This window comes from Rhinatrema bivittatum, chromosome 1 (assembly GCF_901001135.1).
Source record: "Rhinatrema bivittatum chromosome 1, aRhiBiv1.1, whole genome shotgun sequence".
Taxonomy (NCBI): domain Eukaryota; kingdom Metazoa; phylum Chordata; class Amphibia; order Gymnophiona; family Rhinatrematidae; genus Rhinatrema; species Rhinatrema bivittatum.
The window spans coordinates 60972403-61116581 of record NC_042615.1 but is presented as its reverse complement, the minus strand read 5'-3'; the positions used below and the strand labels follow the sequence as shown (position 1 = coordinate 61116581).

Here is a 144179-nt window from a genome sequence, read left to right as displayed (position 1 = left end):
TGAAATTGTACTATAAACTGGATTCATCTTGCCATCTTAATAAGGTTTATTATTTATCTAGTGTGATCAATGTGCAAGTCTCCAGGTTTTTGCATCTCTCTTCTCTCACCTGTTCAGGACGCTGCAGTAGCGGACCTCAACAAATATGCAGATTTACTCATAGCAGTGAGCAGAGGTGTGGCTAGGTATTTAAGAGTTGAGGCACTGGCCTATGGGACTTGGGTCCATAACCACCTCCCCTGAGATTTTGACAATTAAATTCAACAATCACGATCAGCTTCCCCCCCCCCCCAACATTCAAGAATAGCACTGTAAAAATGCAAGACGTCAAAGGGATCTATGTTTTCTTGATGGCGTATGTATAACGTTCTTGGATAATACTTATATTGATCCAGTAAAAGCCATCAGAGCCTGCAGCAAATTCATTTTGTTGTAGGATCCAATACTGCATTACATAGTCCAGTCCTAGACTGAAAATAAAATGTTACTGTATCTGGGTAAGGGGGTTCTTTTACATTGGTCTCTCTTTTTCCTGATTTCATCGTTTGGCTTCCCAACTTCTTTTCCAGGCTCTCTTTTTATTTTCCCTTTTACTTAGTTTCTTTCTCTCCTGTTTCATCACTTCCTCCCCTCCCTTGATATCTGCCTTTCCCTTTCATTTAAACTTTCTTTATTTCTCCTGCTTCTAACTCTCTCTCTTAGATCAGCATCACTTCACAGACAGGCCGATACAGGCTAACAGTGCACTCCAACGGAGCGCACTGTTAGCCTGCTATTGGACGCTCGTTTTCCCTTACCCCTTATTCAGTAAGGGGAGGAAAACGCACGTCCAACCCGCAGCACCTAATAGCACCCTCAACATGCAAATGCATGTTGATGGCCATATTAGGTATGCGCGCGGGATACAGAAAGTAAAATGTGCAGCCAAGCCACACATTTTACTTTCAGAAATTAGCGCCTACCCAAAGGTCGGCGCTAATTTCTTCCAGCACCGGGAAAGTGCACAGAAAAGCAGTAAAAACTGCTTTTCTGTGCACCCTCCGACTTAATATCATGGCGATATTAAGTCGGAGGTCCCGAAGAGTAAAAAAAAGTTAAAAAGAAAAATAAATTTTGAAGTCGGCAGGCGACTGTCGGGTCGAAAACCGGACGCTCAATTTTGCCGGTGTCCGGCTTCCGAGCCCGTGGCTGTCAGCGGGCTCGAGAACCGACGCCGGCAAAATTGAGCGTCGGCTGTCAAACCCGCTGACAGCCGCCGATCCAGGCTAAAAGGAGGCACTATGGACGCGCTAGTGTCCCTAGCGCCTCCTTTTGCCTGTTCCTACCGCACCACCTCATTTGCATACTGAATCGCGTGCACCAGCGAGTGGCTGGTGCGCGAGCCGGGAGAGCGGGCGTTCGTCCGCTCTCCCGGCGGAGAGAGAGTGAAAAAGTTAGTGTAGGGATGATGGGGAGTGGTGTGAGAGGGGGTGAGGGAGTCTGACGAGGGGAACAACTCCGTAAGCGAGAGATGGAGGGTGAGAGCAGCAATGGACAGGAGATTTGGGAAAGTGAAGTGTTGGGATGTGGAGAACTGGAGGGAGACAGGAAGGATCGGACTGAGGGAAAAGAAAGAATGAGATCCAGGTGTGAGAGGATAACGTGAAATGATGCTAATAAGAACAGAAGAACATGCCATACTGGGTCAGACCAAGGGTCCCATCAAGCCCAGCATCCTGTTTCCAACAGTGGCCAATCCAGGCTATAAGAACCTGGCAAGTACCCAAAAACTAAGTCTATTCCATGTTACCATTGCTAATGGCAGTGACTATTCTCTAAGTGAACTTAGAGAGAGATGTAGAGGCAGGAGAAATGAAAGGAAATTTAAATGAAGGGGAAAGTGGAGGAAGTGATGAAAGAAGAGAGAGAAAATAAATCAAATGGAAAGGAGAGCCCTGCTCTGACTCCTTCACCCCATGTATCTCCTTTCATACTTATCTGCATCACCCTCTGCGACTCACTCACCCCCCTGTCATCCCTTGTATAATCTCTCCTTCTCTTCCCTTGCACCCCCCTCCCCCACCCAATATCTTCTCTGGCTCTCTATCATACATAATCCCTCATCACCCACACCCCGTTTCCCCTCTCTTAAACCCTCCTCATCCCAATCTCTGAATCTGACTCTCTTTCAAACGCTCCACCCCATCACACCTCTGGTTCTCTCTCACCTCATTCCACCTCTCTCACACCTCTGGCTCTCTCACCTCATTCCACCTCTGGCTCTCTCACCTCATTCCACCTCTATCACACTTCTAGCTCTCTTTCCCCATCACCATCTCTGGCTCTCACTCACGCCTTCCATCGACACTTCTGCCCCATCACCATCTTTGGCTTTCTTTCACCAAGACCCTCTCCCTCTAGTTGTCTCTATCAACCCATTACCACCAGCTCTTTTGCACTCCCCCCATGTATTAACCCTAGCACGTCCTCACACATATCTGCTCCTCTAACAGGATTCTCATGCATTCCCATACCTGGTTCTCTTTCATCACCTCAGACAACCGAAGTTTGCATTGATGATTTCAGGGAAATGAGGGAGGATACTGCATTCACACCCCCCTTGGGCTCTCCCCACTATTTAACCCCCTCCTCACCTCCCCCAACATGAACCCCTCTTACATCACTCGCCCTCAAGAATTCACCCCTCACCTCCCTCAACATTTATCCTCTCGCACCACTAACATTCACCCCCTCTTCACCTCACCCCCATGAGCTTTTACCCCCCCTCTCCTTCCCATCAATCACTTACAACTCCCTCTAGGGTGCTTCCTCCCTTCTCTCCTGTAGCACTCAACTGCATCCAGAGTCACTGGATCACAGGTTGCGGCTGTGTCTGTATCTGGGCCAGCCACTTCCCTCCCGTTGACGCAAGGGGACAGGATGGGAGGGAACGAGCCTACAGCATAGGGCTCAGCAAAATCTAAAACAAATGGTTCTGTCTCTTTGTCCATTCTCTGCTCTTGTTTCTCGCCACACACTGTCTGTGTGATGATCAGCCAGCAGTGGGGTGTCCTAAGGAGCAAGCGGCTGGAAGTCTGGAAAGGCAAGGCCAGGAAGACACTGGTCAAGAAGCACAGGAATCAAGAATAAGCGACAATAACTTCTTCCAGGTTCTGGTAGCAGGAACCGAGCCAGAGTATGAAGACCAAGCTTAGCAACTAGCTGACAAAAGGCCAGAATATAAATACATATCCAGACAGGAAACAAGATGGCTGCCCAAGGGAAGTGAGAGGCACAGAGCAAGGAGATTTGAACAGATAGTCCAAGTAGCTCACAGTGCTATCTATGGGCCAAGGACTTTTCATTTTTTTAAAGTACTTTTTAAACTTTGGCTGCCTCACAGAGGGGCTCAAGACCCCCCCCCCCCTCCCCAGGGTTTTTAACTCTGGGGGTGGGAACAGTAAATGAGCTGCTTTCACCCTTTAAAAGATGGCATCTCTGGGATGTGGGACCACTATTGTGCTGGGTTTTTTTGGAGCACCTAAGCCACACATTTTACCTGAGGTTAGTGAATCCTGTCGTATTTTCCCCTTCAGGAAAATACTGCAGTTTAGTAAATAGATCCCTGAGATGGTAAGTCCTCTAGGGAAGACAAATACCTACTCGATCTGATTGTTACTTGCCTTGAGCTTAGGTTTAGAAAGGCAAGTAGTGAAATCCAAAATGGAAAAAATTGTCCTTTTCTCACCAAGTCCTTAATAGTCTGATAGTATTCTCCCAGGTCTGGCACCCCAGTTCCTGGCAGATTTGTTGATGTCCTTCTCTTGTTCTCTGCCTTCTCTTTTACTTTTTTTTTTTTTTTTTTTAACGCAGAAGCCATGTTCTGTTTCCTTGTGACATCACATTCACACCCCATTATGCCCGGCTACATTCTAATTATCGAGTACTTCTATACTTTATATTGGGGCATACGATACTGCCTAGACACATCTTCCAGTTGTTATATTTTGTTCTAAACATGTGTTTTTCTTAAACTAGTTGAAGGTCGATACATTTGGCTAAGCTAGATACCCTGCAGCTGTGTTTATACTTTGGCATGTGGGACCGCCTAACATTACTGCAAGGACCCATGAGATTTTACCTGCCAAAACCTCGTTATTTTTGATACATAGTTACGAGTACTTCTAACATGATATTTAAGAAATATTATTGTTGCACCTATCTGATAGGAACAGCTTCCTAGAGCTCATCAGCCATCTGCTTTGAACTATTTTTGAATTTAAGATATCAGGCCTTTCAAACTGTTTGGGGGGAACTTTGTGTTTCTTGATGAAATCACAGCTGCTCTCGGTTTTTTTGCACAGAATCCTGGGAGTTTCAGGAGTGCTCCAGGCTACAAGGATACAGTCAGGAACACTGGTCCAAACGTGAGGTCAATCCTCAAAATCTGGAAGGTCTAATAACCATAAACCATCAAAAAAATAAATAAAACATGTTCTCCCTATTAATTTTTCTTGGTGGGCTTTCCGTTTACTAAGGTCACTGTCAAAAGAAGTAGCAGTTTTATGTAACTTCTTGGTTATAGTTTTCTTTAAAATGGCTATTTTGGGATTATCTAAATCAGTGTTTCTCAACCTTTTCCTGGAAGCAGTTGGGTTTTCAGGATATCCATAATGAATATGCATGAGATAGACTTACACACAGTGGAGACCCAGGGTATGTAAATCCTGGTTAGGAGAACACTGATCTCAATGGCATCATGATTAATGGTTTTCACTACTGAATTAGAGACTTGGGATTGATTACCAGTTAAAGCTCTTGCTCCCCAGGCTAGGACAGAAGCACATCTTGACACACGAGCATTCCTTCACCACGCAAGGCATTTCTTTAATGCCAACATCTAATAACCAGGCAAAAAGAAGCACTGGAGATAGCCCTGATGCTGTAGTTTCCAAAATATGGTCCCAGGACCTTAGGGGTACTCCGTGAGCTATGCAGGGATTCTTGAGGTGGTGCTGACCCATTGCAGAAGAAGACCTACCTGCCTGCCATCAAGGAGGAGCAGAGAGTTGTGCCTTCAGAGTTGCAGCTGGTATTTCCCTACTCTGTTGAATCTGCCTGTTTCAGCAAGTCCTGTGAGCATTGGATTGGAGGAAAGGCAGGGAGCAGTTGATTAACTGTTTCCAAGGCAAGGACCCAAATTCTGTTGCTTTTACCACAGCCGTGGAATCACAGGAAACTGGGTGCTCTGGAGAAGGGTCTGCGGACGTACATTCGGTAGGACCGATAGGGAAAAAAAAGACAGTTACTATGAAAGTAAGGTCCTTTGTTTTCAATTTAACCCGTAAATTCAGTTTTCACCCATAAACTCCTGGATTTTTCCAAAGATGACAATTGGTTTAAACCAATATTCATCCTAATTTTAGGCTGATTAAAGAGCTGATCCAGAACTGCGGATGCAGTGTTTCAAGGCCTCCAGCCACTGTGGGCCAAAGGACATGCAGTGTTTCAAGTCCCAGCCCCCACCAGTGAAAAAACACATACCCCCCAGTGCTGCCCAAGCCATGTTTCAATTCCCAATTCCTCACCCCCATTCAGATAAAATGGCCTCCTAAAAATCCAAATACAGTATATCCAGTCTTCCACTGGCCCACCATTATCCACATGTTTATTAACCCCTTCAAAAAAATGTAGCAGATTGGTGAGACAAGATTTCCCTTGTGTAAATCCATGCTGGCTGTACTCCATTAAATTATGTTTTTCTATATGTTCTGTGATTTTGTTTCCATGATTTTTCTGGCACTGAAACCAGACTCACAGTCTATAGTTTCATGGATCACCCCTGGAGATCTTTTTAAAGATTGGGATTACATTGTCCACACTCCAGTCTTCAGGCACAATGGACAATCTCAAAGGTAGGTTACAAATTACCAGTAACATCTGCAGTTTCATTTTTGAGTTCTTTCAGAACTCTGGGTGATTTGCTGCTCTTTAATTTGTAAATCTGCCTTATTACATCTTCCAGCTTCACTGTGATTTGTATCAGATCTTCTGAATCATCACCACTGAAAACAGTTTTCAGCACAGGTATCTCCCTAACATCCTCTTCAGTCAACACTGAAGCAAAGAATTAATTCAGTCTTTCCGCGATGGCCTTATCTTCCTTAAGTGCCCCTTTAACCCCTTGATCATCTAACGGTCCAACCAACTCCCTCACAGGCTTCCTGATTCAGATATGTTTTAAAACATTTTTATTATGAGTTTTTGCCTCTACACCAGCATCTTTTCAAATTCTTTTTTAGCCTGCCATATCAATGTTTTACATCTAACTTGCCAATGCTTATGCTTTTTCCTATTTTCCTCAGATGGATACATTTTCCAATTTTTGAAAGAAGTTCTTTTGGCTAAAATAGCCTCTTTCACCTCACCTTTTAATCATGCCAGCAGTTTTTTTGCCTTCCTTCCACTTTTCTAAATGCATAGAATACATCTGGATTGGGCTTTAAGATGGTATTTTTAAACAATGACCACACCTGATGTAAACTCTTAATTTCAGTAACTGCACCTTTCAGGTTTTTTTTCTATTTTCCTCATTTAATCAATGTCTCCCTTTTCAAAGTTTAATGCTAGAGTTGTAGATTTAGTTAATGTACTCCCATCATTAAGTCAAATTTGATCGCACTATGATCACTGTTTCCAAACAGCACCATCAGTGTTATTTCTTACACCAAATACTGCATTCCACTAAGAATTGGTCAGTTCTCGCACCAACCTCTCCATGTATCAGTCATTTATTTCATCTAGAAACTTTACATCCCTTGCATGTCCTGATGTTATATTTACTCAGTCAATATTGGGGTAATTGAAATCTGAATAAGCCAAAAGATAACAGAAGCAAAACCCTGCACTAAGCAAGTATCCAAACACAACGTGCAAGGAAAAAGTTTCAGTTCCACCACAATATACTGTGTAAATTTTCAGTTTTTATTCTTACAGTCAGTAGAAAACGGCAACTCCACGTTTGTATATATAACCAGGTATCAGTCCCCCGACACGGTCCCGTGTTTCGCTGGTGGCTGCATCGGGAGGGACCACATTGAATATAAATTCTAGAATATAAACACATTTAGTCAAGGTGGAACATAACATAAGAGGCTAATACAGCAGCAAAAATACAATGTATACTCACATCCTTTAATTAAAGGATGTGAGTATACTCACATCCTTTATGTATACTCACATCCTTTAATTAAAGGATGTGAGTATACATTGTATTTTTGCTGCTGTATTAGCCTCTTATGTTATGTTCCACCTTGACTAAATGTGTTTATATTCTAGAATTTATATTCAATGTGGTCCCTCCCGATGCAGCCACCAGCGAAACACGGGACCGTGTCGGGGGACTGATACCTGGTTATATATACAAACGTGGAGTTGCCGTTTTCTACTGACTGTAAGAATAAAAACTGAAAATTTACACAGTATATTGTGGTGGAACTGAAACTTTTTCCTTGCACGTTGTGTTTGGATACTTGCTTGGTGCAGGGTTTTGCTTCTGTTATCTTTTGACTTATTCCGATTTTTGAAGCTTTAAATGGCTACCGATGATGTTACATTTAGCTATTCAGAAGAAGCGGTGAACGCTATTCTTACAGATGTTCCGTTTTTTGCTGAACCTTCTACTGATTCTGTTCCCCCTCCCTCTTGGTCTGATGTGATAAATGTTCAGAAGAGGCTGACTAGGGCTGAACTTCATTCTTTAACACTTATCGAGTACTGCCGGGTTCGGCGGATACCCAGGGGTCTCCGAATACAGAAGGAGCCGAGGTTGCATACAGAGAATCCAGCGTTCATTACACGTTGGAATAAAATACTCAACAAATGCTCACTGGACCTTATGGTTCTGATTATTGAATCTAATAAAGAGTTACAAATTACTCTTCAAGAAGAACTGTCAGTGAAATTGGATTTGATAAAACACTCTTCTCCCGTGGATACCTTTCAACATCAACTTGAGGAATTTCAAGATAATCTGAATCGTTTCCGGACTGATTTAAAGGCTGTTAAATACAGCAAATTTCAGCGTGACGAGACCGACTACAGCTCCGGATACGTATACAAATGGATGTCAACAAAACCTCAGAAGAAGGTGTCCTTTGCTCAAGGATCATCATCCTCCTCTTCGGAGGAATCTTCAGGCGAGGATCTCCCACGTGGCCGTGGACAAGGACGTCGGATACGGGGGGGCCTCACTTCCATTCAAGGACCAACTTTACCAGCTGTACCTTCCTTATCTGCACCTGCATCATCACGCTACTCGTCTATAGCAGCCTCTTTTTTAGACTCTGGCCACCCGCCTCAGGCTCCACCCCAGGTTCCACGGGAAACCCGCAGTACTCGGTCCCGCCCAGCCACCACAGTAACTCAACCAGGATACAAACCTCCTCGAGGAACACGGGCTCTTCTGGACCCCTGGCAATAACAGAAGATACCATCTTTAATCTGTCCTCTCGGACTTTGACAGACATTGAAAGGGGAGTGCTTCTAAAGGGTTTATCCTTTGTACCTACCTTGAAATGTGACGAGTTTAATTTACAGGTTTATTTACACCGGTTTTTCCGGCTGTTAAAACTTAAATTATTCTTTCTTGATTTTCCACCCACAACTGATATTTCTGTTATTTCGAAAAAGTCTCGATGGACTCCTCCTGGCCCTGCTAACCCTCTTTTGGGAGCCTTCGAGCGGCTAGTATGTGAGGAAGCCATGATGATTGTATCCCGCAATAGGTTTGTACAGTATAATCTCACAATGCAGGAGGTAGCTGCAGTAAGGGCTCTATCAAGTGACGACACTATAGTTATTAAACCTGCTGACAAGGGAGGTGGCATTGTGGTCCTTGATAAACCAGAGTATGAGGCAGAGGTTTTACGGCAATTAGGAGACACCTCTTTTTATACCCCTCTCCCTGGAGATCCTACTGAATCATTGTTGGAAATGATTAAATCTTTAGTGCAGTCTGCCCATGACATCCATATGATAACTAACCGAGAGGCTAATTTTTTGGTGAACAAGGCCCCAGTTATACCATTATTTTATATCCTTCCGAAGATACATAAGACCCTGACACACCCCCCGGGGCGACCCATTGTATCTGGCATTAATTCTCTTTTGGAACCTTTATCAAAGTTTGTCGACATTTTTCTCAAGCTGTTTGTATCACAGATCCATTCTTACGTTAGGGATTCTTCCCACCTTATTTCTATTTTACAGGATTCTCTGGTTCCCCCAGGTGATTTCTTTTTTGTAACCCTTGATGTGATTTCCCTATACTCTAATATTCCTCAATTTGAGGCTTTACAAGTGATTGAGGATATTTTGGAAACGCGACCTACTCCACATCGAGTGTCTACCTCCTTCCTGACCAAACTGTCTGAATTAGCATTGACAAAAAATTTTTTCTTGTTTGACCAGACGTTTTACCAACAAATTAAAGGCACAGCTATGGGGGCCACTATGGCCCCCAGTCTGGCTTGTCTTTATATGGACCGTTTTGAGACCACCCTAGTATATCCTTCAGAATGGTTTTCAAGGATATCACTTTATCTTAGGTATATTGATGATATTCTTATCATCTGGACAGGGTCGGACATACAATTTTTCTTGTTTCTTGACTGGTTAAATTCTCTGAACTCCCATATCCAATTTAATCATTGTATTCATTCTTCACAAATTTCATTTTTGGATATTCTAATTTCTGTTGAAAATAATCTTTTTGTCACCACACTTTTCCGGAAGCCAACTGACCGGAACACGTTACTGGCCTACTCGAGTTGTCACCCCAAACCACTCAGGGACAACATTCCAACTGGTCAATTTCTTAGATTGAGGCGTCTATGCTCCTCCCGTGATGACTTTATACAACAGTCCAGGGTGATGTCTTTAAGATTTTTAGAGAGGGGATATCCGTCCCGGGTTGTGAAAAAAGCTTTTAAAAGGGCGTTATATACCCACCGGGAGTGGCTTTTTCTTCCCTCTTCTGATGATGCTGATACATCTTTTAATTGTGTATTACCATTTTCTGTTGTCAGCAAATCAATATCCTCAATGATTCGTAGACATTGGCAAAATTTAGCGTTATCCTCTTTACTGCGGGGTAATTTACGCTTTTCATTTTGCCGAGGCAGTAATCTCCGTGATCAATTAGTACACACGTCTTTTGGCAGGAATAAGGTGGACACTCGAGGGATAGGTGGTCATAGTCCCTGTGGTCACTGCACGATGTGCAGCCACACTTCAGTCACCTCCTCCTTTCAACACCCTGTCTCTGGACAGATTTTTCAATTACGCGGGGTATCTGACTGTACAACTAAAGGGGTAGTCTATGTGGTACAGTGCCCATGTCATAGGTTATACGTTGGTAAAACCAAGAGAATGGTGAAAACACGAATCATCGAGCACTGTTCCAATATTAGACTCCTCAGATCTGAAGAACCCCTGGTCTCCCACTGGACTAATTCGGGCCATTCCATCTCTGATCTCACCTTTTCAGTCTTAGAGATTGTTTCCCCCTCTGTGAGGGGTGGGGACTATGCTGAGATGTTAGGTAAAAGAGAACAGAGATGGATTTTCACTCTAAAAACCATTCACCCCCACGGGCTCAATAAGGATATTGAATGGCACCTATTTGGGTAAATGGGGGCGGGACTAACTTTGACGTTCTCGCGATGACAGCTGTTTTGGCGCCAAGGCTTCTTCTTTAAATTTAGTTGACAGAGTGAGGGTGTTTGCGCTCCATGATTCAATTAAAGGATGTGAGTATACATTGTATTTTTGCTGCTGTATTAGCCTCTTATGTTATGTTCCACCTTGACTAAATGTGTTTATATTCTAGAATTTATATTCAATGTGGTCCCTCCCGATGCAGCCACCAGCGAAACACGGGACCGTGTCGGGGGACTGATACCTGGTTATATATACAAACGTGGAGTTGCCGTTTTCTACTGACTGTAAGAATAAAAACTGAAAATTTACACAGTATATTGTGGTGGAACTGAAACTTTTTCCTTGCACGTTGTGTTTGGGTAATTGAAATCTCCCATTATTATTGTGCTGCCAAATGTATTAGCTTCTTAATCTCTGTTAGCATTTCATTGTCCATCTGTTCATTTTGGCCAGGTGGACGGTATTGTACTCCCACTGCTACACTCTTCCCCACCACAATGTAATTTCCACCTATAAGGATTTTATTGTGAATTTAGTCTCCTGCAGGAACTTTATTTTGTTGGACTCCTTGCCTTTCCTAATATAAAGTGCCCCTCCCCCCAGGTTGATCCACCTTATTATTGTGATATAATTTGTATCCTGGTATAGCAGTGTCCCTCCTTCCATCAGGTCATCCTCCTTCCATCAGGTCTCTGAAGTGCCAGTTATGTCTATCTTTTCATTCAGTGCTATACTTTCTAACTCTCCCATCTTACCTTTTAGACTTCTGGTATTAGCATACAGACATTTCAGAGAATGATTTTTTCTTGGCCTTAATAATCTGCTTATCACTTGACAGGGATATTTTGGAATATTTTAATGCAGGTGGTTCTTTACTTATAGGCACATTGGCCACTATTGCTTTTATTGGAACCTCTGAACCAGGACGCCCTAACTCCTCTACTATTTTAGTATCCTTTGAAGATACCTCCCTCCAAAACATGCACTGATGAGTGACTGTTGGCTTTCTCCCATGTTCTAGTTTAAAAGCTCTGACTCCTTTTTGAAGGTTAGTGCCAGCAACCTGGCTCCACCCTGGTTAAGGTGGAGCTCATCCCTTCAAAGTAGGCTTCCCCTTCCCCAAAATGTTGCCCAGTTCCTAATAAAACTAAAACCCTCTTCCCTGCACCATCATCTCGTCCACAGATTGAGTGCTTTCCTCTGGGGTCCTGAACCTGGACAGGTAGCATTTGAGAGAATATTACACTGGAGGTTCTGGATTTCAACTTTCTACCTAAGAGCTTAAATTTGACTTCTAGAACCTCTCTCTCTCATACCTTCATTTGTCATTGATGCCCAAATGGACCATGACAACTGGCTCCTCCCCAGCACTGTCTAAAATCTTACCTAGGTGATACGTGAAGTCCGTCACCTTCACACCTGGCAGTCAAGTCACCAGGCAAGCTTCATGTCCACCAGCCACCCAGCCATCCTCATTATTAATAATAGAATCACCAACTTCGACAGCCAGCCTAACCCTTCCCTCCTTGGAGACTTATCCTCAGTGTGAGAGGATGATGCATCACCTGGAGAGCAGGTCCTTGTTACAGGATCACTTCCTGCTACACCGGGATAATGCTTTCTGACCTGGAGACTGTGTTCTTCCAAAGCAGCACATGTCCCTGAAGGTCTCCTCTATATACCTCTTTGCCTCAGCTCCTCCAGATGTGCCATTCTAGTCTCCAGAGCTTGGACTCCTTCTTTGAGAATCAGGAGTTCTTTTTACTGGGTGTACACATAAAACTTCTCATCAACTGTTAATCATACATGTGGCACTTGGTGCGAAAGACTGGAAGGCCCCCATCTCACTGCAGGACTGCTGTCTGCATCTTCGTATTGTAGAGTTCCTAATTCATTTATGTTGCTATGGAAGGGTGATGGGAAAATAAGTTCTCTAAATTTATATGATGAATTTAATGTTAAATTGCCAATGACCTGAAGGGGACAATTAATCTAATTGATAAGGTCTAGGACCCTCCCATGTACTAGATCAATCCCTAATTGATTTATGATGTGGAAATGACCCTTGTCCTCTTATATAGGATAAGAGTTTATAAATCAAAGAATGAATTTAGGGGTGAGTGGATGGGAAAGAAAGACACTAGAAAAGAAATCACCTACCTCCCTAGTCTTTTTTTTTTTTTTTTAATCAGACACACACACACACTAAAAGAAATTACTTACCTTTCCTGGCTTTTAATTAAGATAGACACACACTTGAAGTTAGTTTACCTCATAATCAGGCGGAGCGCACTGTTAACCCACGTTTGGACGTGCGTTTTAGACGCGCTAGCTTTACCCCTTATTCAGTAAGGGGTAATAGCGCGTCGAAAACGTGCATCCAACCCCCCCTCCCCCCGAAACTAATAGCGCCCACAACATGCAAATGCATGTTGATAGCTCTATTAGTTATTCCCGCGCGATACAGAAAGTAAAATGTGAAGCCAAGCCGCACATTTTACTTTCAGAAATTAGCGCCTACCCAAAGTTAGGCGTTAATTTCTGCCGGCGCCGGGGAAGTGTACAGAAAAGCAGTAAAAACTGCTTTTCTGTACACCCTCCGACTTAATATCATGGCGATATTAAGTTGGAGGTCCCAAAAGTTAAAAATAATAAAAAAAAATTTTAAATCTGCTCGCGAGTTGAAAAACACGCTCAATTTTGTCGGCGTACGGTTCTGAACCCGTGGCTGTCAGCAGGTTTGAGAACAGACGCCGGCAAAATTGAGCGTCGGCTGTCAAATTCGCTGACAGCCGCCGCTTCTGTCAAAAAAGAGGTGCTAGGGACGCGCTAGTGTCCCTAGCACCTCTTTTTACCGAGGGCCCTCATTTAAATACTGAATCGCATGCTCTCCCATGACTTTTATTGAATCAGCCTGAATATCACCTCTCCCCATACTTATAAGTCCTAATATTACCTAGTAAGCAATACTTACTAATCCTTTTCAGCCGGCAGCCAAATCTTCTCCTCTCAATACTCCTTCCAAGATTGAGGCTTAAAATCTAACCTGTTGGGAAAGATGTTTAACCCTGGCCGTCCTGTGACACATCTTGTACAATCCAGCCCGTTTTAGAGCTACATTCCTGCTCTACTCATCATGCCTAGATACACAGTACAGTACATTATTGTGCCTGTGCAGATGCTTTGGTTCCTAGACATAATACATTCATTAGGGCATAAAGGAATAATAAACATTCTGGGCTCATAGCTCACGGTGTCAGCCACCCATGCTATTCCTGGTACTCACATGTAGTTCACCTCACTAAATTGCAGCCCATTTCAGGAGTTTCTCCAGCAAAATAAAAGTTATGCAAACCGCACTCTCAGGATGTGAGAGACTGTGATGTGCAGACTTTCCATCCAGTCTTGATAAACAGAATTTAAGGCAAAATTGAAGGTAAGAGGTATAACATTCCCATTTAGGATTTAACAATAATGGCATTCATAGGTTTCCCATAAAACAATATGAAGAGCTGTGTGGCACAGCAAGTCCCCCTAATGCTTTCAAATCCCAGAGCTCTTGCAGCTTTATATTACAATGGCGTCCTCTCATTGTGCACATACTGAAAAAAAAAATCCACCAAATCTCCTCGACTTGCCTACGTTTTTTCTATATTTTTTCACTTCCCATTCTTGACTGCTTCAGCTTAGTTGTTCAAGTCTGAACAAATAGAATTACACGGAATATTAGATATTTCAAATAAATAAATAAGCGGGTTATCACTGTTTTGTGAAGAGACATCCTATAAGCATATTTTATCATTTTTTTTTAATACAATACACTAGTCAAATGATTTAAGATGTTTCAGAAATTCTCTCTCATTCTACTCCGGTGTGGAGGAGAAGCCTAGTGGTTAGAGGAGCGAGCTGAGAACTAGGGACGACAGGGTTTACATCCTGCTTCTCCCACTACTGCTCCTCATGACCCTGGGCAAATCACTTCACCATTGCCTCGGGTACAACTTGGATTGCAAGTCCCCTTGGACAGGGAAATAACTCCAATAGCTGAATCATAGTTTGCCTTAAGCTTGGCTTTGGAAAAAGTGAGTGATTAAATGCAAGGAAAATGCCCTCTCTCAATCCCGTCAATAAAAACAAGGGCAAATAGCTCTCCTGTGGCTCAGGTAGCGGTGCTGCTCCCTAGGGCACAAGATGCAAATGTTTTGAGTCTCCTGTAAATAAAGTAAAAATAATAAAAAATGATTTTCCTGCTGATTAGGGTTGCCAGCTGTCTCCAGATGTTCAAGACAGGTTGATTCAGTCTCTTACAATTCCTGGTCTCAAGAAGCCTGTTCTAACTCCCGGGCCCGGGCTGTGGCCCTTCTCTCTTCGGCCGCACCTGGCAGACGACGCCCTGGCTCAGCCCAGGACTGCTCCTTGCTCTCCCCTCCGCGGTGGAGGGAAGCCACCGCCTCAACCTCCGCAAGGGCCGCCTCCCAGCCACGGCGAGGGAACGACGCCATGCAGCCCTTGCTGTCGCAGCCGCCTTGCTCGGCCCCTGCTCCTAGGCTCGTGCACGCGCCGCCAGCCAGAATTTAAAGGGGATGCGGCAGGAAAAGCTCCCGCGGCCCCTAGTGATGACGTTGCCGGCCTTGAGTATATAAGGCAAGCTCTGACAGCCAGAGCTTGCCTTGGCAATGGGTCTCCCCACTCTTGTTTGCTCGAGTTCTAGAGTTGCTGTTCCAGTCCCTGCTCCCATCTCTGGCTCCTGATTCTGCTCCAGTTCTCCTTGTTCCAGGGCCCGCTTGTTCCTTGCTTCCTCAGATGGATCTCCACCTGCCTGACCTCTGGACCGGACCTGACTAGGCATCCTGCCATCTACCTCTGACCCCTGGACCAAGCCCTTTCTTCACTCTCCGCCGCCCACCTTGTCCACAGGACTGGATCTGCCTCCGCCCTTGGCTTCGGCCTCGGGCCTCTCTCTCCTGACTGCCACCGTGCTCTCTCTCGCCAACTCCCTGGGATCATCCATGCAGAGGCCCACCTAAGACCAGCCGGCCCCGGTACCCAAGGGCTCAACCTGCGGGGAACGTGGGCTGGTAGTGGCGAAGCTCCTGCTGGCCTCTGCTTCCCATCCTGCCTCGCCACCTCACGGTGGGGACCTGTGGGGTCCCCACAGGAAGCGCCAACACCACCTCGGGCCAAGGGTCCACAATCATAACACAGTCCTGGTTTTAGTCCCCTGCATGTAGGTACTTGTGGTCTTGCCTTTTCTTAGAGAACGCAATAGGTAATCAGAATAAGTCCCAGCATGCAATGGAGGAAAACCAGAACTGGATCAACCTGTCCTGAAAATCTGGAGCCAGTTGGCAACCCTAATGCTGATCCTGGGGTCCTGGGTCTGGTGGGAGTGATGGCTGTGTTCGGCCAGAGCAGGGCCTGCTATTGTGGGCTGGTTTTGGTGAGCCTGGGAGGCTCATGGAAGTGGCTACTACATTATTTATTTTTAAATACAGGGCCCCGGCAGAGAAGCAACATGAAGCTGCTGGCTTGCATGTGAATAAAGTGTGCCTCAGGAGTTTGGGAGCTCCCCATGGCGCAGGAGAGGCAGGCCAGCTTGGAAAATAAGGCAGCGACCGAGTGGAAGTGGAGCAAACAGCTGTTTGAACTGTCTCTGCTGCTCCGATCTCCTGCTCAACTGTGGGGCCGCGAAGGTGAGTTTTTGTTTTGGGTTTTTTTTAGCACTGGCATCGCCAGGCTGCTGAGGCTATGATTAGAATCAGCTGCCATGGGGATGCTGCCGCCGTTGAAAATGGGTCTTTTGAGATGTAGGGGGCCATAAGCAAGCCCCCAGCATGATGTCTATGTGAAGGCTGGGCCGCTGATGTCAGTGATGATGTCAGCAGGTGCCTGCAAGACTGCCCGACAACAAAATTTAAAGGTTAATAAAAAGAAAGTTATTACATTTAAAAATAGCAAAGCACTGCAATTTAGGTGGGGAGCCTGTAGAGAGGGCTCCCACTCGAGTTTTGTTGAATACTTTTTATTAATAGCTTTGTAAGCTACACTCAACATTGCCCACATAATAGTATAGTATAATAACAACAACAAAGAAAAATATGTACAGCATTTGAAAATACAAATATACTCTTCGGTACAGAATAAATGGAAAAGAAAATGGAAAAATATGAATAGCCACATATGACGAGTATCTCTGGTTTCACTGTTTCTTTCATTTTATAGTTGTGATAAGCTAATTATAACTAGATGGTAAAGTTAACTAACGAACTAACAGACTAGCAAGCTAATATGCCTTCCGCCCTCCCCCTGAGGCATTTGAATGCTGCAATAGAATAATCCACATGGTGTTTGTAGAAAGAAAAATGCAAAGTACCAAATACAAAAAGTTCATATTTTGAGCCACGTTACGTTAGACACTATATATAAGTATATAGTAATTTGTTAACCAATGCTAATCCAGAAAGTGTAAAAGTTCAACCAGCAAGGAATTAATATAATCTTTCCAAATTAACTTCATCTGAATACATTTTTTAGAGGAAAGGGTTTTTTTTTAGCTGTGAGATACTCCATAAGAAACAATTTATGGAATTGCTGTTTTCCTAGCATGTGGCAGGTGGACTCAGGACCAATGGGTATAGTGTGCTCCTGATAGCAGTTGGAGACGGATCAGATTTCAATCTAATGTCAGCCCTAGTACGCATACCCCTGCAGGGAGCTGTGTATTTTCCGTCTCCATAATAGTTCGGGACTCTATACACGCTTGCCCAGCGATGGAGTACTCTAACCAAAGAAATCCAAAACGAAAAGAAATCTTACCTCTACAGACGAGCCCCGCTCTCCTGCGGTGATACCTACGGGTCCCTCCCCCAGTCAAGAATTCCTGAGGTGATTTCTGTGATCCCTCAGAGGTAGTCCTCGGTCCGGCAGCCGGTTCCCAGCATGGACTTAGCCTCCGGCAACAGGTGCGGCTGAGAAGCAGCGGGTGCAACTTTGAGCATGGTGGTGAAGGTACCTTTCCCTCTCTCCCTGCAGCCGGAGACTGCCCAGAATGAGACCGGGAAACGCCGAGACAAGGTAAGGTAGAAAGTCTCCGGTCTCCGAGGCCCGAAGAGCCACACAGATCACCAGTCGGCGTCAGTGCTACCGGGTTGATCAGCCCTATCCGGGCTAGACCCCGGTCCAATACAAGGTCCCCCCACGTGGAGTCCCTCCGAGGTGGTCGCCATATTGCTCACGTGGTCGCCATTGCCATTTTCGCTTGTCTGCCGATTCGATCCGTGCGCACAGAGGCGAGCCCAGGTCATTAGGGTCGGAGTACTCTGTTCACTGGGAAAGTATAGCTGATTTTGCTATGAGCGTAATTATATCTAGGAATAATGCTTGGGTTGTAGATAAATCAGATAGCATCCTATCACATAATCCAAACAACCAAACTTGTTGGTTTAAGGGAATGTTTTGATTCCACAGTGAAGGCCCAAATTCCCTCAGCCCACCCCAAAAACTTTGCAGGGTAGGACACGCCCAAAAGCAATGTGTAAAATTAGGAACAGGATGCAAACACCGTAAGCAATTTAATGTAGACACAACCCCCATATGATAAGCACGTTGTTGTACATAAAAGGCTTGGTGAAAAAACTTAAATTGTTTATCTCATTCTCACATTTTCCAATATGGCTAGAATTCTCAAAAAGCAATAAGTAAGTAATATCCGAAGTTGTTAAAAAGGGATGAAGTCCATTGTTCCATTTAGTTAACAAAGAAGATATATGCGAGTTTGTTTGAATATCCAATAGTGCTTTATAGAATTGAGCACATTTTAACCTTTTCCCATCCTTACCGATCAGGAGATCTTGTAATTCTTGCAATTTAGGGAATAATGGGTTTACTCTTGTCACTTCAGATATAAAGTGTCTTAACTGTAAATATCCATAGGAATCCCGATTTGGAAGCGAAAACTTCTCTTTGAGATCCTGAAAGCTGACCACATAACCTTGACCAGACCCTGAGCTGAGCAATTGAGAGAGCCTTACCAGGCCTTGTTCGCCTCATTGTATGAAAATAGCTTGGTCCATCCCTGGGCAGAACAAAAGACAGTCCCGGACTGGTAAACAAGCTGTTGTCTCCGAGGGCAGCTGCAGCTTCTTACAGATAGCTTTCCATGCCTTGCAGAAGGGATGTATAACTGAACTGGAAGCTATGTAAGGAGGGAGCGCCTTGCTATCCACATGCAACACGGCACCCAGGGACTTAGGGGCAACCCAGTGATTATAATGATCTAAGGGGGTAAAATAAGCAGTGTCAGAAATCCAGTTACGTATGTGCCTAAGTAAGCTCGCTAGGTTGTACAAAGCTAAATTTGGACAATTGAGTCCCCCTTCCTTTTTGGGGCACATTAATGTCTCAATTGCAATTCTGGACCTTTTCCCTTCCCAAAAGTTCCTATTAATGACCAGGATATCTTTTCTTTTTAACCAAACTGGCAACATGAAATGCATACAGCCATTTTGATGTCTCCATCATTTTTAAGAGACAAAGGTAAGTTTTGCCATGATTGTAAATTTTTAATCAATTTCTTTTTTAGGGGAACTATATTAAGTTCATACAATTTATAAGATACGCGCAATAGCTTTAACTAGTCTACCTGCCTAATAATGTTTTATGGACTTTTTCATCAGGAAATTGTCCAAATCTGATTTAAAGATCAAAATCGTAGAGCGTATAGAAAGACATGGTTTAATGGAACATAGTCAACATGGATTTACCCAAGGGAAGTCTAGCCTAACAAATCTGCTTCATTTTTTGAAGGGGTTAATAAACTTGTGGATAAAGGTGAACCGGTAGATGTAGTGTATTTGGATTTTCAGAAGGCGTTTGACAAAGTCCCTCATGAGAGGCTTCTATGAAAACTAAAAAGTCATGGATAGGAGGCGATGTCCTTTCGTGGATTACAAACTGGTTAAAAGACAGGAAACAGAGAGTAGGATTAAATGGTCAATTTTCTCAGTGGAAAAGGGTAAACAATGGAGTGCCTCAGGGATCTGTACTTGGACTGACGCTTTTCAATATATATATATATATATATATAAATGATCTGGAAAGGAATACGACGAATGGGGTTATCAAATTTGCGGATGATACAAAATTATTCAGAGTAGTTAAATCACAAGCAGACTGTGATACATTACAGGAAAACCTTGCAAGACTGGAAGATTGGGCATCCAAATGGCAGATGAAATTTATTGTGGACAAGTGCAAGGTGTTGCATATAGGAAAAATAATCCTTGCTGTAGTTACACGATGTTAGGTTCCATATTAGGAGCTACCACCCAGGAAAAAGATGTAGGCATCATAGTGGATAATACTTTGATATCGTCAGCTCAGTGTGCTGCAGCAGTCAAAAAAGCAAACAATGTTAGGAATTATTAGGAAGGGAATGATTAATAAAATGGAAAATGTCATAATGCCGCTGTATCGCTCCATGATGAGATCACACCTTGAATACTGTGTACAATTCTGGTCACCACATCTAAAAAAAATGGAACAGCTCTCCTATGAGGAAAGGCTGAAGAGGTTAGGGCTGCTCAGCTTGGAGAAGAGACGGCTGAGGGGGAATATGATAGAGGTCTTTAAAATCATGAAAGGTCTTGAATAAGTAGATGTGAATTGGTTATTTACACTTTCGGATAATAGAAGGACTAGGGGGCACGCCATGAAGTTAGCAAGTAGCACATTTAAGAATAATCTGAGAAAATTATTTTTTACTCAACGCACAGTTAAGCTCTGGAATTTGTTGCCAGACGATGTGGTTAGTGCAGTTAGTGTAGCTGGGTTTAAAAAGGATTGGATAAGTTCTTGGAGAAATCCATTAACTGCTATTAATCAAGTTGACTTAGGGAATGGCCTCTGCTATTTCTGGCACCAGTAGCATGGGATCTATTTGGTGTTTGGGTAATTGCCAGGTTCTTGTGGCCTGGTTTGGACTCTGTTGGAAACAGGATGCTGGGTTTGATGGACCCTTGATCTGACCCAGCATGGCAATTTCTTATGTTCTTAGAAGAAGCCAATATAATGCCGGATTTTAAAAGGGTTATGCGCATAAGGTACACGTGTAACCCTTTTAAACCCCCCCTGCGCGTGCCGAGCCTATTTTGCATAGGCTCGGTGGCGCGTGCAAGCCCCGGGATGAGCGTAAGTCCCGGGGCTTGCAAAAAGGGGCGGTCTGGGGCGTGGCCAGGGGGCGTGGTGTCAGATCGGGGGCATTTTCGGGGGCGTGTGGGCGGTCCGGGGGCGTGGCTGAGTGCCCCGACACAGCGGCCTGTGTTGGGGCCTGCCGCGCCAGCTGTCTGCCCGGTGGCAGTAGGGGATAAAGGTAGGGGAGGGGATCTAGATAAGGCCGGGGGGGTGGGTTAGGTAGGGGAAGGTGCAGGGGATGGAAGAAAAGTTCCCTCCGAGGCCGCTCCAATTTCGGAGCGGCCTCGGAGTGAACGGGCAGCGCACGCAGGGCTTGGCGCGCGCAAGTTGCACAAATGTGCACCCCCTTGCATGCGCCGACCCCGGCACTGAAGTCAGGCTCATTGGTCTATAGTTACCCGTATCGCCCCTGGAGCCTTTTTTAAATATTGGGCTTACATTGGCCTCCCTCCAGTCTTCAGGTACAATGGATGATTTTAATGATAGGTTACAAATTTTAACTAATAGAACATTATGCTGACATATATATTATTTTTTTGCAGAATTACATATATGTGTTTTTGTTGGTGTGTTTGCGAGTGTCTGTGTTCATGTTCTGGTGTGTGTATGTCCATGTGTTGGTTTGGTCGTGCTTATATGTTTGTGTCTCTTTGTGTGTGCATGTGTTTCTGCAGGTATGTACATTTCTACATGTCTGTATCATTGTATGTTTGTATGTGTGTTTCTGTTTTGGTGTGTCTTTGTGTGAGAGAGAGAGCAAGAGAGACAGGCTTTCTGTGTAAGAGAGAGAAGGAAACAGAATATGTGAGAGAGAAATGGAATGTGTGTGTGAGAGAGGCTTTGTGTGTGTAAGAGAGAGAGTCAGTGTGTGTGTGTCTGTTGTATTTTTAATTAATTATCATTTTCACGTTTTCAAATTTACATATCGAGAGTAGACTCAGTTCTGAAAATTACATCAAGAAACAATATAAGAAAAAAAGCTGGCAATCCACAAAAAATAGAGGCATGTCATACTGGAAATGAAAAGAAAAAGGCAATAAACAGTTTTTGGCAAAAGATAGACAAACAGAAAGAACCATCAAAAACATAACTATGACAGAAATCTCTTCAAGTTGAGACTAGAGAAGATATTGATATAGGATCCCCGGATTCTATCTGAGCACTTAAAAAGACAATAAACTGAGGAGAATCAACAAAAACATATTAAAACCCTTGTTATTTAATAGCACATTTACAGGGATAGTTTAAAGAGAAAGTAGTCCCAAGCTTCAACAACTGAGGAGTAGGATGCATAATTAAGAATTACTTCATTTTTCACTGAGTAAGTTTGGATAAGTCTGGGAAGACATGAATTTTGGCATTAAGAAACAAAACATCTCTAGAATCGAAAAATAATTTCAAAACCCATTCCTTAGCTGATTCCATGCCAAATTTAACAATTAAAGTAGAAAATTCAGTAACCTCCATTTCCTCATTCTCTAAGACTTTAGATAACTCTAAAAAGTAAAAAAAAAGCTTGGGGAGCCATAGTCTGACTCTGCAAGCCATCTTCTTTATGTAATGAAACAAGGTAATATACTTTTGAGACAGGAGGATATTAATTTTCAGGAGTTTTTCAAAATTTCCATAAAATAACGTTTTAACAGAAGCAAAGGTGATGATGTTGACCTCTTTGGAAAATTTAAAAAAATGCAAAGTTTGATTTCTTACTATATTTTTTTAAATGTTCAAGCTTATTATGGAGCAACAGATTATTCTTAAGTAAGCACGGTCCTTGATCTTGAATTTTCAGCACATCAGTTTGAATAGTCTCAATATTTGACATATTCTCCTTCATGTCATGTTCCAGTTCTTACATTTTACCAGGGATTTCTTGAAATTGTGAAGAAACTATCTATCTGATTGTTGATTTTTTTAATCTAATTTTTCTATATTCTGCTTTTCGGCCTTTCAAAGCAGATTGCGTTCAGGTACTGTAGTTATTTCCCTGTCCCTAGAGGGCTCACAATCTAAGTACCTGAATCTAAGATTCTTCCATCTTCTGTATCGCAACCCAGATGCCCTCCAAAGTCACCGCCCACGGTGTTATGGATACCACAGGTTGCACTTCAGAGTTGGGTCCAACTTTCCCTAAAGGCAAAGAGTTAAGGAAACTCTCCAGCTTTCCGCCCTGTCTAATATTTCTCCCTGTATCTCAAAGGGCTGCGCAGCTTGAACATTGACAACCTCTCCTGCATTGTCTCCTCCTGCAGCTTCCCGGCATCTGACATAATCAGTCAGTGCCAGCGCTTGAGACATGCTGCTGCTTTTCTCCTGTGAAGGGGTCAAAAGAGGTGTTATAATCTGATGTGGTTGTGGACCCTGGATCGTAGTGAGAGTTGGTTCCACTCACAGGGAGGAGCCCTGTGGGGACTCACTGCGGTAGGCGTGGCCTCAGTAGAGACGGACACAGTTGAGATAGGCTTTATTGTACTGGAATCGTGGGAAATACCCACAGCATGGAGAGAAGACACTGCGAAGGTTTGGCTCCCTTCCTCAACATGGCAGTAAGTGGTGCCATCAAGGTAGAGTAGTTTTGGATGAATGTGCGATAATAATTAGTGAAGCCAAGGAAGTGGCAGAGTGCTTTGAGACCAGTGGGTTGAGGCCAGTCCTGTATACTTTTGGTCTTTTGTGGATCCATCTGGAACCCTCTACTGGACACCACGTAGCCCAAAAAGGGAATGGACTCCTGATGGAAAGCGCATTTTTGAGCTTGGCGTAGAGACGGTTATCTCATAGTCTTTGCAGGACTCTGGCAACGTCTGTCTGATGGCTTTGCAAATCCTGGGAGAAAATTAGTATGTTGTCTAAATACACAACCACACATTAGAACATAAGAACATAAGAAATTGCCATGCTGGGTCAGACCAAGGGTCCATCAAGCCCAGCATCCTGTTTCCAACAGAGGCCAAAACCAGGCCACAAGAACCTGGCAATTACCCAAACACTAAGAAGATCCCATGCTACTGATGCAATTATTAGCAGTGGCTATTCCCTAAGTAAAATTGATTAATAGCCATTAATGGACTTCTCCTCCAAGAACTTATCGAAACCTTTTTTGAACCCAGCTACACTAACTGCACTAACCACATCCTCTGGCAACAAATTCCAGAGGTTTATTGTGCGTTGAGTGAAAAAGAATTTTCTCCGATTAGTCTTAAATGTGCTACTTGCTAACTTCATGGAATGCCCCCTAGTCCTTCTATTATTCAAAAGTATAAATAACCGAGTCACATCTACTCATTCAAGACCTCTCATGATCTTAAAGACCTCTATCATATCCCCCTCAGCCGTCTCTTCTCCAAGCTAAACAGCCCTAACCTCTTCAGCCTTTCCTCATAGAGGAGCTGTTCCATCCCTTTATCATTTTGGACCCAACTCTGAAGTGCATTGGTAAAGCATATCTCGCAGAATCTCATTCATCATATTTTGGAATACGGCTGGGGCGTTACATAGGCCAAAAGGTATGACCATGTACCTGAAGTGGCCATCGCGAGTATTAAAGGCCGTCTTCCACTCGTCTCCTTGACGAATGTGGACCAGGTTGTATGCTCTCTTTAGATCTAGTTTTGTGAAAATCTTGGCCTCCTGGACTCTGTCAAATAACTCTGAAATCAGAGGTAAAGGATAGCAATCCTTTATAGTAATTTTGTTGAGTCCTCTGTAGTCTATACTTGAACGGAGAGATTCATCCTCTTTGCCAACAAAAAAGAATCCGGCTCCGGCTGGTGACTTGGAAGGCCAGATAAAACCCTTTTCCAAATATTCTTGAATATAGGCCGACATGGCCTCAGTCTCTGAAAGAGAAAGAGAAAGTGGGGGCTCCAAACCAGGCTTCAAATTAATCACACAATCGAAGGACCTGTGTGGTGGCAATACATCCTCTGCATGTTTTGAGAACACATCTTGAAATGATGAGTATTGTGATGGCAGACCAGGGAGAGAAGGAGAGGTAGACATGCAGGGTATAGGTGTTACTCTCTTCAGGTATCGGTTGTGACAGGCCGCTCCCCATTGTGAGAGTTCTAGGGTGCCCCAGTCAAACTGGGGTGTATGGTCTTGCAACCAGGCTAGGCCAAGCACTATGAGATGAATGGCTTTGTCAAGAACCAGAAATGAAATGGTCTCAGTGTGAGGAGAACCTGTGCGCAGATTTATAGTTTGTGTGGTATAAGAAACTTCTCCTGGAAGAAACTCGCCATGTATAGAAGAAAGGAGCAGTGGAGTTGGTGTTGGGATAATAGGAATTCAAAGATATTCTACCAGTCTCTTTAGAATAAAATTGCCACCTGCACCAGCATAAATGAGTGCTAGGGTCTGAAATTTGAGGGTTCCTAGATAATTGAGACTGAGAGAGTCAGTGGAGGAGGTGATGAAGTAAGACCTAGGAAGAGTCCTCCTGCAGATCCTTAGTCTGCATGTTTCCTGGGTACGCCAGCGGTTCCTTCAGCTAGGAGGTAGAATCTGAAGTAGAATTCACTAGGCTGAACTCACAATGTCCTGAATCAGGAAGATAGGAATCTCCAGGCAGGAAGGTCCTCTGAGGAGCGGATAGCCAGAACATAACAAGGTCCCTGAGGAGCGGGTACCTAAGGTGTTCTAGTTCAGGAAGTGGTGAAGCGAAGCATCTCCGAATGGAGTGGAATAAGCAGGAAGGAAATCCTTGCTAACTCGTAGGAAGCTTAGGCTGGCTGGGTTAAATACATCAAGCGGGTGATGTCATGCGGAGGGGACGCCCCGAGGTTTCCGCCATGACGTCAATAACAGAGGGTCTGGTGAGCGCACGCGTGCCCTAAGTAATCCCCGACTCAAGATGGTGGACAGGATCGCCCACCCTGTCCTGAGGATGCCGAGGAAGGCGGCGTTTGCAGGCTGAGGCTGCCACGGCCTTGAGAATCACTGTAGCAGGGAAAAGAGAGGTGAGCAGCAAAGGTCTCAGCCGTCTGCAACCAACGGGCGCAACAGGAGGCTCTCGTTACTCTGGGGAAAGAATGGCATCCCAATCCAGAGTCCCCACATTGGGATGCAGACTCCAAGGAGCTCACATCAGAGAACGCTGAAGGCTGTGCATGCGTGTGTGTATGTGACAGAGTTGAAATCTGATTGTGCATGTGTGTATGACAGAGAGGGAATCTGGCTGTTTATGTGTCTGGTCAAATTACATTTCTGGCCTGGTGGCAGAATACAATACATTTTTCTGCTGTTTCTCCAAGGGTTATATAGAGTTTTTCCTGCTCATTTTTTTTTGTGGAATGTCTTTGACTTTTTCTTTTAGTCTTGGGAAATGTACATCTCTGATCTGATTGTATTTTGCGCAGTTCAAGAGGAAATGCATTTCTGTTTCTATTTCCCTGGCATTGCATTGCATACAGGGTCTGGCTTCTTGGGATTTCCAGTTCAGTTTTTGTCTGTATACAGTATTTCTATTTCAGTTTGGTAAGGGTCCATTTGTTTTCTGCTTTTGTGACCAAAACAAGGTACCGGTATTTGGTAGCTTCTAGGTTCTATGTAGGGATCTATAATAGAGAAGATATATTAAAAAATATATATCAAAATCCTCCCAGTGAAATACAATAATAATTAAATAGAAAACTTCAATGTCAAAAAGATGAGATCATGTTTTCATTTGCATCTACAAATGTTTGAAAAAACATCAGAAAAGCGTTTATTTAACAAATGATAGAAAAAACTTCATGCATATTTGCTTTAATGCCTGTTTAAATTTCCGAGATTTTTCCCTTCTTAAAGAATGTAATTTTTGCTCTGCTTGCTGGCAACATTCTGCTTTCCCTAATTATGACATCTTAATGGAATTATCATCCATGAATTCACTGCAGCTCAAATCTTATTGCCTGAAAAGATGGAATTTTCCATTACAGAAGAACATAAGAAATTGCCATACTGGGTCAGACCAAGGGTCAATCAAGCCCAGCATCCTGTTTAAAACAGTGGCCAATCCAGGTTACAGAACCTGGCAAGTACCCAAACATTAAGTAGATCCCATGCTATTGATGCCAGTAATAGCAGTGGCTATTCCCTAAGTCAACTTTATTAATAGCAGTTAATGGACTTTTCCTCCAAGAATTTATCCAAACCTTTTTTAAACCCAGCTGCACTAACTGCCCTAACCACATCTTCTAGCAACAAATTGCTGAGCTTAATTGTGCGTTGAGTGAAAAAACGTTTTCTCTGATTAGTTTTAAATGTGCTACTTGCTAACTTCATGGAGTGCCCCCTAGTCCTTCTATTATCCAAAGGAGTAAATAATCAATTCACAAACACAATTTTTAAGTGTCTTTTGTCTGATATGATCGGTTAACCCAGCAGATATCTAGCCCTTTATTTTACTTAAATTAATAGTAAATTACTATTCAGGACAGATACAGCATGGGGATCCCGCCTGAAGTCTTGCTAGGCTGTGATACCTTTTTGAAGTACCAAGAAAAAGATGTAATAGATGAGCATCAGCAGTTTGTTAGTTTGCTCTTCTGAAGAGGGTACCTGTGTGTTCTCGAGAGCTCATATCTTGCAGCATCTTTGTAAGGGTACCCATAGGTCCCTTCCCAGTCTAATGTATGTCTCCACCAGAAAATCATGTAATCAAGGTTATAGGAAGAGGATAGTGCAATGCAGTCACACCTCAAAGGGTGGAGCTTGAGATTTGGCAGGAGTAATAAAAAGAACAGCATATACAATTCTGAGCTGTCTCTGTGAAAAATGTTTTTAAAAAGGACTGAACCAATGAGAGATTTTAATGATATATTGAAAAAGTGCTAAAAAATGAGTGTCATACTTGTAGAACCCTGCTGCCTTTGAAGGTCCTACACATATTTAAGAAATCCTTCTAGAAAAAGTTATTTTTATAGAAAGTTTTTTTCAAATGGTCCCAACATAATTGCATTGATGTTGCGGTAGTAGTGAAACATATTAGATTTTTGAGCAGTAGATGAGTTATGACAGTATATTTTGATTCTCAAGTCACAAAAATGGGTCCATAGGCTTAAGGGCCCTGAGGCAAGACTTGTCCCCTGCTAGCAGAACCCCAGGGAGTCACATGGGTTGCATGAGGACCCAGCAGCTCTCCTATGTCCAGTCTGTAGGGAGATATCCCATGTTTACCACTGACAATACCAATTATGAATCATAATAGCTAAGAAAAATGCAGACCAAAGTACTGACAAGACAAGACTCTGTCTTAGTGGAAAAAGAAGAGACCTTGCCCAGATGAGAACTTTACACTGAAGGATACTTTATCAAGGTCTGCTTGTTTGTATGCTCTTGTGTAAATAAAAACCAAGGCAAAGAGACAATGCAGCAGCTAAGCTCATATGCAGGAGTCATGGACCATGCAATGGAGTCCAAAGGTCAGAAGGACCCCCCCCCCCCCCCCCACACACACACACACACAAAAGAAATGGGGAAGGGGGAAAAGACCTGCAATGTGGCAAAGACCCTCCACCCACCACATGATTATGCATGAGCTTATGCATATTTATCAGCTGGAAAGTATAAGATAAGGGGGAAAATGGAGAGAGGAGACTGAAAACCAAGCGTGACCCTGAGAGTGAAACCAGAAAAGCAACCCTGAAACCAGAGAAGGGACCCCTGAAAGAAGAGTAAAAAGGGGAGTCTGAAGAAGAGCAGCACCCCCTGCTATCGAGGAGGGAGAAGACTAAGTGTGGCCAGGAGACCGGAGAGAGAAGATGCCCTGCTCAGGTTCGGAGAGTGACATGGAGTCTGAGACAGTGAGGGACGAAAGCCAGCCCCAGACAACTTGGCAAGTACCAGAGCCAGAAGCAAGTCTCCTACCCGGACCACCACCAGCTCTGCCCGTGCCAAACCCAGGAAGCAAGTCTCCATCCCTGCACACTTTCTCAAGACCTCCAGCCAGCATCTGCTTCAGAGATGAACAAAGGGATATCGTCTAAAGTTGGGTCCAGAGGTAAGTAAGTTAGCCATAAGTATTAACATATTATGCAGACTAAGGTTCATGGCATATTTGAAACCACCCATGGTGGAACCACCAATTTTTCTTAGGGTAAATTGGTGCTTAGTGACCAGGATGTTAGAGACAGGAATTGTTGTTATTTTCTAAATGCTAAATCCTGCCAAATCTGATAAATAAAAGTCTATTTTTGAGGAGCACACGTTGTACTTTTCCTGAGCTTAGGAACGTGAAGTGAAGTAGGAGGTGAACTGGAAGTGTCCTGTAGCAGACAGGCCCCTGCACCCCTAAACTTGCTTAAAAGGCCAGGTTTGGAAGCAGAGTTACATCTTTTTTTTCCCTTGGTCCTTTGAAAGTTATCACAACCTACTATGACCAGGACCAGGACCAAGACCAATACGATGATTAGAACAGCCCCACTTCAAAGGAAAAAGAGGCCGTAAAGAGGCAGGACCTGAGTGTCATGTATTCAGTCCTTGATTTCTTTACCTGCTTCTACTGGCAAGGATACCATTTCTGACATTTGCAACGTGAACCCATGCACCCTGGCAGCTCTACCAAGTCCATCAAGTCGCTAGTTAAGCATTTTTGTATTAAACACTTGAGGGGATTTTTTTTTGGGGGGGGGGAGAGAGACGGAGAGACAGGACAGGGGATCGTTAAGGAAAACTGAATTCTGACCAGGTTAGTGGTCATCCCTCTCATGGTTGCCTTTCTGTGATGAGTTTGCAGAAAAACCTCCACAGCATAAACATGAATTCAACGGAAGTAGAAGGACCTTCCATCTTGAAATGTGGTCCATGAGCCCCTTTAGAATTCCGCTGTGGTACACTGGCTGCCAAGTGAAAGCTGCAATGCTATACCTGTGCTGTAACTCTTCCACAGGTAAACAGAGGATGCTATTTTGTAACATTAGCAATCCTGTTATAGAAAAAAATGGATGAAAAATAAATATATTTCCTTCTCACCAGTTGCCCTCTGACCCCCCCATCCCCTACTGAAGTTAGCGTTTCAGCTACCTCCAGAAGGTATCATTTGTGATCCCCTTACTCTCTAAAGCTTTATAAAGTATCTTAGAAAATAATAACTCTAAATGAAGTTAAATCAGAAGTACCCTAATGCATTTGCGAGTTCCAGCATCAGGTCTGCTTTGTGTTTCTTGTATTTCAGTGGTCTTACAGAGTGGCTGCATAACATCACTATTTCGGCAGTCTGCTTCATAACAACTGACTCGCGCAGCTGAATCTAGTAAGTTCTCAATAAGAAATGCCCTCTTGCCTTTGTGATGACAAGGACAATGCTTTAGGGAAAAAAAAACACCCGCTGAAAATGAATGGGGAACTAGTTGCTGGCGTTTTATCCCCCATTCCCTGCACGGCTGCACACTCACACTCTCTTTGGAAGCATAGCAAAGTCATCACAGTCATTTTACTGGCAGCGGCATTCATGCTGTAAAACAGGACCTGGTGCAGATCATCTGGGGGCTGGTGAACGTCTGATGCTTTGTTCATAGACTGCTCTCTGCTGGCTACCAGGTGAATTTTCAAAGGAGTTACGGCATGTAAATGTGACATCTTTGTGAGCAACATTGCGGAAGGGAAAGAAGGGAAAGTTTGTCTGTTTGCGGATGTTACTAAGATCTGCAGCAGAGTGGTCACACCTGAAGGAATAGAGAGAATGAAAAGTGATTTAAGAAAGCTGGAAGAGTGGTTGAAGAACTTGGCAGCTGGGATTCAATGCCAAGAAGTGCAGAGTCAAGCATCTGGGATGCGATAATCCAAAAGAGATGTATGTGATGGGGAATGAAAAATTGATGTGCACGGACCAAGAGAGGGATCTTGGGGTAATAATAATATCTGGTGATCTCAAGGTGGTGAAGCAATGTGACAAGGCGATAGCTAAAGCCAGAAGAGAACTGGCCTGCATAGAGAGAGAAATAACCAAATAGAGAGAGAAATAACCAACAAGAAAAAGGAGGTGATAATACCTTTGTACAGATCCTTGGTGAGGCCTCACCTGATGTACTATTTCAGTTTTGGTGACTGTATTTCAGACAGGACAGAGGCGGTCCAGAGAAGAGCGAGCAAAATGGTGTGAGGTCATATTTACGACTAAATATGTACACGCTGGAAGAGAAGAGATGCAGGGGAGACATGATACAGACCTTCAGATTCCTGAAAGGTTCTAATGATGCACGAACTTTGAACCTTTTCTGTTGGAAAGCAGACGGTGGAACTCAGGGGTCACGAAATGAAACTCCAGGGGGGGGGGATGACTCAAAGCCAACATCAGAAAATATTTCTTCACAAAAAGGGTGGCAGATGCCTGGAATGCTCTTCCAGAAGAAGTGGTGAGGACACAAACAGTAAACAAATTATAAAAAGGCACGGGATAAACACTGTGGATCCCCAAATGTCAGAGCATGAAAATGAAGAAAAGGGGTGCATGGGGGTAACCTGCATGGAGCAGCAGTTACTACCCTTAACCAATTAGCTTTCATGATTTTGAAGCAATTGCAACACTTTCCACTTCAATAGCAGGGGTAAAAGAGGACTTGGAGTCAGTCAGCAGACAACACTGGGCCCTGACTTTTATGGTCCGAGATACTGATCCACAGACATTAGGGAAAAAGCGCAGGACTGCTTCTATGGCCCAGTCCAAAAGCAAAGCACATTCAGGCAACATTGTCTGAATTATCAACGCTACTCATCCCATAAAAATGTTGCTAGTAATATTACTGCCCTTAACGTAAGGCTTGGGGGTAACCTGCACGGAGCAGCAGTTACTACCATAAGAAATTTGCTGGGCAGACTGGATGACTTTTTTTGCAGTCATTACTATGTTACTATGTAACATACTGTCGCAGCAATTTTCAAAAGCCATTTACCTGCATTAAGTGCACTTAACATGAGTAAAACCTATCGACAATTCAATGGCACATATTGTAGCAATCTTCAAAAGCCCACTTACATGGGTAAAGTGCATTTACACATGAAAAACCCAGTTTTCAGCCTGTAAATGCTCTTGAAAATCAGGCCCTAAGTGAAATAGCAACCTTATAATGACTACATGGGAACACTCGCATATCAATAGATAAAAGGTTTAATGCTAGAAAACCAGACACAGTGCTGAATGTAAACTGATGTGAGCATATAAAAATAAATAAATAATAAATAAATAATGGAGAGAAAACCTCCCAAGAACGGAATGGCTGATAGAAGTGTTAATACCAAGTGGCTATTTTGTACTATGTGTAGAAATACAAAAAATGAAATCAGAGACAAAGAAATTGTGGCAGAAAGATATGACAACCATACCAAATGTAGCGCTGGCCTGATTTAAAATAGCTTCTGCATGCATATTGATAGGTTGCCTGCATATATTATATCTTACAAGCTCCAGGGAAGCTTTTTTATTTTAGCACAATGCAAATGCTATGAAGATGATTAGCAGTAAATTTGAGAGGTTGAGATCATTCCCAACATAATTTAAGATTTTGTATTTTTTTGCCTGCCTTTCCAATGATGGTCAAGGTGGCTTACAGCATCATTACAATTTAGGTATACCGTGTCCCTACCCCAAAGAGCTTACAATCTAAGTGGGTACCTGAAGCAATGGGAGATAACATGACTTGCCCAGGGTCACAAGGATTGTAAGTAGGGGAAGCAGGATTTGAGCTCTAGCTAAGCAAGGCCTGGGCAGGCCGGAATCTCAGGAATTGGCCTAGAAGGCTGCCGAGCAAGGAAGGCCAAGATAGGCCAGAGCACAGGAAGGCTAAATGGCCACAAAGCAAGGCAAGACTGAGGTCAGAAGGCCCAGAGTCCAAAAGGCAAGGCAAGACTAGGATCAGAAGGCCCATATGCCTTAGGGCAAGGCAAGATAAGGCTGAGGTCATAAGGCTCAGAGGCCTTGAGACAAGATGAGGAAAGGCTGGGGTAGGCCGCAAGGTAAAGGTGGCTAAGACTGGGAGCCAAGAGAGACTTGCAGAAGCACTGAGGCAAGGGACAGACAGGGTTAAGTAGGGCTGGAGTCTGCGTGTGGTGTAGGCAGGAAGGAGGAGTTTGGTTAGCCTGTAGAATATGCTCTCTGGGGTACCCTGTTGGAGGTGAAGCTGCACAGTGTTAAAAACCTTGAAACTTTCCCCGCCTGGTTTCCTCCCCAGAGATAGCCAGTGATGAAACAGACTTTCAGTTTCAAAACATAACATTTATTAAGTAGCTTAGAGATCTATAAGAGCTGGCAGGATTTGTTTATTGCATGCATGCATACGAAGTTAAGACAGCAGAAACTATAAGGAATCAAGATTGTGTTTCCTTATGGGAATAGAGAATCTAAGGGAGGAGGAATAGCCTAGTGGTTAGAGCAGTGGGCTACAAACCAGGAGACCAGCGTTCAAGTCCTGCTGTCACTCCTTGTGACCTTGGGCAAGTCACTTTACCCTCCATTGCCTCAGGTACAAAACTTAGACTGTAAGCCCCCTGGGGATAGGGAAATACCTGCAGTACCTGAATGTAAACTGATGTGATATCTCAGATCAAAGCTGGTTATTTTCCTTCATGTGCCCCTCAGATGTTACATATCATGCTTATTCAGTAGTTTCTCAGGCACTTTGTTATCTCACATTCATTCTGCAGACTCATTCTTTTCCACACTATTGCACAGCTTCTGCTTCGCTGTGTCTGGGCTGGCCATGACCTTGTATTTGTTACTAGTCAGCATGGGGCAGTTTTTCTTAAAGCAGCAATTAACAAATAACTTAAATCCTCAACAGTAGCCTGAACCATAACAGTACCACCCTTTAAGACCCCTTCCTCCCGGGTCCCATTTTTCTCTGTAGGGATCAAAACTGGATGAGCGAGATGAGACTTGACTGAAAGGTTGTTAACTAGGGCAGATACCTCTTGCTAGGCAGAAAGGATGTAAATAGTATTAGACGCTCTCTCCTGGGCAGACTGGCTGTGCTCAGATGCCCCCTGCTGGAAAGACTGGCTGTAGGCAGTGGCTCTGCCCTTGCAAGAGTTTCTGTAGGAACAGGAAACTCTGCACAAGGAAGAATTGGGGCCACTTCAGGGACTGTGAGTTTACCGGCTTACAGACCCCTGCGCTGTCTTTCTTTACTAATGCTGCTGCTGCTTGCTTGGGATCAGTTGAGAAGGAATGGGAGGAGCAAGTATGCGTGGGTCAGAGGAGATTGCCACCTCTCTTTTTTCTTCATCCACCACTGAACCTACTGCAAAGAAAAATGTTGACCCAGTTATTGGTCTGCCCTCACTTCTTACAAGTTGTCATCTACCTTTGGCCTGTGGCCCAGAGCAAAAAGTTGGCACTGACTCTAGAGAAGGAGGGGTTTGTGGTTTGGATCAGCTGGAAAGGGATTGGCTGTGGAGGGTGTGAGAGGGGGAATAACAAAAGATTGATTGGAGGATGCAAGAGAGATGCTGGGTGACAGAAGGGTTGGAGGGGAAGAGGAGAGGCTAGGAGATGAGAGAGAGGATGGGGTGAGAGTAAGGGATGAACGAGCATTGGGGTGAGAGAGGGGGTGACAAAGGATCATTTGGGAGTTATAAGAAGGGCTTTGGGTTGAGAGAGGATTAGATAGAGAGGGTGAAAGAGAGGGAATGGGCTGGGGAGGAAAAAGGTGCTGGGAGATGTAAAATGGGATCAACTAGAGCAGGGATGGGCAGCTCCAAACCTCAAAAGCCACAAGCAGACCAGGTTTTCAGGATATCCACACGGCCTGTTTATGGCTCTCAGGGTTTGGAGTTGGCCGCCCCTGAACTAGAGGGGCAAAGGTTGATAGAGGGTGTCCAATGGAAGGGAGGAGGTTAAGAGAGCAGGACCTTTGGAGAGGGTGGAGTCTAAGAGATGGTACCAGCTGAAGTGCGGGGTGAGTGACAATAGAGTGATTGTAGGAAGGAAATTGCTAATTTGCCTTCTGTGATCATTTGAATTTTCAGGTGCTAAAGTGGGGTCAATTTAGCTAAAAGTTTGAGATGCTCTGATCGAGCATCGCTGCACAGCACACTAAGTAGCAGAGAGCAGTGAAAGGACATTTCCTTAATCTTCAGAGTTTTTTTAAAATAATCTTTCATCTAATTCTAAACTCTGGGAAGCAAGGAGCTTGTCAACCTTTTTGTTCACTCTAAGAATTCACACATAAAAGTGACTGAAATGGTGTCTTTTCAAGCTTTGCTTTTTTTTTGTTTTTCATTTTTAGAGAAACTGGGATAGGCTAGTAGAAAAATTGCTTGCATGTGATTGATCCTGCTCCTTCCGCCATGCCCCACTAGCTCTAGCTGTCTCTGACTTTAAAAAAAAGTCATGCATTTCTTCCCCTATAGACTGTAATGGGCAAAGAAACAAAACTGAAAGAGAATCTTCATTTGCAGGTTTATTTTATTTCCTTGCAACAAAACTAAATAAGTGTTTTGGTTGCGTTTTTCTGTTTCTTTGTTTTCAAACTAATGCACATCCATGGCATTAAATAAGGATGTCCATTGGTTCAAAAAGCGGGATTATAAAATACACTGTGAAGTTTTGCTCACATTGAATTACCTTTAAGTTTTCTTCTTTATTTCTTCATTTAAAATACTTAGATTCCACCTGTGTGACAAAGTCATTTCAAGCATTATGTATATTCCCTTTAGGGAATTTTACAGTATTATTTCATACACTTTTTTTGTGTTTTATTCGAAGTGTTATTTAAATATGTAAAGTTCTAATTCAATATAAGTACCAATGGAAAAAGGAAGGTTCCTAACTATATCATATAAATATGATGCCTCACTCCAAGTTACACTTTTGGCACATATTTTTCCCTACGTGTTTCATATTAAAAAGTAGTCTAAAGCTGAAAATAATTAGAATTTTATTCTAAGCTGGAGAGTTCCACCATTCTTGCCGGCATTGTTTTTTTAATAAAGGGTACAGAATTTTACGGTTTCAGCTGCTGTCAAAAGCTATAAAAATTCATATCGCCCCCAACAATGAAAAATATAAGTTTATACCGTCTGGGAATGCAGCTTGACTGAACATCAGGATACTTCTTATTGGGTCAACATTTTATTGGTCCACTAAGGTAATGGCTCTCAGACTGGGAGGGGATGGTGGGATGGGGGGTCCCCCCACAGGACATAGGATGGATTATGAGGGCTGTGAGACATTTGATTTTGCAGGAACTTTTAATTGCAGTACTCTGAACAGCAAATTTTTTTTTTTTAAAAAAGCTAATTTTACTATTTTTTTCTTTGAAGAGGTGGGGCACTACAGAAGAAAAAAAAGGGAAGGGGTGACTTAAAAGGTCTGAGAGAGATTGAAATAGAAGATAGTACAACTTATGGGGCAGATTTTTAATGTTACGCGTGCATGTTATAAAATCCGGGCTCGGCGTGCGCAAGGGGGTGCACACTTGTGCACCTTGCGCGCGCCGAGCCCTAGGGAAACCCCAATGGCTTTCCCCGTTCCTCCAAGGCTGCTCCAAAATCGGAGCGGCCTCAGAGGGAACTTTTTTTCGGTTCCCCCCCCCCACCTTTCCCTCCCTTCCCCTATCTAACCCACCCCCCAGCCCTATCTAAATCACCCCCATCTTATTTTAGTTTTTACGCCTGCCTGAGGCAGGCGTATCTTGCGCACGCCAGCCAGCTGCCGGCGAGCGAACCTCCGGCACGGCCGCTGTGCCGGAGGACTCGGGACCGGATTGGCCCACGATCCTGCCCCAGGACCACCGCCCCGGCCCCGGCCCCGCCCCGGCCCCGGCCCCGCCCCGGCCCGCCTATATTTGAAAGCCCCGGGACATACGCGTGTCCCGGGGCTTGCGCGCACCGCCGAGCCTATGCAAAATAGGCTCCACGCGCACAGGAGTAGGTTTTTGTGGGTTACGCGCGTATATTATGTGCATAACCTTTTGAAAATCTGCCCCTATGTTTTCTGGGCCAGACACGGCTACTTTTTATTTTTTATTCCTCATTTAATTTCTCTTACTAGTTTCTCCAAAAATTCTCTGCATGTTTTTTGTGTGCTCCTCACACATAAGTCAAAGCTTGCAGTTAAGAAAGACAAGAAGAGCACCAGAAACTACTGATTGCGAAATTCATGCAACAGATGCCCTACAACAAGATTTGTAAAAAAAAACAAAAACATAATTGTATTTAAGACTTTATGGACTGAATTTTCAAAGGCACGTACCTGCATAACACCTGGTTTTATGCAGGTTAGAAATCTATTATAAAAGCCCAGGGCTCAGTCTGTGTAACAATTTGTGTACAACCTGGTTTCGTGCGTACTCTAACGTGAAGAGGCAGGGGCGGAATATGTACGTGACCCTGCCATGGCCTTTGTTCTGTATAAGAAGCCTTCTCATCCAGCTAGATGCAAGTTTTATTCCGATCATTTAACAGGTTTCTCACCACTATAAGCAAACTTTGGGGGAGGTTACAATTGTTAGAACATTTTGCACAGCAAAGGCCAGGAGCAATGCTTTCACCAGAATCTTTTCCCCTTAGGGTAAGAGTTTACTGTTACTGCTAAAGTGACTGTGTGCAATATTTGTCTTTTATAACACTTTAAATTCTTTCAACCAGGGTGGAGACTCGCCCACATTCAAAGTTTAGAAAACAAATTTGAGATAAAAAAAAAATTTGGTGAAAAATCTCACTAAAATTACTGTAACTGCATTTTGTGTTTGAGAATGTTACATAAACATCCTTTAGAAAGCATTATACAAAGGCTTCTACTTCCAGCCATGGGACACTTTACAAACCTCATTTCAATATGCATGGGCCTCATTATTCTTCATTCAAATTATGAGCCCCGAACACAAACACCTTTTATCTCCCTCATCCCTTCTCCACCATCTCTTTCACTTCCATAAGGCAAACTGTGAGACTGCAGGCATCCTCTCACCTGCTCACACAGTTCAAAGGTGAGAGGTCTGCTATTAGCAGCAGGAAATAAGAAGCAAGAATGCGGTGTGTGACAGGGCATCTAGGGAAAAAGTAACCCAAGGACAAAGGAAAGGAAAAAGGTAAGAAAAGGGAGCAGAACATTATTGGAACCGAAGACTAAATGTGCTAACAACGGCTGATAACGCATGGAAATGTAGTGTTTATTGCGCTTATTAACAGCCAGTGTTAATGAGATTGAAATGAGGCACGTGTTGCCACAGATACCAAAGTATGCAGGGAAATAGGATGGGGGAGGTCTCATGGATCTCTTCACTCCCATTGTTCACCCTCTGAAAGCCAAAAAAAAGGTATCTGAATGAAATGAATTTGAATGAACTGAGCCCTGGGTGACTGAAATGGGCTGTTTCTCTTTTTGCTTTTTCATCGTGCGTCTAGCGTCTTGCTCTTGCCAGCTCATTTTGGCTCGCAGGAAATTCTGCACGCTGTCTTCAATCATATGGCGCTAAAGCTTAAAATGTTAAGCTATGTACTAAGTCATGGTAAAAACCGGCATGGTAACACGACTTACCATGACAGTTTTAACACTGTGGTGAATCCCGGTGTACAACACTGACGAGAAGCAGAAAACAGGCGTGTTAAAGGCAGTCCCGCTGTAACCGTCTCTTTTTAGTCAGTAAGGAGGTCCAGACAACTGATCCGTAAAGATAGACTTTTATTGCCAGCAAGATGCAGCTAAGACAAAGGCTTAGTACAACTGCATGCCCCTCCCCTTCAGGAGCAGACTCTTATGCACTTTACAGTTCTTATCTTTTACACATGCGTTCTAAGCATTGCTGAGCAAGCATATTCCGGCTGAAGGGGCTACTGACCCCCTCCCTAGACACCCTGGAACTTTCGTGAAACTTCTCCCATGTTCTGCAGGAGAGGCTGCTGGGACTTGCAGTTCTGGAAAGGAATTTGCGAGTCTGCAGTAATACAGCCCATCACATAATACATCCATTGTTCTAATCTAGGTTACAGCAGTGAAAGCTTATCAGAGAATAAGAACAGCGAAGCCAAAAAAATGAAAATGTGCAATGTGCTGACAGAGAGTTTCTCAATGTCCTAATTACAGCTGTATTGCAGACTGTAAGTAAACCCGTCATGAAGCAGGGAATTCTGGTACATGAAGTCCTTTGTCAGGTTGAAGCGTTCAGACCCCTTCATTCCCCCCTTTGATACTTATCATTCTTTATGAAAGTATCACACCATCACAACGCAACTGTGGAGCTGAAAGAAACAGAAACAAGAAAAATTAGCAATTTGAGTTCTCAGGGGGCCCTAATTTCCCAAACAGTCCGATGGTTTCTTCACGGGTTTGAGACGGATGGGCCCTATTGGCTCCACCCCCCTTTGTAGCCCGAACTTGTCATGTATGGGAAGATGGCCCAGGATAAAACATGAGGATGGTTAAACAGGTTCTATAGGCTCAGAGGAATACATGTACAGTGACAGAAGCTGCGTGGCTGTTTTGCGTTCAGCAATGTCCTTCATCACCCGACGAAGGCGGTTTTGAGCAAGAAAGGAATAATTCAGGGTCCTAAAAGACAAAACAGAATTAAACTGGCTGGGATAACAAACAAGCTCTTAAATCCACCGATCATGGAAAACCAACCACGGAATCCATTGGTCCAGTCCCAAGCACTATTCCACTGCTGGACAGGGACGTGTGCCATCTTGACCATGCGATCAGTGATGTCTTGGATAACCTTGTTTTGGTCATCTACCTGTAAACAACAATTGGAGAGGTTAAATGTTCCACAAACCCTCCTTCCTGGGCCAGAGGATAATCTAAAACCAATCTATTCTGGTACACTGCAGTCATAATTTTGGTATTTTGTTTTGCCCAGAGTTTAAGAGCGAAAGCAGTCGTTGGTGATGAGCTCCAGGACTGCCTGAAGCCTGATGATTCGATGCAATTAATACTGCTTGGAAGGGTTCCCGAGTTGCCCCTTTTTGCTGCTTCATCTGCTCTCTGATTTCCTTGACAATAGGGTTTGATTTCCTGGTGTGTGCTTTGCAATGCATTACAGCCACCTTGCGAGGCAGCCAAACTGCGTCTAGTAATTCACGTACTTCTGATGCATTGTTCAATTGTTTTCCCTCTATAATGCTCCATGCACTTGAATTGTAAGGAAGGCATATTTAGAGTCTGTATAGATATTTACAGTTTGTCCTTCTGCCAACTGCAGAGCTCGAGTAAGGGCAATTAGTTCAGCTTTTTGTGCAGACGTTCCTGGAGGAAGAGGTTGAGCCTCAACGATTTCATCTTCGGATACAACAGCATATCCAGCAGAACGTATCTCATGAATGATTTGGCTGCTCCCATCAGTTAATAAAGTCCAAGCTCCTTGCCAGGGTTGATCCCTCAGGTCTGGTCTACTGGAATGTATTGTAGTCATGACTTCTTCACAATCATGGGCAACTGGTTCAGGTGCCGGCATAAGAGTGGCCGGGTTCAAGTTTTTGCTGTCTTGTATTTGAATTTCAGGAGTTTCACATAACAGAGCTTGATACTTTACAAGACGTGAATTAGTCATCCATTTTGGTCCATGGGTCTCTAGCAGTCCTTGAATGGTGTGGGGAGTTGTTACGTTCAGAGTTTGACCAAAAGTTAATTTGACTGCTTCTGGAATTAGTAAGCATGCAGCCGCAATGCTTTGAAGGCAACCAGGCCATCCTTTTGCAACATTGTCCATTCCTTTTGAGAGATATGCAACAGGTCGCTCCCATGATTCTAGAGTTTGAGTCAATACCCCAATGGCCATTCCTTTCTTTTCATCGACGAATAGATGGAATGGTTTCATTACATCTGGCAATCCTAAAGCAGGTGGTTCAATTAAGGCTTCTTTTAATTGACGTAAGCTTGTTAGCTCATGTCCTTCCCATTGAAAAGTTTGAGACTCTGATTCCTTACCCCGCAACTTGTCGTACAGGGGTTGGGCCATAACAGCATAGTTAGCAATCCACAGCCTACAATATCCTGCAGCTCCAAGGAACGCTCGGAGCTCTTTCTTGCAAGTGGGTACAGGTTGATCTCTTATAGAACTGGTGCGAGAAATCCCCAGACATCGGGTTCCTCCACGTATTTGGAAGCCTAAATACTCTACTTCCAATTCACAGATTTGCGCTTTCTTTTTACTTGCACGATACCCTTTTGAGTACAACGTCTTTAGCAGCTGAAGAGTGGATACCGCACATTCGAGGTACGTCTCTCGAAACAACAGAAGGTCATCCACGTATTGTATGACTGGCCCATACTTTACTTGATACATCTTTAAGTCTTTTGCCAGTTGCTCACCGAACAGCGTAGGTGAGTGCCTAAACCCTTGAGGCAACCGTGTCCATGTGTACTGCTGCTTTACTCCAGTATCTGCATCTTCCCATGTGAAAGCAAAAATCTTTTGACATTCCTCCGCCACCGGGACGGAGAAGAAGGCATCTTTGAGATCAATGACACTGTACCACTTTGATGCAGGAGAGACTTGAGCCAAGATTGAATACGGATTTGGGACGAGGGCTACTAGATCTGCTACTTGACTATTCACTTTCCTTAAGTCTTGTACTGGTCGATAGTCATTAGATCCAGGCTTCTTTACTGGCAACAAAGGGGTGTTCCAAGCAGATCGGATTCGCCGAAGAATGCCCAAATCATACAGTCTTTGCAGGTGTATCTGGATTCCTTGTCTGGCCATATATGGAATGGGGTATTGAGGTTGATTAATCACCTGTGCATTCTGTTTCATCTCTATCCATATGGGGGTAGCGTCGATAGCTATTCCTCCCGGGTTCTGTTCGAACCATACTTGGGGTACACTATCCATCAGTTGTCTTCGTTTTTGTTGAGGGGGGTGTTGTTTTCATATCGATGTTCGATGGTTCGTTCGACTATGGGAAGATGTAGTCTCCATTCTTCTTGGAGGGGACAGATGAGTATCACTGGATGGTCCCCGAAGGAGGCTTTAACTTCCCCTGTTGGTTGAAATCTCAATGTGGTCTGAGGCTTACACAGCAGGTTCCATCCGATAAGGGATACCATGGTCCCGCCTACTTGTATAGTTCATTCTTTCTGCAGAGGGGCAGTGAGTACCTGACCTGAGGCACCCACTATAGAAACAGTCTCTTTCGTCGGGGGGGCCGATTGGTGCAGTCATGACAGATCGTTGGCCTCTGAGTCCAACAGGCCCCTGATTTTTGTTGTGTTACCTCGTGGATCTCCACCAGAGGGTCAGTGGGGATTCTTCCCTCCCGGTCTCTTCAGGCTGTATGCTCCTTGTCGCCTCCCCCGCCATCTGCCAGTGGGGGTTGTCCGATCTCCTTCCTCCTCGGCCCTTTTGTGTCGGTGCAGGTCCATTTTTGTCGTTAGTATTCACTGCAGGGCTCCCGTATTTCTTTTGCCATTCTTCACAGTCTCTCTTCCAATGGCCTTCATTTTTGCAGTACGCACACTGATTCTTTCCCAAAGGGGGGGTCTTGTTCCCCCTCCTCTTCGCGGTCTGCCATTGTCTTGGCTCCTTCCCGTCCGCGTGTCCTCGAGAGCGGCGGCTAACAGTCACTTTCTCCTTCATGTCTCTACTTGCTTCTCTCTTTTCTCTTCCACTTCTCTATTTCCACATACCTGGTCTGCTATAGCTTTTAACTGGCTGAGGCTCATGCCCTCAAAGCCTTCGGCCTTCTGCAGCTTCTTTCGGATGTCGGGTCTCTATTATTAAGTTCCTGGTTGCAGGGACGGGCCCTTTTCTTCTCTTCCTGATCCCTGTTCCCATACATCTCAAAATACGATGAAAAGATCACAGTCCATCTGGAAATTGAATAGGTGACTTGCGCCTGGAGGCAAATCAGTTCTGACGAGGCTGAGAAGCTGCAAAACATTGCTTCCTTCATACTTGTAAGTTTGGCATTGGGTTAATTCAATAAAGTCAACCTGGATCTGCAGGCAAGGATCCAGGGGGGGCGCTTTAGGTGTGCAGGAGTGATGATCAAACCCTTGGAAGCCTTGTATCAATTACATTGCAAACACTAAGAACATATGGTAATAGCCAGAGCCCAGCCCCCACCAGTGGTCAAAGAACATAATTGCAATATATATATATATATATATATATATGTGTGTGTGGGGGGGCTACTACTTTATCATTTGGGCCGACTCATATTTGCTCTTGTTCCTAATCTTGCATAGTGGCCCTTTCTCTTGCCCACAACTTCCAATAATCCTTATCTTGCGCCTGCCACTGAATCAAAATTTTTAATATTAAGTCTTTGTTTTCTCCGTTTTGTTTTTTTTTTTTTTTTACAAACGGCATCCTGTAATTCCCACAGTCAGCGCTGCACATGCTTGGCTGTCTTATCTTGCCAGTTCCTTAAAACAGGGAGTAGCTCTGCATATTTAACTACTGCTAGCCAAAGAAGCAACAAGAAAAACTTTAACAAAGAACCCATTCTTAATCATTTCTCTAAATTTCCCAGAGACAGCTTCAAAATAAACTGCGTCAGCAAAAGGGAGTTCATACTTTATCATGCGTTCCAATGTAACTTTTAAATAACAGATAATATATAGGAGACAAGCATTGAAACGCACAGCCATATTGAATGCACTACGCACTGGCTCAACGTCTTTTTTTTTTTTTTTTTCCTCTGGCTCGATTCCCTCCTCTCTCCTGTAATTATCTCTGCCGTTAACCCTTAACTGCCATCAAGTTCTAAACTTCAACACCAGTAAATGCATTCTCCAGCAATCAAATCAGTATTTTAACTTAACACTGTACATTAATTTGTTGTATAGTAGTCTTGTGCAGCATCTGTAAACCAAAATCTCTTCTTATTAGGGTTTAAAACAATTAAAACAATAAAAAAAATCCCTGGTACATGTGCTTGCAATTCACAGATAGCAGTTACATACATTACAATCCTTAATTAATAATGGGGACTTCCAGTTCCCCATTTTGTGCGCCTGAGCCACCATTACGAGGGCGGCTCCCTCCACTAACTTCTTTGCCCACGACGGAGGATTCTCAATAACTGCAATCCAAGCAGTTATGTACGGTATATCCTCAGGGCAACCCGGATTCCCTTCTTCACTAACTATTTTCTGGACCCTCGTGGCCGTTTGGAAATCGAAAGTTCCTACCGGAGGCCAATTTACACACAAACTGGGCCACCTATGGGTGCATCGTTGAATCATTCCGGGTTTAGTACATTTATGTCTATCGAACACTTCCCTATAGTGTTCCGTCATGACTTTTAATGGAGTCGAACCGCCCCCTCCCATCAGGATAGAATTCACAGACAGAGGAGGGAAGGGAAGACGGATAGGTAAGGGGTCCGTACCCGTCAGACACAAAAGGGTCACAATCGCCCCGACTAGGACGCGGTCAGCCCGGCCTAGAACTGCGAGGCCATTCACTCTCTTTCACACAACAAGAAACCTATTCCCACTATCGTACGCGTTACTTCTTTTTCCTCTTTTTATGCGCGTGGCTTTCGGAATGCAATTCCTACCAAACCACCGCTTGGGGTGTGATCAAAGCCCCCTCGGTCCCCTCACGGATGGACCGGTTATTTGCTACTCTTTTAGCTATTCTTCACTTTTCCCATCATTCCCATAATACTCGCCTGCAGGGTTCTTCCGAACGTCATGAAAGCCTTCTTCCCGGATCACCAGCCCAAAGGTCTCAGAGGATCTCCGTGGAATGACCCCCTCAGATACCTGATCACTGAACTCAGCGGTGGCCACTCACCAGGCAAGTCTGGGGGATCACTCCGCCACAAAATCCCCTGGACCAACTGGGGGGCTAAAATAGCGTCCCCGGTACCTCCTGGCTGAGGCTCGCCAAATGTAACCGTCTCTTTTTAGTCAGTAAGGAGGTCCAGACAACTGATCCGTAAAGATAGACTTTTATTGCCAGCAAGATGCAGCTAAGACAAAGGCTTAGTACAACTGCATGCCCCTCCCCTTCAGGAGCAGACTCTTATGCACTTTACAGTTCTTATCTTTTACACATGCGTTCTAAGCATTGCTGAGCAAGCATATTCCGGCTGAAGGGGCTACTGACCCCCTCCCTAGACACCCTGGAACTTTCGTGAAACTTCTCCCATGTTCTGCAGGAGAGGCTGCTGGGACTTGCAGTTCTGGAAAGGAATTTGCGAGTCTGCAGTAATACAGCCCATCACATAATACATCCATTGTTCTAATCTAGGTTACAGCAGTGAAAGCTTATCAGAGAATAAGAACAGCGAAGCCAAAAAAATGAAAATGTGCAATGTGCTGACAGAGAGTTTCTCAATGTCCTAATTACAGCTGTATTGCAGACTGTAAGTAAACCCGTCATGAAGCAGGGAATTCTGGTACATGAAGTCCTTTGTCAGGTTGAAGCGTTCAGACCCCTTCACCGCCACGGCCATGCTGCCACGTTACACAGTTCAGGGTTCCCCAGGCTAACCAGGAGCAAAGTAAAAGGTTCAGTTAGCAATGGGCCCCTCCCCTTACCACCTCCAGACTACCCCCATCCCCCAAACATCGACCGGATCTTCTCTGCTCTGGCGGGCGGGACAGTACGTCAACAGTACCAATTATAATTTGGTGCAGCTAACCAGGAGAAGAGAAATCCGTTCCCTCCTGCCAGGGGGCATCCCATAGAGTGCCTAGAGGTCGTTTTCGTGCATTAGAGGACCTGAAGACCCTTTTCACCGTGCAGTGAGGGTGGGGCATCCAGAAAGGTGGAGAACACCTAGGTGGTATATTGAAGGGGTGGAGGGGGTTCGGGCCTAGAAGACCGGTTTAATATCTTGGGAAAGTGAGAGGGAATACAGGGAGTGCCATTGGTGTTCGGGGTGAGGGAAGGCTAGTGGTGAAAGAAAGTTGGGCCCAGAAGGCCTGCATAATATATTGGGACATAGGTGAGAGGTATCTTGATGCCTGGAAGGCCCAATTGCTGTTCAGAGGGGTAGGGGGCGGAGGAAGTTTGGGCCCGGAGGCATATATGATGCTATGGGGAACAGAAGAGTTTCAGGTCCAGAAGGTTCATGTTAACTAAGGCTGCTAAAGTTAACTATACCTTCAACACAACACCTAATGAGGCCATTTGTATTTTTTAGATCATTTGCATGGCATTAGCGTAACCACTGGGGAACCAGCAAGAACATTAACACTATACAAATGTTCAGAGGAATAGCCGTGTTAGTCTGGTGTAGCATTAGCTAAAGCCTTTATTAATTTATGTTTAACTTGGGCATTAATGCTATTGCCCATGAAACTCTTAATTATACATCTTTCCTCCAAATTAACCCATTTGAGATGACATATTTTACTTTTATGTAGCTCTGGGATAACAGTTACCCATCCTTCCTGTACATACACTCAGGCACAACAAACATTAACCAATGAATAATGTATTAAGAATATCCATGTTGCCGTTAATAAATTGACAGGCAATAGGAACCTGTTAAGGAATTTTGGTAACAGATGGGATTGGTATATTTGACATGAAACTGATTTTTAAAACTTGGTAGGATCTGGTAAAGGGTTAGCTGTGCTAACAGGTTTTCCCCATTATGCCCCTGGGAACAATGGTTGCAATATCTGGCTAATTTGACGTTCTCCCAAAGCCTGTTCTAATCCCTTAGCTCAACTAATACACAAGTGTGTGTAAGGGGAACCCAGAATTTGCCCTTTGTTAGTGTAGTCAGTGGTCTCAACAGGCCCAATCTATGTATGATGTCAGATTAGAAGAATGTTTAAAGAGGTTAAACGCTCCCCAAAGGGAGCTGTCATGGGTTTAACAAACCTCCCACGCCCATGTGAGTACAGAAGGAGTCACGGAGTGCCTTTCCCAGAGAAAGAAGCTGGTGTGGGGTCTTTCCTTCCACAGGGAAAGGGCCAGAACTGTTCTCCTTGGCCCTCTCTCAACAGAAGAGTCCTGTATCAGGGTCCAAGCTCAAGATGCCGTTTTCTAGAAGTGGGAAGAAGATCCTGGGTGTTCCAGAGAGTGAAATCCTGAGAGCTTTGGTGAAAACAAGAAGTAGTCTCTTATCTCCAACACCTCTGGAAACTCTGATCCCTGCCCGCCCATTTTCCCAGCATTTCAAATCATCGAAAGGGCCAGATGCCAAGGGGGATCATCACCTCCTTGCCAACTCAGTGATTTGACCTGTTCTATGCGGGAGGGGAGGGAGTGCCATCTCTTCCCTTGTCTCTGGTGTCTAGTGATCCCCCACCCCTCCCCCAGACCCCCTTAGGGAAGAATAATTCCCTGGTAGTCTAGTGGCCCTCTCCTCACCCACAGGATCCCTCCCATACATTGAGAAGACATTCCTGATGTCTAATGGCAGCCCGGAGCACTCCCTAGGCACCAGGCAAGTCGATACTATTGTCCAAAATGGCACAGGCCGGCCTTTGCCTCTGTCACGTGCTATGGACAAAAGCCGGTTGGCACCATGTTACAAAATGGCATCAACTAGCTCGGGGCTTTGGGGTGTGCTAGGCCACCACTACATGCTAGGGATGTCTTCTCAAGATATAAGGGGGGATCTAGGGGTGGGAGTGAGCCACTAGGTTACTAGGGGGAGATCTAGGAGTGGGGGTAAGGGGCTACTAGACACCAGGGATAAGCTACGAAAGGTGGAACCAGAGAGCGAGGGAGAGATTGGAGACATTGGGGGGAGGAGAGGAACTGATGAGGTTAGAACCCGGGGAAATGATAATTTTGGAAAGGGGAGGGTTTTGGGAAGGGATATGGTGATGCCATGCATTTATTTTTTAAATATTTTTGAAACATTTGGGCCTTCTTGGATGCTTCTAGAGGCAGTGAGGAGGGATGGGTAGGGGTCTTCCAAGACTCCCCAGGGGGATTTATCACTGGAAGATTTAGGAATAAGATTCAGATAGCAAGGTTTGTGAGAGTGACAACATAAAATGCCCAGGTCATCGTAGTGGCCAAAACCAGTAATGACAGGAAGAAAAGCAAAATAATGTTAAATAGAAAACCCTTAAACAAGCCATGGTCAGAAACAAGGCATCATCAAACCATGAAAACAAGTTTAAACTGAAAAAAGAAGAATCCTTCCTTAAGTCAGATGAAAAGGTCTCAATGAGGTCTGGCAAAGGGGCTTGGTATGGGGCAGGCCGGGCCCCCTTAGGCTCGTGCTTCTTCAGCATGTGATCCGCCGGTAGAGATCTGCCTCCGGGGCAGCCCCAGGATATGAAGGGTCCCTCTAAGGCAGGAAGTGACATCAGGTCCGACCGAGGATGGAAGCCCCGCCCTCTTAGATGCCATAGGAAAGACAGCAGTTCAGGCAGACAGGTGGGCAATGAGTAGAGCAGCAGATGGTGACGCTGATAACAGAGCGGAACTACCCAGAATGGAAAAATCACTACTGGGCAAACTGGGTAGACCATTTTCCTCTGTCTGCCAATGCCATCATTTATTATGTTACTAGGATTTACTTTGCACATTACTTGCGCTGAGGAGCTGCTCCCTGTACTTACAGCATCAGTTATGTCAGGCTCTTCTGCACTCCAAATGAGCTCCAACCTGAATTTGTATGCTGCCCTTCCTGCAGTTCCCTGTTGATTTTGTACTGTTTCACCCCAGGTGTGAGTTGTATTTCTCTCCTTTTCTGCTGTCAAATAGAACCATTGAAAGGTACTGGGAAACGTGATTTCTATAAAAGCATGGCCTGTAGTGTGATGTAAGATATAGCATGCAAGATGCAAGGTATTAAGAGTAGCTAATAAAATCCTTTGCTTACGGCGCTTTCTGCATGCTGCAGCAGTTAAGGTGATCAAGGCTGCCAATATCTGATCTGAGTAACTTGGAATTGAATACATAAAAACAAATTGAGGCATTGCCATGCATTTTTAGAATATACAATTAGTTGCACAGTTTATGCTCTGGTTGTCCAGCCGTACAACCAGAAATCATGTTTATTGCATTGACTTTGCTTACAGGTCTCATCAAGCCCGGTTAAAGGATGGTAACGAGAAAAACATTTTACCTTTAGGCAGCAGTGTGATTTGTCTGGAAACTCCTCTTGCTGTGATGTGTGGTTGAGGAAAATTGTAAGTAATCTGAACCAGATGGCGATGTTGCCATTTTGCCACAATGCAGAAGAATTGTGATGCATTTATCTCCAGATGGTGACCCTCCAGCATTATTAATATATTTCAGATTAGCAGACCTTTGTCCTATTACTGGATTTCTCATTTGCATGGCTTTATTTATGCGACAGCACGTTACCTACTTTTCATGAGTGGCAATTACCGCAAAAGTAATCATGAATGCTGTATCATTTTGTTGACTTACACAACCTGTTGGTTCTCTTGCAAACTGAACATATTGATCGATTAAAAGAATGATCATGAGGCCAGACTAGTGGCTCAGTAGCAAGTGCTGTGCACTACCATTAGGACGACCGGGACTCAATCTCCAGGTCAAATCCTTCCATTTTCTGGGCCAGTGAGGGCTAGGGATGCTGCAGAAGTAGGGTTCATGGGCCCCTGGACAGGAAGAGTGCCTTGGTCATCACTCAGTGGTGACACCTACTAGTCAGACTAAGGGTAAAGACATACCGGGCTCTGGAGGGTGCCATGGTCTGTATCCCCAAGGATAAAATAGGGGACAATACGTAGGTAGTTGTGAATGAATGATCACGGCACCATAGCTCAATAGAGGCCCGTGGGAACAGGCCAGTAATAATAATGATAAAGAATGATCAGAAGAGACATTTAGGGAATTCATTTTGGGGTCAATTCACTGAACTTCTAATAGTGGGACACTTTAATCATGCCCATACCCTTAGAGTTAAACACCTTAATCAGAACCACCTATGAACAGCAATCTCCTCCCTCTCTCAGGCTTGCATGGTCAAACCTGTCCCCCTACAGAACAGTTTTCATTCCAGATACTTCTTGGTTCCCAAGAAAACCAGGGGATTCAGATGTATTCTAGGAAGGACCTGAACCTCTACCTGAAATAGGAAAAGTTCAGAATGGTTTCTGTGGGCACCATTCTGCCATTTCTGAAGCTGGTATAATGGTTATGTTTTCTGCCCCTTGAGGAGGCATAAACCCACACACAGTCTCAGGACGTATCTCAGATATAGGGTGGGGATAAAGCATTCCAATATCATGTTTGTTTGGGTTTTTTTTTTTGCATATCCACCAAGTTATGTTGTAGTCATTGTAGCATATCTGCACAGGAAGGGAGTGCATGTGTCTTCGTCCCTGGATGTAGGAGGGAAATCAAAGCACATTTTGGGCAGTAGTGCAGATCAATCACCTTGCTTGAAGTCACAAGGTTTGTGAGAAATGTTCCCATGTCCTATTGTTATCTGTCACGCCAATTAGACACGCGGCAGACCACCACATGCGATGCCAACGCTTCCCCGGGCCCCTCTTAAAGCGCACACATGCCCAATGTCACTCTTAAAGGGCCCATGGCGGGAAAAGGCCAGCAGCACTGGATGATGACCTCACAGAAGTAGACCTATAAAAGGCCACTACTGCAGCCCCTCATTGCCTCTGCAATTGGTCCACTACTGAAAAGTAAAGTGAGTTGCTGCAGCGTTCCTGGTCTTTGACTCTTCAGTTCCTGGTCTCCTTCGTTCCTTGTTCCCATGGTCTTTGCATCAGTCTTCAGTTCTTTATCTGGTCTTTGTTTGTGGTCAGTCTTCAGTTCTTCTGTTCTTCTGGGTCTTCAGTGTCCTTGCCTGCCCGCCGGTGTTGTTCCTTGCCTCCCTGCCTGCCTGTCCATCCCGCCTGTCCTAGGACAGATCTCTGGTTCTGACCTCAGCCTGACTCCAGACTACATTTGAACTATGCCTGCCACTGAACTCTACCTGGCTCTTGACCAAATCTGAACTCTGCCTGCCTCGACCATTGCCTGCTCACCAACTATGCCTGTACCACCTGCCCCGGACCCTGGCCTGTGACCAACCTTTCTCTATGGATCTCCAGCTCAACAGAGACCCCTGCTTAATACCTGCCGGCTCCGGCACCCGAGGGCTCAACCTAAGGGGAATGAGGGCTGATATAGGTGAAGTTCCAGTTGGGCCTCTGCCTCAGCCAGCTCTGCCTGCATCAGTGGGGATCTCCAGGGCTTTGAAACAATGGGTAGAATGGGCTCCTCCTCAGCACAGAGACGTCCTTTTCAGCTCAGGATATTTGGCATCTTCAAAATTTGATGCCCTAATCTAGACAGAAGTTTTTAAGGACTCAAGGAAATTACAGGGAATATGCCATGGAGGGAATTACAATATAAATTACTGTGCAGAGCATTCATAACTCAGGAGATTGCATAGAGTATAAAGCTAATTTGTGAGTTACAGATTTATCATCACTGGACTTTACTATATTTTTTCTTGTCATGGCAAAGAAGGGCGAACAAAATAGTGTGTGGTCTATATCTGAAGATTTATCAGGAGAGGCAGAAGGATCTAAATATGTATATCCTGGAAGAGAGGAGCTGCAGGGGAGATATGATACAGACCTTCAGAAACCTGAAAGGTTTAATGATGTACAATCGTCAAACTTTTTCCATTGGAAAGGAAACTGTAGAACTAGGGGTCATGAGATAAAACTCTGGGGGGGGGGGCGATTCAGAACCAATATCAGGTAATACTTCTTCACAGAGAGGGTGGTGGTGGATGCCCAGAAGGGTGAGGTGAGGAGAGCAAAAAGAGTAAACGAATTTAAAAGTGCATGGGATAAACACTGTGGATCCCTAAAGGCTAGAGAAGGATGCATGGGGGTAACCTGCATGGAGCGGCAGTTACTTCCTTTTATAGAAGGCACAGGGTTTACTGCCCTGAACCAATTAGCACCCACGCTTGTGACACAATTGCAGTATCATGAGAGGTCTAGAACGGGAAGATGAGGTCTAGAACGGGTAGATGGGAATCGGTTATTTACTCTTTCGGATAGTAGAAAGACTAGGGGGCACTCCATGAAGTTAGCATGGGGCACATTTAAAACTAATCGGAGAAAGTTCTTTTTCACTCAATGCACAATTAAACTCTGGAATTTGTTGCCAGAGGATGTGGTTAGTGCAGTTAGTATAGCTGTGTTTAAAAAAGGATTGGATAAGTTCTTGGAGGAGAAGTCCATTACCTGCTATTGATTAAGTTGACTTAGAAAATAGCCACTACTATTACTAGCAACGGTAACATGGAATAGACTTAGTTTTTGGGTACTTGCCAGGTTCTTATAGTCTGGATTGGCCACTGTTGGAAACAGGATACTGTGCTTGATGGACCTTTGGTCTGACCCAGTATGGCAAATATTATGTTCTTTTTACACAACAGGAGGAATGATGAGATAAGGAAGTTAGTACTTTTTGAGTGACATTTTTATAATCTTTTAATGACACTTGTACTGTATACAGATTATGTTGTTTTATTAGATGAGAATGTACAGATATTTTATATGGGCAATTGTTGATTGGCGCTTGTATTTGGTTGCATGGCAGCCAATGTTAATAGGAAAAGTTCAGAGCATAAACTTTACTGTGTGTCTGTGCATATTAGATATACACAATTATACTAAGCTCCTAAATACTAATTCTATTTCAGACCCAAAGAGATAGGGATACTTTTTCTATCTTAGCTGAACACAGCTTGTGGTTTTGTTTTGCATGCAGCTAAACTCTATTTGACTTCAGTTATGCAAGGAGACCAGCGTCTTAATTTCCATGTTTATTTACAGAGTTAATTGAAGAGACCAGAGAACTTACTGTAAATGTTAAGATGAAATCAAGCGTGCTGCACAGGCACTCGCTGAGTCCTTATGTTATAAATGTTTGGTTTAACTATCAGTATAAAAAAAGTTATTGCTTCTATCAGGGTACAGAGATAAGGGACGAGATGTGTAGATCAGTAGCTTAGCCCCATTGTCTGAAATGATGTTTCCCCCTAGCTGAGAAAAGGGATGAGTTCCCAGGATGCCTGGATTCAGAGGCTGCCGATTAGAAAAATAACATACATTTATGCTAAGTGCAAGTAAAGGGGAGGCGTAGCTTGCTGGGCAGACTTGATGGGCCATTTGGTCTTCTTCTGCCGTCATTTCTATGTTTCTATGTTATGTTTCTATGAGTGGCGCGAGAGGAAAGTGTCCACATGAGGTTCCTGTGACCTGTAGGGGCAAAGATTACAAGCATCCTGCCAGGAGACTCGAGTGACCGATACTGCCGTAGGTCAGGAGGTGGCAGTATAATACAGTGACAAGTATACACATACAGGCCACAGAGCAGAAGGATTCCATTCCACAGCACTTCCTCCTTACTGCTGAAGATACTGGAGTGTTGCCATAACACACTGCGGCGTTCTGTTGGAAAGTGGCCGTCACAGACACAGTCCCTATCTACCTGGCAACCATCCCAAAGGATTTACCACACACGTTTCTCACATCCCTACCCCAGCCCCCTACCTCTCAGTATTCATACATCATTCTCACATTCACTCTATCACCCCTTCACACTGCACTATTATTAATCTGAGTTGCTGCCCATTAAAAAAAACAAATTATTATTTTATTTATTTTACTTCTCACCCACTCCATCATTAAAAAATGATACAAGACAATAAACATCACAAACAATAATTGAACAACATCATTCAATAACACAAATGCACATACAAGAATGAAAATAATAAGAAAATTAAAATAAGACATCCTCACAAAAAGAATATTATTGTTCATATGTTGAGATGTTCTTTTTTTTTCAATTCACTTTTTTTTGTTAGGAAGCAACAAGAATGAACTATCAGTGCGGGTAAAGGAGAAGTATACCAAGTCATTTCTAGCTCCCCCTTGTGGCTTGCTCTGTTGGTTGCTTTCTGTTTCTATAAAAGGGAGAAACATCTAGAAAGGATGTGGATTTTTAATTCAGTTTTCCAAGGAGAAGGAGTTTATTTGTGGTGTTCCTTCTTCTCTAGTAATTCCTTTTTTGAAGTAGAAAAGGTTTGGGTTTTTTTCTTCAGTTAGCTTTGGTGGTGAAGGAAATTTCTATGCATCCTTGGTCTGGACTATGAATTTCCTCTATGCTTAGGGTGAGGAGTACCACATGAGAAATTATATTTACTAATATGATTTATCTTCGGGTTTGTAGCCTGAGTGGGGGATGAGACAGGTTCCCAGTCACCCTTCTCCTGTGACTGGCTTCGGACCACTCTCTTGTGGTGCCCCTGGATTGGCTTTGGACCACTCTCCCGTCTGCTCCTGGACCGGCTCTTGACCTCTCTCTGGACTTCAACCCTTGGACCGGCTTTGGACTATCCTTCGACATCTACTCCCGTTCTGATTACGACCTGCTGGAGGCGCCAGCCGTCTGGAACCCACAACCTGCAGGAGGTGCCTGCATCCAGACTATCTTCAGTCTTCAGGGAGTCTCCTAAGTCCCAGCAGCCGTGTCCCTACGGGCTCCTGGGGGGATCACGAGCTTCCAGGGTGAAGTCGTCATCTAACATCTACATCATCAGGCTTTGTCATCCGACGGTAGAGACCGAAAAGGGTTGACTCCCTTTTTGGTAGCGCTGACTCTACCTCGGAACAGAGGTCCACTTTCTGAATCATAACACAACATACTCATATGGATAGTAAAAGAAATATAAGGAATGCTAATAGAGAGAGGCTGAGGGGAAAAAACAGTGAAGTACCCAGCTTTCAGAAATTCTTTACCTTGACTACTCAAAAAGGGGGGAAGGGGGGGAAGAGATCCACCCCAATGTCACCAGTTTGTAGAAGGTGCACCCTGATCCAAACAAAAAATTGTGTGGAAAAAAACAATCAAGAAAATGAAGAAGCCCCTCTTGATGGTGAAGCTGGCTAGATGACAAATCAAATAGATGAGCACTGCAATGTGTGGAAGGTCTCACGCTCCTCGAGAGCTTCCGCAAATGATTTACTTACTACTTACCGTACTAAACAGAAAGCAAGCCTGGTTTCAGTCTCTTTCTTCTACTACTACTACTACTACTAAACATTTCTATAGTGCTACATGATGGTCCATCAGCATCTCTTTCCCTACTCTATCTCATGTGGCTTTGGCAACGGTTTATGCTTGACTTCGGCTGAAAGGCTGAAGCAGTAAAGATGACATACTGAATTTGTGACAAAAGGCGAGGAAATAAAATAAATGGTCTCCCAGAATTCCTTTGGCTTCCTCCTCTACTGGCTAGATGTTGCGTTCATGCCTGTTCTCGCCCTCGCTCCACCCTTTCTACCTTTGTGGCGACTCCCTTCGGGTCTGACGGACAGATGCTGCCGCGGCTTCTCTTTGCCTCTTCTTCTTGGAATCCCCGGGCTGGCCTGACACTGTGGATCCCCCATGTTCTTGATGATGTAAGGGCATGCGCACGCTCCAGAGTTTGTACCAGCAAGGGTGCGAATCTCGGGGGCGTCCCCCCGTAGTGACATCATGCGCTTCCACTTTAAAAGGTCTTTGCTTGCAACTACGAATCGAATCAGCAAGGGGAATTCTTTCTCCACTGCTCTGCCTCCACAACCTTACCTAGGGGTACCCACTCCTCGGGAGCCCTGCTCTCTCTTCTTGATTGCTAAGATGGGATCCGGTACTCGCTCCACGAGGGCCTACGTCCCTGAATGCTCAGAAGACTCCTTACTACCTGGAAGCGATCGCAGACGTAAACACAGTGAGTTCTACAGATAGGAATTGGTCCTCGCTCCACGAGGGCCTATGTTCTTAATCTCCGAAGACTCCCTTCTGTCTAAGACGTTATCGCAGGTACGGAGATCATGAGTCATTACTGCAGATAGGAACCGGTACTCGCTCCACGAGGGCCCATGTTCCTAAATTCATTCTCAACTCTCTTCTATATCAGAAGCTATCATCTCTTCTATATCAGAAGCTATCATCTACCTATATCTTGTGCATTACTATTATAGATTGCAGATAGGAACCGGTACTCGCTCCACAAGGGCCCATGTTCCTAAAACCCTCCAAACTCTCTTCTATTCCATAAGCCACCTCATACACAGATATTATGAGTTCTCATTCCAGATTGCTTATAAGAACCAGCACTCGCCTACGGCTCCTGTTCCTGAATATACTGAAGACTCTCTGTTGCATAGAAGCCATTACAGATATCTACAATTGTGAGTGTATCATCTACTACTGGTTATGTATCCAGCATACCCTGTCTACTCACTACCTATAGTCTCTCTCTACAGCTCAGCAACCCAGAGACTGCAATTCTAGTATCTGAGGGACTTCAGCCCTGCTGGCACATCAGCTCACTACTGCCACCTCTGGTGGTTCTACTTCCTGTCTAATAAAGAATTGTCTGTGTTTGTCTCCATACTCCAGCCTAGCGGGTGGTCCCTCTCAGGATATCCTCCTGGGGGCGCTGTCATCTGCCATCGGTCCAGGGATTCACCAGTTTACCTCAAGTCTTCATTCCTTACACTACTAGAGCGGTATTCTACATCTGCCACTCTGTGGGAAGCCAACCCACCACAGATCATTAACTCCGCCTATGGAATATTATAATTGTTTGGCAGGGTGATCTATAACAGATAGATAACTCCTTGGCAGACTTATATCAGATTGCCACTCCTAGCAGCAGGGATTGATAACAGATTGTTAACTCCTCCCTCTCCAGGAGGAGATCCATAACAGGCTGCTAACTCCTCCCCCTACAGGAGGAGCACGATAAGAGATTGCTAACTCTGAGCAGCAGATTTATAACAGATTGCCAACTCCTCCCCTCTGGAGGAGCAGATCTACAACACTAGGTAGTGCTGTTTTTCTGGGCAGGCTAAACAGTACAGCCCTTTTCCCAACTTATGAACACTGTATGTGCTGGATGCTGGTTTTTGCAGAAGATTTGTCATTCACAAGAGAGCACACAGGAATTTTGATGCATTTTTTATATACCTTCATCTTGGCTATGGCGGCTTGCAGTCTCTGCAGGTTTGAAAAACCCTTTTTGGCAGGTCCAAAACACAGTCCACATAGTAAGGCTCCAACACACTATACGCTCATGGAGGCAGGAACTTAGTTTATAGTAGCTTGCTACACATCTATTTTTGTTAGAGGAGAACACTAGAGTTTCCAGTGGACCCATCAGAGGTCGCAGGATCTCTTTGTGTGACAGACTCCACTGGAAACTGAACACTTTGTGCAAGGAAGTTGCAGAATATAAGATTTTAATAAATAAATAAATAATAAGAGGTCAAGCAAGAGGACTAGATACCTATCTAGTTCCTGGGTAGGGAAGTGGAGTAGGAAATAAAGTAAGGCATCCTACTAATGAGAATCCACGTTGTATATCATTATGATATTAAAGGAGAAGGTAGGTACCCCCCTTCACTACCAGAGGGATTCAATATCATCAGAGGAGAGTGGTTCATGTTTCTGTTTCTAATTTGTAGTCCCTTATTCTATATTAGGTAAGGGTCTGTCTGTGATGCGCATGTGTGACAGAGATGCAGTATTTTAACTAGTATGTGGTTTCTCTGTAGGGATTTGCAGCAGTCTGGCTTGTTCTGTTTGCCCAGTAGGTGGCGTGTTAGTGTTCTAGCGCCTGGAGTTTTGCACATGCACACAGGCTCTCACAGGCATGCGCGCGGGAGAGAGAGCTTGTGTGTGTGAGAGAGAGGGAGTATGTGTGAGAGCACTGACACTTATATGAGAGAGGCTGTGTGTGAAAGAATGAATGAGTTAATATGTGTGTGTGATTGCGAGAGCTCTCCTTCCTCCCCCAATCTTTGATAATTTCAGGGTGAGTGGAAAGCAAAAGGGTGAGGGGGGAACATTTTTTAATTATTGGATGTTTTATTCATCAGATGTTATGAAATATTTTGTTTGTGAAATATGAGAACAAATGTATGCAAGTTTCTTTAAAATTATTGGATGTTCTTCGGCTATGTTGACATTTATTCTTTTTATTAGCATGGTTTTAATATTATGAATGATGTTTTATATTTCTTAATTTTGTTGCTTGATGTTTTGCGAGGAATAATAATACAGTCGGACTGCTGGTTTCCAATACAGATTTTGTTGGCACGTTTCTATTTTGTGTTTGGTGAGGGTTTGCCTGTATTTCAAAGGTCCAGTTCTTGTGTAACTTGAATTCTTGCTGTGACAATTATGGTCAGGCCCAGTGCACGGCGTGGCACACCGAGGGAGGCGGCAGCGGGATGGCAGCAGCAGGAGAGGTGGCAGGCCACTGGTGGAGTTTAACCAGCTGGCGGCCGAAGAAGGAGAGAGTGTGGGCCTCCTGCTATCTTTGGGCTACACGGCCCACCGATCTTCCTGCTTGAGGGGTGGTGAGGGAGCGGAAGCTATGCACGGATGTTGGTGCACAGCTTCTACTCCCTCTCCCCTTCAAGCAGGAAGATCGGTGGGCCGTATGGCCTGGCCCGCGGCCCAAAGACTGCAGGAGGCCCGGTGCACCATGGCCCAAAGATAGCAATGCGGCCCGATGATAACAGGAGACCATGTGTGTGTGTGTGAGCTCTTATGTATGTATGAATGCATGAGATCCTGTGTGTGTCTGAGAGCCTGTTTGTGTAAGCATTTGTGTGTGTCTGTGTGAGATCCTATATGTGTGTGTGTGTGTGTGAGAACCTCTGTGTGTGTGAGTCTGTGTGAGAGCTTCTCTATATGTATGAGAACCTGTGTGCCTGTGAATGTGTCTATGTCAGAGCTTGTGTGTTTGTGTATGTATGTGTGCCTGTGAGAGCCTATGAGTCACATATAGGCTCTCACAGGCACACACACACACACACCCATAAACACATTATATATCTGTGAGGGTGAGGGAAAGGCAGCCTGGGTATGTTAGAGAGAGGGAGGGTGTGAGAGAATGAATGTGTTATTGTGCATGTGTGTGTGAGGGAGAAGATAAAATTTGTGCGGCCCTATCTCCCCCATTCTACAACAATTTCAGGGAGACTGGAAATCTGATCCCAGGTACGGAGAGCAGATTTTTAAATCCTTATTAGTTTTAATTATTGGGTGCAATTTGATGATTCTGCTCTTTTGAAATATTTTTTTTTGGGGGGGGGAATAGAACATTTTTTCATTGGATTTTTTTATTCATCAGATTTTTTACTTTTTTTTTGGTGTATGGGAAATTTTTTATATTCTATACATTAACTTGTTTGAAATATTCTTTTTATGAATATGGCTTTATTATTATGATTAATGTTTTACACTTCTTGATTTTATTATTAAATATTTTATGAAGAATAGTAATGTCTCTGTTTTTCCATTATTGAGAGACTGACTTGTTGTGGGTTCCAGTTCAGTTCTTCTCAGCACATTTCTGTTTATACTTTCTGATCTCTTTATTCTGTGTTTGGTCCGGGTCTCTCTGAGTTCTGCATGTGTGTCTGAGGTGAGGTATTTTGGCTAGCATGTAATTTCTGTGTAGGAATCTATAGCAGCCTGGTTTCCTAATAAGAGTTTATATTGGTGTTCTAGGGCCTGGAGTAATATGTGCAGTGTTGCCCTTTCATAGATAAGTTTGATAAAGTTGTTTTGGTATGGGAGGTTTACTATATTGTAAGGGTAATTCTGTTTGTTCATGGCTTTCTGAGGATCAAGCTCACATCCAATATACATTTCAAAAAGTCTTAACTCCATAGGAGCTCCAGGTGTCTTTTTTGCAGAGTTTTCTGGTTGGCACCACAGGAGTGCATGTAAATATAATATGCATGTTGTAAGTGATATTTTTCCTCAGAAGATTGTACTCTTGTTCTTTTTTTTTTTTAAATTGTTTATTTATTTATAATTTTCCATCCAAATATACAAAGAAAATGCTTTCATTACAGTACCTCATACTGTATTACAGTTAATACTTTCCAAAAAATAGTCTAATTGTATAACTGGAGTTTCAAAAAGAAAACAATTTCAATTACTGTATTGTGAAAAATTGAGGCTATTGAAGGAACTTGAAATAAAACAGGAGAGTATGCAAGAAAACAACAAATTATTTTATAACAGCTTTACATAGTTCAAACTGGTATTTTACTTAAAACGTCCTAGAAATAGTTACTCACTTATAGGTATCACCCCAATCGATGGCTCACTAATAGGCAATGGGGATGTTCTTTTTCATGTAAAATTTGTTATAAATGTATAATTTAATTGTGTGTGTTTGTAAAGGGCGTGGGAGTGTGTGTGCAAGGCTGTAAGGTTTGCCTAGAGCACCTAATACACTTCCTTATCCATGGGCTCTGGGCGAGGGGGGGAGGTCTTGTCAGTTTTTTAAAATATAGATTACAGGACAGAGCTGGGCTTTATTTCATAGGCCCGAGACAGGCACTGAATGAATCGGGGGCGGGGATAGCACAGTAATTTTTTGCAGAGGGCAGCAGAAAAACTAGCACTGGCCCTGATTGTGGTACTTATCACTGGCTTTTAAGGCATTATGGTCCTCTCTTCCACATTTCTATTTTAAACAGAAGGTTGCTCTTTATTAATTTAATTTGCATGCAGAAAATGGTTTTTGAATGTTCTTGCAGAAAATATTTTTTTCATTCACATGTTTTACTGAAACTGCTGTTAGTATGTTAGGCGATTATTTTAAGGGATGGATTTAGCTCATTTTTCCCTCTAAGGACTGGATTGTTGTGAGCATAATATTGATAGGCTTTTTGCTTCAAAGAAAGTGGTGCTCACAGGGTAATGAGGGAGGGTGGGCTGTGCTCTAGGGCACCTGACAGCAATAGATTTTCTGGTGCACCACCAACTTCAGCAATCACCCTATGCCCCTGATTCAAGGTAAAGACAACTGGGAAAATATTTTTGGACTAAACATCCACCAACATTGCCACCAGTTACAGGAAGCTTCACAACTGCCTCCAATTGGGAGGGACAAATCTGGCTGGGACTACCGTGTTTCCCCGAAAATAAGACAGGGTCTTATACTAATTTTTGTTCTAAAAGATGCGTCAGGGCTTATTTTCAGGGGATGTCTTATTTTTCCATGAACAACAATCTACATTTATTCTTGAACAAAAAAATCAACATTCATTCAAATATAGTCATGTCATCACATTCTAGAACATCATCATAACTCTCCAAACCCTGACACTTCACCAAGAAAAGCAGACACCCCCAAAAGAATCGCACTCAAAAGAGCCCACGAGACCCAAAACAATAAGGATTAGCACGTGCCGGGCTCTCACACACAGATCGGGTAGTCCTGCTGGCATCACTCCCGTCACAGGCGTCCTGTCAGGTCCCTTGGCGTTCCAGCTGCTCTCTTCCGCGTTCCACTGCAGCCAAGTGTAGAAGTTGGCTCCCCCTGGTGACCGGAAGCAGCCACAACGCTCTAATATAATGGGCTCGGGAGTAGAGTGACGCCAGAGGGACTACCCGATCTGTGTGTGAGAGCTCAGCACTTGCTAATCCTTATTGTTTTGGGTCTCGTGGGGTCTTTTGAGTGCGATTCTTTTGGGGATGTCTGCTTTCCTTGGTAAAGGATCTATCTGTTCTGCTGCATTCTATTGCCAATTGATTTTACTTTTTTAACATATATAGCTGCCTGGGCACTATTTAAATTGACTTTTTTATGAACTGTAACTAGGGCTCAGTTTTGGAGTAGGGCTTATATTTCGAGCATCCTCAAAAATCCTGAAAAGTCATGCTAGGGCTTACTTTCTGGGTAGGTCTTATTTTCGGGGGAAAATAAGTAAAAAAAAGAACGAATTACAGAGTCACAGATTTATCTAATTTAAAGTTTGTGCAAACAATAGATTTCCTAAAGGAACTGCTATTGAATTAGTGGATTTCTTTACTTGCCCATCAAGTCAGTAAAGTTATATTGGAGCCTGTTTCTAGACTCCTGTGATTATTGTTTCATTTGAAATGGGCTTTGAGTTAACACCCAAGGCCTTGGCGAGTACCCTCCCCTCCATTGGGAATCCCAGAAGTTACTCTGGGCTTAGAAGAAATGAGGTACAGGCCCTGGGAACTCCTCTCCCAGGACATCAGCCAAGGGAGTTATATAATGGATGGCTTCATGCAGCACATGCCACGCACTCAAACACCAGCCCAGCCGGCTGCAGTCCGCAGGACTTTATTAGCTGGAATCTGCTCAAAAGTCAGAACAAACTTCTTACTATTGACATCATCTTAGTTTTGCAGGAAAACACAGCAAGTGTAAAAGTATAAAGTAAAGCACACAAAGAGAAGCAAATGTAATATATTTCTTCTGCCAATCAAGCCACAGAAACGAAGCCGTGCAGCCCGCTGAAATAAAGCTGTTTCCTAAGCTCTCCAAGTTACTTTCCCATCTAGCCAGAAGTAAATACAAGCCAGACCCGCAGGCTGGAGAAAAACTCCATTTCTAGCATTTTGGGGTTTTTTTTTTTTTTAATGCTAAGAGCACAGAGAAACTCAGTACATCTTACCTGCTCAAAAGGCAGAACAAACTTAATTAATGACTTTTGACACAAGCAATTTCAGGATGGGAGAGAGAAAAAGGCAGGGAAGCACAGGGGGAGAAACAACAAAGGCAGTAATCCAGCAGCAAGAGGGGGGCTTCCCAGTCTTTTGCATCGAGTGTCACATGTATGATTTTATACCCGCTGGTGAGAAGTTGTACATGTGCATGCGATGCAAAGAGCTCCTGGCTCTCAGAGAACGGGTCCGATCTCTGGAGGCTAGAGTGGCAGACCTGCAGGAGCTGAGGCAGACAGAGAGGTATATAGATGAGACCTTCAGGGGCATAGTAGCCAAGTCCCAACTTCAGACTGGCAGCCCTGGTGCTGCCTTGGAGGAAGAAGGTCTCGTGATGGGAGAGCATCAACCTGGAGCAACAGGGAAGGATCCTGTAGCAAGGACCTGCTCTCCAGAGGGTGCATTGTCCTTCCGCACCAAGGATGTGTCTCCAAGGCCTACTGCCCAGGAGAGAAGGGTTAGGTTGGCCGTCATAGTTGGTGATTCGATTATTAGGAATATAGATAGCTGGGTGGCTGGTGGGCGTGAGGATCGCCTGGTAACATGCCTACCTGGTGCGAAGGTGGCAGACCTCATGCGTCACCTAGATAGGATTTTAGACAGTGCTGGGGAGGAGCCGGCTGTCGTGGTACATGTGGGCCCCAATGACATAGGAAAATGTGGGAGGGAGGCTCTGGAAGCCAAATTTAGGATTTTAGATAGAAAACTGAAATCCAGAAAACTGAAATCCAGAACCTCCAGAGTGGCATTCTCTGCAATGCTACCTGTTCCATGTGCAGGTTCCCAGAGGCAGGTAGAGCTCCGGAGTCTCAATGTATGGATGAGACGATGGTGCAAGGAAGAGGGATTCCGTTTTGTAAGGAACTGGACAACCTTTTGGAGAAGGGGGAGACTTTTCTGAAAAGATGGGCTCCACCTTAAACAGAGAGGAACCAGGCTGCTGGTGCTAAGTTTTAAAAAGGAGATAAATCTGCTTTGAAACTAGAACTAGGGGGAAAGCCGACAGTCACTCAGCAGTGCATGGTTCAGAGAAATGTATCTTTGAAGGATACTAATGAAACAGGAGAGTTAGGGCATCCCAACAGAGAGGTTCCAATAAAAGCAAAAGTAGTCCATGTGCCTATAAGTAAAGAATCACCTGAGCTAAAGAATTCCAAATTATCCCTAACAATTGAAAAGCAAGTTGTTAATACAAACAAAAAACGCACTTTGAAATGTCTATATGCCAATGCCAGAAGTCTAAGAAGTAAGATGGGAGAGTTAGAGTGTATAGCAGTGAATGATGAGATAGACATAACTGGCATCTCAGAGACCTGGTGGAAGGAGGATAACCAATGGGGCAGTGCTATATCAGGGTACATATTATATCACGATAGGTAGGATCAACTTGGTGGGGGTGTGGCACTTTATGTCCGGGAGGATATAGAGTCCAACAGGATAAAGATCATACAAGAGACTAAATGCTCAGTAGAATCTATTGGCCGGATTTTAAATTTCCCATGAGCATAGAAATCGCCTCTTATATGCGTGGCCGAGCCCTGTGTGCTCAGATCAAGCCCTGAAGTAACTTGTAGAAGAAAAGGTAATTTTGAGGGTGAGGAGGAGAGGGGAAGGGGAAGGGAGGTTAGGGTAGGGGATAGAAAAGTTCCCTCCCAGTCTGCTCCTAAATTGGAGTGGACTGGGGGAGCCCCAATCTCATCGCCATGCGAATTTGCATATTTTTAACACCCCTTGCGCACTCTGCCCGCACCTATGCGTGCAGATTATAAATTCCAGGGCGAGTAAGTGTGTGTGGCCCACGTATTTTATAACATGCGTACAGAGAAGGGCGACCAAAATGATAAAGGGGATGGAACAGCTCCCCTATGAGGAAAGGCTGAAGAGGTTAGGGCTGTTCAGCTTGGAGAAGAGACGACTGAGGGGGGGATATGATAGAGGTCTTTAAGATCATGAGAGGTCTAGAACGGGTAAATGCGAATCAGGGGGCACTCCATGAAGTTAGCAAGTAGCACATTTAAAACTAATCGGAGAAAATTCTTTTTCACTCAATGCACAATAAAGCTCTGGAATTTGTTGCCAGGGGATGTGGTTAGTGCAGTTAGTATAGCTGGGTTTAAAATATGTTTGGATAAGTTCTTGGAGGAGAAGTCCATTAATTGCTACTAATCAAGTTGACTTAGGTAATAGCCACTGCTATTATTGGGTTCAGTAGCATGGGCTCTTCTTAGTGTTTGGGTACTTGCCAGGTACTTGTAGCCTGGATTGGCCTCTGTTGGAAACAGGATGCTGGGCTTGATGGACCCTTGGTCTGACCCAGTATGGCATGTTCTTATGTTCTTAGTATATCTTTGGATTAAGAAATAAACCTCATCCATGTTTGGCTCTACGAGGTGAAGATGTTATGAGAATATGATGCAAGGAAATGGGTAATTTAAGAATAATGTATTGATTGGCTGTGTATGTGTGTAATAAAAAATGTAAAGTATATAACGATCTGCCTGAGTAGGATAGGGGAAGCAAACTAAATTTTTAGATTTTACTGTTAGAGCTGTACTTTTTGCAATAAACCACATAAAAGAGGAAGTTTTGGTTTCATGTCAGATTTTCTTGGTAAAGGCATGCCACCACTTTCAGAGTTTGCTCTTGGAGACAAATCTGGGACCTGTTGATTAGTTTTATTTTGAGATCAAGATTGTTAAAGCAAACATGAGACTTTTTCCTGATTTCTGCAGTTGCCACTGAATCAGAGGAACAAACCTGACTTATTTGGGGAATGGATTTTGGATGAAACATTTGTACACAGGAGCCATATTCTGATGATGGAAGTTCAGATTTTACAAATTTCAGTGTTTGTTATTGGAGTATTACAATGCTTTTCTGTTCTGTGAGTCCAGTTGCATCAGAGACAGTCAACGGAGAAGATACATCAACTTGAGAAGATCCAAAGAGGAAAAAGTCCCGAGAGTCTGAATGTTTTTTAGTGTTTGTCTGTATGTGTGGGCTGTATTCTGTCTCTGGGAACCTGCAAGTGCTCTTCTCCTGTAGCAGACATAAAAGAGGCCTTGTTCTTTGGTTCGTAAGAATTTACCTCTTAATATAATTCTAGTGTAGTGTGATACTCAGGGGCATTTTATTTTATTGTAAGTTAATATGTCCAATAAGTTATGAGTCCTCTGTAACACTTATGCTCCAAATGTGTCCGAGCGTGGATTTTATTTTCCAAAATAATTGTGGAATTGTCTAGATAGGATAATAAGCATTATATAATCTCGGGTGGTAATTTTAAGGTGGAGGCCGCTCCCTCTAAGAATTGTTTACTTACCAATAAAGAAAAAATGAGCAAGGCGCTGAAAGGCATTCATTTTATACCATCTCAATTGGATCTTATGGATCTCTGGAGTAGTTTAAATCCTGTTCTACACCACATAAATCTCATTCCAGAATAATTTCTTCTAGTCTTTTTCAGTATATTACTCAGGCAGAAACTGGAGTGACATCAATTTCTGATCATTCTCCTATATGAATCAGGATTCAGATACCGCAAAGCACCCCCACTGAATTTTAATTGGAGACCGCAAAATTATTTATATCATGATTCTCAATTCCGTGATTATTTGAGCAACAAATGGCAAGAGTTTGCTCTTAAGATTAATGCAAAACATCTGGAGACCACGTATGAGGTGGGAAACAGCTAAAGCAGTACTGAGAGGAGAGAGATCATTCCTTTTGCAGCAAACAAAAATAAGAACTTGAAAACTGAATGAGGTGATTTAATGAATGCTACGCAAGATGCAAAAAAAAAAAAAGCATAATTACAAATATGACAGAACAAAAGAGAAGCCGTGAGAGGGCAAGAACATTTTTAGATGTTTTATTATATAAATGGGCATTGAAGGATACTCAGTGTGGTAAATATCATATTAAAATTTGGCAATAAATCAGGGAAAATCTTGGTGAGAGTGGTCAAAAACACAAGGAAAAATATAATTTCCAAAATTAACACAAAGGAGGGTGGAATAACCCATGATGCACAGAAAGTTTTCAATAGGGTCCAGAACTCTGAAAGTGGTGTCTTTTGCTGCTGATATGATTCTTTTCATTAAAAAAAAAATAACCCGTAGCTGACTTTAGTGGCCGATTATATGAGCTGTTGCACAATATGGATCATTTGCAGGCCTCAGGATTCGTTTTGAAAAATCCTCAGTTTTGCCATTTTCGAAGGAGGTGATACAGGAGTGGCAAGGACCCGGCCCCCTAACTTGGGAAAAGGAAAAGTTAAGGTATATATATCTCCAATCTGATATCTGTTCTATAAAAGAAATATCCCAGATCTCCTGGATGTGGCAGGTTTTGCCTATTTCTCTGTTTGGTCTGGAAGCTCTATTTAAGATGATAATGCTGCCAAAAATGTAATTCCCACTGCATATGCTTCCGCTCTGGATAAAGCAGATTTAAAAAAAAAAAAAAATGCATTCTTACATTTATGTGGAAGAGTAAAAAGCTAACATGTTTGAGGAAAATGATTAGGCTTAAGAATGAAGGTGGTTTTGGGTTCTAGACGTTGCCAAGTATAATTTAGTAGCACAGTTAAAAATGTTTATAATTTGGGTAATGAGCACCGATAAATTTATAGACAGAAAATTGGATGAGCAAGTGATGAGACCATGCTCTCTGTGCTAGATATTGCAGGCTAAGAATAATGATTTATATGAGGGAAAGCCCTACAGATATCTTGGCAAAGTCTGCTGGAGAAAGTTATGTCCTTTGCACAATAGGAAATCTGCAGTATCATTGATTTTATCCTTGATAGAGAATCACAGATATACTGCAAGACTAATCCCTAGAAAACAATTCTGAGATTTATAAAAAGGGGGAATAAACTCAGTATATGATATAAGCAGATTAGGGATTATAAACAAAACACAGATTTTGATGAATTACTATTGGAATAATGAATTGATTGTGGAATTAACAGAGGAGGATACATATGACAATCAAATTGATATTTACTCTCCGTGTTGAGAGAGTGTGAGGTAAGAAATGCAATTTAAAATGCTGCATAGAACTTACATTGATCAACAAAGAGGTTTCAAATAGGGACAGGTAGCTTCACTATTATCTCTCAAATGTGGTGAAACATCCTGGTATTACTGTACAGTCTTTTAGAATGTGAAAAAATAGGTTTTTTTTGGCAATAGATAATAAACACTGTGGATCTGTTCGGTAAATGCAAGATTCAGTTTGACAAGATTGGGTTTGAACTTGGGAGAATAGCAAGGCAAAGGTGAGGAGTGCAATGAGACAAAGGCAAAAAGGAGATTTGTTAAATTTATATTGGTTGGAAGGAAGGCCATCGTGATTCATGGGATTGAGAAGAATGCACCTGACTTGACCCTTTGGATCTCTTTGATGTTGAGAATGGTAGAAATGGAGTTATCAGGCATTCGGGTCACTAGATCCGAACGTGCTAAATATTTTATAGAAGTGCAGGCCATGTTTATTGATTGGATTTCTCAGGGTTTGAAAATTGTTAACGGAGGTCAACTGGAGGGGGAAATGGGATTTCATGAGCATGCATACTTAGTTATGATCCAATGTTATTTGTTCACTGCATGAGTGTATGTGTTTGTGCAGTAAGCATTGGAGTATGGATCTCTTGGCAGTGATTGTAGTTTGATTGTTATATTCACAAATATAACACTTGATTGGCAGCACATATTTTTTGTCTATAGGAAGGCATATAAACCTTTTACTGTTTGTAATATGGATGTTTTTTCTTTCTATGGTATTTTTTAATGTTTCATCTTTATTCCAATAAAGAGATTTACAAAAAAAAATGTTCTAACAATGTATTTTATGTGTACTCAGCCTGGTTTTGAGTGTGGCGCTGGATTTCTACCATTTCTTCCACTGTCTCCTCGTCACTGTATACTTTCAGTTTGAAAATGTGCAAAAGGGAAAAAGTATCTGATCAGCCTTTTGCCAATTGCACATGCTTCATCATTTAAAACATTTTTTATTGAAACTAGATTTTAAAACTGTAATGCATGTACTGGTAACATCTGGTTTGCCCTACTACAATGCCCAATACATGGGATTGCCTTATTCCACCTTAGGGCTTTGCAGATTGTGCAAAATATTGCTGTGCGTATTATTTTGGGTGCATGGATTCGCTGTCATCTCTCACCTGTTTTTAAGTAAACTTCACTTTTGTTGGAGAGTCAAATTTAAGTTAATCATGAGACTCCTCCACAGAGCCATCCATGGATCAGCTCCGAAATATTGTAATTCGGTTCTGAAAATTTTTTGGCACTCATTGCTTTCTCCTCACTGTTCCCTTCTAGCACTTGACTCTTTCCGCTCAGTGACCTCCACCCCTCCACACACAATACATACAGGTTCTCTCGTTCCCTGCTCTCTCTGGCCCCCAAAACACACACTCACAGTTTCCTCCCCCTATGGATTTCACTCACACAAACCCACATTTGTTGTAGATTGCCAAATTACTTTGCCTGTTGGAGGATAAGTCGAGAGACAGATTGGGGTAGTTACACAAGGGCCGTGGAATGCTCTACCACAGGAAATGAAAGCACTGTTGTGATTTAGAAAGATTTTAAAAACATATTTGTTTCAACAGGCTTTTGCTGACCTAACCAGACTACTTTTAAGTTTTAGATTGCTGGCTTTTATTTTCTGTTCTTTTCTTTGTTTTTCTTATTCGTGGCTATTTTATGCTTATGTTTTGTGTGCTGAGATTTATGTATTTTTATTTTATGAATATATAGTTGTAAATTGGTCAGAATGGTAGGTAGGCAGGCTATAAAGATTTTAAATAAATAAATAATATCCTTTGGCCCTGAATTCCACAGACCAGAGATAGGCAATGAAAAAAATCTGTTTCCCCAAATCTAAGTGACTATAGTATTTGGAGCAGGCAACCCCAAAAGGTTCTCTTCTTGTATTTGTAATGATCAGGGGGAGATGTAGGATTTCTTTTTAGTAACCAGGTATTTAGATTCTGTATTATACAACTTGTACATCAAAGTTAGAGCCTCAAATTTAATCCTTGACTGGATTGGTAGCCAACGCAGCTCAGCCAGAACTAGGGCAATATGCTGCCTCCAGCATTGGCCAATCAACAAATGGGCAGGTGAATTCTGAACTGTAACCTTTTCGGAACTTTCTTTGGCAAACCTAGACATAGCACGTTACAATAATCAAGTCGAGAGGTCAGCGTACTCTAAACAATAGCAGCAAAATCTGGCCTATCAAACAATGGTCAAACTAGCTGGAGCTGCCTAAGATGAAAAAAAAACTCATCTTACTTTTTATGGGACATGGTTAGAAGCTGTTCAAACTATTAGAATACTGACCAGCTTGTCATTTCAAATGCTACCCCTCTCCACCCTTTCCAGCACTTTGCCACATAGCAATACAGGCAGCGAGAGACAAAGTACAGGAAAGCTGAAGCAAATGGCAAAGAATAGCACAAAAAAACACTTCCAAAGTTCACACACACATATTCCCACACTCACACACACCCCCAGACATGCAACTGTCACACACATACTCCCAAACACCTCTTCTTCCCTGCACATCCATGCTAGCCTACACCCATCCCTCCCTGGGGAAAAGTAAATGACACCGCTTCTCAATTCACCCCTCCCTCCTCTCACACTCAAACCCCAGATGCACACACTTCTCTCACACACACACACACACACACCCTTGCTCCAACCAAATATCCCCTAACTACCCAAAACACATATGCATACCTCACTCACGCTCATCCACCACACCCATCCTCTTACACATATACATATTCTACACATTCTTACATCCCCACACACGTCACACTCACCCACCTTCCCAACACGCCCACACCCCCTCCACAGAGGTGGGAAAAATAAATGACAGTTTCTCAATTCTCCCCCTAACGCACAATCTCATACAAACACATATCCCACCTACACTTGTCTCAACCACACCCTCCACCTATACACACACATAGCCATACCCCCAAAAAATCCCACATCCCATAACACCTCCTTACACACCACCCTGCCACACATTACCCCAAAGAACACCCCGCCACATACACACACAAACTTATCCAAACACAAACAACCATCTCCAACACACAGTGACACCTACATATACCCACTTATATCCTATTACAGGGCCAGGGGACTCCAGTCCTGGAATGTCACAAACAGGTCTGGTTTTCAGAATATCCACAGGGCCAGATTTTCGTATCTACATGCGGGCGTAGATTTGTGCGCGCAACCCGGCGTGCACAAATCTACGCCCGATTTTATAACATGTGCGTGTAGCCGCACGCATGTTATAAAATCCGGGGTCGGCGCGCGCAAAAAGGTGCACACTTGTGCACCCTTTTGCGCGTGCCGAGCCCTAGGGGAACCCCGATGGCTTTCCCTGTTCCCTCCGAGGCCGCTCCGAAATCGGAGCGGCCTCGGAGGGAACTTTCCTTCCACCCCACCCACCTTCCCCTCCCTTCCCCTAGCTAACCCGCCCCCCAGCCCTACCTAAATCCCCCCACCTTTATTTTTTTATTTACGCGTAGGTTGCGCGTGCCGGCCAAGTGGCGGCTCGCGAACCCCTGGCACGGCCACTGTGCCGGAGGCCTCGGTCCCGCCCCTGGACCACCCCACCCCGCCCACTCCCCTCCCTTTTTTTCAAGCCCCAGGACATATGCGCGTCGCCTGGCCTATGCAAAATAGGCTTGGTGCGCGCAGGAGGGATTTAAAAGGGTTACATGCGTATATTACACGCGTAACCCTTTTAAAATCCGCCCCACAATGAATATGCATGAGGTATATTTACATATAGTGGAGGCAATGCATGCAAATATATCATGTTTATTCATTGAAGATGTCCTGAAAATCACACCTCTTTGTGGCACTCCAGGACTGGAGCTGCCTACCCCTGCCCTACCACATATACACTCATATCACCCAGACTCTCCCATACATACATCCAACATCCAACCTACATACATTCAATCCCCACCCACAAACACTTCTTCACAACCACATCTGCTATGAACACACAGCCAAAACCCTACGAAAAACAAACCAAAAGAGCACAGCCCACAATCCCTATACACACAATCCCTAGCTTCACAAATACATACATACATGCATCCCGAAATACAACCCCCAACCCCCACACAGTATAGTCATACATCTCTACAACCCAAACATCCATCTCCGCCACTCACGCCCACTCATTCACACACAGCCTTTACCTTTAGCCCCGCCCATACCCTTCATTCCTCCTAAACAGCTCCACCCCCTTTTTATAAATCTATGATGAAAAGCATTCCTGAAGCCATCTTCTGAATGCCTTTCCTACTTCTTGATATAGTGTTGTGGTGACACTTTATACATTTTTAAAAATAATTTTGGTGAATGTTACCTGTGGAAAGATAGATAATCTTGTCCTCAGACACATTTTGTAACCTACTTTTGATACGTTGGTATATTTTCAGCGTGAGGACTGTGCTTCCTGTTTATTATCATCCATATTTCTTAGGCAATTGCCCTTTAAGGCTCTAGATAAACAGCTATCATGTTTAACAGTGATCCTTGTGATATCCTTATTTTTGCTTCTAATCCAGTTTTTGGCATGCCTTTTGAGCTGAATTAACAACTGTAGATCAACAGTAGAAAAAAGATATTTGCAGCAACGCTTTGTCAAGATCTTTTATGTTCTAGTAATGCATATTTACAGTTAGACTTGTGTTCTCAAAGAAGGGCCAATACAGGCATTTTTGGACAAACCGAGTTTTGACTTTCTCACTCCTCTCAATGGCTAGATCTAACTGGGCAAGTTATCACCTGGATAAATTTCACCAGAGAAAAAAGGAGGCAGTGCAGGAGCATTCTGAGAAGGGGCTTAAGATTATCCAGCGGCTAGCACTGCAAATCAGCCTTAGCCAGATAAACTTACCTGGCTAGATCCCGCTCGGAGAAATTGTAGTCCTAGAGTTAGCCAGTTAACTGCTCGCCACCTTGATCAATACTGTCCTAACTTTAAAAAGTTAACTTAAGGGATTCCACCCCCCTCCTTTCTGGCAAAAACAATGAGGAAAATGTGGGTCACCAGGGCCCCGTCCCATTCTGTCCATCCCTCCTATGTTATCCCAAAGCTTTCTGCCACTGTCCCCCCCTCACCCCAAATTATTTAACTAAAAGACCATGGCTCTCTCTCGAGAGGGCTGTAGACCAGTGCCCTCCTGATGGCATCCTGTCATGAGCATGGTGAGACTTTATCTCCTGCTAGCTTGGGCTTGGATATTTTGGGAGTTTCCAGGTGGATCAGGAGCATGGAAGGGGATCCAGAGTCACATTCTTTTATTTAAATATCTGAGGGGAAGGGAGGAGGGGGGGCAGAATTAGGAGGGGGCCTGGGAGAGAAGCTTTTTGCCTATTAGAGGGGTTTGTTGCTGCCCCATATTTTCATATATCTTTTGGCTGGAAAGGAGGCGGGGCCCCCCCCATGTTAACTACCATAGCCAAAATTGAGCAAGCCAGTAGCAGGAAAGGGGTCCAGATCATTTTATCCAAGTAATGTTGGCCAAGTATGGTCAGCGGAAATTATGTTCTGTTGAATATCTGGTTAAAGCTGTCTTGGCAACTTTCCAGTCTCCAGCTTACTCAAGATGGACCTCTCACTATTAACTGTGACTTCATAAAGAGATCCTCAAGACTCTTCCTTTATCATTTTTCTCCTTGGAAGAAGGATAATCATTTTATTTACATACGTTTGAATATATCAAGATTTTACTCAATGATTCAATATATTGTTTCTTTCCAGTCTGTACACTTTTTAAAAAAAAAATCCAATACAATAACTTTCATTAAAGGTTACTGAAAGCATTTAAAAGTTGACAAGATATAGTTTTATGTTTGTGTAACAATTTTGTATTAGACCACAGTATTTTTAATCTGTGTTTAATATATTTGCTATTTCTTTTCATGCTATTAATATGCTTAGATTCCACATTAACAAAACCAGGCAAGCAATGGAGGACAGATTTTGGTCCCAATGAGGTTAGTGCACAGCTGACAAGTGTTTCAGGTCTGGGGGTCAGTGGTGATCTTCTGCCAAGTCCCACCAGGTCGCCCACCCGGCACGTGGGTTCCTTCTCCCCACAGAAGGAGCAGTGGAGAGCGCAGGCCACCACAGAGAAATTACCATTACGTGTGACGATGCGACACCGTGGACTCTGTAAACAAAAATAAGAGAGATTGGTTTGCAAGTGACCTTCTTACTTTACACTTCTTATTCTTTATCTTTTTAAGGGCGTGATTTGCTAAGCATTTTCTTCCATAGACATAAAATGGAAAAAGAAAACTGTTAGTAAGTTTGGCCCAGGGACGGTAACTTTCAAACTGTGCGCGATTTCATCGGCCCGCGCATAAAACGCGTATGGTTATAAAACTGCCTGGCTGTGCACCCACGTGCGCCGAATTTTACATGGGCGCGCCGTGAGTGCATGCGAAGGCCGCTTCTGCCGCGGAAATTGGGGGATTTAAAAAGGGGGCGTGCTCAGATGCCGTTCCAAGTTTTACCAAACCCCCCCTGGTTTAATAGCCTTCACGCCTCCCAATTATCCCCGTCTCTTGAAACCCCGCAGATCTGCCCATCTATCTTTATTTTAGAACATGCGTGGCAGGGGCCCTCGGCGCACGCTGGATCACGTAAGTATTTATGTGCGCATCTCAGCGTCACGCCCCAAAACGCCTATGCCCAGGCCATGCCCCAAACTCTGTCCCTTTTAGAAAATTTCTGAGATGTGGGCGCTGCGATAGAGATGTGTGTTGTGCTCGGTGCGCACAAATCCAACATGTTCGCGCATCTCCTAATTAACGTGCACGCTGGGCTTTTAAAATTCACCTTTAAGTAAGCAATCCATGAAAGCATTTTTTTTGCTGAAACATGGCCATTACTTTAGACTTTTTAGTTTTTTTTTCCATAAGGCACCTTTTATGTTCAGAATTGATAAGTATTTTATTTAAATTTTCTAATAAACAGATTAATTGACATTTATATGGCATTTTTAAATGTCATTTTTTGGTGTTGAGCTATCTCCCTTACCACTGCTCCGTTTCGTTACTGCTTATTGTGTGCTGCGCTACCTCTGTTGTTGCAGCAGGAGGATTTCTCCTCGGTAACTGTTAAAAATGTACCGTATATCGTCTCTATAAATTAAAAAAAATATATCATTTTAGCTGTCTCTTTCTGCTCACAATACCAAAACCTTTAGGGACACTCCTGCCATCTCTCGTTTGGACTACTGCAGCCTGCATCTTGAAGTCTCCCATTGATTCTATTCACAGTTCAAGTGCACGACTTTATCTTCCTCCAATGCCATTACGACCAGGTAACTCTTCTTCTCAAGTCGCTAGATTGGCTTCCCATCTGCTCCCATGAACGGCTCAAGCTTCTCTCATTCACCTAGAAGTGCCTTCACGCTGCAGTTCTCGATACTGCTCCTCTCCGTTACATACCTTGCAGCTAATTTTCAAAGGAAAAATTGCCCATGTAGTTTCCCTTTGAAAATGCAGTTCAAAGTGGGCAGGTAAAAAAGTACCTGCCAATCTTACACCTCCTATATCTGTAGAAGAACTATACACAAGAGCCTGATTTTAAAATACCCTTTACTTGTGTAAGTGGGCTTTTGAAAATTTCTACAATACATGCCATTGAATTGTCCATAGGATTTACTCATGTAAGTGCACTTTACTCGAGGAAATGGCTTTTGAAAATTGCTACAATCGTAGTTACACTTTCACGCATAACTCCTTTTGAAAATTACCCCCTTAGTATGAATATTTGAAAATGTAATATATGTGCATATTTCTCTCCTACCACTTTGCACATTCTGATCTCACTCCACCTCCTGAAATGCTCTTTCTTTTGAGCTGCTAATGAAATAAGGTGGCAATAGCTAGTCGCTCAGCCATGAGCAATTTTCAAACCGTTTGATGGAGCTGGCAAATTTCTTTACTTATCAGGATATTGTGCTTCAGAACTGCCTTCTGTAAGCTCCACAGAGTGCAGACTGTCTCTTACATGCATCTGTACTATCTAATAGTGCTACAGAAATGAAAAATAGTGGTAGTTTAAAACACCTTGAAAATAAGTTCTATAGCAAAATACTCTGTAGAAAACACTGGAAGGCTAACTTGAGTGCCCCGGCGCCCATATGGGGACACGAGTGCACATCCACTAGCATTTTGAATCATGCACATACATTATACAAAATACGCCTTTTTGCGTGTATGCGCGCTCCTAATTCTAAGCACTTGCACAAGCATCTGCTAATCGTGCATTTTCCTTAGGAAATGTGGGTTATTGCACGCACAAACAGGCTGATACAGTAAAGCGTGGCCGCAGTTACCCTGTTTTTAACCCGCTTTGGACGCCAGAGGATGTGGTGAAAGCTATTAGTGTAGCTGCATTTAAAAATGATTTGGACAAGTTCCTGGAGGAAAAGTCCATTAACAATTATTAAGGCAGAATTGCAGAAATCCACTACGTATTCTTGGGATAAGCAGCATGGAATCTATCTACCCCTTGGGATCCTGCCAGGTACTTGTGACCTGGATTGGCCACTGTTGGAAACAGGATCCTGGGCTTGATGGTCCTATGGCAAGTCTTATATTCTTAAGGGGTGATAATGAAGCAAACACTGCAGAGCAAAGAACAGACATAAATAAATGTTAGAATTAGCACAAGTTTAAAAGTTGTGAGCAGTAATGCCAATTGTTAAGGCTTCAACCCTGGTCTTGATGATTGGCACTACTGCTCACATCTCTCAAATTTATGCTAATTCAACCGAGGACTTAATTTCTGGCAGACAAACCAGAACGGCATTCTGCCACCTTTTTTCTGGAACCCAAGAAAGCAGAGCAAAGCCGGCACTGTATATTAGAGCTGGCTCCCCTGAGGAAACATTATATACCCAGAAGTTGCAAGCATTACTTACGCCCCCCCCCCAGCCCTTGAAGGAAGCAGAGCTGATTACCCTGAGAAAAGGGCAGCCACAGGGCTTTGAGTCAGGTATGTGTATGTGTATGTGAGAGAGAGAGCGAGAGAGAGAGAGAGAGAGAGAGAGTTCACACCTGGCCTTGATCCCACTCCTTCGTAAAGGTCAAACCTGGCCCTAGCCCCGCCTATCTCACCCCCTCCACAGTTCCACTTCCTTTTTGTCTATAAATTAAGCCCTGGGTGTACGAATATGTGAGGAACAGCCAATGAGTGTGTATATGGTGTGGGAGAGAAATTGTGTGCTTATGTGTGTGTGTGTGGGAGTGGGAGAGAGACAGCCAGTGAGTGTGAAAGAGCCTGTGAATGGGGATGGGGAGGAGGGGGAAGAGAGAGATAAAATCAAGGAGTACGTTCCTAACTGCAGTCTTCATTCAAAATCAGCAGCGTTGGTGTTAGTTCCATGAAGATAAGATGTATGTATAGTCTCAAACAGGAAAAGGATGTTCTCAGTCAGTGGTCCGGAGTTGTGGAATTCGTCTCCATTGGAAGTGAGAGTGGAGTAGAGTTTCCTCAGCTTTAGAAATAAGGTAAAGACCTCTCTTTTTCCATCTTAGCCTGGGGCAGACTTAAATTGAGTATAATATAGATAGTTGGGGTTGAAGCATACTGTTTAAATCACTTGAGTGCTATGTATTTTTATTTGTTTTGGAATTTGTATACATTGATACATATATTTATTGGAATTTATTGTAAACCGCTCTGGCCAGATCTGGTATCTGATGAACAATATAAGAAATGAGAAATAAATAAAATAAATAAGTGTGTGTGTATGAGTGAGAGAGAGAGACGGTAATTATTGAATGTTAATAAATTTATCGACTGTTTTGAAATATGTATTCTTTTTATTTGTATGGTTTCACTATTATGAATTTTATATTTCTTGATATTATTGTTTGATGTTTTATGAACAATGAGGATGTTTGTTTTTTCCATTTTTGCACTATAAACAGTCTGGCTTGTTGTAATTTCCAGTTCAGTTTTTATCTGCATGTTTTTGTTTATATTTTATGGTCTCTTTATTCTGCATTTGGTGAAGATTGTCTATGTTCTGCATGTGTGACCTAGGTGAGAACATAAGAACATAAGAAATTGTCAAACTGGGTCCTGGCAAGTACCCAAACATGAGGTATTGGGTTGTCGTAGTTTCTGTGTATGGATCTATAGCAGCTTGGCTTGTTCTGCTCTCTTAAGAACATAAGAACATAAGAAATTGCCATGCTGGGTCAGACCAAGGGTCCATCAAGCCCAGCATCCTGTTTCCAACAGAGGCCAAAACCAGGCCACAAGAACCTGGCAATTACCCAAACACTAAGAAGATCCCATGCTACTGATGCAATTAATAGCAGTGGCTATTCCCTAAGTAAAATTGATTAATAGCCGTTAATGGACTTCTCCTCCAAGAACTTATCCAAACCATTTTTGAACCCAGCTACACTAACTGCACTAACCACATCCTCTGGCAACAAATTCCAGAGCTTAATTCTGCGTTGAGTGAAAAAGAATTTTCTCCGATTAGTCTTAAATGTGCTACTTGCTAACTTCATGGAATGCCCTCTAGTCCTTCTATTATTCGAAAGTGAAAATAACCAATTCACATCTACTCGTTCAAGACCTCTCATGATCTTAAAGACCTCTATCATATCCCCCCTCAGCCGTCTCTTCTCCAAGCTGAACAGCCCTAATCTCTTCAGCCTATCCTTCATAGGTGTATCGGTGTTTTAGAGCTCCCTATAATATTTGCAGTGTTTTTAGTTTCTGACTGCTAGCAGTTAGTGTGGTTTTGTTTTGGGAGGTGTACTACATTGTAATTGTAATTTAGTTTACTTAGGGTTTTCTGGTGGCCAAGCCCACACCAAACAAACACACAACAGACCTAATACCATATGGGTTCCAAGTGTCCTTTTTTGCAGGGTTTCCTGGTTGGCACCACAGCAGTGCATGGAAATATAATATGCATGTTGTGAGTGAAAATTTTACCTCAGAAGACTCTACTTTGAATTTCCTTTCCATATAAAATCTGTTACAATGACTGCATAATTTTTTAATTTTATGTTGAGAGGGCTAGGGGTCACACATGGCTGTAAGCTTGGCTAGGCCCAGGGCATCTAATATCCTTGCACCGAGCCTAGGATGCAAGTGGTGGGTAAAGGGGTGTGATATAAGGAGAAAAAAAAAAAAGGTTTCCCTAATGGTGAAAGTGGCAGTTATTAATTGTAATTTTCCTGACTGTTCTAATGGGGATGTTGTTGGTATTTTTATATTTGGGAACATTTGGTTACACCTCGTTTTGTGCACAGTTTCCTAGCAATAAGGCAAGTAACAAACGTTTTTTAAAAAATAAATAAATAAATAAAAGGTCATGTGGCAGGACAAAGGTGAAAATTTACCCTGTGCGTCCAAGTGTTCAGAATTTTCACAGTCAGAAGTTGGCAGCCCTAATGGGCGCCTGCGCACTTGTATTAAAGTTATTACTGTCCTTGGTTATCAAATACTGTAGTACCTGTCCGCGGCCACAGATGCGCTTATATGAGGCTGTGCAAAGTTGTTTTGAAAGTTATCCACTAAGCAGTTCATTTTCAAAAGTATTTATGTATTTTAAACTGGGTTTTACATGTATAAATGTACTTCACATATGCAAATGGGGTTTTGAAAACTGCTACGATATCTGATACTTTTACACGCGCAAATCCTTCTGAAACGTTTCCTCTATGGGCGTGAGTTTACCAGCACTATGTTACCCACCGAAATGGCTATGTAAATTACCTTCTAAAAGCCCTGCATGAAAACTACATTAAGTAATATTAGACTGTTCAGTGTTAAGATACATACCAGCACTCTTCTGACTGCAGAACCGATTTCAAGTTAAACCAAAATACTTGCTGCTGCTCTTCCTCCAGTGGCCATTCCATGTAGGTTTTTGTGTTCATGAGCTTCCTCAACTTGCAGAATCTCTTGGGGATAGTTTGCTTCTCAATAGGCTCTAAAAGTATCAATATCGCTGTATCATTGCTCTCATCAAAAAGGCGGAAGTGTGAAAATTCCAGCTCGTACTTGCACCATTCACTCTGAACAAAGTGCTCAGACAGTACAAAGAGAGTTTTACGACTTTTTTCCATGGAGTCAATGATGTTATCGACAATCCATTTGCCAGGTATGAAGTCACGTTTATGAAGACAGAGTTTAATTGGTGGGGTAGCACGCTCAAGTTCTTGTGTCATCAAGTTCTCAACCCATTCTGAGTCTTGATCACTGTATGAAACAAAAGCATCATAACAAGTTTCTTTGATGAGATTTTGATTCGGTTTCCTTTTTGCCTTAAGCCATGCCCATGTCATTTTAATGTACCAGATTGCATGACATTTGTAACAAAGGGTCACGCTGATGACTATTACTAAAAACATAGCAATGCATATTATAGACAATATCAATGTCCTGTGGCATACAAAGACAGAAAGTCTGGCATCCTGAACTTGTACTTCCCTCACAGAAGATGGTGAATCACATACGTAGTCCTCAGGCCAGCCAATGAGCATTGCAGAAATGTCGTTCTTGTGCTGGATAGATGCTAAAAATGGGCAAGAACATATGTAGCTGTTGTCACCACCATCAATTGCCTTCAGATCCCTAAAGGATTCCAAATCTTCCTTATAGAATTCACTTATTTTATTTTTGCTGATTATCAAAGTCTGTAAATTGGGAAGGCGGGCAGCAGTTGGTAAGGTCATCAGTTTGTTCCTTGAAATGTAAAGGTCTTTGAGGAATGGTAGTTTAATCACAAACTCAGTAAGTCTATTATTACTAACATCCAAAACTTCCAGGGTCCGAGGAAGGCAGGAGGTTATTGTTTTTATCATACAGGTAGAAATGTTTAAATACTTAAGGTTTTGAGGCCATTGACAAGATTTTGGTATTTTATCATCTAAAATATTTTGACTGACATCAAGGTTAATTAGGTGTTTGTGGTCAGATAAAACTTCTCCAATGGCACTCAATGAAGCTAGAGAGTTTTTGCTTAAATTTAAAGTTTGTAGTGAGGGCCAGGCACCACCACCCACTCCATGACAGGTAACATATCCCAAAGGGATGTCTGAGAGCAAATTTCCACTAAGATCTAAATATTCCAGTGACTTAAAAGATCTTGACACCGGACATGGGATTAAGTAAACTTTAGTGTCTATACACGTAACGCTTGTAATGTTACTTAGGAGAGCTTCTATATTATGTAGGTCTGAAAACATAAAGAACTCTGGTATTTCCAAGTGATTTATTACCACTTTTCTAACTGGTCCAGGCTTCTGAGCTGGAATAGACGGCCATTTTCCTGTTCCCCAAAGCACACAGTCTTCCAATACTAGTTCTGACATATATGCACAAGTGAACAAGATTCCAGTCAGTTCTGCAATGCTTTCATCTGTTAAACTACAATTTTTTATTGTGAATTTCTGTACTACTGAGAGATTCAAGTCTCTTAGCTCCCATATGTCCTCAGAGGTTCTGAAAGTTGTATTTCTGAACTCTAACCAAGTTACAGACTTGAGAATATCTCTAACAATCTTTGATAATAAATTTATATTTATTTTTAAGATGATGTGCTCTATGGCCTGAATGGATCTGAAACTTCCTTCTTGGTATTCTTTGAGGCCGAAACCTTCCAATTCGAGCTCTTCAAGTGCTGAAATTCCTTCAAAGTCTTGCTTCCCCAAGCTGAAGAAATTTGGATTTCCAAATTTTAGATATTGTAATTTTGAGAGACTGTAAAACAGGGAGTTTTCACCAAGCGTTTTGTAGGAATTGCCCAAAATATTCAGGTACTTTAATGAAAACAGATTTCTAAACCAAGCAGGTGAGAAGTGACTCAAGTTATTATTTGATAAATCCAAATGTTCTAGGTTCACAAGAAATTCAAACGAGTCATCATGGATGGTCTGAATTTCATTGAACTGTAGTAGAAGAGTTTCCAGTTTCACGTACATCTTTAGATCCATTTCTCTAACATGTTGGATTTGGTTGTTGGACAAATTCAGTCCTTTAATATCCATTGGTAAGGTAGCAGGGATAGATTTTAAATCCATTGACGAGCAGTCACAAAAGCCTTTGGTATCACATTTCTGGCAAACAGATTCTGTCACTTTTTCAGTTAAAGCTTGGGCAGTTACTACTGCAAGCATCATCCACATTTTCCAAGTTAGACTTGCCATTGTTGATCTATCTATTCTTCAAAGAAAGAAAAGAGACATTATTAGCTCTCTCTCATTTCTAATGATTGTTGCTCAGTAGAAACAGCCAAGAAGTTCAGATTGCATATGGTAAAATATTGAACATTTCCAAAATAAACTTTAATATACTATATTTTAATGTTTTTCCTGATAACACATGCCAAAACAAAAACTTAAGTCATGAACTAGCAAATTTCTTCAAAAACAAGATCAAAATAAAAGAAAACCTAAATAATAATAATAATAACACGAAACAAAACATAAAGCTAAACAACAAGGACATACCATCATGGTCCACATTCGAACCAATATCACCCAAGGAGACGGAGAACCTACTTAAAACACTAAACCCAGCCTGCCACAAGCTAGACAAAATTCTGACTCAAACACTAAAAGGAATCTCACAAACCATCACCCCAACAATCACGGCAATCATCAATAAATCCCTGGAAGAAGGAGAACTCCCAAACATCTAAAAATGGCAACTATCAAACCCATTATAAAAAAAAAAAAGAACCTGGACCCAAATGACCTAAACTACAGACCCATCTCTAACTTACCCTTCCTAGCTAAATTAACAGAAAAAGCAGTCCTCAAACAACTAAACGAACACTTAGAACAACACAACATCCTACACCCAATGCAACACGGCTTCAGAAAACACCGCAGTACAGAAACCTTACTTCTAACACTATAAGATACAATCCTAAAAGGTTTTGACAGTGGACATAACTTCATACTAATCTTACTAGACCTATCTGCAGCCTTCAACACAGTCGAACATAATAGCCTTATCAACCAACTACAAGAAATAGGACTGACAGACAGAACCCTAAAATAGTTTGCTTCCTTCCTAAACAACAGATCATCCCAGGTAAACATCAACAATATAAATTCTGAGCCAATCCCACTGGAAACTGGAGTACCTCAAGGTTCAGCATTATCCGCCACACTGTTTAACATATATCTCCTCCCTTTATGCCAACTACTATCGAGTCTCGGAGTCACATACTTCTTGTATGCCGATGATATACAGCTAATCATCCCTATATCAAACAACCTAGAAGAAACCCTTAAACTTGCAGCCACCTATCTCAAAAACATAAAGAGCCGCCTAAGCCAAATGAGTCTACGCCTCAACATGGACAAGATAGAATATATCTTACCTGAAAGGAAAAAATCTGAAGAAAACACCTACAAAACCATGCTGCTAGATGATATCATCAAACCAAGTGAAAACCTCAAAGACCTAGGAATATGGATAGACCCTTAACTGAACCTCAAACATCACATTGCTATGAAAATTAAAGATGGCTTCTACAAACTAATGATCCTTAAACACCTAAAACCACTTCTGAACCCTCCTGACTAGAACCATTCTACAATCCCTGATCTTCTCAAGCCTCGACCACTGCAATGCCCTACTCCTCAGTCTCCCCAAAACTACCACACAGCCACTCCAAATTTTCCAAAACGCCACCGCAAGAATTCTCACCGGGCAAATAAAATTCGATCACATCACACCAACTCTAAAAGAACTTCACTGGCTACCCATCCAAAAACGGATAGAATACAAAACACTAGCGATCCTACAAAAATCAATGCACAACAATGAATTTACCACCCTAAAGTACATTCTTCAACAGCATAAACCCCGACATAACACTAGATCCACTAACAAAGCTTTATTCGCAATACCCCAAGTCTCAACTGCCAAACTAACCATCACAAGACAGAGAGCTTTATCAATAGCTGGACCTCTGCTATGGAACACACTACCAAGATACCTAAGGATGCACAACAATTCAAAAATATTTAAAAAAGAACTGAAAACATGGCTATTTCGCCAAGCCTACAAAGATGGCATCGGTTAAACACTAGTACACAAATCTAAACAACTCATTCACACTTGTAACACAAAGCACTTCTCTCACATGATTTGAATTACAATATATCTCCCTCCCCCGTTCACATCCAGAACTTAATGTACTAACTACAGAATATCATCCATTACACTCTCCACTACCAATGCTGGATCGATACCCAATTACATTTTAATGTATTTCATTTTTATACTGTTATTTATGACATTGTTTTGTCAGTTATAACTGTTATTTGTTATCAATATTAGTAATGTTATCTCTGTAAAAGTTGTTAGAATTGTAAACCGGAGTGAAGGCTCGTACCAAACTTCAGTATAGAAAAACTCACAAATAAATAAATAAATATCTGCATGGCATAATATGGAATGTAATTCTTCGTTCATTACAATGTATCTGATGGCGTGCCACTTTACTTTGATATCTATTTCTATAACAGTTGTTAAACTTTTAGTTAAAAAATTTCTGCATGTAAATGCCTTTACATAAAATGAGAATTTGGGGGATTTGGGACTTGGTAATTTTGTCCTGCTCCTTTGAGCTTCCAACTTAGTTGAAACCAACCTCTATTGGGCTACTGCTCCTTGAATTTTTATTCACAACTACCTGTGTTTTTTCTCTTGTTATAACCATAGCCTTCAATTTTCTGCAGCAGCTCAGGGGTAGATTCTACATCAAGGGTTAGAAACGTTTTAATTTATTCTGTAGTATATTTGCATAATTTTGCATATTAATTTATATTTATTTTCATAATGAACATGAACTAGCTTTCCATCCTTGCTTGTATGTTTGTAGAATTTCTTTAGCTCTTTCTTTGGGGGAGATTATGGGGATAAGGGAATGAAAGGAAGAGAAAATCTCAAGGATAGGAGAAAAGGAGATCTCAAAGGAGGAAAAAGGGAAAAACAAAGATCTCAGAGATAAAGAGAAAAATGGAGATGGGTAGGAGGAAGAGAAGAGAAACAGGATTGGGATAATGAGGACCAAGAAGGAAGAAGAAGCATTCTGGAATCTTTGGGGGGGGGGGGGGGATATGGATTGAGAAGAGCAATGTGTGAGGACTTGAAATACATATATTTTATTTATTTATTTATTTATATGCTTTTATATACCAAAGTTTAGCTAGATGCCTTCACTCCAGTTTACATTTAAAACAACTAGTTACAATTGAGAAAAAAAACAGATGGAGCATCATAAAACTGGTTGAACAAGGAGGGATGTAAAAGGGTAACGCAATGGGAGAAACGCGGTAATAACTCACAGACTAAATATCAACAGAGTTGGTAAAAAATTGGTAGTGCAGAGAATTAATTATTCTGAATATAGTTAATCTGTTCTTAGCAGAATGCTTGTTTTCTGTCTTTGCCAAATGAAACTGGGAAAGGCTTTAAATGGCATGCCACTAAATTAACTGACCTGGATCACAGAGTTACTGTGCAAGAAATTTCGGTGGGTTAACTTGCTGGACAACTTGAGATTCTATACTAGGAAAGTGCTTCATTTATGGAAAAAAATTGAAGATCGGGAGAATAATATTCGAATAATTGGACTTCCAGAATCAGTGAATGATGGTGAACTTTTACAAGTCTAAGTACAGCTGGCAGAACATCTAGGCCTATCACTAGACAAGAAGCCTATAAGAATAGAGTGAACACTTAGGTTACAGATGGTGAAGGAAAACTCCTCGTGCCTGTGCCCAGGGATTGCTAGAATTTTAAAGTCAAAATGTGGCTTGCCTAACGAGAAAAGGAAATATTGAATATGAATGCAGTAAGTTGGTGGGGGTGTGGCACTTTATGTCCAGGAGAGTATAGAGGGTATAGAGTCCAACAAGATAAAGATCATACAAGAGACTAAATGCTCAGTAGAATATATATGGTTAGAAATCCCATGTGTGTTGGGTAAGAGTATAGTGATAGGCGTATACTACCGTCCACCTGGACAAAATGGTCAGACAGATGATGCAATGCTAAGAGAAATCAGGGAAGCAAACCAATTTGGCAGTGCAATAATAATGGGAGATTTCAATTACCAACAAGAAAACGTTATGCAATTCAAATTTTCTTTCAATGTGCAATCTAGTTGTTACTTTTAAAGGACCATCATTCCTTTATTATTAAACACTTTTTTCTTATTTTTATGTTGTTTTTTTCAAACGAAATTTTCTTTAAAATTAAAAGTGGAATGGTACCTTCCTTTTATGACGTTTCTTCGGTTCTCACTCGGTGCAACCGCACTCTCAAGGACAATTACTTTCGGAAGATCATTTAAAGACGGTTTTCTCTCGGAGGGCGATTAGCCCTGCTCCAGCCCGACGTACGTTTCGCTAGTGCTGCTTCAGGGGCTGTAATCAAGGTGACTTCTTCCGAACTTTTCACCGAAAGGTTCTACTTCTCGTTTCTACTTACTCTGCTATATTGCTGAAAAGATTTTTGTGGACAAACATCTGCGTTACTCAATGTAATTATTTACCGCACATTCTTTCAACTATAAAGTGGCACAAATTTACAATTTTCATGGGTGAATGAAATTCTAGCACTGACTTACCAGACCTTGCCGCCTTTTCCTCACTTACCGGCATCTAGGCGGGGTTATCGCAAGAGTGCTAGTGATTTTATATCGTGTATCATACATCAGTTGTGTGTGCAATTTGACTAAGTAAATGGGTTCACATGAAGTGGACCCATTCAATTTCCTTGTTCAAGCCGTGTGGCATTACAGTGTTCAATTGAAAAATCCAGCGTTGCTCACTCTGTCTGAGACGTTGGATTCTATTGCCTTGTCTCCAATGCATTGGTACTATTTCTAAAATAGTCCAGCGAATCTCAGTAAAAGAATGGTTATTTGCCATGAAATGAGCTACCAATGGTTCCGTTGTTCTTTTTGTGTTAATACAACATTTATGCTCTGTAAGTCTGGTGCAAATAGCATGCATGGTCATGCCCACGTAAATCAATTGACATGGACAGTAGATGGCGTAGATGACAAATGAGGTTTTACATGTTGCCTGCGGTAATGGGACTGTGCGTCCTGATAAAATCCTGATGGTGGTTTGGGTAGACTTTAGGCTACACAGGGAACAGTTGGTGCATTCACTAATGTTTGTTGACAAAATCACGGACTGGTGATCGCTGGAATGTACAATCTGGTCTTTTATGTTTCTACCACACAAGTAGGCAATGCGAATAGGCTCTTGGAACAATGGATGTAATTCTTGTAGCATTGTCCAATGTTTTCTGATAGCTCTGCTGATAAGCGGGGTAGCCAGTGTGTGCTTAGTGACCAATGTCTGTGGGTTCAAATCCCCCACGTTTTTCTGAAGGAACTAATAACCTCTGTTAGAGAACAGTGCTCTCCGGTACGCTTTTTTAATGCTTGAAACTGGATATCCACGCTGCAAGAAGCGTTTGACCAGTTGCTCTGCTTGTGATTTGAATTCTGTATTGTCAGTGCATAGATGCCGTATCCGCAGGAATTGTCCCACTGGAAGATAGGATTTAAAGGTACTGGGATGGAAACTGTCATACCGTAACAAATTATTTCGTTCATTAGGTTTACGGTATAAGGTAGTGACTACTGTGTTTCCACTTCTTCTGATCAGGATGTCTAAATATGCTACTTGTTGGAAATCAAACTGAATGGTAAATTTTAAACTGGAACTCAAGCATTAAAAAAGCGTACCGGAGAGCACTGTTCTCTAACAGAGGTTATTTGTTCCTTCAGAAAAACATGGGGGATTCGAACCCACAGACGTTGGTCACTAAGCACACACTGGCTACCCCGCTTATCAGCAGAGCTATCAGAAAACATTGGATAATACTACCAGAATTGCATCCATTGTTCCAAGAGCCTATTCGCATTGCCTACTCGCGTGGTAGAAACATAAAAGACCAGATTGTACATTCCAGCGATCGCCAGTCCGTGATTTTGTCAACAAACATTAGCGAATGCACCAACTGTTCCCTGTGTAGCCTAAAGTCTACCCAAACCACCATCAGGATTTTATCAGGACGCACATGTAAAACCTCATTTGTCATCTACGCCATCTACTGTCCATGTCAATTGATTTACGTGGGCATGACCAAGCGTGCTATTCGCACCAGACTTACAGAGCATAAATGTTGTATTAACACAAAAAGAACAGAGGAACCATTGGTAGCTCATTTCATGGCAAATAACCACACTTTTACTGAGATTCGCTGGACTATTTTAGAAATAGTACCAATGCATTGGAGACGAGGCAATAGAATCCAACGTCTCAGACAGAGTGAGCAACGCTGGATTTTTCAGTTGAACACTGTAATGCCACACGGCTTGAACAAGGAAATTGAATGGGTCCACTTCATGTGAACCCATTTACTTAGTCAAATTGCACACACAGCTGATGTATGATACACAATATAAAATCACTAGCACTCTCGCGATAACCCCACCTAGACGCCGGTAAGTGAGGAAAAGGCGGCAAGGTTTGGCAAGTCAGTGCTGGAATTTCATTCACCCATGAAAATTGTAAATTTGTGCCACTTTATAGTTGAAAGTATGTGCGGTAAATAATTACATTGAGTAACGCTGATGTTTGTCCACAAAAAACTTTTCAGCAATATAGCAGAGTAAGTGGAAACGAGAAGTAGAACCTTTCGGTGAAAAGTTTGGAAGCAGCACTAGCGAAACGTACGTCGGGCTGGAGCAGGGCTAATCGCCCTCTGAGAGAAAACCGTGTCGCTGTAATTGTCCTTGAGACTGCGGTTACACCGAGTGAGAACCGAAGAAATGTCATAAAAGGAAGGTACCATTCCACTTTTAATTTTAATTTTAAAGAAAATTTTGTTTGAAAAAAACATAAAAATAAGAAAAAAGTGTTTAATAATAAAGGAATGATGGTCCTTTAAAAGTAACAACTAGATTGCATATTGAAAGAAAAATTGAATTGCATAACGTTTTCTTGTTGGATTATGTACTCGTTGTGACAAAAATTAACTGTTCCTTTCCTTGTGAGTTTCACGAATATACAGTTCAAAATATGGCACAAACACCATGGGCGAATATTCTGAGTTTTTCTCAGGATCAATTGAGTGACGCATTACAAGAAGAATCTTTATTCTCAAGTGACCACATAACTCCAGCCACTCCAGCCACTTCTAGCTGGTCAGAAATCACTATGCTTCATAAACGACTTATTCGCACAGAATTACATGGAGCTACTATGACTGAATATCTGAAACATCAACGCATCCCTCGGGGTCTTAGAATGGTCAAGGAGCCCAAAATTTATACAGAATACCCGGAGTTCCTGGAGCAGTGGTCCTACATTCTCAACAAGTGTTCCATGGATCTCATGTTGCTCATTGTCAAGCAAACGCACAAAATTACTCAAGAGCTACAGGAGCAGTCCCAAGTGATGATGGAATCGCTTAAACAAGATGCTGCCCTTGATATCTTTGACAATGCACTTCAAGAGTTTCAGCGCAACATGGATAAATTCAAGGCAGAAACCAAACTTGCCAAGATTAACAAGTTTAGAAGAGATGAAGGGGACTATAAGGAAGGCTCCATCTACCCTTGGCTTCATCAGGAATCTAGTTTGGAGGTTGAAGCAAGTCACTTTCAACATGTCAGATCACTCTTCAGGAAGCGATGAAGAAACACCTTCAGGGGAAGGCCGAACATCAGCTCCATTGCGAGGACAGACCACCAGAGGAAGAAGACGGGGGTCCCGTAACTACCAGAACACAAATTGGAATCGTCCCAAAACCAGGTCACAGCAACAACTTCACAACCCTCCACATCAATCATGACAGAAAGGATGGCCGTGACATCAGCCATCATCAACATATCTGGATGCCCGATCTCTACAATGTAAGAACGAGTCTTGAATAAAGGCTTAAATTTTGTGCCCACTCAAAAGCACGACCCATTTCAATTTTGTTGCAAGTTTTTTAAATTCATCAGACAACTGTAGCGACAAGTTTTTTTGTCTCAGAATCCCTTTGAGCCCTCTCCAACGGCAATCATACCAATAGTAAAAAATAAATCCAAATGGAGTCCGCCACCTCCGGGAGATGCAGCGATTAACACCTTCCAAGCCCTGGTCATTCGTCACGTGGAAAATATTGAAAAAATGAAAAGTCACTCATTTTATAATTTAACTCGAGAAGAATCACAAGCTCTTTACCATCTACGTGAAAGACGGGATAAAGTAATTAAACCCGCAGACAAAGGGGGAGTCGTGGTAGTGATGAGTTCCACAGCATATCAGGAAGAAATTGACAGACAATTATCTAATACTTTGTTTTATCAAGAATTGAAAATGGATCCCACAGATGAGATCCTAGCTGAAGTAACACAAATTGTAGAACACGGATTTGAATCCGGGTTTCTCACTAGTACTGAAAAAGATTTTCTTATTAATAAACACCCAAGGATTCCAGTGATGTATATAGTTCCCAAGATACACAAGAATCTTCAAAAACCACCGGGAAGACCAATTGTTTTGGCCAAAGAATTGGTACTTGAGCCAATTTCAATATTCCTTGACAAAATCTTACAGCCATTTGTCTCAAGAGCCCCATCATATGTCAAAGACACCTCCGACATGCTTCAATTCCTATCAACCATCACCTTGACGAAGGAAAGCATATTAATAGTCACCATGGACATTGAGTCCCTATACATGGTTATCCCTCAAGATGAACTCCTCACAGTCATATCTTCGGTATTGAATACCCGTCCACCACCGCAACGCATCCCCACATCCTTTCTAATTCAATTATTGAATTTAGCATTGAGTAAAAATTATTTCGCGTTTCAAGAGAAATTCTTTTTACAAATATGTGGCACAGCCATGGGAGCCGCCATGGCTCCCGATGTAGCTAATTTATTTGTCACCGAATTTGAACACCAGCACATCTACCAAAATCAGTGGACACCATATTTAAAATATTGGAGAAGGTATATAGATGATATTTTCATCGTGTGGCAAGGGTCTCAATCATCATTGTTACAATTTCACAATTGGTTAAATAATCTAAGTTCAAGTTTAAAATTCACCATCCAGTTTGATTCCCAACAAGTAGCATATCTTGATATCTTGATCAGAAGATGTGGCAATACAGTAGTTACTACTTTATACCGTAAACCCAATGAATGAAATAATTTGTTACGGTATGACAGTTTCCATCCCAGCACTTTCAAATCCAACCTCCCAGTGGGACAATTCTTGCGGATACGGCGTCTTTGCACTGACAACACAGAATTCAAATTACAAACAGAACAACTGGTCAAACGCTTTCTGCTGCGCGGATCTCCAGTTTCAAGCGTTAAAAAAGCGTATCGAAGAGCACTGTTCTCTAATAGAGTTTATTTATTCCTTCAGAAAAACGTGGGGGATTTGAACCCACAGATCTTGGTCACTAAGCATACTTGGTCACTAAGCATACTTATCAGTAGAGCTATTAGAGAACATTGGACAATATTACAAGAATTACATCCATTGTTCCAAGAGCCCATCTGCATTGCCTACTTGCGTGGCAGAAACATAAAAGATCAGATTGTACATTCCAGCAATCGCCAGTTTGTGATTCCGTCAGCAAATATTAGTGAATGCACTAACTGTTCCCTGTGCAGCTTAAAGTCTACCCAGACCACAATCAGCACTTCATCAGGATGTACAGTCTCGCTACCGCAGGCAACATGCAAAACCTTATTCGTCATTTATGCCATCTTTTGTCCATGTCAATTGATTTACGTGGGCATGACCAAGCGTGCCATCCGCACCAGACTCACAGAGCACAAATGTTGTATTAATACAAAAAGAACAGAGGAACCACTGGTAGCTCATTTCATGGCACGAAACCACACTTTTTCCGAAATTCGCTGGACTATTTTAGAAATTGTACCAATGCATTGGAGACGAGGTAATAGAATTCAAAGCCTCAGACAGAGTGAGCAACGCTAGATTTTCCAATTAAATACCGTAATTCCACACGGCTTGAACAAGGAAATTGAATGGGTCCACTTCATGTGAACTCATTTACTCAGTCAAATTGCACACACAGCTGAAGTATGATACACGACATAAAAACACTAGGACTCTCGCGATAACCCCGCCTAGACGCCGGTAAGTGAGGAAAAGGCGGCAAGGTCTGGTAAGTCAGTGCTGGAATTTCATTCACCCATGAAAATTGTAAATTTGTGCCACTTTATAGTTGAAAGTATGTGCGGTAAATAATTACATTGAGTAACGCTGATGTTTGTCCACAAAAAACTTTTCAGCAATATAGCAGAGTAAGTGGAAACGAGAAGTAGAACCTTTCGGTGAAAAGTTCGGAAGAATTCACCTTGATTACAGCCCCTGAAGCAGCATTAGCGAAACGTACGTCGGGCTGGAGCAGGGCTAATCGCCCTCCGAGAGAAAACTGTCTTTAAATGATCTTCCGAATGTAATTGTCCTTGAGAGTTCGGTTGCACCGAGTGAGAACCGAAGAAACGTCATAAAAGGAAGGTACCATTCCACTTTTAATTTTAAAGAAAATTTTGTTTGAAAAAACCAACATAAAAATAAGAAAAAAATGTTTAATAATAAAGGAATGATGGTCCTTTAAAAGTAACAACTAGATTGCACATTGAAAGAAAAATTGAATTGCATAACGTTTTCTTGTTGGATTATGTACTCGTTGTGACAAGAATTAACTGTTCCTTTCCTTGTGAGTAGATTTCAATTACCCCAATATTGACTGGATAAATGTAACATCAGGACTTGCTAGAGACAAAGTTCCTGGATGTAATAAATGATTGCTTCATGGAGCAATTGGTTCAGGAACCAACAAGAGAGGGAGCTATTTTAGATTTAATTCTTAGTGGAACGCAGGATTTGGTGAGAGAGGTAACGGTGGTGGGGCCACTTGGCAACAGTGATCATAACATGATCAAATTTAAATTAATAACTGGAAGGGGGACAATAAATAAATCTGCAGTCCTAACACTAACCTTTAAAAAGGGAAACTTTGATAAAATGAGGAAAACAGAAAAAAACTGAAAGGTGCAGCTGCAAAGGTTAAAAGTGTTCAACAGGCTTGGACATTGTTTAAAAATACAATTCTAGAGGCACATTCCATATGTATTCCACACATTAAGAAAGGTGGAAGGAAGGCAAAACGATTACCATCATGGTTAAAAGGTGAGGTGAAGGAGGCTATTTTAGTCAAAAAGACATCCTTCAAAAATTGGAAGAAGGTTCCATCTGAAGAAAATAGGATAAAACATAAACATTGTCAAATTAAGTGTAAAACATTGATAAGATAGGCGAAGAGAGAATTTGAAATGAAGTTGGCCATAGAGGCAAAAATTCATAATAAAAACTTTTTAAAATATATCCGAAGCAAGAAACCTGTGAGGGAGTCGGCTGGACCATTGGATGACCGAGGGGTTAAAGGGGATCTTAGGGAAGATAAGGTCATTGCAGAAAGACTAAATGGATTCTTTGCTTCCGTGTTTACTAATGAGGATGTTGGGGAGATACCAGTTCCGGAAATGGTTTTCAGGGGTGATGAGTCAGATGAACTAAACGAATTCACTGTGAACCTAGAAGATGTAGTAGGCCAGATTGACAAACTAAAGAGTAGAAAATCACCTGGACAGGATGGTATGCATCCTAGGGTACTGAAGGAAGTAAAAAATGAAATTTCTGATCTATTAGTTAAAATTTGTAACCTATCATTAAAATCATCCATTGTACCTGAAGACTGGAGGGTGGCCAATCTAACCCCAATATTTAAAAAAAGGCTCCAGGGGTGATCTGGGTAACTATAGACCAGTGAGCTTGACTTCAGTGCTGGGAAAAATAGTGGAAACTATTCTCAAGGTCAAAATCGCAACATCGTAGAGCATATAGAAAGACATGATTTAAAGGAACACAGTGAACATGGATTTACCCAAGGGAAGTCTTGCCTAACAAATTTGCTTCATTTTTTTGAAGGGGTTGATAAACATGTGGATAAAGGTGAACCAGTAGATGTAGTGAAAGGCTTCTACGAAAACTACAAAGTCATGGGATAGGAGGCAATGTCCTTTTTTGGATTACAAACTGGTTAAAAGACAGGAAACAGAGAGTAGGATTAAATTGTCAATTTTCTCAGTGGAAAAGGGTAAACAGTGGAGTGCCTCAGGGATCTGTACTTGGACCGGTGCTTTTCAATATATATATAAATGATCTGGAAATGAATACAACGAGTGAGGTTATCAAATTTGCGGATGATACAAATTATTTAGAATAGTTAAATCACAAGCAGACTGTGATACATTACAGGAGGACCTTGCAAGACTGGAAGATTGGGAATCCAAATGGCAGATGAAATTTAGTGTGGACAAGTGCAAGGTGTTGCATACAGGGAAAATAACCATTGCTGTAATTACACGATGATAGGTTCCATATTAGGAGATACCACCCAGGAAAAAGATCTAGGCATCATAGTGGATAATACTTTAAAATTGTCAGCTCAGTGTGTTGCAGCAGTCAAAAAAGCAAAGAGAATGTTAGGAATTATTAGGAAGGGAATGGTTAATATAACAGAAAATGTCGTAATGCCTCTATATCACTCCATGGTGAGACCGCACCTTGAATACTGTGTACAATTCTGGTCGCCGCATCTCAAAAAAGATATAGTTGCGATGGAGAAGGTACAGAGAAGGGCAACCAAAATGATAACGGGGATGGAACAGCTCTCCTATGAGGAAAGGCTGAAGAGGTTAGGGCTGTTCAGTTTGGAGAAGAGACGGCTGAGGGGGGATATGATAGTGGTCTTTAAGATCATGAGAGGTCTTGAACGAGTAGATGTGACTCGGGTATTTATACTTTCGAATAATAGAAGGACTAGGGGGCATTCCATGAAGTTAGTAAGTAGCATATTTAAGACTAATCAGAGAAAATTCTTTTTCACTCAACGCACAATAGAGCTCTGGAATTTGTTGCCAGAGGATGTGATTGGTACAGTTAGTGTAGCTGGGTTCAAAAAAGGTTTGGATAAGTTCTTGGAGGAGAAATCCATTAACGGCTATTAATCAAGTTTTCTTAGGGAGTAGCCACTGCTATTAATTGCATCAGTAGCATGGGATCTTCTTGGTGTTTGGGTACTTGCCAGGTTCTTGTGGCCTGGTTTGGCCTCTGTAGGAAACAGGATGCTGGGCTTGATGGACCCTTGGTCTGACCCAGCATGGCAACTTGTTATGTTCTTATGTTAAGTTGTTGCTCTTCAACGATTACTCCATTATAGCTTCAGCAAGCCATAAAGCATTAAGCCCTGTCTGTTCTGAACTTCATCGCAAGGAGATTCATTTTGCTGACTTGTTTCCAACATGAGTTGTACATGATGGGAAAATTAGTTTTTCTACAATCATAGGAGCAGATCAATAAATGTATGGCAAAGGTTCAAAAGTGAACTATATTAATGACTATGTTTCAAGTTTTGCTATAAGACTGCTGCACGGTCTCCAAATAGTCTCTCCTCCAAAATCACGATTTGGGCTATGGATATTCAAAGATTCGGGTTTCCTTTCTTTTGTTTATTTTTTTTTTTTCTTATGATAACTTGCCATTTCCATTTGCATCACTTGTTAGTAGACGCTATCTTGGAAATTTATATTTTCCTTTGCCTTGCAATATTTTGACTAAATTTTTGAAGGCCTATATACATTGGAAAAAATATATTTTCTCCATACTTTCTTTTTGTGCTATGGAGTTTCATTGCCATTTTGTTTATCATCTGCAAGAAATTTAACATTGGAAGCTGCACTTCCATCTTTATTTTACAGCATCGTAACAATATATTTGCATTCCTTATTTTTCTTTATTTCTTTTTTTCATCTTTTTGCTTGATTTGTTGCTCAGAATATTACAACTGCTGCTTACTCTTCCTTCACTCTTTCTTTAATCCTAATACTGAAGAAACATGATCTGTTGCTACCAATATGGTAGTCAAGTTTAGAAGGGTGGGTTTTTATTATTATTATTGTTAATGTTATGTTTAGGTGTTCTTGATTCCAAAACCTTTTTTTTTTTTTTTTTTTAAAGGTAGGCCACACATGGAGCATTTTCAGCTCAGTTTGTAGACTGTGGGACGTAGAGAGTAGAATATGCAATCCCTTGAGTATGCTTTTGTTTGTTTGTGGTATCTTTGGATGACAAACAGTAGCGATCTTGTTTGTAAGAGTGTGTTTATGCCAGAACAAACTGTTGGTGGAAAAATGCTTTTAGATTATCTTGGCTGGAATGGCTGAGCTGGGGGACATTTGAGCCTGTTCTATGTGATATAAATTTTGCTAAACTATATATAGTATTTTTATTGTGATGACAAATATACATATGTTTTCTCTTAATGTGGATGGTATTCATTCACCTATTAAATGGGGAAAAAAAAACAAGTTTAAAAAACTGAAAGCTCAAAGTGTATTCTTACAAGAAATCAATCTTACAGATACAGAAATAAAGGGGTCCATATTCAGCCATTGAGCGGCTAGTTAAGTTAGCTGGATAGGTGTATCCAGCTAACTTAACCAGGATATTCAGTGGAGCTGCTGTGCCACTGAATATACCTGGATAGAGATATCTGGCTAATTTTAAACCAGCCCTAGGGCGTGGCTAGAGTTAGCTTGTTAGGTTAACCAGTTAACTGAATATTGGAGTTAACGAGCAAATTCCACTCCGCCTAAGTATGCCCCATAATATCCCTGAATTAACTGTCTATATTCTTGCCGGATAACTCTTTATCTGGCTAGAATATAGACAGTTGAGCTTTTTAAAATAGAAGCTTAGCCATTTAGATGGATAGCTTTTTGGTTATCCGTCTAAATGGCTTTTTAATATCTACCCAAATAAGATTAAATGCATTGCCCCACTAATTCCTTTTTTATTCATCATATTCCAGTGACAAAGAGGGGTTATTATACCATTTCATAGAGTTGTCCCATTTACAATTAGGAAAAAAATAACAGATGTGGAAAGCCATTTTGTGATGGTAAATAGTTCTCTCTATCACCAAAAATATGTCCTTTCTAATATATATATATATATATACCCCTAACGTGTATAATCATGCTTTTTTTTGGTCTGGTCATTATGTTAAGTCAATTTTTAAGACATCAAGGATACTAAGTGGCAATCTTAATTTAGTAGCCAATCAAAACAAAGATGCAAAGCCACCTAGGCTTGGTAGACCTAGCAAAACAAATGAGGGAATAAAGTTTCTTATAAAAGAACTTCAGATAACAGATGTATAAAAAGTGTTCTTCATCCAGTGTGTTATAATAATTTTTCAAGTTATTCAAAACCTCATAGCAGCTATCCTCGTACTGGCTCTATATTGATTTCCACCTCCTTGTTCTCTTGGACACCTAAAGTGGATATTGGAATTATGATCATTCACCAGCCTCACTTACTATGAGACTAAGTGCCCCATTCCAGAGCATTTCTGTGTCGTCTGAACGCCTCACTATGCCCCCCTCATTATGCTAAAAACATTTGGTGAATATATTGAAAGGTAAACTGAAAGACTACCTTGATATAAACATTACACCGGGGATTCCTTCAGGTATTATTTGGGCTGCATGTAGAGTAGTTATGAGAAAGGAAACAATTACCTTTGAAGCTTATCCATTTAAGGTAAGAAATGACGAGATTTTAAAAAAATTAAACAATCGAGGCAGTTGAAATTGTTTCACATTAAACAGATAATTAAAGAGGTTATTTTCCAAAGCGATCACGTGCGATCACTAAAAAGGGGCGGCGTCAAGACCGGAACAGGAGGAGGAGTCGGGGCGGCACCGGGGCGGTCGCCGCGAGGACATCGCGGACAGCAAAAAGGTAAGAACCCTTTTCGCTGCCTATTTTGCTCCCAATAGTACCACCTTTTATGATGGCGCTATTGGGTGCGAAAGCCGGCACCCCCCCCCGCTCCGCCCCCCCATTAGTGCGCAATTCAGGGAGCCCTGCGACATAGGAAAATCTAGCCCTAAGGAAATTAAAGACAGATGGACTCTATTAGGAAGAACTTCAATCAATTATTACGTCAAAGAGCTTTAAGCTCCATTCAGAATTTTTGCAGGCAGATATTTTGTTTTTGCAACAAGGCTAATGAGCTGTTAGCCAGGTTAGTAAAAAGCTCAAAACCTAAACACTTAGGGCCCGATTTTCAAAAGCATTTACATGCTTAAACCTAGGTTTTATAGGTGCAAATGCCATTTACCCATGTAAGTGGGCTTTTGAAAATTATTACAATATATGCCATTGAATTGTCGATAGGTTTTACCCCGATTAAGTACACTTAATGCAGGTAAATGGCTTTTGAAAATTGCTACAATACTATGTTACATTTGCACGCATAACTTCTATGAAAATATGCACATAAGGGGGTAATTTTCATGGCAGCTATGCGTGCAAATGTAACATTATTGTAGAAATTTTCAAAAGCCCACTTATATGCGTAAAACTTATGAGGCATGTAAAACCCAGTTTTAAGCGGGAAATCTTTTTGAAAACTACCCCCTAAGAGGATAACTTTCAAACAACTCCATGTGATGGCATATTGACACATATATGACCGTGCGAAGATCTACGCTAGCATTTTATAAATCATGCAAATCATATATACGCAAATTATAAATTATGCACAACTCTAGCCCTCAACATATGTGCATATGTATGCTTACATGCGAATACATGCAATGCATTGCAAGTCAGTCTTTCAACACACTGAATAGGTGGACTTTTCCTACCTATTTTTAAAATATACCTGCATATATTTTCAGAATGAAAAGAAAGTAGGATTTACTTGTCTAAACCCAGTTTACATGCATAATCAAAATTAACCAGTTCAACAATTACACTACCAGCTCACCGAATCTTTCTCCAGATCATCAAGCTGAACTCCCTACCCCCAGTTCATTCAGACCTCCCACCCAGTGATTAGTACAATATAAACAAGTCTAATATCAATTATGACAGATAATTCAAAGCTGTAAAATTACACAAATAACTTGCCAATTGCACATGCACAACTGCTGGCCCTACCCATGAACACCCCTAAACCTCCCTTTTTTTATGCGCGTATATGTGTGAATGAAATTTAAAATGAGCACGTAATTTCGACTTTTATAAAATAGCAATTGCATGACTACAGGTTATTTTTGTCTGTAGATGCTAAATTTTCAAATTCTTTGTGTAAAAATATCTCCTATATTTTGCAATTAAAATATAAGGAAAGAGTTGAGCATAAATCTTATAAGAATATAACCACTTTATGGTTTAGAGTTATACAAGGCACTATACTTTGCAAGACCTTCATCTGTAACGGACATTACTCACAATTTTGCAGGACAACTAACTCGCTCCCTCTCCTCCTATACTTGGACCGGTGCTTTCTAATATATTTATAAATGATCTGTAAAAGAGGTATGACAAGTGAGGTAATCAAATTTCCAGATGACACAAAATTATGCAGAGTAGTTAAATCTCAAGCGGAGATTCCAAATGACAGATGCATATAGGGAAAAATAACCCTTGTTGTAGTTACATAATGTTAGGTTCCATATTAGGAGCTACCACCCAGGAAAAACATCTAGGCGTCATAGTGGATAATACATTGAAATCGTCAGCTCAGTGTGCTGTGGCAATCAAAAAAAAGCAAACAGAATGTTGGGAATTAAGAAGGGAATGGCAAATAAAATGATGGATGTCATAATGCCTCTGTATCGCTGAGAGGCTGAAGAGGTTAGGGCTGTTCAGCTTGGAGAAGAGACGGCTGAGGGGGGATATGATAGAGATCTTTAAGATCATGAGAGGTCTTGAACGAGTAGATGTGAATTGGTTGTTTACACTTTCGGATAATAGAAGGACTAGGGGACACTCCATGAAGTTAGCAAGTAGAACATTTAAGACTAATCGGAGAAAATTCTTTTTCACTCAACGCACAATTAAGCTCTGGAATTTGTTGCCAGAGGTTGTGGTTAGTGCAGTTAGTGTAGCTAGGTTCAAAAGAGGTTTGATTAAGTTCTTGGAGAAGTCCATTGACTGCTATTAATGAAGTTTACTTAGGGAATAGCCACTGATATTAATTGCATCAGTAGCATGGGATCTTCTTGGTGTTTGGGTAATTGCCAGGTTCTTGTGGCCTGGTTTGGCCTCTGTTGGAAACAGGATGCTGGGCTTGATGGACCCTTGGTCTGACCCAGCATGGCAATTTCTTATGTTCTTATGCTCTATGGTGAGACCGCATCTTCAATACTGTATGCAATTCTGGTCGTCACATCTGACAAAAGATATAGTTGCACTGGAGAAAGTGCAAAGAAGGCTGACCAAAATGATAAGTGGCATGGAATGGCTACCCTATGAGGTAAGGCTAAGGAAGTTAGGGCTGTTCAGTTTGGAGAAGAGATAACCGAGGGGGGAATATGATAAAGGTCTACAAAATCATGAAAGGACTTGAAAATGTTAATGTAAATCAATTATTTACTGTAATAGGACTAGGGGCACTCCATGAAGTTAGCAAGTAGCTCATTTAAAACAAATCAAAGAAAATTCTTTACACTCAACACATAGTTAAGCTCTGGAATTCATTGTCAGAGGATGTGGTTAAAGAAGTTAATGTACCTGGGTTTTAAAAAGGTTTGGATAAGTTCCTAGAGGAAAAATCCATAAAGTGCTATTAATTAATAAGTAATAGTAGCTTGAGATTTATTTAATGTTTGGGTACTTGCCAGGTAGTTGTGACTTGAATTGGCCACTGTAAGGATACTGGGCTTGATGGACCCTTGATCTGACCCAGTATGGCAATTCTTATGTTCAGGTAACACCTGCAATATTACAACTTTTAGTTAAGCAGACCTAGATTCATCATTTTGCTATAAATTTCTCTGGAATAGTACCCGCGATAAAAAAAAAAAAGGGGGCATGGTTAAATTTATCAAGCTAAGAAGTGCACAGTTAGGCTTTTACCACATTTTGGGGCTGGAGAGAGAGATTCTTTATAAAGCTCTCATATAACTAAACAATTTATAACACTGTAAGAGGGGCAACTAGTAACTCAGGGTGAGATTTGGTGGTGGCCTAAGTTTTTGGGGGCAGTTTTATATGCACAATCAGAGGTATGAACAGCACAGTAGACATCAGTGAAGATTTGATGTGATTTGGAGTGATGACAGCTATACAAAGATGAGATTTGTACATTATGGGGTAGATTTTAAAAGAAGCGCGATCAGCCTACTTTTGCTTGCGCATCAGACTCAAGCAAAAGTACGCTGGATTTTAGTAGATACGCGCGGAGCCGCGCGTATCCACTAAAATCCTGGATCGGCGCGCGCAAGGCTATCGATTTTGTATAGCCTGCGCGCGCCGAGCCGCGCTGCCTCCCCCCGTTCCCTCCAAGGCCGCTCCGAAATCGGAGCGGCCTCGGAGGGAACTTTCCTTTGCCCTCCCCTCACCTTACCCTCCCTTCCCCTACCTAACCCACCCACCCGGCCCTGTCTACACCCCCCCCTTACCTTTGTCGGGGGATTTACGCCTCCCGGAGGGAGACGTAAATCCCCGCGCGCCAGCGGGCCTGCTGCGCGCCGGGCCGCGACCTGGGGGCGGGTACGGAGGGCGCGGCCACGCCCCCGGGCCGTAGCCACGCCCCGTGCCCGCCCCCAAAACGCTGCCGACACGCCCCCGCAACGCCGCGCGCTCCGGCCCCGCCCCCGACACGCCCCCCCGACACGCCCCCCTCCGAGAACCCCGGGACGTACGCGAGTCCCGGGGCTCTGCGCACGCCGGGAGGCCTATGTAAAATAGGCTTCCCGGCGCGCAGGGCCCTGCTCGCGTAAATCCGCCCGGTTTTGGGCGGATTTACGCGAGCAGGGCTCTGAAAATCCGCCCCTATACTCTCGACCTAGCTGTTAGCTAGGAGAGAGTGCATCAAACTAGGTCAAAAGTACTAGGGATGTGAATCGTTTTTTGACGATTTAAAATATCGTCCGATATATTTTAAATCGTCAAAAATCGTTAGAGCCGCGATACAATAACAATTCCCCCGATTTATCGTCAAAAAATCATAAATCGGGGGAAGGGGGAGGGCGGGAAAACCAGCACACTAAAACAACCCTAAAACCCACCCCGACCCTTTAAAATAAATCCCCCACCCTCCTGAACCCCCCCAAAATGCCTTAAATTACCTGGGGTCCAGAGGAAGGGTCCCGGTGTGATCTTTTACTCTCGGACCTCGGACCTCCGTGCGTTGTAGAAACAAAATGGCGCCGGCGCTACCTTTGACCTGTCATATGACAGGCCGGCGCCATTTTGTTTTTTTGTCCCCCGACGTCAGGAGCGTAGGAGATCGCTCCCGGACCCCCGCTGGACCCCCAGGGACTTTTGGCCAGCTTGGGGGGGGCCTCCTGACACCCACAAGACTTGCCAAAAGTCCAGCGGGGGTCCGGAACGACCTCCTGCAGTCGATCTCCTGCCGGCGCCATTTTCCGTACGAAAACGATTCGCGGCAAGAAATTTAAGGCGCCGCTGAACGACCTCCTGCACTCGATCTCCTGCCGGCGCCATTTTCCGTACGAAAACGATTCGCGGCAAGAAATCGCTCCCGGAACCCCGCTGGACTCCCAGGAAACTTTTGGCCAGCTTGGGGGGGCCTCCTGACCCCCACAAGACTTACCAAAAGTGCAGCGGGGGTCCGGAATGACCTCCTCCGTCGAATCGTTTTTGTCTATGGCCGCCGCCATTTTGCGGCGGCCATTTTGAAAAATGGCGCCGGCTGAAGACAACACGATTCTATTGAGGGGACCGTTCCGGACCGCCGCCGTTCTGGACCACCGCCGGATCCCCAGGTAATTTAAAGCATTTGGGGGGGGGGGGGTTCGGGAGGGTGGGGGATTTAATTTAAAGGGTCGGGGTGGGTTTTAGGGGGGTTTAGTGTGCCGGCTCACGATTTTAACGATTTTTCATGATAGTTTACACACCCAAACGGCAACAATACGATTCCCTCCACCTCCCAGCCGAAATCGATCATTAAGACGATCGAGGACACGATTCACATCTCTACTAATGGATAAGTTACATTTGTAAAATTAGCTCTGTAATTAAAACTGAGAAGGAAAGACATGGACATGATTAATCACAGTTAACAACGAACATTGATAACAAACTATGTTACCGAACCTTATGGCATCTATGTAAACGGACAAATTGTAGTACCATTACTTTTATGTGCCTTAATGTAAACCGTTGTGACGGTCCCCACCAAACGACGGTATAGAAAAGACTTAAAATAAATAAATAAAATAAATGACTGGCAGCCACACAGGGGCAAAGGAACTCTTGTTCCACTACCATGTGGCCAGTCCCCTTTCGAGGTGCATTAGTGCCCCCTGGCCCTGGCACTCTGCGCAGTTGCTTGCCTCTTCTGACAGCCCTAGTCTCCCCTCTTTCCCTGCCCAGCATACTTCTGACCTTCTGAGATCATGTACAAGCGAGTGTGTTTGTGTGTGACAGAATGAATGTGTATGTCTATGGAGAGGGATACAGGAAAAAGCTTGTGCTACCCATCAATGCCCCCTTATTATCCACAAGAAACTGAAATGGGGAGCAGCTGAGTGGCAGGGGGGTCCCCTTCATTGCCCTGAGAGGCTGGGCCCAACCAGTGCTTCCTGGCCTTGGCAACAGGTCTCCAAGCTAGTCATGTGCTTAGTTGCTGTTCCTGTGTTTCCTCCGTGTTCCTGTTCCTGGTATCTGTTCCTGCTCCTGTGTTCCGTGTTCTACCTTGCTTGTCTTCTACTGATTGATACCTGGATTTGACTTCTGTTTCGTATGACCATGCTACTGATTGATTCCTGGATTTGACCATGCTACTGATTGCTACCTGGGTTTGACCTCTGCTACATCTGACTACTTTCCTGCCCATCTCCTGGTTTGACCTTTGCCTTGCCTGACCATTCTCCAACCGATCTCTGGTTTTGATCTGCGCTTGTCTTGCCACTCTTCCTTGCCTGCCCTGACTTCAGCCTGCTCCTGTTGAACTCTCTCTGGACTTGGCCTCTCAGGCTTCGGCCTGTTCTTACTCGGGCGCCCTCTGTCTGCCTCCTGTTCTTGTTGACGCCCGGGTTTCCGGGATTCCGCCTCATCCAAATCAGACCACCTACTCCTACTGCTGCTGCTGGCCCCTGGCTGACTTCCTCGCTGTCCCAGAGAAGACCTCGGATGAAGGCCCTCCTAAGTCCAGCCGGCCCCAGTACCCAAGGGCTTAACCTGTGGGGAATGAGGGCTGGTATTGGTGAAGCTCCAGCCGGCCTCCGTCAATCAGTCAGCTCCGCCTGCCGACGGTGGGGACCCGTAGGGCTTGTCCTGTGGGTAGCATCATCCCCATCTCGACCCAAGGATCTGCCTCCTGCACAACAGTTAGATGGGAGACTGCATAAAAACAGAGGTGTAGCATTTATGTGTCAAAAACTTGGCTTATTAGATATTTGGAGGGTATTGCACCTTGAGGAAAGAGACTTTACTCATGTATCTAGAACACACGCCTCCCTCTCTCGTATTGACTACATCCTGCTGGTCCAAAACTGTTTTTCGTAAGTCCTAAAAGCTGAGATTGGATCACAGGTAATAACTGACCAAGCTCCCATATGGGTAGAGCTCTCTCTCTTAAGTGCCGGAGTTGGGGACGGGATTTGGAAATTCCTGAACTTATTAAGTTCTGATCCAGAATTCCAATCCTTTTTAAGAAAGCGATGGGAAAATGTTGTATTTCATAATCAACACACCTCCATTCCCCAACTCTTTTGGGAGACTGGGAAAGCAGTTATGCAGGAAAAATGTATTGCCTTTTTAAGTAAAAGGAAAAAACGTATTAACCAAGCAATTCTCCAGTTAGAGGCTAAATTACGTGTGGCTAAAGAATCTTTAATCCGCAACCCCACTAAGGAAAATAAAAACATCTTTTTTGCTACTTTAGAAAGCCTAAATGTTCACCTTCACCGTAGAGCTCAGCAGATATTGCAAGTCCGAGCATAATTTCTTTAGATTTGGGAGCAAGGCAGGGAAACATCTAGCTAATGCGGTTCACGTGGCCCGGGGTAAAATGGTTATCGAGCGTATGAAAACAGTTCTGGGCAAAACTGTCACCACGAAGGCGGAAATTTGCGAGGTGTTTAAAGTGTTTTATGACTCATTGTATATGGATGATCCTCTTGGGGAAGAATCCTCTTTTGCTGGTATCACTTTACCAACGCTCTCAGAGGCACATTTAGCTTTCTTGAATAGGCCCCTTCATACATTCGAAGTTTTAAATATAAGCAATCACCTTGAGCAAATCGGGTAAATCTCCCAGCCCCGATGGATTCTCATATGATTTCTATAAAAACTTTAAAATCAAATGTAGCTGTTCCCTTGACAAATTTCTTTACAAGCACATTAAGCATGGTCTCCTTCCCAACAGGGTTTAATATGGCTCATATCTCTATTTTGGCAAAATCAGGGAAAGATCCTCAGCTTGTCTTCATACCATCCTATCTCATTATCGAATTGAGATTTTAAATTTCTAGTGAAAGTGTTAGCGAAGAGAATCAGTCTGGTACTGCCCACACTTATTTCTGATCACCAGGTAGGCTTCGTCAAAGGGAGATCAGCTAGCACTCATATAATTAAACTACTCACTTCCATGCAGGTTTGCCAAACACACCAAGAACCAGCCCTAGCAACTGGCTTAAATTTAGAAAAAGCGTTAGATCATGTCTTGTGGCCTTATCTCTTTTCAGTTTTAAAAAGATTTGGTTTTCAGGATGATATTTTAAACTTACATTTCCCTTCTCTATCAGAGCCCGCTTTCTTTCATCATTGCTAAAGGCTGTAAATCCAGAAGCATTAGAATACAAGGGGGTGTGAGACAGGGTTGTCCCTTGTCCCCTTCATTGTATATCCTCTCCATTAATCCTTTACTGAGAAAATTGATTTTTCTCTGGATATCACTGGCTTATGTCAAGGATCTAAATCCTTTAAAGTAGCTGCGTTTGCCAATGATGTCCTGATCTTTTTAACAAGTCCTGCGAGCTTTCTCCCCCCACTGCTGAATTTTCAAGCATCCTTTGGCCGCTTTGCAGGTCTAAAAATTAATCAAGAGAAGTCGGAGGCACTAGATATCTGTGAGAATGTTACACAGAACTGGGTGGGCCACTTCCCACTGAAATGGGTGGCTAAAGACATGAAGTATTTGGAAATTAGGATCCCCGCCAATCTGCACTCCCTCTAAAAAGCAAACATTTTGCCATTGATAGTAGGTACGTCCAATTCCCTTACTCACTGAAAAGCGCCTCCACTGTCCCTTTGGGGCAAAATTAATTTACTCAAAATGATGCTTGTCCCTAAGTGTCTTTTTGTTTTACAAATGGATCCTCTGTGGATATCTAAAAAGGACCACAGGGAAATAGAACGGGTTATTCATTCCTTTTTGTGGAACGGAGGAAAAGCTCATCTTTCGATAGTGGTCTCTACCAGACCTACAGAACAAGGTGGCCTGGGCTGCCCCAATTTTAGGTTGTACAATTTGGCCTGTATGTTACGCTGGGAGAGAGGCTCCATCTCTGGAACTTCATATATAATCCCATACGCCCACCTCACCCACTCGTACAGTGTCCCTTCACTGAACCATGTAGTTCAAATAGACACTAAAATGCTTCCTTCTCCTTTAAAGTCACATATAATAGTAAATTCCTGCAGGAAAGTGTGGTCATTTCTGTGTCAGCTCATGGGTCATGCCAATACTCATCAGACTTATGTCACAAGCCTTTATTTCCTCCTGGGTTGGGTAAGTCGTTTTTCTGCAGCTGGTGAGATAAGGGTCTTATCAGTTGTTACCAGCTTTTTTCTGGGGTTGCAAAATGACTATTTAGTTTTCAGGAACTGCAGGAATTATTCGCTATATCCAGGAATGATTTCTTTGCTTACATACAACTATGGCACTTTATTGGAACCTTAGGGGAAATGCTCCAAGTGACACCATCTGCCATATTAATTCGAGAGATAGTGTTAGGAGACTCAAAGCATAACTATAAACCATCAGTGGCGCGATTTCATAAGGCGCTTCTTGAAATCCCACATGATGAAGTCCTCTGCTTCGTTTATCAAAGATGGCATAATTGGCCAGAGATCCATCTATCTCTTTTTGAGTTCAAGAACTGTTTCTTGGACATTCCAAATTTAACTGAGAATGTCATATTGTGAGAGACACAACCCCCACTACCCCCCCCCCCCTTTAATCGTTCCTACGTGCACCTGCCCATGTCCTACTGTAAATAAGTTTCATATACTAAATATCCCAAGTGCACATGCCAATTAACCTTGTATACTGGTTCTTTTGTAACGCTGCCTGTTTGACTCTCCTCTCCTCTACTTTGTATATCACCCAGTTAACCCCTCCCCTGTTCATTGTAATTTCCTTTCCTTTCTCAGTTATTTGTAAACCGACATGATGTGTCCTACGAATGCCGGTATAAAAAAAGTTTTTAAATAAATAAAATAAAATAAAATAAAAGTTTCTTTGGCAATTCTCTTAGACACCTGAAAAGTCCTATAAAGCGAAGCAATCTACTTCAGATAAGTGTTAAAATGCAGGACGGCCTCTGGCAATTATGTGCATATGTTTTGGACCTGCCCTTTTATTCAGCATTTCTGGCAGCAAGTGGGAGGTTTATCTGCTCAAATTTTAGGTCTGAATATTCCTAAGGACCCAAACCTGTGGCTTTTTGGCACCTTCTCCTCTATTTTTCCTGAGTTAAACGTGAACACGTGTACTATTTAAAAAATGGGCCTGATGGTAAGAAACTAATCTTGGTACATTGGATGGGCAAATTTTTTTCCTAATTCTGATCCCTGGTTTCAAAGAATGGTTAAATTATTTACTTTTGAATTTCTCACGGCAAAGGCGAGCTCTTCCAAGCACTTTCATCAATGATGAGCATTTGGAGACTGTTCCACACTTTTCTATCTCCCACTGTCCGGGAAACTATAGCGGGCGTATAATATCATATTCTTCAATAATATGATACTCTTTATTCCTTATAACTTTCTTACCCCCTTTCTCTATGTGATGGCTACTTGGTTCACTCTTTCCTCCCGGGTGTAACAGTGGAATTCATGTCACATTTTGTATATCCTGTGTAATGATGATACCAGTACCAGGCTTTTGTCCATCTTGAGATGTAAACTTTTCTATCCTAAGATGGTGTATTTGTTTAGGTGGGTTGAGATGGGAGTGGGGAGGGGGTAGAACTTACTGAGGCAATTTCTGATGATGTTCCTTTCATTTTATTAATCACGAGCGGTATCATTGTACATGGTTACTATATGTTGAATATGTTAAGAATATAAGAAATTGCCATGCTGGGTCAGACTAAGGGTCCATCAAGCCCAGCATCCTGTTTCCAACAGAGGCCAAACCAGGCCACAAGAACCTGGCAATTACCCAAACATTAAGAAGATACCATGCTACTCATGCAATTAATAGCAGTAGCTATTCCCTAAGTAAACTTGATTAATAGCAGTTAATGGACTTCTCCAAGAACTTATCCAAACCTTTTTTGAACCCAGCTACACTAACTGCACTAACCACATCCTCTAGCAAAAAATTCCAGAGCTTAATTGTGCGTTGAGTGAAAGAATTTTCTCCGATTAGTCTTAAATATGCTACTTGCTAACTTCATGGAATGCCCCCTAGTCCTCCTATTATCCGAAAGTGTAAATAACCGATTCACATCTACTCATTCAAGACCTCTCATGATTTTAAAGACCTCTATCATATCCCCCCTCAGCCGTCTCTTTGCCAAGCTGAACAGCCCTAACCTCTTCAGCCTTTCCTCATAGGGGAGCTGTTCCATCCCCTTTATCATTTTGGTTGCCCTTCTTTGTACCTTCTCCATCGCAACTATATCTTTTTTTGAGATGCGGCGACCAGAATTGCACACAGTATTCAAGGTGCTGTCTCACTATGGAGTGATACAGAGGCATTATGACATTTTCCATTTTATTAACTATTCCCTTCCTAATAATTCCTAACATTCGGTTTGCTTTTTTGAATGCTGCAGCACACTGAGCCGACGATTTTAAAGTATTTTCCACTATGATGCCTAGATCTTTTTCCTGGGGGGTAGTTCCTAATATGGAACATAACATCGTTATTTTTCCCTATGTGCAACACCTTGCACTTGTCCATATTAAATTTCATGCCATTTGGATGCCCAATCTTCCAGTCTTGCAAGGTCCTCCTGTAATGTATCACAATCCGCTTGTGATTTAACTACTTTGAATAATTTTGTATCGTCCGCAAATTTGATAACCTCACTCGTCGTATTCCTTTCCAGATTATTTATAAATATATTGAAAAGCACCGGTCCAAGTACAGATCCTTGAGGCACTCCATTGTTTACCCTTTTCCACTGAGAAAATTGACCATTTAATCCTACTCTCTGTTTCCTGTCTTGTAACCAGTTTGTAATCCATGAAAGGACATCACCTCCTATCCCATGACTTTTTAGTTTTCAGATTTGTTAGGCAAGACTTCCCTTAGTTAAATCCATGTTGACTGTGTTCCATTAAACCATGTCTTTCTAAATGCTCTACAATTTTCATCTTTAGAATAGTTTCCACTATTTTCCCCGGCCCTGAAGTCAGGCTCACTGGTCTATAGTTACCTGGATCACCCCTGGAGCCCTTTTTAAATATTGGGGTTACATTGGCCACCCTCCAGTCTTCAGGTACAATGGATGATTTTAATTATAGGTTACAAAATTTAACTAATAGTTCAGAAATTTCATTTTTGAGTTCTTTTAGTACCCTAGGATGCATACCATCCGGTCCAGGTGATTTGCTACTCTTTAGTTTGTCAATCTGGCCTACTACATCTTCCTGGTTCACAGTGATTTGGTTCAGTTCGTCTGACTCATCACCCTTGAAAATCATCTCCGGAACTGGTATTTCCCTAACATCCTCATTATTAAACATGAAAGCAAAGAATTCATTTAGCCTTTCTGCAAGGCCTTATCTTCCCCAAGAGCCCTTTTAACCCCTCGGTCATCTAATAGTCCAACCGACTCCCTCACAGGTTTCTTGCTTCGGATATATTTTTAAAAGTTTTTATTATGAGTTGTTGCCTCTATGGCCAACTTCATTTCAAATTCTCTCTTCACCTGTCTTCTCAATGTTTTACACTTAACTTGACAATGCTTATGTTTTATCCTATTTTCTTCAGATGGAACCTTCCAATTTTTGAAGGATGTTTTTTTGGCTAAAATATCCTCTTTCACCTCACCTTTTAACCATGACGGTAATCGTTTTGACTTCCTTCCACCTTTCTTAATGCATGGAATATATCTGGACTGCGCCTCTAGGATTGCATTTTTAAACAATCTCCATGCCTGTTGAACACTTTTAACCTTTGCAGCTGCACCTTTCAGTTTTTTCTAACTATTTTCCCCATTTTATCAAAATTTCCCTTTTGAAAGTTTAGTGTTAGATCTGTAGATTTACTTATTGGCCCCCTTCCAGTTATTAGTTTAAAGTTGATCATGTTATGATCACTATTGCCAAGTGGCCCCACCACCGTTACCTTTCTCACCAAATCCTGCATTCCATTAAGAATTAAATCTAAAATAGCTTCCTCTCTTGTTGGTTCCTGAACCAATTGCGCCATGAAGCAGTCATTTATTACATCCAAGAACTTTGTCTCTAGCAAGTCCTGATGTTACATTTATCCAGTCAATATTGGGGTAATTGAAATCTGCCATTATTATTGCACTGCCAAATTGGTTAGCTTCCCTGATTTCTCTTAGCATTTCATCATCTGTCTGACCATTTTGTCCAGGTGCACAGTAGTAAACTCCTATCACTATACTCTTACCCAACACATATGGGATTTCTATCCATATAGATTTTACTGAGCATTTAGTCTCTTGTTATGATCTTTATCCTGTTGGACTCTATACCCTCTCGGACATAAAGTGCCAAATCCCCACCAAGTTGATCCTCCCTATCATTGCGATATAATTTGTACCCTGATGTAGCACTGTCCCATTGGTTATCCTACTTCCACCAAGTCTCTGTGATGCCAATTATTTCAATCTCATCATACACTCTAACTCTCCCATCTTACTTCTTAGACTTCTGGCATTGGCATACAGACATTTCAAATTGTGTTTTTTGTTTGTATTAATAACCTGCTTTTCAGTTGGTAGACAATTTGGAAATCATTAGCTTCGGTGATTTTTTACATATAGGCACATGGACTACGTTTGCTTTTATTGGAACCTCTCTGTTGGGATGCCCTAACTCTCCTGTGTCATTAATATCCTTCAAGGATATATTGCTGCGAACCATGCACTGCTGAGTGACTGTCGGCTTTTCCCCTTGTTCTAGTTTAAAAGCTGCTCTCCTTTTTGAAAGTTAGTGCCAGCAGCTTGGTTCCACTCTGGTTAAGGTGGTGCCCATCCTTTCGGAAAAGTCTCCCCCTTCCCCAAAGGTTTCCCCAGGTCCTTACAAAACTGAATCCCTCTTCCCTGCACCATCGTCTCATCCACGCATTGAAACTCTGGAGCTCTGCCTGCCTCTGGGGACCTGCACGTGGAACAGGAAGCATTTCAGAGAATGCCACCCTGGAGGTTCTGGATGTCAGCTTTCTATCTGAGTGATTATCTAATCTATGTTTTGCTTTTGAAATACCTAATAAATATGATGGGAAAAAAAAAAAGCCTGCTCCTTTCAGTTTTCAAACCGCTGATGCCTCAAACACTTCACTCAATTTAAATCTTAATGCAGCATTCCATGTGCACTTGCAATTATATATAACAACGATATACCAACGTTGTTTACACTTAAACACATCTATCAACATCAGTTTCAAAGAACTAACCTTAAAAATGTTCACTATAAAAGACAAACTTCGTACTCCCAGTATACAATAACCAACCTGTTAAACACCGTCCTTTGATACCACAGCCCTCTTTACACACAATCCGTCTCCAGATATTAATGCCATCCATTTGTATGCACCATGTTGTCCTCATTCCTTCTTGCCACCATTGTAAATACTACAATTGACCAATCAAAACTCACCATCCCACCCACTAAGAATTACTCAACCAATCCTATCGTTCTATCACAATTCCCTTCAGCTTACCACAAACAAGGCAACTATCTAAAAAGACTCATTGCTTCACTACCCCATAACCATACAGATACTCAAATAAAGATATTTAAAAAAATGCCTCCCACTCAGTTTCCTTATTTAATCCACATGGAATCAAAGTGTTCCACATAAAAATAAATTTTGTTCCATTTGCCATAAGTGGCGAGCAACATCGCCACCATTTTCACTATGAATCTGCTGAATAACAAAGAATCTGACATCATGAATCTGATGTGCACAAGTTTTCCAATGGTCTACCAATGGCACCTCTTCCCTTCCTACCCATAGATAACACATATTTACAGAGGGTGGAATATACTTTCCATTTTTTTACCTGATAGGGTTACCATTTTTGGAAAGTGTTTGTTTAGCTCCCAGTGATATTATGGATGAATTATATAGTTTTTCGGACCAAGCTGCTACTGACTTTCCTAAATGGTTTAGATTATTTGATGTTCCTTTAGGGGACCCAGGGGAAGATGATTGGAATGGGTTAATAAAAAATAAAAAGATTTGAATCCAAATGGAGCTGCATGCAGCAACATTGGCCGAATATTGCCATGTTAAACGGATCGCTAGAGGTTTACAGATACTAAAGGAACCATTCCTATTCTCTAATGATGATGAGTTTGTGACACGATGGAATGCGGTTCTAAATAAGTGTGCATATGATTTGATGTTGCTTATAATATCAAATATTAAGACACAAATGGAAGAAGTTAAGGAGAAGACTGATAAGGAATCAGTGTTATAACAGACTTTTCCAAAGGAGGTATTTGATACCCAGTTGGTGGAATGTCAGAAGCAGCTTGATGCATTTAGGACTGAGACTAGAAAAATAAAATTAAATACATTTTACAGGGATGAAAAATATTATAATAAAGGTTTTGTGTACCTCTGGATGCAAAAAATAGGAAGGGGGGACAGAAATTGAAGGGTGGTTTTTCATCATCATTGGATGATTCTTCTGATGAGGAGAAATCACATACATATGGATCCCCCAAGAAAGGTGACATTTAATATACCTGAGGGCAACAGTAAATTTGAGGGTGGATCTAATGGAGGCGGGGGGGGGGGGGGGGGGGTGATGATCGAGCACCTATTTTACAGACTCGAGGAAGGAATATAAGGGGAGAGCACAATCTTTGCTTGAAATAGGCTCCTCCGGTTTGGGAACCATACAATTTTCAAAGATAAGTCAGGTTATAGTAGCTACCCCCAGTGTATGTGAAAAGAGGGAGCAACAAAGCATTGTATTTAATTTATCATCCAAAAATTTTTTGGCAGATGTGTTGTCAAAGTTTAATAAAGGTTTATCATTTATCCCTACCACTAAGTATGATGCATTTGTAACTCATGTAAAGTTGAAAAAATTCTTTAAATGCATCAGGTTGTTAGATTATTTTGGAGCACAGGAGAAGAACCAGGAAGTAACTCCTTTTTTTAGGTCAACAGAGTGGATGCCAATGGAACCCCCCTAATCCTCTGGTGGTGGCATTTGAATCTTTAGTATTACAAGAATTAACACAATTAGAGTCTCAGCGGGAATTTGTTAGATATGATCTTACCCGGGAGGAGTCGTTAGCCATTCGCTGTTTGAGGGAGGATGAGATGGTGATTATTAGATAAGGACCAATATGAACAGGAGGTTCACTGCCAATTAAATGATGTACTCTTATTATCAAAAACTATCTGATGATCTATAGTGATCTATGTTGCAATCCCCCCTGCTGCTGCGCTACAGGAGGTCTCTTACCTTCCTCCAGAGGCCGCTCTGAAGCCAGGGCCTCGCTTACGTTCCATCCGGGACTTGCTCCAGGGTCTGAGAGGCCTAGCTGTGCCTGTGGCTTGCTTGCCTCTGCGTTTGGACTTCCTGGTTTCCAGCCACGCCCGTTTCCCTAGGGGCTGGCCCGCAGCTCTCTACCCCAGTTATAGGACGAGCGGTGGGCGGTCCTGGCAAGCTCCTCCCAGGGAGTTGCCTTCTACCTCCGGTATTTAAGGACTTTCTGTTCACTTGCAACTGGCCTTCGGATTGTGCTTTACAGTCGTCTGTAACCGTGCTGATCCAGGTCTTCCGTGATCTCATTTGCTTGATGGATCCCTGTCCAGTGTCTCTGCCTTGATGTCTGATCCTGTTCCTGCCAGCCGTAAGGACTTCGGATGTCAGTATCCCAGCATCGGAGTTCCTGTTCGCCTGGAGTTTCCCTGCACCCTCCTTCTCAGCGTGGTCCGCGACCAGCCTTCCTGGGCTGTGTAGGGCGCGTCTGGGACAGGGTGGTCCAAGACTCAGTCCCACGGGTGGGCTGAGTAGGGCGCCCTGATGGACAGTGCCATGTTTTCGTCCAGCCTTGTCTACAGTGTCTTGCTTCAGCCCTTGCCCGGATGTCTTCGCATCTCTGCCTTGACCTACGTCCTCATCTGGTTCCTGAGCCTTCTGTCCTGTTGGGCCCTGGAGTGGCCAACAGGAGGGATTCGTCCCACGGGCTCTTGAGCTTCTGCCAGCCGAAGGGGCTTCGGATGTGAGTATCCCAGCATCGGAGTTCCTGCTCGCCTGGACCTTTCCTTCTTGCTTCAGCCCTTGCCCTGATGTCTTCAGTGTCTTGCTTCAGCCTGTCTTGGATGTCTGCTTCAGCCCCCGTCTGACGTCTTCTGTATAAGGACTCTGTCTGCCCTCGCCTCTGTCCGGCCTGCTGCCCATTGCCGTTCCCTGCGGCGGGTCCGAAAGGGCCGGGAACAGTCGGAGGACCGTTCATTAGTCAACTTCCCCGTGTTGGCTATCATGGGCATGCAGGTCCGGCTGAGGGTCGGACTCCCTGCTTCTGTTCCTGCCTGCCTGGCTCACCATGCCTGCTCAGCTCACCTCCCACGGTGTGGCTTGGGGCTCCTCCTTGAGTCCTGCCGTGGCCCAAGGGCTCACCACCCGCTTACGACGACCGCGCCCGCGCACGCTCGTAACATCTATAGGGACACATTAAGAACATTTTGGAGCAGGCTCTACGTAAGAAATCTATTTCTTCTAAAGAATTTAAATATTTGATGTCATCATTTCCATCAGCTTCATATATGTATATTGTTCCTAAGATTCATAAATCTATGAAGAACCCCCTGGGTTGACCGATCCAGGATTGGGTCTTTATTTGAACCTTTAGCCAAATTTATTGATTACTTGTTACAACCGTTGGTGATGAACATTAAATCATATATATGTGATTCAACTCACTTTATTAATGAGTTAGAGGCTATTCCATACCTTAACCCATCTTGGATATTGGCATCAGCTGATATTATTTCTTTGTATACACATATACCTCAAAAGAAGGTATCAGAGCTTGAACAGCAAGCTTTGAGTAGTCTGGAGATGTCACAGCAGAAAGAGATGGTTATAATGCAAATGGAAGAGGTGGTTATCACACATTTCTATTTTATATTTCAGGGGGCCTTTTATAAACAAATTAAGGGGATCCCTATAGTTTCCCCTCTTGCCCCATCTGTGGCATGTTTATATGTGGCGGCATTTGAAGATAAATATATTTACCCATCCCAATTGTTTAAATATATTCCCTTTTGGAAACGATGTATTGATGATTTATTTTGAATATGGTCAAGTACTCATCCATTAATGTGAAATTCAAAAAAGTGCAGATCAAAGCAGAAAAATACATTTTTTTATATCAAATCTTTTTTAAATTGCATGTTAAAACGTATCCTATATCACCGATATCTAACTTGCATAATCTGCCAACTTGTAACACTTTTAGATCTTACTTGTCTTTGAACTACCGCCAGCTCACTGCGGCATCCACAGCATAATGACTTTTACTTAAGCTTTGATTACAAAACACTTAGCTTAGAACACACTGTCTTTTGTCTGCAGTGTGTTCACAACATGATCAAAATCCCCAATGTGGCAGCATATCAAAAACACATCTTCCGCAGGGGTGATTATACTTCTCTGGCAGAAAAACAGAGTCTTACGGGATGGCTTCACTCTGATCTATACCCATACTGGCTTTATAAAACATTACGCATGACTTGGAAGCGTCCAATCAGAATACACCGAAAATACACCAATCAATCAAACAGAGTGTAAGAAAACCCTTCGACACAAAACATCAGCACTTCAAGGTGGGACTTGTTCCCCAGAACGGACTATCAAAATAAAGATATCCAAACCGAATTTTCATTCATGCCGTGTGGCGAGCATGTATTGAGTGTAAATATCCAGTACTGTTCTTGAAAATTAAGGTGAGCCTTCCGTTAAAGGCTCTTATACTTGTTCTAATATACCGTAGTTCAACACAATTAATCAAATGTATGTTGCTGTTCAATGTACAATGAGATTATTTAAGAGCATGAAAGGAATTTAAATGATTGAATTTGGTAGTATACATTCAAAGTGTAGTTTATTACTCAAAAGATTGAACCTAACAGTTACTAATTTAAAATTTGGTAATTGTTCTGGATTATATTGTTAAAAGTTATGTGACAGTTTGGGTGTTGTGCTCGGCGATCCGTGGGCTGTCCCCACGATCCGCCATACTCATCTCTCAGCTGGGCTTCTTCTCCGCTCCCGACATGGCCAGCATCCTGGAGTCTTTGCAGGGCACTGACACTCACCAGCACAGCAGGATGCCGCCGACACCTCTTGCAGCAGGACTCAGCCTGCATCATCTGGCCCTGCTCCTAAGGCACATGCGCGCTCAACGTCTCCAGCTATAAAGGGCCCACGGCGGGAAATGGCTGAAGGCACCTCCAGATGACGTCACTCTTGTGGCCTATAAAAGGCCCCTGCGGACTCTCCACTGATGCCTTGGCAACAGGTCTCCCTACGTTTCTGTAGTGAGAGTTGCCTCAGCATGCCTCGTTATCATTCTCCAGCTCCTGCATTCAGTGTCTTCAGTTCCCGTGGTCCTTGTCCTCGTTTTCATTTCCAGTGGTCGTTGTCTTCGACTTCAGTGCTTTTGTTCTTCATTTCTTCCATGGTTTTTCGCATGCCTGTTCTGCTCCTTGTCTTCCTGCAATGTCTATCCGTCCCTCCTTCCCTATGGACAGATACCTGGTATTGACCTTGGCCTGACTACTGGACACTCTTGCCTGCCAGTTGCCACTGATTGCAGACTAACTCCTGGACATTCTCACTCCTTCATAGGTTTCATCACCTCCTGCACCTGTGCCACTACCATTCACTACCTCTAGCCGGCCCATACTGCAATTTCTGGCTACGCCCTGGTATGCTGTGGGTTCTTGAACCAGTGCCACATGCACTTTACCTTGCAGGCACTGTTGTTCCCTGACGATTTAACAAAGCCCATCTACATTCCCTCACTAATGAATGGGAAGGCCTTAGCATGGGCATCTCCCCTCTGGGAGCATGCACACCCCCTGTTGCGCAACTTGCAACAATTCACGGACCTGTTTAAGACAGTTTTTAAGGAATCTGGCGGAATGGCCACCGTGGGTTCAAACCTACTCCACCTTCGCCAAGGCACAGAACCTTGGCCCAATATGCCACTGAATTTAGAACCTTGGCAACAGAGCTCAACTGGTGGGAGAACTGTCTCATCACTATATTCCTTGAAGGCAATTCCTCCAAAATCAAGGATGAGCTCTATGCTCATGAGGCTGGAAGGGCTCATCGAGTTAACTGGAAAAATGACCACCAACTCCAGCACAGGTCAAGTGAGGTTCACCCACTGCAAAGAAACATCACGCTAGCACCCTGATTCCAATGGCTGCCTTCACCTCTGGCTCCTGCTCCCCCTCCTGAAGAACCCATGCAGATGGATCATAGCCATCTGGCCTCTGAGGAGAGGCTCTGCCGGAGACAATTGGGCCTATGTTTGTATTGGGCAGGCAGGGGACATTTGCTAGTTCAGTACCTGCTGAAGTCAGGAAATTCCAGCGCCTAGGGTTCGGTGGGGAGATGACCCTATGCCTTACCTTTCCAGCTCTCCAAGTACTAGCTCCAGTGATCCTAAAGTTGGGTTCTATAAATTTCACCACACAGGTTTATAGATTCCAGCTCCAGTGGGAACTTTATCATGAAAGAATATATGAACCAACTTCTCATCCCCACCATCCGGGAGGACTTCACCATTGATAATCTCCATCTACGGGGACCCTCTTCCTTGCCAGATCACTCAGACCACAATGCCATTGACTTTACGCACTGGACTCCTCCATCTGGAGAAACATGGGACTACCCTATTTGATTGGGCCACTGTGCAACTTGCCAGGTGAAGTCAAGAGTATATGGACTCCTGCCTGGACCGTGCTGAACCCCCTTGCTGCCTGACCATGTCTACAACTCTTCTGGACCTTCCTCCGCAGTATGCAGACTTCACAGACATCTTTACTAAGATGAAAGCTGAAACCCTCCTCCTCACTGCTCATATGACCATGGGACTGAACTCCTCCTGGATACCAAGCCTCCACAGGGAAGGGTCTATCCCTTGTCACTTCCCAAGACTCGAGCCATGTCCAAGTATATCCAGGAGAACTTGGAACATAGTTTCATCCAACGTTCTTCCTCCCTGGCAGGAGCCGGGTTTTTCTTCATGGCTAAGAAGGACGGCTCTCTCAGGCCATGTATTGATTTATGGGGATTGAACACTATTACTGAAAAAGGACCGCTACCCCTTACCATTAATAATCGGAGCTCTTTGACCACCTCAAGGCGATCTAGTTTCACCAAACTAGATCTCTGGGGAGCATATAACCTTGTCAGAATCAAGGCTGGCTACGAGTGGAAAACAGTTTTTAACACTCGTGACGGACACTATGAATATTTAGTTTTGCCCTTTGTTTTCCAAAAGATGGTCAATGAAATATTTTGAGACCTACTCCATACTTGTGTAGTTGTGTATCTAGATGACACAGATTTTCTCTCAAACACTTAGTCTAGATGTCCACATAATCCTGCACTGCCTGCGAAAGAAAATCTGTTCGCCAAGCTGGAAAATTGCCTTTTTAACAGGAGCCACTCCCCTTCCTGGGGTACACTGTCTCTCGCAACGAATTCCACATGGACCCCGCCAAAGTAAAGGCCATCAGAGATTGGCCCCATCCAGTGGAACTTTGGGCACTACAGAGATTCTTGGGATTTGCTAACCATTATTATCAGTTTATTTCCAACTACTCCTCTGTGGCGGCTTCCCTTACTGCTCTCACCCGCAAGGGTGCCAACACCAAAGACTGGCCATCTGAAGCCATGGAGACATTTCAAAAGGTGAAGAATGCCTTTTTGGCCATCCAGACATCATGCGGCCCTTCATCCTAGAAGTTAATGCTTTCACCCTGGACATAAGGGCGGGTACTGAGTCAACATTCTCTGGAAGGAGTACTTCGTCCATGTTCCTTCTTTTCGAGGAAGTTCTTGCCTGCAGAGCGAAACTAGGCCATTGGGGATCGAGAGCTTTTGGCTGCTAAATTAGCCTTTGTAGCATGGCACCATTTACTCAAAGAAGCTCAACACTGTATCACAATTTATATACATCATAAAAACTTCGAACATCTCCACCAAGCTCAGCAGTTAAATGAGAAACAAGCTTGCTGGTCTTTGTTCTTCACTCACTTCGACTTTGAACTGCGATTTCATCTGTCACTCAAAAATCGATGCCCTATCATGCTCCTTCCAGACCGAAGACACCCCAGAGCCTCTCAGACGCATCATCGATCCCACTAAGATACTCCTGGCTACCTCTGTGACCGTCCCTTCAAGGAAGAAGGTCGTACTTTCCAGACTACATGTGAAAGTGTTGAAATGGGCTCCCATGTCACAGGTCAACCTGGGCAATCATGAATCCTTGAGTTGCTTCAGCGACATTACTGATGGCAAGACGTCAAGTCCTACTTTGACTCTTGCCCTACCTGTGCACAGCAAAAGACCTTGCTTGACCGATCCTGGGGGCTGTTACATCTGTTGCCAGCCCCCAGGGAAATCTTGCCCCACCTGTTCACGGACTTCATCGTGGACCTCCCCATCTCAGATGGCGCCACCATGATATGGATGGTTGTAGATAGTTTCTCTAAGATGACTCACTTTGTTCCACTTCCAGGCCTCCCTTCGGCCACCAAACTGGCATGCCTCTTTACCCTCCATGTCTTTCACCTGCATGGCTTGCTAAACCACATATTGTTGGACAGAAGGGTACAATTCACTGCAAAACATTGGCGCTCCCTCTGTAAAAAGTTTGGCATTATGCTAGAATTCACAATGGCTTATCACCCCCAAGGAAAGATCAAAATGAAAGCAGTAACCACATTCTCAAAACCTACCTCCACTTAAACGTCAACAAGCGCCAGGATAACTGGGCCACCCTCTTGCCTTGGACTGAGTTTTCCTATAATACCCATATTAACATTGCCACCAGATACTCTCCTTTTCAACTGTTACCTCCTCTGCCATTCCCTGTGACAGTGCTCTCACCAACAGCCCAATAATCTGCCCAGGAATTGCAAGAACTATGGGCACAGAACAACGTTCTAATTCACAAAGTCGCTGACAGTGCAAAGTAGACCACAGATGCCCAAAGAAGACCAGCGCCTCAATTTAAAGTGGGTGAGAAAGTACAGCTGAGCACATGCCATCTATACTTGTGGGACCCATCCATATGTTTATCCCCATGCTATATTAGACCATTTCCTGTCCTCTGACAACTGGGACCAGTCACCTACCATTTAAAATTAACAATCATATGGATATACAACGTATTTCATGTATCACTACTTAAACCACTGATGCTCTCATAGCCCGCTGGGGCATCACCCGAACCTCTGGATGTAACTACTGACAGAGATTCAGTATACAAAGTGGAAGAAATGTTGGATTCATGCTGCAGGGTCCAAAAAAATTGAGTACCTCCTTTCTTGGAAAAACTACGGACCGGAGGAGAATATGTGGGAGCCAGCCTCCAATATTTTGGACTGCAATCTCGAGTGAGTTCCATCACCAGTAACCTAGGAAATGCAAAGCCTCAGGAAGGGGGCTTAAGTGGAGGGTACTGTTGTGCTCGTCAGTCCACTGGTTGTCCCAGAAAACCGCCGTACTCACCTTCCAGCTGGCCCCCTTCTCCGTTCCCAACGCGGCCAGCCTCCCGGAGTCTTCACAACACTGCCGCTCACCAGCTCAGTAGAATGCCATGTCAGCTCTTGCAGCAGGACATGGCCAGCATCATCTGGCCCCACTCCTAAGGCTCGTATGCACCTAACGTCTCCAGCTATAAAAGGCCCATGATGGGAAAAGGGCCGAAGGCACCTCTAGATGACGTCACTCATTAGGCCTAAAAACGGCCCCTGCACACTCTCCACTAACACCTCGGCAACAGGTCTCCCTATGGTCCTATAGTTTGAGTTTCCTCAAAATGCCTTGTCATTCTCCAGCTCCCATGTGCCTTGTCTTCAGTTCCAGTGGTCCTTGTCTTCATCTTCAGTTCTTCCATGGTTTCTCGCCTGCCTGTTCTGCTCCTTGCCTTCTGCCCTGCCTATCCGTCCCTTCTTTCCTACAGATGGATACCAGATGTTGACCTCAACCTGACTCCTGGACACTCTTGCCTGCTGCTGACCACAACATGGCTCCTGGACACTACTGACCACCACTTGCATCCAACCATAGCCTGCCTTCATTTACACCTCCTCTACTCCTGCTCCTACCTTACTACCTTGACAGATCTCTCTACCAGCAGAGAACCCCCCACCTAAGACCTGCCATCCCTGGCACCCAAAGGCTCAACAAGAGGGGAACTTGGGCTGATAGAGGTGAAGCTTCAATTGGGCCTTTTTCTCATCCGGGTCCACCTGCCAACAATGGGGACCTGCAGGGCTACTCCCTGGTGCAGCTGCAAAAGTTAAAAGTGTTCAAAAGGCATGGATATTGTTTAAAAATACAATCCTAGATACCCAGTCCAGATGTATTCCACGCATTAAGAAAGATGGAAGGAAGGCAAAATGATTACCGGCATGGTTAAAAGGTGAGGTGAAAGAGGCTATTTTAGCCAAAAATACATCCTTCAAAAATTGGAAGAAGGATCCATCTGAAGAAAATAGGATAAAACATAAGCATTGTCAAGTTAAGTGTAAAACATTGATAAGACAGGCGAAGAGATAATTTGAAATGAAGTTGGCCATAGAGGCAAAAACTCATAATAAAACTTCTTAAAATATATCTGAAGCAAGAAATCTGTGAGGGAGTCGGTTGGACCATTAGATGACCAAGGGGTTAAAGGGGCTCTTAGGGAAGATAAGGCAATTGCAGAAAGACTAAATTAATTCTTTGCTTCCATGTTTACTAATGAGGATGTTGGGGAGATGCCAGTTCTGGAATGGTTTTCAAGGGTGATGAGTCAGACGAACTGAACCAAATCACTGTGAACCTGGAAGATGTAGTAGGCCAGATTGACAAACTAAAGAGTAGCAAACCACCTGGACTGGATGGTATGCATCCTAGGGTACTGAAGGAACTAAAAAATGAAATTTCTGATCTATTAGTAAAAATCTGTAACCTATCATTAAAATCATCCATTGTACCTGAAGACTGGAGGGTGGCCAATGTAACCCCAATATTTAAAAAGGGCTCCAGGGGCGATCTGAAAACTATAGACCAGTGAGCCTGACTTCAGTGCTGGGAAAAATAGTGGAAACTATTCTAAAGATCAAAATCGAAGAGCATATAGAAAGACATGGTTTAATGGAACACAGTCAACAAGGATTTACCGAAGGGAAGTCTTGCCTAACAAATCTGCTTCATTTTTTTGAAGGGGTTAATAAACATGTGGATAAAGGTGAACCAGTGGATGTAGTGTATTTGGATTTTCAGAAGATGTTTGACAAAGTCCCACATGAGAGGCTTCTAAGAAAATTAAAAAGTCATGGGATATGAGGCGATGTCCTTTCGTGGATTACAAACTGATTAAGAGACAGGAAACAGAGAGTAGGATTAAATGGTAAATTTTCTCAGTGGATAAGTGTGAACAGTGGCGTGCCTCAGGGATCTGTACTTGGACTGGTGCTTTTCAATATATATATAAATGATCTGGAAAGGAATTCGACGAGTGAGGTTATCAAATTTGCAGATGATAGAAAATTATTCAGAGTAGTTAAAACACAAGCAGATTGTGATACATTACAGGAGGACCTTGCAAGACTGGAAGATTGGGCATCCAAATGGCAGATGAAATTTAATGTGGACAAGGGCAAGGTGTTGCATATAGGGAAAAATAACCCTTGCTGTAGTTACACAATGTTAGGTTCCATATTGGGAGCTACCACCCAGGAAAAAGATCTAGGCATCATAGTGGATAATATTTCGAAATCATCAGCTCAGTGTGCTGCAGCAGTCAAAAAAGCAAATAGAATTTTAGGAACTATTAGAAAAGGAATGGTTAATAAAACAGAAAATGTCATAATGCCTCTGTATCGCTCCATGGTGAGACCGCACCTTGAATACTGTGTACAATTCTGGTCGCCTCATCTCAAAAAAGATATAGTTGTGCTGGAGAAGGTACAGAGAAGGGCAACCAAAATGATAAAGGGGATGGAACAGCTCCCCCGAGAGGAAAAGCTGAAGAGATTAGAGCTGTTCAGCTTGAGAGGTCTTGAACGAGTAGATGTGAATCGGTTATTTACACTTTCGGATAATAGAAGGACTATGGGGCATTCCCTGAAGTTAGCAAGTAGCACATTTAAGACTAATCAGAGAAAATTCGTTTTCACTCAACGCACAGTTAAGTTCTGGAATTTGTTGCCAGAGGATGTGGTTAGTGTAGCTGGGTTCACAAAAGGTTTGGGTAAGTTCTTGGAGGACAAGTCCATTAACTGCTATTAATCGAGTTGACTTAGGGAATAGCTGCTGTGCTGGAGGTGGACCCTTGGCTTGGTGCATGATTGGTACGGCCCTCTGCTCAGACCCAGAAAGTGCCTGCCACCAGGAGGTGGAGCACACAAGGAGACAGAGGCTAACTGGAGCTTCACCAATAACAGTCCGGGGTTTCCGCAGGTTGAGCCCTTGGGTACCCGGACCGCCTGGACTTAGGTGGGCCTCTGGTGGTCTCTCAGAGAGGTAGCGGAGGGGTGTGCCCACCACGAGCAAGGGTGCACGGCTAACGCAGAGAGGATGGACTAGACCCGAACTGGAAGCTCCGGAGACCTCAGGGAGGTCACAGTTCAGGAAGGATCTGCGAGCGAGACAGGCAGCGCCTGCGGGTCTAGTCGTGTGGAAGCCGTGAGTGGATTCCCAGCAGGCTGGTCTGGTAGTCCCAATAGGCCAGAAGAGCGTGTCCGAGTGAAGCACAAGGCTCAGAGCCAGAGTATTAGTCCAGAAGTAGTCAGCCGAAGCAGGGGTCAATACCAAGGTCAGTCCGAGCATAGTCAAGGCAAGCGAGGATCAGTTCCAGGCAGCAGACAGGAGAATGGTCAGGCAGGCAGAGGTCAGTACCAGAGGTCAGTCCGAAGAGGTACTACCTGGAAAGGACGCAGGAACACATGGAGACTCAGGAACAGGAAGACGCTGGAACAAGGAGACGCTGGAACGAGGAGACACTGGAACAAGGAATGCTGGAACATGGAGAAGGTAAACAAATAACAACACGGTGTTGCCCCGATTGCCAAGGCGAGGTCCTGGGGGACAGGGCCTCGCTTTTATATGAGGTTTATGTGACGTCATCGGGCTGCACCACGGAGCTGGTTCCCGCCCTTGGCCCTTTAAAGGGCCGGTTGGTCTGCGCGTGCGCACCTAGAGGCAGGGCCGGCGCCGGAGAGGACACCACGCCCTGGCGTGGAGCTAGGCCCGATGTGGAGAACCTGGGAGACGCGGAGCGCCACAGATGGGAGGCACTTGTAGCGGCAGGACAGCCCAGGGCCCGACAGCGCAGGAGCAGGTGAGCAGGCCCGGGCGCGGGCCTAGCGTGGACGGGACGCGCAACAATAGCCACTGCTATTAATTGCATCAGTAGCATGGGATCTTCTTAGTGTTTGGGTAATTGCCAGGTTCTTGTGGCCTGGTTTGGCCTCTGTTGGAAACAGGATGCTGGGCTTGATGGACCCTTGGTCTGACCCAGCATGGCAATTTCTTAAGTTCTTATGCAGGTTTCTTCAACTCTAGATAAGGGTCCACTCCCACAACAGTGGGTAAATGTGATGTCAGCATGTTTGCTTAAAAGCAAAATGAATGTGAAATATATATATATATATATATATATATATATATATATATATATATATAATGGCTATGAATAAATCAACCATTTGTTAAACTAAGAGATGGCTGAGGGGGGATATGATAGAGGTCTTTAAGATCATCAGAGGTCTTGAACGAGTAGATGTGACTCGGTTATTTACACTTTCGAATAATAGAAGGACTAGGGGGCATTCCATGAAGTTAGCAAGTAGCACATTTAAGACTAATTGGAGAAAATTCTTTTTCATTCAACGCACAATAAAGCTCTGGAATTTGTTGCCAGAGGATGTGGTTAGTGCAGTTAGTGTAGCTGGGTTCAAAAAAGGTTTGGATAAGTTCTTGGAGAAGTCCATTAATGGCTATTAATCAAGTTTACTTAGGGAATAGCCACTGCTATTAATTGCATCAGTATCATGGGATCTTCTTAGTGTTTGGGTAATTGCCAGGTTCTTGTGGTCTGGTTTGGCCTCTGTTGGAAACAGGATGCTGGGCTTGATGGACCCTTGGTCTGATCCAGCATGGCAATTTCTTATGTTCTAACTGAAACTTCAATTAGCATCATCTGTCATCAGTTCTCATGTTGTATTTATTTTCTTGGAAATGTATAACATTATATAAATAGAAGTTAAAAAAAAAAAGATGCAGGCTGTAGTCTAGCAGTGGGATGAGAGCTATCCAGCCTTTTACTCCAAATAACACGTGTGACGATTACCTGTTGGTGAAAGGTGGTATATGTGCAAGTGGTGCAGAGCGCTCCTGGCTCTTAAAGAACGAGTTTGATTTCTAGAGGCAGAACTGAAGAATTGAGGCATGTAGAGAGATATATTTAGTTATTTAGATTTTTTATATTCAGCTTTTTGCACTTTTTTCAGCATTTCAAAGAGGATTACATTCCCTATCCCCCAGAATTCCCACCAAGAATCTGGCAGTGCCTGTGTTGCTTTGGAGGAGCAAGATCACCTGGAAGATCATAGTCTTGGTGTGGCAGGAAGCAATCCTATACCTAGGACCAACTCAGATGATGCATTATCCTCTCACATTGAGAATGTATCTCCAGGGGCATTTGCCAGAAGGAAAGGGTTAGGACTGCAGTTGTAGCTCTCAATGTGATCACTAGGAGTGCAGATAGCTGAGTGGCTAGTGGGCACGAGGATCACTTGGTAACTTGCTTCCTGGATTCGAAGGTGGCAGACTTCACAGATCACTCAGATAGGATTTTAGAGAGTACAGGGGAGAAGTGGTCTTTTGTAGTACATATGCTAGCAATAATATAAGAAGGTGGAGGAGGAAGATACTGGAAGCCAAATTTAGATGGGAAAACTGAAATCCATAATCTCTAGTGTTTCTTACTCAGAAATGCTCCCAGTTCCATGCCCAGAACCAAAGAGGCAGGCTGAACTCCAGAGTCTCAATGCATGGATGAGATGATGGCGCAGGGACGAGGATTTTAGATTTGTCAGGAACATGGGAACATCTTGGGGAAGGGGAGCCTATTCCAACAGATACTAACTGCTGGCACTAACATTTTAAAAAGAGACTGAGCAGCTTTTCAACTAATGGGGGAAAGCTCACAGTTGAGAATGAGGCATCTTCAAAGAAAAGAAATTGAAATATCCCAATAAAAAGGCTGTTGTAAAGACCGAAGTAATCCTGGTGGATTTAAATAAAAAGCAGACACATATGAATGATTCCAAATTATTTGTTATCAACTGCTAATTAGCAGGTTGTGCATACAAATATAAAAGATATTTTAAATTATTTGTATGCAAATGCCAGCAATCTACAAAAATAAGATGGGAGAGTTAAAATGTAAGGCACTAAACCAATAGCACACATACCAGTGTGCAAATTATATCAAAATGATACGGAGACACTAGGAGGGTAATTTTGTTAAATTGCAGGTAACTTATGGTGAAATTTAAACTTTCCTGTTAATTCTCTTTTCTTTAATCTTGCTAGACCAGTCCAGACAAGTGGGGTTATGACCTCCTTCCAGCACATAAAGACAGAGAAAAAAAAGTTCAAAGCTGACTTCACTGCCCATATAAAGGTCTGGTGCTTCCTTCAGTAGACTGTGTCAAAGCTAACAGAAGGTTTTAAGTTCCAAATCACTACCACCAAAAAAACTTCACTTCATGATTATTAACCCAGGAATAAGAATTCCTATCTCAAGCTCACAATTAGGCCAGCTGACTTCAGAGTGGGCAACAATGTACTCGCTGTTAAATTTCTGAACCTATCAGACAGAGCCTTTGATGATTACTGTGGTTTCCTTGGTGGCTTCTGGACTGGTCTGGCAGAAGTTAGCAAGTAAAACAAATTGGAGAAAATTATTTTTCACAATGCACAATTAACCTCTTCAATTAAATGCCAGCGGATGTGGTTAAGACAACTAGTATAGCTGGGTTTAAAAAAGGTTTGGATAAGTTCCTGGAGGAGAAGTCTATAAATTGCTATTAATCAAAAGGGAATAGCCACTGCTTGTTGCTCGCATTAGTAGCATGGGATCTATTTAATGTTTGGGTATTTGCCAGGTACTTGTGACTTGGATTAGCCAATGTTGGAGATAGAATACTGGGCTTGATGGACCCTTGGTCTGACCCAGTATGGCATATCTTATGTGCTTATGTTCTAACTAAAGGAAAGGAAATTAACAGGTAAGTTTAAAATTACACCTTCCTTATTATTTATGCCAGACCAGTCCAGACAAGTGGGATGTACAAACCTCCACTCAGTCCAAGCAGTAAGAAGCCACAATAGCTCTCAGAACTCCAGCATCCACAGCAAAGCCTCTCCCTGCTGTACACCCGCACTGAAGTGTTTAGAGGAGGGATACAATGGAGGTAAGGGCGCTGCCCTGCCATTATCTTCTGGAAAGACAGATTCTGGCTCTGCCTATGATAGCTCCTGTGCCCTCTCTGAGTGGGGTCACTGGTCCTCTGAGATCTTCAAACTCTTGCTGGAGTGGGCCAAAGTGCTCCTTTCCCTGATTTCTCCAAAACTGATGCCTTAGAACTCCCTGTGCTTTTGCAAGATACATTAATAGACCAAAGACTTATCTGAGAAGAAACTGGTCATCTACAAGCATCTCAAAAGATGACCTACAACGGACTTGGTCATCCAAATCCCAATTTTCTCACCATAAGTGAGAAAAGCCAGATTCCAACAGAAATGAAGCACTACCCAAAAAAGGAGTGTACTAGACATAGAGATACCCTTTTTTTTTAAGATTACAAAAGGACTGTCTTCAAAGACAAGACTCAAAGAGATGCTACCTTACGAGAGGAAGGGATGCCAGATTGCTTCAAAACTAAATTTGCTTCCAAGTCAAGGATACCTCTCAGTGTAGAGGTATTCTTAACTCCTCATAAGAAAGTATCTAATCTGAGAGAGTTTCCATAACTGTGTTTCTTGCCTCAAGCCAGTGCCAGTCTCTGCCCTCTGCAAAATTTGCAAATTATGCCTTAATTCCAATCTCCTCTGGAGGAAGGACAAGACTGAAGGAATGAATCCCTCAAAGGGACTCAGGGACATACAAACATGATGGCAGAGAAGGATTGCATGGCCCATTCAGCCTGCCTATCCGTCCAATTAATTTAGCATTATAATTCTCATGACTTCCTTAGTGATTCCCTGTATTTCTCCCATGATTTCTTGAATTCAGATACTGGTTTTGTCTCCACCACCTCCACTGGAAGGCTTTCCACGATTCCACCACCCTCTCTGCAAAGAAATATTTCCTAAGATTACTCCCGAGTGAGTCTACCCCCCTTTCAAACTCATCTCATGACCCCTCGTTCTAGAGCCTCCTTTCCGTTATAAAAAAAAGGCTCACCTCCTGTGCATGGAAATCTTTGAGATATTTGAATGTCTCTATCATATCTCCCCTATCTCACATTTCCTCTAGGATATACATGTGTAGATCTTTAAGTCTATCCCTAAATGCTTTAGAACTACCACTGACCATTTTAGTAGCCACCCTCTGGACTGACTCCATCTGGAGATAGTGCGGTCTCCAGAATTGTGCACAGTATTCCATGTAAGCTCTCACCGGGGACCTATACAGGGGCAAAATCACTTCCCCTTTTTCTGCCTTATTTAAAAAATGACCTCACAGATGTTCAAAACTCTCAAGTCTGCTACTCTGTTTTCTTTTGCACCACCAAAGGCTACAACTCCTGACCTTAGTATCCTCGCTATGTATCCTGGTTCTCTTAACCATGAAAGTTGTAAAAGAATGGACGGGTTTTTCTAGGGAAGAATTCTCTGACAAGGGGAAAGGATGAAGGAGCACCCCTGTTTGCACCTTAAAAAAAACTCAGTCCAGGGAATATCCAGGCATAATCCTGGGCTTTCCTGATCTACCTCAGCCCTGAATAGTCAGACATCTGACTAAAGGAGGAAAGAGATTCCCCCCATGAACATGGAAGTCTTTACTACTCCTTGACTGACAAGTGTCTGGAGTCCTAGCTAGCAGTCTGATAGCTTCCATGAGGAATCCAGATAATGCATCTGAGAAATATCTGGTAGTTAACCTCTAGAGGGGATCAGAGAGAATCCCCTGTGTATCTACCTAAGAAAAAAGTCTGCCATTCTCCACGGGGACCCCACTTCTACCAGGGACCTCTTTTCACGGAAAAGATGGAGCCCCAAAACCTGTGACTGAGCAAACCGGCCTAATAGGATTGCCTCTGAAGTCTACACTAAGGTGATAAGAAAGTCCTCCAAATGGTGTTCGACCCCCCTCCCCCACCCCCAGTGCAAAAGACTCCAAGTGTTGCCATTAGAGATGTGAATCGTGTCCTCGATCGTCTTAACGATTGATTTCGGCTGGGAGGGGGAGGGAATCATATTGTTGCCGTTTGGGTGTTTAAAGTATCGTGAAAATCGTGAGCCGGCACACTAAAACCCCCTAAAACCCACCCCCGACCCTTTAAATTAAATCCCCCACCCCCCCGAACCCCCCCCCCCCCCCAAATGCCTTAAATTACCTGGGGGTCCAGCAGCGGTCCGGAATGGCAGCAGTCCGGAACGGCCTCCTGCAATTGAATTGTGTTGTCTTCAGCCGGCGCCATTTTTCAAAATGGCGGCGCAAAATGGCGGCGGCCATAGACCAACACGATTCGACTGCAGGAGGTCGTTCCGGACCCCCGCTGGACTTTTGGCAAGTCTTGTGGGGGTCAGGAGGCCCCCCCAAGCTGGCCAAAAGTCCCTGGGGGTCCAGCGGGGGTCCGGAAAACGATCTCCTGCCGCGAATCGTTTTCCGTACGGAAAATGGCGCCGGCAGGAGATCGACTGCAGGTCGTTCAGCGGGGGTCCGGAATCCCTGCTGAACGACCTCCTGCAGTCGATCTCCTGCCGGCGCCATTTTCCGTATGGAAAATGGCGCCGGCCATACGCGTACGGCCGGTGCCATTTTCCGTACGGAAAACGATTCACGGCAGATCGTTTTCCGGACCCCCGCTGGACCCCCAGGGACTTTTGGCCAGCTTGGGGGGGCCTCCTGACCCCCACAAGACTTGCCAAAAGTCCAGCGGGGGTCCGGAACGACCTCCTGCAGTCGAATCGTGTTGGTCTATGGCCGCCGCCATTTTGCGCCGCCATTTTGAAAAATGGCGCCGGCTGAAGACAACACGATTCAATTGCAGGAGGCCGTTCCGGACTGCTGCCGTTCCGGACCGCCGCTGGACCCCAGGTAATATAAGGCATTTGGGGGGAGTTCGGGAGGGTGGGGGATTTAATTTAAAGGGTCGGGGGTGGGTTTTAGTGTGCCGGTTTTCCTGCCCTCCCCCTTCCCCCGATTTACGATTTTTTGACGATAAATCGGGGGAATTGGTATTGTATCGTGGCCCTAACGATTTTTGACGATTTAAAATATATCGGACGATATTTTAAATCGTCAAAAAACGATTCACATCCCTAGTTGCCATTAAGAAATGAAAGAGCACACCAGAAGACAGCAGCACACAACAAGGAGGGGACTGCCCCAGCCAAACCCACTTCCCCAAGGCAGAGAGAGAGAGAGAGAGAGCTGCCTGAACTATTGGGGTAGATTTTAAAAGGAGCGCGCGCGCACATGTACGCCCGATTTTAGTTATAAAATCAGGGGTTGGCGCGCGCAAGGGGTTGCACAATTGTGCACCTTGCGTGCGCCGAGCCGTGCTGCCTTCCCCTGTTCCCCTAACCTACCTTCCCACCCCTTCCCCTAACCTTCCCCCCCCCCAGCCCTACTCTAACCCCCCAAAATGTTTATCTTCCCTTTTGCGCCTGCCTCTGAGCAGGCGCAAGTTGCACGTACCAGTAGCCTGCCAGCACGCGATCCTCCGACAGAGCGGCAATAGCCACTCTGTCGGAGGCCTCTGGCCCCGCCCACACCCACACCCCGCCCCCTCGTTTTTGCAAGCCCCGGGACTTACACGCGTCCTGGGGCTTTCCGCATGTCGCCGGGCCTTTTTAAAATAGGCCCAGCGCGCGTAGACAAAATCCAGGCCCATTGCTTGTAACATATGAAGCAGCCCCCCAAGCAGAACGGATATTGGTTGGGAGGGGGGAGGGGGAGGAAGGGAGGAGGAGCTTCCAATAAGCACCCCTAGCTGGCTTCTGAATTTTGATTCCTAAATTTTCAGAACCACTTCAAAATGACAGCTCTCTTACAGAGGATAAAACTGTACAACAAAGCTGAAATTGCCAAGGCCATCACTCTGTTCAGGAGCTCCCAAGAAGCATAGCCATAAACTCTGTGGCTCCCCATCTTGAACTATTCCTGAGAAGGCCAGATGGGGAGTCAGACCAAGAAGAAGCTCATCACATACTTCAGTGAATCTGTCAAGAAGCTATTGGTCTCCCTGTAGGAAGATTCGAGACTGCCCCACCGCCCCTGTACATCGTTACGTGCCGGAAAAGTCACCATGACCTCCTCTGAGTGATGTTGTATCCAATGCATGAGGACGTACATCCTGAAGCCATGCAAATAGCAGCCTGTGGAGAGAGATTAGATAGTAAAAAAAAAACCCAAAAAACAACTTTATGAGGAGACTTTTTGCTTTTGTTCACCAATTATGGTCTGAAAAGATGAGGACAGCTGCCTATCCCCCCCCCCCCCCCCCAATTAAGGCTGAAATCAGTGGTCACACACTGAGAAAGATACAATCTCCAATTATCAGATGTAGTGGAAAGCATTTAGTGAAGGGGAAGGCACCAGAATATGAACTACTCCAACATATTGCCTCCCATTCTCCTCCTAGAGATGAAGGACATCACACCCAGGAATTAAGGGGTCATCAGCACAGTTCTGCACACACCTTTTTCTGCAGCTGTGCACAACTTAACACCCCCCCGAACACACCGCACATGGATCGGATCTAGTAGGGATAAACCAAACCCCTAAATGATCCGGCAGGCCACCCCAGGACCTGTCCTGCAGCAGCTGAAAAGAGAGGACATAGTGGCCGCAAGCGGACCGCATCCCGCTGAAGATGAGGCCCAGGCCCTGTACATGTGTGTGGCTGGGTGACTGCCTGAATCTGTGGGTGTGTGAATGAGTGCTTGGGTGTGGGGGTGAGAACCAGGCTGTGTGTGGGTGTGGGTCACTGCCTGTGAGTGGGTGGGATCCTGTGTTTGTGTGGGTGAGAGGCTGTGTAGGAGTGTGTATGTGTGAGAGAGACTGTATGTGTATGGGGATTAAGAGCCTGTGTGTGCATGTGGCTGGGTTAGAGCCTGAGTGTGTGGCATTGTATATGTGACTAACTGTGATTGGGTGTCTGCCTATGTATGGGGGGGAGGTTATTTATTTATTTATTTATTTAACACTTTTTTATACCGACCTTCATAGTAAATAAACCATATTGGATCGGTTTACATAAAACAAGGGTATAACAGGAGCCTGTGGGTGGGTGAGAGCCTGGGTGTGTATTTGTGGGTGGGAGAGAGGCTGGATGTGGGTTTTGAAAGCCTGACTGTGTGTGGGAGTGGGTGACTAGGTGAGAGCCTGACTGAGTGTGTGTGCCTGGGTGAGTCTGTGTGATTGCCAGTGTGTGGGTGTGGACGTAGGGAGGAAGAGAAAAATACATGTGGCAAAAAAAAAAAAAAGACCCTCTAAAAGGAATTGGGAAAAACCAAGAAAGGGAACATGTAAAAAAAAAACAAAAAAAAAAAAAACCTGGGACCAACTTATTAGAAAAATAAGATCAGACAACAAAGGTAAAAAAAAATAATTTATTTTTAATTTTTAGTGCTTGGCATATGTTATCTTTAGGAATGTGCATTACGTATTTGAATTTTGTTCTTTCTTCAGTATTCCACTGTTCAGTCTGGTTTCATGGGCTTTCCATTCTATTTTTTTGTCTGCACGTTTCTGTTTCTAATTTGTAGTCCCTTTTTCTACATTAGGTAAGGGTCTCTCTCTTTCCTGAATGTATAACTGAGGTGCAGGATTTCCGCTGACATGTAGTTTTTCTATTAATCCCAGTAGGTGGTATATTAGTGTTCTAGGGCTTGGTATAACATTTGCATTGCTGTCATGTCACGATAAGCCTGCTGCTGTTTGAGTCCTCAGGGCTTTGTGTTACTTCTCAAAGTGTTTGGTTCACAGTTATTGAGACGAGTGTGTGTGTGGAAGAGGAGAAATGAGTGAGTGTGCATGTGCATGAGATTCTGGGGAATGAATGAGTGCGTGTATGTTTGTGCGAATGAGCATGCATGCGTGTGAAAGTGTACGAGAGTGAATAGGCAAGTGTGAGTGTGCGTGTGTGCGAGAAAGTCTGTGTGCATGCTGCTCCAATATTCCCTCTAAGGATGGGTTGCTATGCGCATAAAATTGATAGGCTTTTTGCATGAACGAAAGTAGTGCCAACAGGGTAATGAAACCAAAACTTTTTGCACACAGCAAACTGATCCTTAGAAGGAACACTGGTCACCAGCTCCTATCTCTTGAACATCCTCCCCACTGAGGCATTATCCCCCCTTCTGAGAAGGCACAATATCTATCTTCTCCTCTTCTCGTCCTGCCAATTCCCTAGCACTGTCCCAGCCAGAGGCTCACACTAGAGCCCCCAAACATTACCAAGGCCATCCTAAGGTTTTTTTTCTCTGTGGGAACATAAATAATGGCTGGAAAGCACTCAAGGAATCAAAAAGGAGCCGCCCAAGCAAAATCACCTTAGGATATATATATATTTTTTTTTTAAACAAGTTACATCATTTTCCATACCGCAAGTCTAATTTGGTCTTAAACCTCGTTTGTATAAAAGGGAAGAGAGCCAGTTCTACCGGCTGTGCCATCAATTACTCCACTAGCAGAGGGGGCAGGAGAAAGAAGAAGCCAACATACCTAAATGTCACCTGATGAAACAATAACTCCAGAGTGAACTGGAGCTTTGCAGGCTCTGCCACGCCTGCGGGCAAATCTGTAATCCCCATGCAGCTTCTCTATTTGACTATCAGCGGGAAGAGAGAGATACAGAGCCTGGCATTCTTGACTTATTATATAAAATTATCTTTTTTTTCTTTGGCACAAAGCGGCAGGAAAATGGCTGCTAATCCTGTCACAGCAGGCATGCTGACCAGGCCCTGTGTTCATGTGCACCAAGGCACTGCCGTCTGCCATAGGGACAGGTCATGAACTGGGAAACCCACCCAGTTAAGCTTTTGACCTTCCACAGATTGCACCCTCCTACCTGGTACCTGCCTGCTTGCAAGCCAGGCAGAATGCATCGGCTGACATACTGGGTCCCCTTGACTTACCTGTGGTATCTCGCCTCCCCATTTCTTTTTTTATTCATTCAGACAGAAACCAGAAGCCAGTGGAGGGAGGGAGGGAGAGAGAGAGGAGAGGGTGATCACCTCTGGCCCCCTGACTGAGTCCAAATGTGGCAATGGCAACACAGGAGACCAAGAGGCAGTCCAGGGAAGAGGCTGTGTTATAAAACCTTTTTTCTTTTCAAGAACCCACTCCTCTCAGGAAATCAGACCGAAGACTGTTGCTGGAGCCACCAAGGGAAAAAGTTAAAGGTGAATATTAAAAGCCTGGCGCGTGCCAAAACTGGGAGATATGCACACAAGTTGGGTTGGCGTGCGCCGAGCACATTTTAAAAGCCGCTCATGTGTGCACGTTATCTCCTGCTACCTGCACAAACGAAAAGTTCCAAAAAAGGGGCAGAGCGTGGTCTGAGCAGGGCATGGGCATTCCTGGATTTCACACTGAAATGTGTGCATAAATTCTTACGTGTACAGGTGCGTGCCAGGGTCCCCTGCCGTGTAACTTTACTTCTGCTATGCATGACGTGTAAGTAATAAAATAAAGATAAATAGGCAGATCGGTGGGGTTTTACATGGGAAAAGGGAGACAATTAAACTAGGAGGTTTGGAAGTCCTATTCCTTTTCTGGGCGAACTGGGAATGAACTGGAAAATCTGATAATGGGGTTGGCATGGATGTCTTTTAAAATCCTCCTACTCGTGTGGTAGAAGTGGCTTTTGCATGCATAGGCACGCGTCCACATAAAATTGTGCGCACGGTCAGGCTATTTTATAACATGCGCATACATACGCGTGTATGTTATAAACTGGCCACGTCCCTGGGTGCGGGCCGATGAACGTGCGCACATGTGCACCTCATGCCTGTTTAAAAGTCACCCTCTTATTAAGAACCACCTGTTACTTGACCCATTTGGCAGGAACTCAGACCCTGAACTGAGTCATTTCCCAAGGAGGAAGGGAGAAATCAGTCCCGCAGAGCTTCCCCAAAACTCAGCCTACACTCGATCGGGAACCTAGGCCTAAAACCTTCCCAGAGTGGCCTACTCCTAGCTGAAGCCCCAGTCCACACGTCTGCACCATCTGCTGGAGTTACTGAAGAACTGATGGCAGCATTAGACCTTTTTAGGGGAGTGATGTCAGTTTAGAACATTTTTTCTCTCTCTGTCTCCATCAGATAGCAGGAGGACATAACCCTCTCATCTTGACTGGTCTGGCATGGAAGATAAGAAAGCAGCAACAACTCACATAAGTTGCACCAGTTTTCAAAGGGAACTTACACAGGTAACGTTTCCTTTGAAAATTATCCCACCAAATCTGCCAGCACAAGTTAAACCTGCTAAAATTCCACACAAAAATTTCCAGGTTACAGTATATTCTTAGAAATCCTTACAGGAGAAACGAGTGAGGTGATCACATTTACAAATTCGGCAAGAACATAAAGTTTATCTTTAATGAAATTTTGCAAATTCAAATACAAAGTATTTGTCTGAAAGGAAAGCCAGAAATATATAAAACATAAACCAAGAAATCCAAGCCTAATCATAATTATAATGTATACTTCTAGTTAAGTCCAAGGTCAGATGAGAAGAAGATCCTGAGCTTGGCAAGGAAGTTAGAAGCCACCCTTCCTTACCTAGAGGTGGAAGACAAAGCATGCCATCTAAGCAGTTTGGGGAGAAGAGCGGGAGTAAGAAGAGCCAAGATCCCTGGTGACCCCTATTGGAGTCTTCACCCGGGGACACGGACAGTTTTGGGAAGATCTCAAGTTTGCTGTGGACCCCAGATACTGTTGGGGAAGGGAACTCTCCACATATATAGGATACCCCCCACCCAGCTGGGACACTTCTCTTTCCAACTCCTTGGAGGACAAGCCACAAGCCACTGTCAGGACCCAGTGCAGAGGGACACTTACCCGGGGGGGGGAGAGAGAAGTGTGGAAACAGACAAGCCAAGACACTGGGGTAACTTGGAAACCCTCGTTGTTGCAGGCTGATTCTTCTGAACAAATCAAAGTAAACTTTTAAAAGTGGGAACCCACCACCACCACTACTGAGTCAACCTTTTCCTTTCAATGTACCTGCACCGAAGAGCTGATAGTAACACACAGGGAAGGAATTCCACTTACACGCCTTGGATCTTGAAGTATAGCCTCTTCCCCCCCCCCCCCCCCCCCCCATTAGAAAAGAACCCTCACCCTGGGGCAAAAGGACAACTGGGACCCCTGCCAAGTTCAGCTGACACCCTGCATTGAGATTACATATACAGTATATATATATATATAGGTTTTGTTTTAAAAGTGCCACTAAAAAGGGTGTCAATTAGGGTTGCCAACCGGCTCCAGATTTTCTGGACAGATTGATCCACTCTTGGTTTTATCCCATTGCATGCTGGGACCTATTCTGATTTCCCTAAGAAAAGCAAGACTATAAGTACCTTCATGCAGGGGAGTAAAGCCAGGATTGGATCAACCTGTCCTGAAAATCTGAAGCCAGTCGGCTAGCCCAGCACCCTGCTCTGTCTTCATGATGTATCTGATATTTCTTACCGTCCGCCTTGACACTGCACTTTTAGAGCAGCATTCTTAAGATCAGAACCTTATGTATATTCACGTGCCATGAGAAATCCAAGTACTCCCAGTAATATACTGGATTGATATGGGACTTGATTTTTGTCATCTGAACAGCCCATGAGCTCGATTCTGGAGTTTTCAGTTTTTCACCTTTAAATTTTCTTCTTTATGCATTTTTCAAATGAACATTTCAATAAAAAAGTTTTACATTACAGTGTCTTTCCAATGTTTATTTTACCTCATAATTTTTCCCACCTTTTCCTTTGGATGATATGTTTCCTGAGTGATCTAGCCAAGGAGAGGGGAGGGGGTGAGGTGTATGTAAAACAGAGACAAGGTCACGACGTATGTGACTGCCATTTTGAGCGGCGAGAGGGTGAGACGGAACATTCACTTGCAATAAGCGAGTGTAGTTTCAAGGAGAGCCTGATTTGCAGGAATGCAGTCATACCTAATAACTGGATATTTCGCTCCACATCTATGAAGGTACTAAGAAGGTTGCCCCTGACGCAGGCATGCATTCGCTGAATCGCTGCTGTGTTGGGCTGTTTTGTGCCTGTGGTCATTTAACATCTTGGTGTTGGCATAGCACAAGACCCTTTGTCACATCTGTAGTGGCAGTCTGACAGCAGGCTTGAGCTCAGCAAACTTCTTACAGCAGGCCATCATTTAGCCGGCGTTCACCATGGCCTAAACAATTAACTTGTGGAAAAGCCATGCCAGATAACTGCTTTTAATTGCAAAGTTAAAAATAAGTAAAAAAAAAGTTATGCAAGCTAAGTCTTTTTAAATGCAAAGATAAAAATGTATATTCCTTTTCAAGAGTGGACTCTATTATAATGCCATCTAAACCACACTGGACAGCATATCCAGCATAGCTCTCTGCTTCAATGGCAGGGGAGAAAGTTTGACACTTCACGCATATCCACAGCATAGCTCTCTGCTTCATCGGCAGGGGAGAAAGACTGATACTTCACTTTCAATGCTAAGCCAGCATGACTCTCTGCTTCAACGGCAGGGGGGAATGAAGAAAGGTGGATATATATTCAGGCAACAATCAACAAGGACTGAATTACATAGTCTGGATAAACAGATAAGCATGGGTGTAGCTTGCTTATTGCGGTGGTTAACACCCCTAACTAATTAAGCTATTTCACTTAGATGCAGTTCCAACACTGCTCTCTACATTAATGGTGGGGGTGGAAGGGAAATAGAATAAAAAAGGTTACTAAGAGCCAAGAGAAACAGATAAGTATGAGAGAGAAAAAAAAATGCGAAAGCTTGCTGGGCAGACTGGATGGGCCGTTTGGTCTTCTTCTGCCGTCATTTCTATGTTTAACTGTTGGGCAGACTAAATGGACAATTTGGTCTTTATCTGCTGTCATTACTATGTCATTACTATGTTAGGATTATAATTTGGTGCACTGTAGTCAAATCTGCTGGCAAAAATGTGTCCCCTGTATGATACCAGTTTTCAAGAGCCTTAAAAGATTAAGGTCCGGATTTGCAAAAGCACTTAAAAAATGGGTTGCACAAGTAAATGAACTTTCCCCATTTTAGCAGGCTTTTGAAAATTGCTACAAGATATGCCATTGAATTGTCCATAGGATTTACCCACGTAAGTGTACTTTACGCGGCTCAATAGCTTTTGGAAATTGCTAAGGTAGTATGTTACATTTACACAAGTAAATCCCTTTGAAAGCCTTGTGCAAGGATTGCTCAGTTTCTCCTGTTTCTGAGTGCGTTTTTGACTATTCCTCAAGATTCCTTAGATCACTTCTCATTCTATCTGCCCCAGACGGACAATAGGGGAAAGATTCCCAAACCTGGACTAAAAGCAGGGTCTGCCCTTGTGCTCTGCTCATGGGACACAAGGTGGGTCTTTAACCATTAGAGCTGCTGTCTCATCGCTTGAACATTGCCTGTTCTGCCCTTCTTTTCTCAGAGTGTTTTTTTTCCTTTTTTTATAATTAGTCACCTTGACACCAAGCAGTCTTGGACAGTCTATTGCTTGGAGGGGTTTTCAGTTTAAAAAAAAAAAAAAAGGCTTGCAGCAAACTATCTGCTCCTTATCCTTTATCTAAACTCCTGAGAAATGCATGCTAGAAACTCAACCCAGCTGTGACAATTCCAGAATTTGAGCAGTTAATCACCGCGTCCAGCTGCTGACCTGAAGCTGGTTGCCTGGAGGTCGAGCCGCACAAGCAAGGATGCAAACATTTTTACAGGGAGCACACAGTCCTATTTCATGTGCACCATAGTGCTGCCTTCCTTCACAGGGTCCAGGGCTTTGAACTGGGGAACCCAACCAGTCTTGCTTGCAGTGGGATGCCCACTTTTCTTCTGTTCTTCCAGGGAAAAATCAGTCCTTGTGTTTCGTTCCTGCCCCCTGCCCCACCAAGGACACTAAATCACCGGGGCCTACCCGAGGCTTGATTCATTGGTGTGGGAACTCATACCCCCAACAGAGTCTGTTCCTAAAGGAGAAGCGAGAATCAGTCCAACAGGACAGTTGCCTGGAGTACCCCCAGGACCTCGCCTATGCTCCATCAGGAGCTGAGCTTAAAGCCTCACTAGGAGTGCTGCTATTCCCAACTATTCCCAGACAGAAATACTGAAGAGCTGGTGACAGGGAGGAGAAGTCAGTTTTGAGTTTTTTTCTCTGTCTCCATCTGCTGGCAGGAGGAGATAATCAACGTGTTTGGACTGGTCTGGCGGGACAATGAGGAATCATATTTAATATTTCAGATTTCATGTTCACCTTGAATCCCATAGCGCTTCAGCTCGCCTGTCAGATAAGTAAGGATATAGTTGAACTGGACAGTGTAAACATCATATCATCTGCAAAAAATGACACTTTAATTCTTCCTGTCCTATTTTTATTTCTGCAATATCTAGTCTCGTACAGCTGCGACCTTTGATGCTCACCTCTCTTTCCCCTGATACAGTGATTCTCAAGGCTGTGGCAGCCTCAGCCTGCAAACACCGCCTTCCTTGGAGCAATCCCATCCATCATCTTGAGTTGGGGATTACTTAGGGCGCGTGCGCCAGGCTCTCTCTTATTGACGTCATGGCGGGAACCTCAGGGGCAGGACGTCACCCGCTTGATGTATTTAACCCAGCCAGCCTAAGCTTCCTACGAGTTAGCAAGGACTTCCTTCCTGCTTATTCCACACCATTCAGAGATGCTTCACTTCACTACTTCCTGAACTAGAACACCTTAGGTACCCGCTCCTCGGGGACCTTGTTATGTTCTGGCTATCCGCTCCTCGGAGGGCCTTCCTGCCTGGAGATTCCTATCTTCCTGATTCAGGTCATCGTGAGTTCAGCCTAGTGAATACTACTTCTGCTTCTACCTCCTAGCTGAAGGAACTGCCGGCATACGCCGTGCCTCGGGCCACTACCGTGCTCATTCCAGCTACCCTTCTACACTCCGGAATAAATATCATCATCTACTTCGCTCTGCTGACCTTCTGCACCTCTCTGGACTTCTACCTGCTGATCCTCAGCAAACCCCACTCTGCGGGCCACTACTGGGGACATCTGCATTGAGCTGCTTTACTACTTTGGACAGTGTCTTCCCTCCATGCTCTGGGTATTTCCCACGATTCCAGTACAATAAGGTCTATCACATCTGTGTCCGTCTCTACTGAGGCCACGCCTACCATAGTGAGTCCCCACAGGGCTCCTCCCTGTGGGTGGAACCAAATCTCACTACCCTCCAGGGTCCACACCAGATTATAACACATACCTCTGTCTGCTAGTGGTTTCATCACAGACTGCCTTGTTCTCCTCTCTAGTTTGAAGGTCTCTGAATATCCTCCAGTGATCTTGATATTTGCCACTGGGGAGGTGTAAAGTTTCCTTATCCAGGTGCAAAAATTATCCCTAAACCTTCCATCCCCTTTAAACAAAAATGCCCAGTATACCTTGTCAAACGTTTTTTTTTTTTAGCATCTACTGCTATGGGAAATGATAGTATCTTATCTCTCTGAGCTGTCCATATCAAATTATGAACTCACCTGATATCATCTGAATCCTTATGTACCAAATATGGGGCAACCCTTGCCAATCTATCAGCTAGACTTTTTGCCCAAATTTGTACATCTATGCTCAGCAAAGACATCAGTTTACAAGACCCTCGGATGCTCTTATCGCTCCCCTCTTTCAATATTATGGCTTTACCCCCACAGTTCAATGAGGGTGGAAGCTCTCCTTCTTTAAGCAAGGAGTTAAATGTTATTTTCAGAGGATGCAGCTATAACTCCCTATAGAAGAGTGACATATAACCATCTTATCCCAGCGATTTATCTGCCTTCAATGTTTTAATAGCCATGATTATTTCATAATCCCAGATTTCCATGATCTAACATTTTCTGTTCTTCTTTCTTGCAACTTGCAATTTCACTTCTCTTAAATATGCTTCAGTATCAGCCTTGCTAATAGTGTCATCTGCTAAGTAAAATCCCTTTCATAAATGCTGAATCTGATGTCGGTCATAGATGATCTGACCTCCTCTCTCTCTCTCTTATTTGCTACTTTGAGTCTGTGCCACTTTTTTCTTTAAAGGCCAATATAATTTAGATGCTTTATTGCCATGCTCAAAATATGTTTTGTGAGCTGCATTTGATATCCAATTGAGTCCAAAGTAGGAGCTTTTAATTTCCTCCGTTCTTGATCTAACTTACCCCGAGATTGTATGTTGCTCCTCCAGTTTTTTTAATCCCTGTCTCTCTTGTTTATGGGGCCGGGGTAATTTGTTTGCTAGGACAAATCTACAGGGTTCTAAATCCCTTTGGAACTTGTCCTCCATGGGTAACGAAGAGTGCAGCAGGCGCTCTCTGTAACCTGTCTCCTTGAGATCTGCGGTGCAGACTTGAGATTTCTCTGATACTAACACCGATAAGAGAAGGTGCTTTCAGCTCCGGAGGTAAGGGGAAAGCATGGGAGAGAGGGGGAGGAGATGCAGGAAGCACTTTGGCAAACACAGGTAAAAGTTATCATGCCGATAAAGTTATCTGAATCGGAGAAGAGCAGGAGAGAAGGAGGGGTGCCCCGAGGAGGAGCGGGAAAGCAGAGGCCAGAGACAAACCAAAATGTTTGAGAACGCCTTCTATAGCCTCCTTTTTACAGGTCCCTGCGCTGTGGCGAGTGAGGGAAAGCAGTGTCGGTCGGGGCCTGGAGAGTCACAGGGGAAGGAAGGGGGGGGGGGGGGGCAGGGTTGGCAAAGAGACTCGAGGGGAAGACTCAGGGGCTAGGGCTGCGCGGGCACCGTCTGCACGATGGAGTCTGCGACCCTTAGCATTTCCGAAGCAAGAATCAACCTTTACAACAACAAGAAGAGGATAAAAACGGAAACACCTGCCAGAAAACGAGTTACAAACAGCAACGACCGGAAACAGGGCAGTTTCCAGATATAGCTCGCACCCACCCGAGCAAGCCAAGCTCTACAAGAGAGGTCCCGTCCCCCGGGTCCTGCTGCACACCAGCAGGAGCCGGGGGGGGGGGGGGGGGAACCTCGGTTTGAACGGGAGAGACCCAAACTCACCAAGTCCGGAGCAGGGCGCGGGCACGAACGTGAAACTCCTGCTGCAGAGAGGGGGAGATGCGGTGCCCGGGAAGCTCCGGGCCTTTCACTGCTCGCGTCCTTCCAGCGAGAAACGTCGTGCGGCCGCGGCATTCGTCCCGCCCTCTCGGTGCCTCAAAGCCTCCCCCTGCAGCTGCTCAGGAGGACGCAGGGAAAGTCCCCAATTTTTGGCTGCTGTCACCGAGCCACTTCTTTCCAGACAAGGATTCTAGTCTGCGAAGTCTGCATTTCACAAAACCTGAAATCCCTGCTAAACAGGATTTTTTTTGGTTTCCTATTTATGCTTGGTTGGAGGGGGAGGGGGGTTTCTGCTCAGACATCCAAGCCAATAAGACAGCGGACATGCTGAAGGAGTGATTTAGAAAAAAAAATACTTCAATGCGAGAAACTTTATTTAGAACGAAAACAAATCTCTGCAAAGCCAACACATTTACAGCAAAAAAAAGAATTTTGCAAATACCTCGCACTCCAGAAGAAATGTGCTTATTACTGCTAGAGTTTCCATAAGTGTCCCCAAAACAAACTGTAGTAATACCCCAGAATCTTTCAATACCTGAGAACCCTCTGGATAGACACAAAATTATTTTTATCACAGGTCCTAGAGATCAGAGTTTCTTCACAGCTGCAGCCTCCTTCCTCTGTTTGTACTGAGGAACAGGGTTGCCAGGTAATCATGAAAGAACAAGTGCTATTTGCCAAAAAAAAAAAAAAACCCAAGGCCAAAACTCATAAGATTAAAACTACTTTTATTAGAATGTATTTTAGGCCTGGGGGAATTCTATGGTACTGCAGACAGTAGAATTTGTGCAGAATCCACCCCCCCCGTGCAGAATTGCCAAATTCTTAGATGAAGGCCCCGGCGTGCCACAAGCAGAGCACGCGCCACTCGCGGCAAAGATGAAAGGCCTGGTGAGAGGGTGTGTATATGAGAGAGAGAGCAGGGGGGATGTGAGAGAGCAGGGGAGGTTGGAAGAGAGCAGGAGGAGGTGAGTGAGCAGGGGGGTGAGCAGGGAAGTATGAGAAAGGGGGGTGAGAGAGCAGATGGGGAGTGCTTGTGTGGGTGCCAGAGAGAGGGAGCCTATGTGAGGAGTTTGTGAAGAAGTGTGTATGTGTCAGAGATTGGGAGCTGGTGTGTATGAAAAAGAGATTGTGCATATGTGAGAGTGCTTGTTTGTGAGAGGCGAGCTTCTGTGAAGGGGTGTGTGAGAGAGAGACATAGGTAGCCTGTGTGAGGGTGTATGAAAGGGAGCCTGTGTGGGTGTGTATGCAAGAGAGGAATTCTGTATGAGGGATGTGTGTGCGAGAGAGAGGGGGGATCCTGTATGAGGGGATGTGTGTGCGCAATAGAGTGAGGGAGCCTGTATGAGGGGCAGTACTGAGAACAGCAGGTCCATCCATCTGGAACAACCTCCCCTCAGAACTCAGAATGGAACCGTGCCTAACTACATTTAAAAAAAAACTCAAAACTTGGCTCTTCTTA

General features: G+C 43.3%; 1 protein-coding gene across 4 annotated transcripts; it reads right to left on the bottom strand.

The window, feature by feature from the left end:
- Window positions 1–73429: 73429 nt before the first annotated feature.
- Window positions 73430–142981, bottom strand: TLR2 (toll like receptor 2). Of its 4 annotated transcripts, XM_029610508.1 has the most exons (4): window positions 142661–142981; window positions 131601–131766; window positions 79155–81539; window positions 73430–73497 (listed from the first exon to the last, which is right to left on the bottom strand). In XM_029610508.1, coding segments are annotated over exons 2-4 (2529 nt in total). In that variant the 5' UTR covers window positions 131744–131766; window positions 142661–142981; the 3' UTR covers window positions 73430–73496. The 4 variants fall into 4 exon arrangements, with proteins under 4 accessions (XP_029466368.1, XP_029466507.1, XP_029466458.1 ...); XM_029610647.1 differs by lacking the exon at window positions 131601–131766 and having other exon boundaries at window positions 142661–142979; XM_029610598.1 differs by lacking the exon at window positions 131601–131766 and having other exon boundaries at window positions 79155–81534; window positions 142661–142978.
- Window positions 142982–144179: the final 1198 nt, after the last annotated feature.

Bases quoted from the DNA above. Each gene is read 5' to 3' on its own strand.
- TLR2 (XM_029610508.1), bottom strand. From the start codon at position 131,743: ATGTACGTCCTCATGCATTGGATACAACATCACTCAGAGGAGGTCATG. The intron at 81,540-131,600 runs GTATGTGATGAG...CTTTCTTTGAAG, and splicing joins TTCTTGACAGATTCACTGAA to AATAGATAGATCAACAATGG.